The 144,179-nt window shown below is 46.5% G+C and overlaps 2 protein-coding genes across 2 annotated transcripts; both read left to right on the top strand.

Annotated features, from left to right (window-relative positions):
- Positions 1-32,182: 32,182 nt before the first annotated feature.
- ARHGDIB (Rho GDP dissociation inhibitor beta) lies at positions 32,183-100,705 on the top strand. Its single transcript, XM_038768404.1, has 6 exons — positions 32,183-32,290; positions 54,270-54,456; positions 68,648-68,731; positions 87,144-87,220; positions 93,525-93,588; positions 99,543-100,705. Exons 2-6 carry the CDS (start codon positions 54,276-54,278, stop codon positions 99,740-99,742), a joined length of 606 nt encoding a protein of 201 aa, XP_038624332.1. The 5' UTR covers positions 32,183-32,290; positions 54,270-54,275; the 3' UTR covers positions 99,743-100,705.
- Positions 100,601-138,958, top strand: ERP27 (endoplasmic reticulum protein 27). The gene is made up of 8 exons (XM_038765350.1): positions 100,601-100,640; positions 113,187-113,287; positions 117,202-117,339; positions 119,899-120,015; positions 129,690-129,815; positions 137,245-137,442; positions 138,319-138,387; positions 138,878-138,958. The coding sequence occupies exons 1-8, from the start codon at positions 100,601-100,603 to the stop codon at positions 138,956-138,958; spliced, it is 870 nt and encodes a 289-aa protein (XP_038621278.1).
- Positions 138,959-144,179: the final 5,221 nt, after the last annotated feature.

Genomic DNA, 144,179 nt, shown 5'->3' with positions numbered 1-144,179 from the left:
CTCCCAAGTGCTTAGGGCAGTGCTTTGCTCACAGTCAGCGCTAAATAAATATAATGGATTGACTTGGGGGTTACAAAGTCTAATGGTCACGGAATGGGGACATCAACTCCTGGAGCAATATCGGGGTGCAATAATGTATATATATACATACACATTATTATATTATATATGTATGTGTGTATATATGTGTATATATGTGTGTATATATGTGTATATATGTGTGTATACGTGCACATTATCATATATTATTATATTAATTATATTATATCATATTATTATATTATATTATATTATATTGCATTATATTATATTATATTGCATTATATTATATATTATATCATATTATATTATATATTATGCTATATTATGTTATATTATATTATATTATATTATATTATCTAATATTATATTATATTATATCACATTACATTATATTATATTATATTATATGTTATATTATATTATATCATATTTCATATAATATTATATATTATATATCATATTATTATATATTGTATTATGTTATGTTATGTTATATTATATTATATAAAATATTTTTTATGTATAAGATATAATATAATAATATGATATATGTATATAGCCGAATTGTCCTTCCCAAGCGCTTGGGACAGTGCTCTGAACGCAATAAGCGCTCAATAAATATGATTGAATTGAAAGAATAGATGTCGCTCTCTCTATAGAGCAGCGTGGCTCAGGGGAAAGAACCCGGGCTTTGGAGTCAGAGGTCGTGGGTTCGAATCCCGCCTCCGCCCCATGTCTGCTGTGTGACCTTGGGCAAGTCACTTCACTTCTCTGGGCCTCAGTTACCTCATCTGTAAAAATGGGGATGAAGACTGTGAGCCCCCCGTGGGACAACATGATCATATTGTATCCCCCCAGCGCTTAGAACAGTGCTTTGCACATAGTAAGCGCTTAACAAATGCCATTATTACCCCCCTTTAGACTGTGAGCCCACTGTTTAAGTGCTTAGTACAGTGCAAGCGCTTAGTACAGTGCTCTGCACATAGTAAGCGCTCAATAAATACGATTGATGATTTTGGGTAGGGACCGTCTCTAGATGTTGCCAACTTGGACTTCCCAAGCGCTTAGTACAGTGCTCTGCACACAGTAAGCGCTCAATAAATATGATTGATTGATTGATTGATTGATTCCCAAGCGCTTGGGACAGTGCTCTGAACACAATAAGCGCTCAATAAATATGATTGAATTGAAAGACTAGCTCTCGCTCTCTCTCTCTCTAGAGCAGTGTGGCTCAGGGGAAAGAACCCGGGCTTTGGAGTCAGAGGTCGTGGGTTCGAATCCCTCCTCCGCCCCATGTCTGCTGTGTGACCTTGGGCAAGTCATTTCAATCAATCAATCAATCGTATTTATTGAGCGCCTACTGTGTGCAGAGCACTGTACTGAGCACGTGGGAAGTACAAGTTGGCAACATCTAGAGACGGTCCCTACCCAACAGTGGGCTCACAGCCTAGAAGGGGGAGACAGACAACAAGACAAAACATATTAACAAGCTAAAATAAATAGAATAAATATGTACAAATAAAATAAATAAATAGTATAATAAATACGTCCATACATTCATTCAATCATATTTATTGAGGGCTTACTGTATGCAAAGCACTGTACTAAGCACTTGGGAAGTCCAAGTTGGCAACATCTAGAGACGGTCCCTACCCAACAGCGGGCTCACAGTCTAGAAGGGGGAGACAGACAACAAAACAATCAATCAATCAATCAATCAATCGTATTTATTGAGCGCTTACTGTGTGCAGAGCACTGTACTAAGCTTCCCTGAGCCTCAGTGACCTCATCCAGAAAACGGGGACGAAGACCGTGAGGCCCCCGTGGGACAACCTGATCACCTTGTACCCTCCCCAGTGCTTAGAACAGTGCTTGGCACATAGTAAGTGCTTAACAAATGCTATCATTATTATTATTAGGTAGATAGATAGATGATAGATAGATAGATAGATAGATAGATAGATAGATAGATAGATAGATAGGTGTCCTTCATATTCGAAGAAGATGCCACAGACGATAACGTTCCTCCCAGAAGCCTTCCCTGAATAAAACCTCCCTTCCTCTTCTCCCACACCCCTGTTTCTAAGCCAATTAGCTTGTACCCACCCCAGCGTTTATTACAGTGCTTGACACATAGTAAGCGCTTAAGAAATACCATCATCAACATCAACTCCCTTCTGCATCACCCTGGCTCACTCCTTTTCTTCATCCCCCCACACCGCTTAGATCCGCATCCCTCATTTATTTATTATTGTTAATGATACCATTATTATTATTATTATTATAAATAATGGTATTTGTTAAGAGCTTACTATTCATTCATTCATTCATTCATTCATGTATTCATTCAACCCCACACCGCTTAGGTCATCATCGTCATCATCATCATCATCATCAATCGTATTTATTGAGCGCTTGCTCTGTGCAGAGCACTGTACTAAGCGCTTGGGAAGTCCAAGTTAGCAACATCTAGAGACCGTCCCTACCCAACAGTGGGCTCACAGTCTAGAAGGGGGAGACAGAGAACAAAACAAAACAGATTAACAAAATAAAATAATTAGAATAGATATGCACAAGTTAAATAAATAAATAAATAGAGTAATAAATATGTACAAACATATATACAGGTGCTGTGGGGAAGGGAAGGAGGTAAGGTGGGGGGGTGGCCTTTTCTTCATCCCCACCACTTCCCAAGAGCTTACTATTCATTCATTCATTCACGCATGAATGAATGAATTTGCATTCATTCAGCCCCACACCGCTTAGGTCCACACCCCTCATTTATTTATTATTGTTAATGATACCATTATTATCCTTATTATAAATAATGGTATTTGTTAAGAGCTTACTATTCATTCATTCATTCATGTTTTCGTTCAGCCTCACACCGCTTAGGTCCACATCCCTCATTTCTTTATTACTGTTAATGATACCATTATCATTATTATTATAAATAATGGTATTTGTTGAGAGCTTACTATTCATTCATTCATTCATGTATTCATTCAGCCCCACACCGCTTAGGTCCACATCCCCCATTTATTTATTATTGCTAATGATACTATTATTGTTATTATTATAAATAATGGTATTTGTTAAGAGCTTACTATTCATTCATTCATTCATGTATTCATTCAGCCCCACACCGCTTAGATCCACATCCCTCATTTCTTTATTATTGTTAATGATACCATTATCATTATTATTATAAATAATGGTATTCGTTAAGAGCTTACTATTCATTCATTCATTCATGTTTTCGTTCAGCCCCACGCCACTTAGATCCACATCCCTCATTTCTTTATTATTGTTAATGATACCATTATCATTATTATTATAAATAATGGTATTCGTTAAGAGCTTACTATTCATTCATTCATTCATGTATTCATTCAGCCCCACGCCACTTAGATCCACATCCCTCATTTCTTTATTATTGTTAATGATACCATTATCATTATTATTATAAATAATGGTATTCGTTAAGAGCTTACTATTCATTCATTCATTCATGTTTTCGTTCAGCCCCACACCGCTAAGGTCCACATCCCTCATTTCTTTATTATTGTTAATGATACCATTATTATTATTATTATTATAAATAATGGTATTTGTTAAGAGCTTACTATTCATTCATTCATTCATATATTCATTCAACCCCACACCGCTTGGGTCCACATCCCTCATTTCTTTATTGTTGTTAATGACACCATTATTATTATTATTATAAATAATGGTATTTGTTAAGAGCTTACTATTCATTCATTCATTCATGTATTCATTCAGCCCCACACTGCTTAGGTCCACATCCCTCATTTCTTTATTATTGTTAATGATACCATTATTATTATTATTATAAATAATGGTATTCGTTAAGAGCTTACTATTCATTCATTCATTCATTCATGTATTCATTCAGCCCCACACCGCTTAGGTCCACACCCCTCATTTATTTATTATTGTTAATGATACCATTATTATTATTATTATTATTATTATTATAAATAATGGTATTTGTTAAGAGCTTGCTATTCATTCGTTCATTCATGTATTCATTCAGCACCACACCGCTTAGGTCCACACCCCTCATTTCTTTATTATTGTTAATGATACCATTATTATTATTATTATAAATAATGGTATTTGTTAAGAGCTTACTATTCATTCATTCATTCATTCATGTATTCATTCAGCCCCACACCTCTTAGGTCCACATCCCTCATTTATTTATTATTTAGAATTTCTATTTATTTTATTTTGTTAGTGTGTTTGGTTTTGTTCTCTGTCTCCCCCTTTAAGACTGTGAGCCCACTGTTGGGTAGGGACTGTCTCTATATGTTGCCAATTTGTACTTCCCAAGCGCTTAGTACAGTGCTCTGCACATAGTAAGCGCTCAATAAATACGATTGATGATGATACGTACATTACTGCAAACATATCTATGGCTCTCCTAATTCACACTTAAACTTGCCTGTGGCCTTTGGGAGAATTCAAGTGAAGCACACTCTTCCAGATAGTACAGTAGTGCAGATAGACGGCATGAAAAAAATATAGGGGAAAAGTTCGGCTATTTTAACAGGTAACAAGGCTGATAGCTTAATTCCCATCTTAGCTTAATTCCTTCAAAAAGAAAAAAAGTGAATCACTGTGGCTTCAAAAAGCGTAGACACAGACCATCTCCAAGACAGACAGAGTTACCCTCCCGTGTTATCTCACCCTGGTGTTTTTCTTGAAAAATCTGGTTTCTGATTAAAAAGAGATGGAGATCTCAATACAGTAGGAGAAAATGTTTCTTGTTGTCTAGAAAGCATGAGTAGTTTTTGAGGCTCCGGTATTACTGTCTTTGAAAAGGAAGGACCACTATTTGCATTTTGTGGAGCATCTGGGGGGCAAAATAGTTCTCATTTTTCCAGCCCTCTAAAGAATTTGAATGACCGCTCTTCTGTCAAGATCACCAGTTAAATAAAACTTCACAAGCGGTTAATATTTTCTTATGTTTCAAAACTGTGTCATGGCGTAGTACCCAGGCCTGGGAGTTAGAAGGTCATGGGTTCTAATTCTGGCTCTGCCACTTGCCTGCCGCGTGGCCTTGGGCAAGTCACTTCACTTCTCTGAGCCTCAGTCACCTCACCTGGAAAATGGAGATGAAGACTGTGAGCCCTGTGAGGGGCAGGGGTGTATCCAACCTGATGTGTTTGTACCCACTCTAGCACTCAGTAGAGTGCCTGGTACATAGTAAGCACTTAATACTGTAATTGTTATTAGATATAAATCAATCAATCAATCAATCGTATTTATTGAGCAATTACTGTGTGCAGAGCACTGTACTAAGTGCTTGGGAAGTACAAGTTGGCAACATATAGAGACAGTCCCTACCCAACAGCGGGCTCACAGTCTAGAAGGGGGAGACAGACAACAAAACAAAACATATTAACAGAATAAAATAAATAGAATAAATATGTACAAGTCGATAAGTGGGGAGAAATAGTTTTGGCGGGCCAGAGGAGAGGGCAGAGTTAAGGCATGCCAGGATATTTGTACAGATTTATTACTTTATTTTACTAATGGTGTATATATATCTATAATCCTTTTAGTCCATTTTGATGGTATTGACTCCTGTCTACTTGTTTTGTTTTGTTGCCTGTCTCCCCCTTCTGTGAGCCCGTTAACTAATTAATGATGGCATTTTAAAATATTAATGATAATAATAATGATGGCATTTATTAAGTGCTTACTATGTGCCAAGCACTGTTCTAAGTCCTGGGGAGGTTACAAGGTGATCAGGTTGTCCCACGGGGGGCTCACAGTCTTCATCCCCATTTGACAGATGAGGGAACTGAGGCCCAGAGAAGTGAAGTGACTTAATGATGATGGTATTTGTTAAGCGCTTACTATGTGCAAAGCACTGTTCTAAGAGCTGGAGAGGTTACAAGGTGATCAGGTTGTCCCATGGGAGGCTCGCAGTCTTCATCCCCATTTGACAGATGAGGGAACTGAGGCCCAGAGAACAGAAGTGACTTGCCCAAAGTCACACAGCTGACAATTGGGGGAGTTGGGATTTGAACCCATGACCTCTGACTCCAAAGCGCAGGCTCTTTCCACTGAGTCACGCTGCTTCTCTAAGTGCTTACTATGTGCCAAACACTGTTCTAAGCGCTGGGGAGGTTACAAGGTGATCGGGTTGTCCCACGGGGGGCTCACAGTCTTCATCCCCATTTTACAGATGAGGGAACTGAGGCAAGTTGTTGGGCTCCTCCAATTGTCAGCTGTGTGACTTTGGGCATGTCATTTCACTTCTCTGTGCCTCAGTGACCTCATCTGTCAAATGGGGATTAAGATTGTGAGCCCCCCGAGGGACAACCTGATCACCTTGTAACCTCCCCAGCGCTTAGAACAGGGCTTTGCACATAGTAAGCGCTTAATAAATGCCATCATTATTATTATTATAGGAATTGTCTCTGTTGCCGACTTGTACTTTCCAAGCGCTTAGTACAGTGCTGTGCACACAGTAAGCACTCAATAAATACGATTCAATGAATGAGTAAACTTGTAATGGACGAAACCGGCCTGATATCTGGATTTCCGCCGGCAGCGCTCAGTGGCTTTGGCATAGGAGTGATCCACGAAGGGAAAGGGGGCTTAGTCCAGTGCTCTGCACATAGTAAGCGCTCAATAAATACGATTGAATGAATGAATGAGTTGAGTTCAGGAGAGAGGTGGTGGTGAGGGCATCAATTTGGTCATCGAGGGAAGGTCGTTTGGGTTTGGAGGCAAAATGGGACATGATTTGAGGAAATTGGACGGGGTCAAAAAATTGGAGGTCTCTTTGGGGGAGCAGGAGAGATTTGAGAGGGGAGGAGGTATTCATTCAATCATATTTATTGAGCGCTTGCTGTGTGCAGAGCACTGTACTAAACGCTTGTGAGAGAGGAGGCAGATAAGGAGGTTGAGGTCAGAGAGAGGGATTTCAGAGTTGGCGAGGGTAATAATAATAATAATAATGTTGGTATTTGTTAAGTGCTTACTACGTGCCAAGCACTGTTCTAAGCACTGGGGTAATAATAATAATGATGGCATTTGTTAAGCTCTTACTATGTACGAAGCACTGTTCTAAGCACTGGGGGGGATACAAGGTGATCAGATTGTCCCCCGTGGGGCTCGCAGTCCTCATCCCCATTTTTCAGATGAGGGAACTGAGGCCCAGAGAAGTGAAGTGACTTGCCCAAAGTCACACAGCTGATAAGTGGCGGAGCCGGGATTAGAACCCACGACCTCCGACTCCAAAGCCCATGCTCTTTCGTTCATTCATTCATTCCTTTATTCAATCGTATTTATTGAGCGCTTACTGTGTGCAGAGCACTGGACTAAGCGCTGAGCAACGCTGAGGTGATCAGGTTGTCCCACGTGGGGCTCACGGGCTTCATCCCCATTTTTCAGATGAGGTCACTGAGGCCCAGAGAAGTGAAGTGACTTGCCAAAGTCACCCAGCAGACAAGTATACATATTTATTCTATTTATTTTATTTGGTTGATATGTTTTTTTTGTTGTCTGTCTCCCCCTTCTAGACTGTGAGCCCGCTGTTGGCTAGGGACCGTCTCTAGATGTTGCCAACTTGTACTTCCCAAGCGCTTAGTACAGTGCTCTGCACACAGTAAGCGCTCAATAAATACGACTGAATGAATAAATGAAAGTGGCGGAGCCGGAATTAGAACCCACGACCGCTGACTCCCAAGCCTCTGCTCTTTCCACTGAGCCACGCTGAGGTGATCAGGTTGTCCCCCTTGGGGCTTACAGTCTTCATCCCCATTTTCCAGTTGAGGGAACTGAGGCCCAGAGGAGTGAAGTGACTGGCCCAAGGTCACACAGCGAGATTGCGCAGCGCTGGTGATATGGAGTGTGCGTTTGAGGTCAGACCTCCCCATCTTACCTCCTTCCCCCCCCATCTTACCTCCTTCCCTTCCCCACAGCACCTGTATATATGTATATATGTTTGTACAGATTTATTACTCTATTTATTTATTTAGTTATTTTATTTGTACATATCTCTTCTATTTATTTTATTTTGTTAGTATGTTTGGTTTTGTTCTCTGTCTCCCCCTTTTAGACTGTGAGCCCGCTGTTGGGTAGGGACTGTCTCTATATGTTGCCAATTTGTACTTCCCAAGCGCTTAGTACAGTTCTCTGCACATAGTAAGCGCTCAATAAATACGATTGATTGATTGATTGATAATAATGATGGCATTTATTAAGCACTTACTATGTGCAAAGCACCGTTCTAAGCGCTGGGGAGGCTACAAGGTGATCAGGTTGTCCCACGGGGGGCTCACAGTCTTCATCTCCATTTTCCAGATGAGGGAACTGAGGCCCAGAGAACTGAAGTGACTTGCCCAAAGTCACCCAGCTGACAATTGGTGGAGCCGGGATTTGAACCCACGACCTCGGACTCCAAAGCCCGGGCTCTTTCCACTGAGCCACGCTGCTTCTCCATGAGGAGTGATGGAAGGCGGGCGGGTGGGTATTGACGGCCCCGAGGATCAACGTAGGGTCGGAGAAAGAGACAAGAAATGCCAGGAAGGGATCAAAATGGTTAAAGAAGTTGGAGGTGAGCAGCGTGACTTAGTGGAAAGAACCCAGGCTTGGGACTCAGAGGTCATGGGTTCAAATCCCGGCTCTGCCAATTGTCAGCTGGGTGACTTTGGGCGAGTCACTTCACTTTCTGGGCCTCAGTTCCCTCATCTGTAACATGGGGATGAAGGCTGTGAGCCCCCCGTGGGACCACCTCATCACCTTATAACCTTCCCGGCGCTTAGAACGGTGCTTTTAGACTGTGAGCCCACTGTTGGGTAGGGACTGTCTCTATATATTGCCAACTTGGACTTCCCAAGCGCTTAGTACAGTGCTCTGCACATAGTAAGCGCTCAATAAATACGATTGATTGATTGATTGATTTTAGACCGTGAGCCCACTGTTGGGTAGGGACCGTCTCTATATGTTGCCAACTTGGACTTCCCAAGCGCTTAGTACAGTGCTCTGCACACAGTCAGCGCTCAATAAAGACAATTGATGATGATGATGATGATGATGATGCTTTGCACATAGTAAGTGCTTAACAAACGCCATTATTATTATTATTATTATTATTATTACATTGCCTCTCTAGGCCTCAGTTTCCCCATCTGTGCAATGGGGGGAAGATTCCTTCCCGGGGGTGTTTTGAGAATAAGGGAAGGGTCACCAACAGGCTTCGGGAGGAGAGAACAGAGGCAGAGACAAGGCGAGGAGGCGTCGGCACTGTAGTGGACATCCTGTGCTGGGGCCTTGTCCTGAATAGCCAAACAGGCTCCATCGTTGCTTAGCAACCAGCTCTCCATCAGTTCCCATGGCAACCGACTCTTCGAGCCCCCACTTCCCAACCAGGGCAGGGCTGGTCCTCTCTGACCGCTCCTTCTCATCATCATCAATCGTATTTATTGAGCGCTTACTACGTGCAGAGCACTGTACTAAGCGCTTGGGAAGTACAAGTTGGCAACATATAGAGACAGTCCCTACCCAACAGTGGGCTCACAGTCTAAAAGACTCAGCTTCATTCATTCAATTCACTCATTCAATAATAACGACGGCATTTATTAAACGCTTACTATGTGCCAAGCACTGTTCTAAGCGCTGGGGAGGCTACAAGGTGATCAGGTTGTCCCACGGGGGGCTCACAGTCTTCATCCCCATTTTACAGATTTATTGAGCGCTCACTCTGTGCAGACCACTGGACTAAGCACTTGACTGACCCGCAATAATAACGACGGCATTTATTAAGCGCTTACTATGTGCCAAGCACTGTTCTAAGCGCTGGGGAGGCTACAAGGTGATCAGGTTGTCCCACGGGGGGCTCACAGTCTTCATCCCCATTTTACAGATTTATTGAGCGCTCACTCTGTGCAGACCACTGGACTAAGCGCTTGACTGACCCGCTCCCCATTTTTTTTCATTGGTATTTGTTAAGCGCTTACTATGGGCCTGGCACTGTATTAAACCATGGACAAGCTAATGATTCATTCATTCATTCCTTCAATCGTATTTATTGAGCACTTACTGTGCGCAGAGCACTGGACTAAGCGCTTGGGAAGTCCAAGTAGGCAACGTCTAGAGACGGTCCCTACCCAACAGCGGGCTCACAGTCTAGAAGGGGAGGATAGACAACAAAACAAAACATATTAACAAAATAAAATAAATAGAAGAGTAAATATTCATTCATTCAATCGCATTGATTGAGCGCTTACTGTGTGCAGAGCACTGCACTAAGCGCTTGGAAAGTAGAAGTCGGCAACACATAGAGCCGGTCCCTACTCTGTTTCTATTCAGAACAAATAGAAATAAAGCAAGATGCACATGATTAATAAAATAAATAGAATAGTAAATATGGACGAGTAAAATAAATAGAGTAATAAATCTGTACAAACATCTATACAGGGGCTGTGGGGAGGGGAAGGAGGGAGGGCGGGGGAAATGGGGAGGGGGAGAGGAAGGATGAGGATGATGATGACATTTGTTAAGTGCTTATTATGTGCCAAGCACTGTATTAAACCCTGGAGTAGATGCAAGCTAATGATGATGATAATAATAATGATGGCATTTATTAAGCGCTTACTATGGACAAAGCACTATTCTAAGCGCTGGGGAGGTTACAAGGTGATCAGGTTGTCCCATATGGGGGCTCACAGTCTTCATCCCCATTTGACAGATGAGGTCACTGAGGCCCAGAGAAGGTAAGTGACTTGGCCAAAGTCCCACAGCTGACAATTGGTGGAGCAGGGATTTGAACCCATGACCTCTGACTCCAAACCCCGGGCTCTTTCCACTGAGCCACGCTGCTTCTCATGATGATGATGATGATAATGATGGTGATAATAATGATAATGATGGCATTTATTAAGCGCTTACTAGGTGCCAAGCACTGTTCTAAGTGCTGGGGAGGTTACAAGGTGATCAGGCTGTCCCACGGGGGGCTCACAGTCTTCATCCCCATTTTCCAGATGAGAGAACTGAGGCCCAGAGAAGCGAAGTGACTCGCCCAAAGTCACACAGCTGACAACTGGCTGAGCCGGAATTTGAAACCATGACCTATGACGCCAAATAATAATAATAACGGCATTTATTAAGCACTCACTATGTGCAAAGCACTGTTCTAAGCACTGGGGAGGTTACAAGATGATCAGGTTGTCCCACGGGGGGCTTACAGTCTTAATCCCCATTTTCCAGATGAGGGAACTGAGGCCCAGAGAAGTTAAATGACTTGCCCAAAGTCACACAGCTGACAATTGGCAGAGCCGGGATTTGAACCCATGACCTCTGACTCCAAAGCCCGGGCTCTTTCCACTGAGCCACGCTGCTTCTCATGATGATGATGATGATAATGATGGTGATCATAATGATAATGATGGCATTTATTAAGCGCTTACTAGGTGCAAAGCACTGTTCTAAGCGCTGGGGAGGTTACAAGGTGATCAGGCTGTCCCACGTGGGGCTCACAGTCTTCATCCCCGTTTTCCAGATGAGGGAACTGAGGCCCAGAGAAGTGAAGTGACTTGCCCAAAGTCACACAGCTGACAATTGGCAGAGCCGGGATTTGAACCCATGACCTCTGACTCCAAATAATAATAATAATGGCATTTATTAAGCACTTACTATGTGCAAAGCACTGTTCTAAGCACTGGGGAGGTTCCAAGGTGATCAGGTTGTCCCACGGGGGGCTCACAGTCTTAGTCCCCATTTTCCAGATGAGGGAACTGAGGCCCAGAGAAGTTAAATGACTTGCACAAAGTCACACAGCTGACAATTGGCAGAGCCGGAATTTGAACCCATGACCTCTGACTCCAAAGCCCGGGCTCTTTCCACTGAGCCACGCTGCTTCTCATGATTATGATGATGATGATAATGATGGTGATAATAATGATAATGATGGCATTTATTAAGCGCTTACTAGGTGCAAAGCACTGTTCTAAGCGCTGGGGAGGTTACAAGGTGATCAGGCTGTCCCACGTGGGGCTCACAGTCTTAATCCCCGTTTTCCAGATGAGGGAACTGAGGCCCAGAGAAGTGAAGTGAGTTGCCCAAAGTCACACAGCTGACAATTGGCAGAGCCGGGATTTGAAACCATGACCTATGACTCCAAATAATAATAATAATGGCATTCATTAAGCACTCTTCTAAGCACTGGGGAGGTTACAAGATGATCAGGTTGTCCCACGGGGGGCTTACAGTCTTAATCCCCATTTTCCAGATGAGGGAACTGAGGCCCAGAGAAGTTAAATGACTTGCCCAAAGTCACACAGCTGACAATTGGAAGAGCCGGGATTTGAACCCATGACCTCTGACTCCAAAGCCCGGGCTCTTTCCACTGAGCCACGCTGCTTGCCAACCACCAGATGGGACAGGTAAGAAGAATAATAACAATAATGATGGTATTTGCTAAGCGCTTACTATGTGCCAGGCACTGTTCTAAGCGCCGGGGGAGATACAAGCTAATCAGGTTGGACACAGTCCCTGTCCCACGTGGGGCTCCCAGTCTTCATCCCCATTTTACAGATGAGGGAACTGAGGCCCAGAGAAGTGAAGAGACTTGGCCAAGGTCACACAGCGGAGAAGCGGCCGAGGCGGCATTAGAACCCAGGTCCTTCTGACATCCAGGCCTGGGCTGTAGCCACTAGGCCACACTGCCGGCCTGCGTCCAACAAGGCTCCGGCCCGCGTGACTTCATCCTTCTCTTTCCTTCTTTCCTTCGTCCTTCAGAGAAGCAGCGTGGCTCAGCGGAAGGAGCCCGGGCTTTGGAGTCAGAAGTCATGGGTTCAAATCCCAGCTCTGCCAATTGACAGCTGTGTGCTGATGATGATGGCATTTATTAAGCGCTTACTATGTGCAAAGCACTGCTCTAAGCACTGGGGAGGTTACAAGGAGATCAGGTTGTCCCACGGGGGGCTCACAGTCTTCATCCCCATTTTACAGATGAGGCCCAGAGAAGTGAAGTGACTTACCCAAGGTCACCCAGCTGACAAGGGGCAGAGCCGGGATTTGAACCCATGACCTCTGACTCCAAAGCCCGGGCTCTTTCCACTGAGCCACGCTGCTTCACCAAGCACAATATCGCACTACAGAACAATAGAGTTGGTAGATGCATTCTCTGCCCACAAGGAGCTTACAGTCTAGAGGGGAGGATAGACATTAATATACTTGGGCAAGTCACTTCACTTCTCTGGGCCTCAGTTTCCCCATCTGTCAAAAGGGGATGAAGACTGTGAGCCCCCCGTGGGACAACCCGATCCCCTTGTAACCTCCCCAGCGCTTAGAACAGTGCTTTTGCACATAGTAAGCACTTAATAAATGCCATTATTATCATTATTATACAAGATCATCAGGAAGGACACAATCCCTGTCCCACATGGGGCTCAGGGTCTCCATCCCCATTTTACAGACGAGGGAACTGAGGCCCAGAGAAGTGAAGTGACTGACCCAAGGTCATGCAACGAAGTGGCAGAGCCGGGATTAGAACCCAGGTCCTCGGATACCCAGGCCTGTGCTCTATCCTTTAACCACACTCTGACTCTTTTCTGCATTGCCCTGCCTCGCTCCCTTGCTCAGCGCTTAGTACAGTGCTTTGCACAGAGCAAGCCCTTAATAAATGCCATTATTATTATTATTATTATTTCTCCACCCCCCCATCATCATCAATCGTATTTATTGAGCGCTTACTATGTGCAGAGCACTGTACTAAGCGCTTGGGAAGTACAAATTGGCAACCTCTAGAGACGGTCCCTACCCAACAGCGGGCTCACAGTCTAGAAGGGGGAGACAGAGAACAAAACCAAACATACTAACAAAATAAAATAAATAGAATAGATATGTACAAGTAAAATAAATCAATAAATAAATAGAGTAATAAATATGTACAAACATATATACAGGTCCCCCAGTCCCACCCTGCTTATTCATTCAATCGTATTTATTGAGCGCTTACTGTGTGCAGAGCACTGTTCTAAGCGCTTAGCACTGTACCACATCCCTCATTTATTTATTTCTATTCATGTCCGTCTCCCCCTCTAGACTGTCAGCTCCTTGCGGGCCGGGAATGTGTCTGTTTATTGTTAATAATGGCATTTATTAAGCGCTTACTATGTGCCAAGCACTGTTCTAAGCGCTGGGGAGGTTACAAGGTGATCAGGTTGTCCCACGGGGGGCTCACAGTCTTCATCCCCATTTGACAGATGAGGGAACTGAGGCACAGAGAAGTTAAATAATAATAATAATGATGGCATTTGTTAAGCGCTTACTATGTGCAAAGCACTGTTCTAAGCGCTGGGGAGGTTACAAGGTGATGAGGTTGCCCCACGGGAGGCTCACAGTCTTCATCCCCATTTGACAGATGAGGGAACTGAGGCACAGAGAAGTTAAATAATAATAATAATGATGGCATTTGTTAAGCGCTTACTATGTGCAAAGCACTGTTCTAAGCGCTGGGGAGGTTACGAGGTGATCAGGTTGTCCCACGGGGGGGCTCACAGTCTTCATCCCCATTTTCCAGATGAGGGAACTGAGGCACAGGGAAGTAAAATAATAATAATAATGGCATTTGTTAAGCGCTTACTATGTGCAAAGCACTGTTCTAAGCGCTGTGGAGGTTACAAGGTGATCAGGTTGTCCCACGGGGGGCTCACAGTCTTCATCCCCATTTTCCAGATGAGGGAACTGAGGCCCAGAGAAGTTAAATAATAATAATAATAATGATGGCATTTGTTAAGTGCTTACTATGTGCCAAGCACTGTTCTAAGCGCTGGGGAGGTTACAAGGTGATCAGGTTGTCCCACGGGGGGCTCACAGTCTTCATCCCCATTTTCCAGATGAGGTCACTGAGGCCCAGAGAAGTGACATGACTTGCCCAAAGTCACACAGCTGACCCGGAGGGGCCAACACATAGCGACTATTACTCCATTTATTTATTTATTTTATTTCTACATATTTATTCTATTTATTTTATTTGGTTAATATGTTTTGTTTTGTCCTCTGTCTCCCCCGTCTAGACTGTGAGCCCACTGTTGGGTAGGGACCGTCTCTAGATGTTGCCAACTTGGACTTCCCAAGCGCTTAGTCCAGTGCTCTGCACACAGGAAGCGCTCAATAAATGCGATTGGACGAATGAATGAAAGTGGCGGAGCCGGGATTTGAACCCAGGACCTCTGACTCCAAAGTCCGTGCTCTTTCCACTGAGCCCCGCTGCTTCTCAGCGTGCTGTTGTCCTCTCCCAAGCGCTTAGTACAGTGCTCTGCGCACAGTAAGCTCTCAATAAATATGATTGCCGCAGCTTCTCTAAGAGAGTTTTCTCTCAGGGAGTTCACCTGTGCACCTCTATCAATCCATCAGTGATAGTGCTTGGCACATAGTAAGCGCTTAACAAATACTATTATTATTATTATTATTATTATTATTATTATTGGGCGCTTACTGTGTGCAGAGCACTGTACTAAGCACTTGGGAGAGCACAGTACATCAGTGTACTGTGTACTGTAATTTATTTTCTTTTGTTAATATGTTTTGTTTCGTTTGTGTCCTCCCTTCTAGACCATCTCCATATGTCGCCGACTTGGACTTCCCAAGCGCTTAGTCCAGTGCTCTGCACACAGGAAGCGCTCAATAAATAATAATAATAATAATAATAATGGTATTTATTAAGCTCTTACTATGTGCAAAGCACTGTTCTAAACGCTGGGGAGGTTACAAGGTGATCAGGTTGTCCCCTGTGGGGCTCACAGTCTTCATCCCTATTTGACAGATGAGGGAACTGAGGCCCAGAGAATAATAATAATAATGGCATTTATTAAGCGCTTACTACGTGCAAAGCACTGTTCTAAGCGTTGGGGAGGTTACAAGGTGATGAGGTTGTCCCACGGGGGGCTCACGGTCTTCATCCCCATTTGACAGATGAGGGAACTGAGGCCCAGAGAATAATAATAATAATAATGGCATTTATTAAGCGCTTACTACATGCAAAGCACTGTTCTAAGCGCTGGGGAGGTTATAAGGTGATGAGGTTGTCCCACGGGGGTCCCACAGTCTTCATCCCCATTTGACAGATGAGGGAACTGAGGCCCAGAGAATAATAATAATAATAATAATAATAATAATAATGACAGCATTTATTAAGCACTTACTACATGCAAAGCACTGTTCTAAGCACTGGGGAGGTTACAAGGTGATGAGGTTGTCCCACGGGGGGCTCACAGTCTTCATTCCCATTTGACAGATGAGGGAACTGAGGCCCAGAGAATAATAATGGCATTTATTAAGCGCTTACTACATGAAAAGCACTGTTCTAAGCGCTGGGGAAGATACAAGGTGATCAGGTTGTCCCATGGGGGGCTCACAGTCTTCATCCCCATTTTCCAGATGGGGAACTGAGGCCCAGAGAAGTGAAGTGACTTGCCTGAAGTCACCCAGCTGACCATTGGCAGAGCCGGGATTTGAACCCATGACCTCTGACTCCAAAGCCCGGGCTCTTTTCCACTGAGCCATGCTGCTTCAAATGGTAAGAGTAATAATAATAATAATAATAATGGTATTTGTTAAGCGCTTAGTAAGTGCCAAGCACTGTTCTAAGCACTGGGGTAGATACAAGGTCGTCAGGTTGCCCGTGTGGAGCTCCCAGTCTTCCTCCCCATTTTCCAGTTGAGGGAACTGAGGCCCAGAGAGGCGATGTGACTTGCCCAAGGTCACACAGCAGACAAGTGGCGGAGTCGGGATTTGAACCCAGGACCTTCTGACTCCGAGGCCCGGGCTCTACCCACTAGGCCATGCTTAAGGAAGCAGTGTGGCCTAGTGGAAAGAGCCCGGGCCTCGGCGTCCGAGGGCCTGGGTTCTAATCCTGCCTCCCCCACTCATTGGCTGTGACCTTGGGCAATTTAACTTCTCTATCCCTCAGTTTCCTCCTCTGGAAAATGGGGTTTCAGTCCCTATTCCGCCTCTTGCTTAGACATGAACACCCTGTATGAGAAGTAGCATTGCCACTTCACTTCTCTGTGCCTCAGTTGCCTCATCTGGAAAATGGGGATTAAGACTGTGAGCCCCAAGTAGGACAACCTGATCACCTTGTAGCCCCCACATCAATCAATTATATTTATTGAGCGCTGTACTAAGCGCTTGGGAACTACAAGTTGGCGACATATAGAGACGGTCAATCAATCAATCAATCAATCGTATTTATTGAGTGCTTACTGTGTGCAGAGCACTGTACTACGCGCTTGGGAAGTACAAGTTGGCAACATATAGAGACGGTCAATCAATCAATCAATCAATCAATCGTATTTATTGAGCGCCTACTGTGTGCAGAGCACTGTACTAAGCGCTTGGGAAGTCCAAGTTGGCAACATCTAGAGACGGTCAATCAAACAATTAATTGTATTTATTGAGCGCTTACTGTGTGCAGAGCACTATACTAAGCGCTTGGGAAATACAAGTTGGCAACATATAGAGACGGTCAATCAATCAATCAATCGTATTTATTGAGTGCTTACTGTATGCAGAGCACTGTACTAAGCGCTTGGGAAGTACAAGTTGGCAACATATAGAGACGGTCAATCAATCAATCAATCGTATTTATTGAGCGCTTACTGTATGCAGAGCACTGTACTAAGCGCTTGGGAAGTACAAGTTGGCAACATATAGAGACAGTCCCTACCCAACAGTGGGCTCACAGTCTAGAAGAGTCCCCAGCGCTTAGAAAAGTGCTTTGCACATAGTAAGTGCTTAACAAATACCACCATTATTATTATTATTATAGTGGGTAGAGCCCAGGCTTGGGATTCAGAAGGTCATGGGTTCTAATCCTGGCTCTGCCACACGACTGCTGTGTGATTTTAAGCAAGTCACTTCATTCATCATTAGTACTATCAATTATGTTGCCAACTTGTACTTCTCAAGCGCTTAGTACAGTACTCTGCACACAGTAAGCGCTCAATAAATACGATTGAATGAATGAATTATTATTCACAAATGTCACAATCATTATTATTATTCTTTTGGCCTTAGGTCCCTCATCTGTAAAACAGAGATTTAGACTGCGGAGCCCATGTGGTGAAGCCCTGATTTGCTACCTACCCTAGCTTTGAGGGTGGTGTCTAGCACATAGTAAGTGCTTAATGAATACCACGGAAAAAATTAAAAGGTCGTGGGTTCTAATCCCAGCTCCGCCACGCGTCTGCTGTGTGATCTTAAGCAAGTCACTTCATTCATCATTAGTACTATCAATTATGTTGCCAACTTGTACTTCCCAAGCGCTTAGTACAGTGCTCTGCACACAGTAAGCGCTCAATAAGTACGATTGAATGAATGAATTATTATTCACAAATGTCACAATCATTATTATTATTATTCTTTTGGCCTTAGTTCCCTCATCTGTAAAACAGAGATTTAGACTGTGGAGAACATGTGGTGAAGCCCTGATTTGCTACCTACCCTAGCTCTTAGGGTGGTGTCTAGCACATAGTAAGCAGAGAAGCAGCGTGGCTAAGTGGGAAAGAGCCCGGGCTTTGGAGTCAGAGGTCATCATCATCATCATCATCATCAATCGTATTTATTGAGCGCTTACTATGTGCAGAGCACTGTACTAAGCGCTTGGGAAGTACAATTTGGCAACATATAGAGACAGTCCCTACCCAACAGTGGGCTCACAGTCTAAAAGGGGGGAGACAGAGAACAAAACCAAACATACTAACAAAATAAAATAAATAGAATAGATAGGTACAAGTAAAATAAATAAATAAATAAGGTCATGGGTTCAAATCCCGACTCCGCCAGTTAGCTGGGTGACTTTGGGCAAGTCACTTAACTTCTCTGGGCCTCAGTTCCCTCCTCTTTAAAATGGGGATGAAGACTGGGAGCCCCCCACGTGGGACAACCTGATCATCTTGTAACCTCTCCAGCGCTTAGAACATTGCTCCGCACATAGTAAGCGCTTAATAAATGCCATTATTATTATTATTATTATTATTATTATTATTATTGTAAGCGCTTAACGAATACAGCGGAAAAAATTAAAAGACTGTGAGCCGTCTCTCTATGTTGCCAACTTGCACTTCCCAAGCGCTTAGTACAGTGCTCTGCACACAGTAAGCGCTCAATAAATACGATTGAATGAATGAATAAATACGCTTGAATGAATGAAAGGGGCGTGTCGTGCGTGAGGGGGCGTGGCCTGTGCTCGAGGGGCGTGACTGCGCTTGAGGGGCGTGGCCCATGCGTTGGGGGCGTGGCTTGTACGTGAGGGGCGTGGCCCGTGCGTGAGGGGCGTGGCCTGAGCTCGATGGACGTGGCCCGTGCGTTGGGGGCGTGGCCTGTACGTGAGGGGTGTGCCCTGTGCTTGATTGGCGTGGCCCGTGCGTTGGGCGTGGTTTTACGTGAGAGGCGTGGCCCGTGCGTGAGGGGCGTGGTCTGCGTGAGGGGGCGTGTCCATCCCCGTCCGTGTGGGCGGGGCCCCTCCTCCGGGCGGGTCCGATGCGCGGCCTTACTGCGCATGCTCGCGGGGCTCCGCCCTTCCGCAGCCCGTTGTGGCCTGGAATTCTCACTGTGGTTAATAATAATAATAATAATTATAGTATTTGTGAAGCGCTTACTATGTGCCAGGCACTGTAGGATCGCCCTGGTTTCCTCCTCACAGCGCTTAGAGCAGTGCTCTGCACATAGTAAGCGCACAAGGCATGAGGGAAACATCCGGAGCATCCGGGGTGGGGAGTGGAGGATGCGGTGGTTGCCATGACTACGGCTTTTTCAGGCCTTCACCCTTTCTGGCTGCTTATCGGGGCAGGCAGGGATCAGACATTCATTCATTCATTCATTCATTCATTCATCCATCTATCCATACATTCATTCATTCATCCATCTATCCATTCATTCATTCATTCCGGAGCATCCGGGGTGGGGAGTGGAGGATGCGGTGGTTGCCATGACTACGGCTTTTTCACGCCTTCACCCTTTCTGGCTGATTATCGGGGCAGGCAGGGATCGGACATTCATCCATTCTTTCATTCATTCATCCATCTATCCATTCATTCATTCATCCATGCATTCATTCATTCATTCAATCGTATTTATTGAGCGCTTACTGTGTGCGGAACACTGTACTAAGCGCTCGGGAAGTACAAATCCATCCATCCATTCATTCATTCATTCAATCGTATTTATTGAGCGCTTACTGTGTGCGGAACACTGTACTAAGCGCTCGGGAAGTACAAATCCATCCATCCATTCATTCATTCATTCAATCGTATTTATTGAGCGCTTACTGTGTGCGGAACACTGTACTAAGCGCTCGGGAAGTACAAATCCATCCATCCATCCATTCATTCATTCATTCATTCAATCGTATTTATTGAATGCTTACTGTGTGTGGAACACTGTACTAAGCGCTCGGGAAGTACAAATCCATCCATCCATTCATTCATTCATTCATTCAATCGTATTTATTGAGCACTTACTGTGTGCGGAACACTGTACTAAGCGCTCGGGAAGTACAAATCCATCCATCCATTCATTCATTCATTCATTCAATCGTATTTATTGAATGCTTACTGTGTGTGGAACACTGTACTAAGCGCTTGGGAAGTACAAATCCATCCATCCATTCATCCATTCATTCATTCAATCATATTTATTGAGCGCTTACTGTGTGCGGAACACTGTACTATGCGCTTGGGAAGTACAAATCCATCCATCCATCCATTCATTCATTCAATCGTATTTATTGAATGCTTACTGTGTGTGGAACACTGTACTAAGCGCTTGGGAAGTACAAATCCATCCATCCATTCATCCATTCATTCATTCAATCGTATTTATTGAGCGCTTACTGTGTGCGGAACACTGTACTAAGCGCTCGGGAAGTACAAATCCATCCATCCATTCATTCATTCATTCAGTCGTATTTATTGAGCGCTTACTGTGTGCGGAACACTGTACTAAGCGCTCGAGAAGTACAAATCCATCCATCCATTCATTCATTCATTCATTCAATCGTATTTATTGAATGCTTACTGTGTGTGGAACACTGTACTAAGCGCTTGGGAAGTACAAATCCATCCATCCATTCATCCATTCATTCATTCAATCGTATTTATTGAACGCTTACTGTGTGCGGAACATTGTATTACGCGCTTGGGAAGTACAAATCCATCCGTCCATTCATCCATTCATTCATTCATGCATTCATTCAATCGTATTTATTGAGCGCTTACTGTGTGCGGAGCACTGTACTAAGCGCTTGGGAACTACAAATCCATCCATCCATTCATTCATTCATTCATTCAATCGTATTTATTGAATGCTTACTGTGTGCGGAGCACTGTACTAAGCGCTTGGGAACTACAAATCCATCCATTCATTCATTCATCCATTCATTCATTCATCCATCCATCCATTCAATCCTATCTATTGAGCACTTTCTGTGTGCAGAGCACTGGACCAAGCGCTTGGAAAGCAGAATTCGGCAGCAAATACAGACGGGCTTAATATAAATGAATAAATTTGGGCTTAATATAAGTGAATAAATTACAGGTAATAATAAGAATAATTGTGGTACTTGTAGGCATTTTCATTCATTCATTCAATCGTATTTAGCGCTTACTGTGCGCAGAGCCCTGGACTAAGCGCTTCGAAAGCAGAATTCGGCAACAAATTGAGATGGGCTTAATGTAAATGAATAAATTACGGGTAATAATAATAATAACTTTAGTACTTGTAAGCATTTTCATTCATTCATTCATTCATTCATTCATTCATTCATTCATCCATTGAATCCTATCTATTGAGCACTTTCTGTGTGCAGAACACTGGACCAAGCGCTTGGAAAGCAGAATTCGGCAACAAATACAGACGGGCTTAATATAAATGAATAAATTTGGGCTTAACATAAATGAATAAATTACAGGTAATAATAGGAATAATTGTGGTACTTTTAGGCATTTTCATTCATTCAATCGTATTTAGTGCTTACTGTGCGCAGAGCACTGGACTAAGCGCTTCGAAAGCAGAATTCGGCAACAAATTGAGACGGGTTTAATATAAATGAATAAATTACAGGTAATAATAATAATAACTGTAGTACTTGTAAGCATTTTCATTCATTCATTCATTCACTCATCCATTCATCCATTCAATCCTATCTATTGAGCACTTTCTGTGTGCAGGGCACTGGACCAAGCTCTTGGAAAGCAGAATTCGGCAACAAATGCAGACGGGCTTAATATAAATGAATAAATTTGGGCTTAATAGAAGTGAATAAATTACAGGTAATAATAAGAATAGTTGTGGTACTTGTAGGCATTTTCATTCATTCATTCAATCGTATTTAGCACTTACTGTGCGCAGAGCACTGGACTAAGCGCTTGGGAAGCAGAATTCGGCAACAGAGATGGGCTTAATATAAATGAATAAATTACAGGTAATAATAATAATAATAATAACTAGTACTTCTAAGCATTTTCATTCATTCAATCGTATTTATTGAGCACTTTCTGTGCGCAGAGCACTGGACTAAGCGCTTCGAAAGCAGAATTCGGCAACAGAGACGGGCTTAATATAAATGAATAAATTACAGGTAATGATAATAATAACTAGTACTTGTAAGCATTTTCATTCATTCATTCATTCAATCGTATTTCTTGAGCACTTACTGTGTGCAGAGTACTGGACTAAGCGCTTGGGAAGCAGAATTTGGCAACAGAGACGTGGCTTAATATAAATGAATGAATTACAGGTAATAATAATAATAACTATAGTACTTGTAAGCATTTTCATTCAGTCATTCATTCAATCGTATTTATTGAGCACTTACGGTGCGCAGAGTACTGGACTAAGCGCTTGGGAAGCAGAATTCGGCAACAAATAGAGACGGGCTTAATATAAATGAATAAATTACAGGTAATAATAATAATAACTGTAGTACTTGTAAGCATTTTCATTCATTCATTCATTCAATCGTATTTATTGAGTACTTTCTGTGTGCAGAGCACTGGACTAAGCACTTCGAAAGCAGAATTGGGCAACAGAGACGGGCTTAATATAAATGAATAAATTACAGGTAATAATAATAATAACTAGTACTTGTAAGCATTTTCATTCATTCATCCATTCAATCATATGTGCGCAGAGCACTGGACTAAGCGCTTGGGAAGCAGAATTCGGCAACAGAGACGGGCGTAATATAAATGAATAAATTACAGGTAATAATAATAATAACTGTAGTACTCGTAAGCATTTTCATTCATTCATTCATTCAATCGTATTTATTGAGCACTTACTGTGTGCAGAGCACTGGACTAAGCGCTTCGAAAGCAGATTTCGGCAACAGAGATGGGCTTAATATAAATGAATAAATTACGAGTAATAATAATAATTAGTACTTGTAAGCATTGTCATTCATTCATTCAATCGTATTTATTGAGCACTTACTGTGCGCAGAGTACTGGACTAAGCGCTTGGGAAGCAGAATTCTGCAACAGAGACTGGCGTAATATAAATGAATAAATTACAATCAATCAATCATATTTATTGAACGCTTACTGTGTGCAGAGCACTGTACTAAGCGCTTGGGAAGTACAAATTGGCAACATATAGAGAAAGTCCCAACCCAACAGTGGGCTCACAGTCTAAAAGGGGGAGACAGAGAACAAAACCAAACATACTAACAAAATAAAATAAATAGAATAGATATGTACAAGTAAAATAAATAAATAAATAAAGAGTAATGAATATGTACAAACAAATATACATATATACAGGTGCTGTGGGGAAGGGAAGGAGGTAAGATGGGGGGATGGAGAGGGGGACGAGGGGGAGAGAAAGGAAGGGGCTAATAATAATAATATTAATTATTATAATAATTATTAGGCAATAATACTAATAACTGTAGTACTTGTAAGCATTTTCATTCATTCATCCATTCAATCGTATTTATTGAGCACTTACTGTGCGCAGAGTACAGGACTAAGCGCTTGGGAAGCAGAATTCGGCAACAGAGACGGGCTTAATATAAATGAATAAATTACAGGTAATAATAATAACTGTAGTACTTGTAAGCATTTTCATTCATTCATTCATTCATTCAATCGTTTTTATTGAGCACTTACTGTGCACAGAGTACTGGACTAAGCGCTTCGAAAGCAGAATTTGGCAACAGAGACGGGCTTAATATAAATGAATAAATTACAGGTAATAATAATAATAACTGTAGTACTTGTAAGCATTTTCATTCATTCATCCATTCAATCGTATTTATTGAGCACTTACTGTGCGCAGAGCACTGGACTAAGCGCTTGGGAAGTAGAATTCGGCAACAGAGACGGGGCTTAATATAAATGAATAAACTACAGGTAATAATACTAATAACTGTAGTACTTGTAAGCATTTTCATTCAGTCATCCATTCAATCGTATTTATTGAGCACTTACTGTACGCAGAGCACTGGACTAAGCGCTTGGGAAGCAGAATTCGGCAGCAGAGACGGGCTTAATATAAATGAATAAATTACAGGGAATAATAATAATAATAATAACTGTTGTCCACTAGCGGCCTTGACATGACTGACTCCATTTTGTGTATGCCGACGGTAACCCTCCATTTTGCGCAGGCCGAGAAAAAACTCCTTTTTTTTTTTTGTATTTTGTGCAAGGCTCAGCGACAGGTGTCTTCAAGGCCGGTAACAAGTACCTATGCAAGGCCACAGGGCAGATAACGACAACGTGTACAAGGCGGTGAGGACGGAGAATAATGAGAATTTCTAACGTCCTGTCGGGCCTAATCGGATTCCTGAAATTCCCAAATGCTCCGCTCCCATGTTGCTGTAAGTCAATAAAAGAAACAGTGATATTGGGCCGCGGCCGATTTACACCGACTAACCTATTTTGCACCCTACTTGTCGATAACTTCCCTTTTAGACTGTGAGCCCACTGTTGGGTCCACAATGCTCTGCAGATAATAAGCACTCGATAAATACCATCGGTCGAATGAATGAATGATTGGTCAGCTCTCTGGAAGATACTTTGATAAGTATTATTCTATTTATTTATTTATTTATTTTACTTGTACCTATCTATTCTATTTATTTTATTTTGTCAGTATGTTTGGTTTTGTTCTCTGTCTCCCCGTTTTAGACTGTGAGCCCACTGTTGGGTCCACAATGCTCTGCAGATAATAAGCACTCGATAAATACCATCGGTTGAATGAATGAATGATTGGTCAGCTCTCTGGAAGATACTTTGATAAGTATTATTCTATTTATTTATTTATTTATTTTACTTGTACATATCTATTCTATTTATTTTATTTTGTTAGTATGTTTGGTTTTGTTCTCTGTCTCCCCCTTTTAGACTGTGAGCCCACTGTTGGGTCCACAATGCTCTGCAGATAATAAGCACTCGATAAATACCATCGGTTGAATGAATGAATGATTGGTCAGCTCTCTGGAAGATACTTTGATAAGTATTATTCTATTTATTTATTTATTTATTTTACTTGTACATATCTATTCTATTTATTTTATTTTGTTAGTATGTTTGGTTTTGTTCTCTGTCTCCCCGTTTTAGACTGTGAGCCCACTGTTGGGTCCACAATGCTCTGCAGATAATAAGCACTCGATAAATACCATCGGTTAAATGAATGAATGATTGGTCAGCTCTCTGGAAGATACTTTGATAAGTATTATTCTATTTATTTATTTATTTATTTTACTTGAACATATCTATTTATTTTATTTTGTTAGTATGTTTGGTTTTGTTCTCTGTCTCCCCGTTTTAGACTGTGAGCCCACTGTTGGGTCCACAATGCTCTGCAGATAATAAGCACTCGATAAATACCATCGGTCGAATGAATGAATGATTGGTCAGCTCTCTGGAAGATACTTTGATAAGTATTATTCTATTTATTTATTTATTTATTTATTTTACTTGAACATATCTATTTATTTTATTTTGTTAGTATGTTTGGTTTTGTTCTCTGTCTCCCCCTTTTAGACTGTGAGCCCACTGTTGGGTCCACAGTGCTCTGCAGATAATAAGCACTCGATAAATACCATCGGTTGAATGAATGAATGATTGGTCAGCTCTCTGGAAGATACTTTGATAAGTATTATTCTATTTATTTATTTATTTATTTTACTTGAACATATCTATTTATTTTATTTTGTTAGTATGTTTGGTTTTGTTCTCTGTCTCCCCGTTTTAGACTGTGAGCCCACTGTTGGGTCCACAATGCTCTGCAGATAATAAGCACTCGATAAATACCATCGGTCGAATGAATGAATGATTGGTCAGCTCTCTGGAAGATACTTTGATAAGTATTATTCTATTTATTTATTTATTTATTTATTTTACTTGAACATATCTATTTATTTTATTTTGTTAGTATGTTTGTTTTTGTTCTCTGTCTCCCCCTTTTAGACTGTGAGCCCACTGTTGGGTCCACAATGCTCTGCAGATAATAAGCACTCGATAAATACCATCGGTTGAATGAATGAATGATTGGTCAGCTCTCTGGAAGATACTTTGATAAGTATTATTCTATTTATTTATTTATTTATTTTACTTGTACATATCTATTCTATTTATTTTATTTTGTTAGTATGTTTGGTTTTGTTCTCTGTCTCCCCGTTTTAGACTGTGAGCCCACTGTTGGGTCCACAATGCTCTGCAGATAATAAGCACTCAATAAATACCATCGGTTGAATGAATGAATGATTGGTCAGCTCTCTGGAAGATACTTTGATAAGTATTATTCTATTTATTTATTTATTTATTTTACTTGAACATATCTATTTATTTTATTTTGTTAGTATGTTTGGTTTTGTTCTCTGTCTCCCCGTTTTAGACTGTGAGCCCACTGTTGGGTCCACAATGCTCTGCAGATAATAAGCACTCAGTAAATGCCATCGGTTGAATGAATGAATGATTGGTCAGCTCTCTGGAAGATACTTTGATAAGTATTATTCTATTTATTTATTTATTTATTTTACTTGAACATATCTATTTATTTTATTTTGTTAGTATGTTTGGTTTTGTTCTCTGTCTCCCCCTTTTAGACCGTGAGCCCACTGTTGGGTAGGGACTGTCTCTATATGTTGCCAACTTGGACTTCCCGAGCGCTTAGTACAGTACTCTGCACACAGTGCTCTGCACACAGTAAGCGCTCAATAAATATGATTGATTGATTGATTGATTACAAGTACCACAATTGTTCTTCTTCTTCTTATTCCCTGTAATTTATTCATTTATATTAAGCCCGTCCCTATATGTTGCTGAATTCTGCTTCTCAAGCGCTTAGTCCAGTGCTCCGCACACAATAAGTGCTCAATAAATACGATTGATTGATTGATTGATTGATTGATTGGGTAGGGACCGTCTCTATATGTTGCCAGCTTGGACTTCCCAAGCGCTTAGTACAGTGCTCTGCACACAGTAAGTGCTCAATAAATACGATTGATTGATTGGTAACAGTAACAGTTGTGGTACTTGTAGGCATTTTCATTCATTCAGTCGTATTTATTGAGCGCTTACTGTGTGCGGAGCACTGGACTAAGCGCTTGGGAAGCAGAATTCGGCAACAAATAGGGACGGGCTTAATATAAATGAATAAATTACAGGAATAAGAAGAAGAAGAACAATTGTGGTACTTGTAATCAATCAATCAATCATATTTATTGAGCGCTTACTGTGTGCAGAGCACTGGACTAAGCGCTTGGGAAGTACAAGTTGGCTTGTAAGCATTTTCATTCATTCATTCATTCACTTAATCATATTTATTGAGCGCTTACTGTGTGCGGAGCACTGGACTAAGCGCTTGGGAAGCAGAATTCAGCAACAAATAGGGACGGGCTTAATATAAATGAATAAATTACAGGGAATAATAAGAAGAAGAACAATTGTGGTGCTTGTAAGCATTTTCATTCATTCATTCAGTCAATCGTATTTATTGAGCACTTACTGTGTGCGGAGCACTGGACTAAGCGCTTGGGAAGCAGAATTCAGCAACAAATAGGGATGGGCTTAATATAAATGAATAAATTACAGGGAATAAGAAGAAGAAGAAGAATTGTGGTACTTGTAAACATTTTCATTCATTCGTTCACTCAATCGTATTTATTGAGCACTTACTGTGTGCGGAGCACTGGACTAAGCGCTTGGGAAGTAGAGGAGTAGAGAAGCCTCGTGGCTCAGTGGAAAGAGCACAGGCTTGGGAATCAACCAATCAATCAATCATATTTATTGAGCGCTTACTGTGTGCAGAGCACTGTACTAAGCGCTTGGGAAGTCCAAGTTGGCAACATATAGAGACAGTCCCTACCCAACAGTGGGCTGGCTCACTATCTAGAAGATTCATTCATCCATTCAATCGTATTTATTGAGCGCTTACTGTGTGCAGAGTACTGTACTAAGCGCTTGGGAAGTACAAGTTGGCAACATATAGAGACGGTCCCTACCCAACGGTGGGCTTACAGTCTAGAAGGGGGAGACAGAGAACAAAACCGAACATATTAACAAAATAAAATAAATAGAATAGATATATACAAGTAAAATAAATAAATAAATAGAGTAATAAATCTGTACAAGCATATATACATATATACAGGTATATACATATATACAGGTATACAGAATCAGAGGTCATGGGTTCGAATCCCGACTCCACCAATTCATTCATCCATTCATTCAATCGTATTTATTACTGTGTGCAGAGCAGTGGACTAAGCACTTTGAAAGCAGAATTTGGCAACACGTAGAGAGGGGCTTAATATAAATGAATAAATTACAGGGAATAATAATCCCAACTGTAGGTTACAGGTAATAATAATAATAATAATAATAACTGTAGTACTTGTAAGCATTTTCATTCATTCAGTCAGTCAGTCATTCAATCAGTCATATTTATGGAACACTTACTGTGTGCAGAGCACTGGACTTTTCGTATTTATTGAGCGCTTACTGTGCGCAGAGCACTGGACTAAGCGCTTGGGAAGTCCAAGTTGGCAACAGATAGAGACGGTCCCTACCCAACAGCGGGCTCACAGTCTAGAAGCGGGGAGACGGACGGCAACACAAAACATGTGGACGGGTGTCAAGTCGTCAGAATAAATAGAAATAAAGCTAAATGCCCGTCATTAACAAAATAAATGGAATAGTAAATATGGACAGGTAAAATAAATAGAGTAATAAATCTGTACAAACATCTATACAGGTGCTGTGGGGAGGGGAAGGAGGTAGGGCGGGGGGATGGAGAGGAGGAGAGGAAAAAGGGGGCTCAGTCTGGGAAGGCCTCTTGGAGGAGGTGAGCTCTCAGGGAAGCTCAGATCTGGCGATTCCGTCCATTCTCACTCCCTCCGTGAGCAAGGGCACAGCCCATGCTCAAATGGGCTCTCTTCTATCCCACTTAATAATAATGATGACATTTATTAAGCGCTTACTATGTGCCAAGCACTGTTCTAAGCGCTGGGGAGGTTACAAGGTGATCAGGTTGTCCCACCGGGGGTTCAGAGTCTTCCCCCCATTTTCCAGATGAGGGAACTGAGGCCCAGAGAAGTGAAGTGACTGGCCCAAAGTCACACAGCTGACAATTAGCGGAGCCGGGATTTGAACCCGCGACCTCTGACTTCTCTATCCCACTTCCCATCCCACTTCCTGCCCGGGGCAGGGGTACGTTTGTGCACAGGGCAGAGGGGACACAAAAATAGAAAAATATTTTTGCTCACACAAAAATAGAGCGACGAGCCTGTCGTCTTCGCAGCGGAGTTTTTGAGGAAGAAACTCTGCGTTTCTGCCCCGTTGACATCAGATTCTCCTTGGGGCTTCACCCTTGGCCTTGTCTCCTTTTCCAAAGGAGGAATACATCATCATCAATCGTATTTATTGAGCGCTTACTGTGTGCAGAGCACTGTACTAAGCGCTTGGGAAGTACAAGTTGGCAACATATAGAGACAGTCCCTACCCAACAGTGGGCTCACAGTCTAAAAGGGGGAAGCAGCGTGGCGCAGTGGAAAGAGCACGGGCTTTGGAGTCAGAGGTCATGGGTTCAAATCCTTGTCAGCTGTGTGACTTTGGGCAAGTTACTTAACTTCTCTGGGCCTCAGTTCCCTCATCTGTAAAATGGGGATTAAGACTGTGAGCCCCCCGTGGGACAACCTGATCACCTTGTAACATTTCCAGCGCTTAGAACAGTGCTTTGCACATAGTAAGTGCTTAATAAATGCCATCATTAGAGAAGCAGCGTGGCTTAGTGGAAAGAGCAGGGGCTTTGGAGTCAGAGGTCATGGGTTCAAATCCCGGCTCCATCAGCTGTGTGACTTTTTGGGCAAGTTACTTAACTTCTCTGGGCCTCAGTTCCCTCATCTGTAAAATGGGGATTAAGACTGTGAGCCCCAGGTGGGACAACCTGATCACCTTGTACCGTTTCCAGCGCTTAGAACAGTGCTTTGCACATAGTAAGCGCTTAATAAATGCCATCATTAGAGAAGCAGCGTGGCTCAGTGGAAAGAGCAGGGGCTTTGGAGTCAGGGGTCATGGGTTCAAATCCCAGCTCGGCCAACTGTCAGCTGTGTGACTTTGGGCAAGTCACTTAACTTCTCTGGGCCTCAGTTACCTCATCTGTAAAATGGGGATTAAGACTGTGAGCCCCACGTGGGACAACCTGATCACCTTGTAACATTTCCAGCGCTTAGAACAGTGCTTTGCACATAGCGCTTAATAAATGCCATCATTATTGGGGATGCAGCGTGGCTCAGTGGAAAGAGCAGGGGCTTTGGAGTCAGAGGTCATGGGTTCAAATCCCAGCTCGGCCAACTGTCAGCTGTGTGACTTTGGGCAAGTTACTTAACTTCTCTGTGCCTCAGTTACGTCATCTGTAAAATGGGGATTAAGACTGTGAGCCCTACATGGGACAACCTGATCACCTTGTAACCTCCCCAGCGCTTAGAACAGTGCTTTGCACATAGTAAGCGCTTAATAAATGCCGTTATAATAATAAAAGGGGGAGACAGAGAACAAAACCAAACATACTAACAAAATAAAATAAATAGAATAGAATACATCAGCTGCAGGCCCCGACCCGGATCCTGCCGATACCATTCATTCATTCAATCGTATTTATTGAGCGCTTACTGTGTGCAGAGCGCTGTACTAAGCGCTTGGGAAGTCCAAGTTGGCAACATATAGAGACGGTCCCAACCCAACAGTGGGCTACCAGTACATTCGTCCGTGACTCATGGTCTGTGGGATGCAGGGTCGTCCCACGTTTGGGCTCCCAGTCTTCATCCCCATTTCCCAGAGGAGGGAACTGAGGCCCAGAGAGGTCAAGTGACTTGCCCAAGGTCACACAGCGGCCAAGCGGGGGAGCCGGGATTCGAACCCACGTCCTCTGACTCCAAAGCCCAGGCTCTTTCCGCTGAGCCACGCTGCTTCTCAGATGTCCACCTCTTCGGGCCTGGTCCCCCAGGACCCCAGACCCGCTCAGACCTCAGTCCCCGGGCGGTCCCTAGGTGCCCACGGGACTCATTCATTCGTTCATTCAATCGTATTTATTGAGCGCTTACTGTGTGCAGAGCACTGTACTGGCCGTTTTCTTTGTTATGGCATTTATTAAGCGCTTACTATGTGCAAAGCACCGTTCTAAGCGCTGGGGTGGTTACACGTTGTCCCACGGTGGGGGCTCACAGTCTTCATCCCCATGTCACAGATGAGGTCACTGAGGCCCAGAGAAGTCACACAAAGTCACCCAGCTGACAACTGGAGGAGCTGGGATTAGAACCCACGACCTCTGACTCCAAAGCCCAGACTGTGAGCCCACTTTTGGGTAGGGACCGTCTCTCTATGTTGCCCACTTGGACTTCCCAAGCGCTTAGTCCAGTGCTCTGCACACAGTAAGCGCTCAATCAATACGATTGATTGATTTCCACTGAGAAAGAGCCTGCCGTTGGTGCGGTTGCCCAGGACAGAGAGGGCCCATCTTTCGGGGCTCCGGAGGCGAAGGCCGGTAAGAGGCCGCCTGTTGCAGAAGAACAGGATCTGTGGCAGCCTCGAGTTTCCTCTTTGAGTGGGTTTTATTATTTTTTTTTTCCACCAACTTCCTTCCTGTTCTAACTGCCGGAGCAGAGAAGCAGGAGCGGCGAGAAAGCAGAGGCCCAGAGGCGACCGCTGCCAACCATCCTCGTCCCCCCACGACGGGCAGAGAGCCCACCGTGAGTGTCGCCTGGCATCCCGCACGGGGGTCTGGGGAGAGGGATGGGTAGGGATTGAGGAAGGGGGCTTGGGGTAAATCAATCAATCAATCAATCGTATTTATTGAGCGCTTACTGTGTGCAGAGCACTGGACTAAGCGCTTGGGAAGTCCATGTTGGCAAGATCTAGAGACGGTCCCTATCCAACAGTGGGCTCACAGTCTAGAAGGGGGAGACAGAGGACAAAACCAATTTGGGGAGAGGGGTGGGCAAGGGCTGAGGAGGGGCTTTGGGGAAGGGGTTGAGCCAAGTTCTGGAAAAGAAGGGGGATGAGGAGAATTTGGGGAGGGGGCTGCGGAGAGGGATGGGCAGAGGCTGAGGAGGGGGGATTGGGGAAAGGGTTGAGGTGAATGGGGGCTGAGGAGAATTTGGGGAGAGGGATGGGCAAGGGCTGAGGGGGGCTTTGGGGAAGGGGTTGAGCCAAGTTCTGGAAAAGAAGGGGGATGAGGAGAATTTGGGGAGGGGGCTGTGGAGAGGGATGGGCAGGGGGCCTTGGGGAAGGGGGTGAGGAAGTGCTGGGGAAGAAGGTGGCGGAGAGGAAGTTGGGGAGGGGGATGGCTGGGGCCTGAGGAGGGGCTTTGGGGAAGGGATTGAGCCATGTTCTGGAAAAGAAGGGGCTGAGGAGAATTTGGGGAAGGGGCTGGGGAGAGGGATGGGCAGGGGGCCTTGGGGAAGGGGGTGAGGAAGTGCTGGGGGAGAGGGCAGATGAGGGGAAGTTGGGGAGGGGATGGTCGGGGGCTGAGGAGGGGCCTTGGGGAAGGGGTTGAGCCATGTTCTGGAAAAGAAGGGGGCTGAGGAGAATTTGGGGAGGGGGCTGGAGACAGGGATGGGCAGGGGGCCTTGGGGAAGGGGGTGAGGAAGTGCTGGGGAAGAGGGGGGCTGAGGAGAAGTTGAGGAGGGGGATGGCCAGGGGATGAGGAGGGACAAGTTCTGGAGAAGAGGGGGCTGAGGAGAATTTGGGGAGGGGGCCTTGGGGAAGGGGGTGAGGAAGTGCTGGGGGAGCGGGCAGATGAGGGGAAGTTGAGGAGGGGATGGTCGGGGGGCTGAGGAGGGGCTTTGGGGAAGGGGTTGAGCCAAGTTCTGGAAAAGAAGGGGCTGAGGAGAATTTGGGGAGGGGGCTGGGGAGAGGGATGGGCAGGGGGCCTTGGGGAAGGGGATGAGGAAGTGCTGGGGAAGAGGGGGGCTGAGGGGAAGTTGGGGAGGGGATGGTCGGGGGCTGAGGAGGGGCTTTGGGGAAGGGGTTGAGCCAAGTTCTGGAAAAGAAGGGGGCTGAAGAGAATTTGGGGAGGGCGTTGGGGAGAGGGATGGGCAGGGGGCCTTGGGGAAGGAGATGAGGAAGTGCTGGAGGAGAGGGCAGCTGAGGGGAAGCGGAGGAGGGGGATGGCCAGGGCCTGAGAAGGGGCTTTGGGGAAGGGGTTGAGCCATGTTCTGGAACAGAAGGGGGCTGAAGAGAATTTGGGGAGGGGACTGGGGAGAGGGGTGGGCAGGGGGCCTTGGGGAAGGGGGTGAGGAAGTTCTGGGGAAGAGGGCAGATGAGGGGAAGTTGAGGAGGGGATGGTCGGGGGGCTGAGGAGGGGCTTTGGGGAAGGGGTTGAGCCATGTTCTGGAAAAGAAGGGGGCTGAAGAGAATTTGGGGAGGGGGCTGGGGAGAGGGATGGGCAGGGGGCCTTGGGGAAGGGGATGAGGAAGTGCTGGGGGAGAGGGCAGCTGAGGAGAAGCTGAGGAGGGGGATGGCCAGGGGATGAGGAGGGGCTTTGGGGAAGGGATTGAGCCATGTTCTGGAAAAGAAGGGGCTGAGGAGAATTTGGGGAGGGGGCTGGGGAGAAGGATGGGCAGGGGGCCTTGGGGAAGGGGGTGAGGAAGTGCTGGGGAAGAGGGCAGATGAGGGGAAGTTGAGGAGGGGATGGTCAGGGGGCTGAGGAGGGGATTTGGGGAAGGGGTTGAGCCAAGTTCTGGAAAAGAAGGGGGCTGAGGAGAATTTGGGGAGGGGGCTCCAAATGCCAAGATGGAGGACTGGCAGAGTCTGAGCCGCCTCGGGTGGCAGAGCAAAGGCGGGTGAGGAGGAGGGCGGGGAGGCCTGTGGCTTCCTGTTTTTGTACCGGAGGAGATGGTCTCCAGTGGTCCTTCTGACCCCTGACCCCTGACCCCCGGCCCAACAGGTGAGGGGCTGCCCGGCTCAAACCCCCTGCCCCCGGACTCCTGGCTCTCCCATAATTATTATTCTTTTTTGCTTGGATTCCCCCCCAGCTCTTAGTACAGTGCCTGGCCCACCATAAGCACTTAACAAATACCATAATAATAATTATTATTATTTGCTTAGATCCCCCCAGCACTTAGTACAGTGCCAGACACATAGTAAGCACTTCACTAATACCGTAATTATTAATTTGCTTGGATTTCCCCCCCACGCCAACACTTAGTCCAGTGTCTGGCTCATAGTAAGCGCTCAACAAATACCATAATTACTATTCTTATTTGCTTCGATTCCCCCCCAGCTCTTAGTACAGTGCCTGGCCCACCATAAGCGCTTAACAAATACCATAATTATTATTATTCTTATTTGCTTGGATTCCCCCCCAGCTCTTAGTACAGTGCCTGGCCCACCGTAAGCGCTTAACAAATACCATAATTATTATTATTGTTATTATTTGCTTGGATTCCCCCCCAGCACTTAGTACACGAGAAGCCGCGTGTCTCAGTGGAAAGAGCCCGGGCTTTGGAGTCAGGGGTCATGGGTTCGAATCCTGACTCCACCACTTGTCAGCTGTGTGACTTTGGGCAAGTCACTTCACTTCTCTGGGCCTCAGTTCCCTCATTTGGAAAATGGGGATGAGGACTGTGAGCCCCCTGTGGGACAACCTGATCTCCTTGTAACCTCCCCAGTGCTTAGAACAGTGCTTGGCACGTAGTAAGCACTTAATAAATGCCATTATTATTATTATTATTATTATTATTATTATTATTATTATTATTATTACAGTGCCTGACACATAGCAAGCACTTCACAAATACCATAATTATTAATTTGCTTGGATTTCCCCCCCGTGCCAACACTTAGTCCAGTGTCTGGCTCATAGTAAGCACTCAACAAATACCACAATTATTATTCTTATTTGCTTGGATTACCCCCCAGCTCTTAGTACAGTGCCTGGCCCACAGTAAGCGCTTAACAAATAGCACGGTACCACCACACGCCAAGCACACGCCAAGTGCCCTCGGAAAGTGGGACAGTCTTCAAGACTGTGAGCCTGCTGTTGGGTAGGGACCGTCTCTATATGTTGCCGACTTGTACTTCCCAAGCGCTTAGTACAGTGCTCTGCACACAGTAAGCGCTCAATGAATATGATTGAATGAATGAATGAAAGAATGCTATCAGATTGATTGATTAATTAATTGATTAGTCATCCCCCATCTTACCTCCTTTCCTTCCCCACAGCACCTGTATATATGTATATATGTTTGTACATATTTATTACTCTATTTATTTATTTATTTATTTTACTTGTACATATCTGTTCTATTTATTTTATTTTGTTAGTATGTTTGGTTTTGTTCTCTGTCTCCCCCTTTTAGACTGTGAGCCCACTGTTGGGTAGGGACTGTCTCCATATGTTGCCAACTTGTACTTCCCAAGCGCTTAGTACAGTGCTCTGCACACAGTAAGCGCTCAATAAATACGATTGATTGATTGATTGAATGAATGAATGAGTGGGAAAGGTCACGGAGCCCGGTAGGCCAGGACAGCGGGCCTACTGGGATCACTGGGAATGGTCTGGGAAATGGTTGTTTGGGAAAGGTCACGGAGCCAGCTGGGATGGGGTCACTGAGTCAGAGGGGTCACTGGGAAAGGTCACCGGCCCGGGCCTCGGGGGGCTTTCGGTGACCCCGCAGAGGTCACGGGGCGGGGGCTGGGAACGGGCTCTGGGAGCAATGCTGGCATCCCAGATCGGACCGGTCGGTACATATCTATTCTATTTATTTTATTTTGTTAGTATGTTTGGTTTTGATCTCTGTCTCCCCCTTTGAGACTGTGAGCCCACTGTTGGGTAGGGACCGTCTCTATATGTTGCCAATTTGTACTTCCCAAGCGCTTAGTACGGTGCTCTGCACATAGTAAGCGCTCAATAAATACGATTGATGATGATGATGATGCTGGGCACTTTGCAAGGACAATAATCACAATAATGATGGTATCTGTTAAGCGCCGACTATGTGCCGAGCACTGTCCTAAGCGCTGGAGGAGATGCAAGGTGATCAGGTTGTCCCACGGGGGGCTCCCAGTCTTCATCCCCATTTTCCAGAAGAGGGAACTGAGGCCCAGAGAAGTGAAGTGACTTGCCCAAAGTCACACAGCTGACGAGTGGCGGAGCTGGGATTAGAACCCATAATAATAATAATAGTAATGTTGGTATTTGTTTAAGTGCTTACTATGTGCAGAGCACTGTTCTAAGCGCTGGAAGAGATACAAGGTGATCAGGTTGTCCCACGTGGGGCTCACAGTCTTAATCCCCATTTTACAGAGGAGGAAACTGAGGCACAGAGAAGTGAAGGGACTTGCCCAAAGTCACACAGCTGACGAGTGGCGGAGCTGGGATTAGAACCCATAATAATAATAATAATAATAATGTTGACCCATAATAATAATGATGATGATGGTATTTGTTAAGCACTTACTATGTGCAAAGCACTGTTCAAAGTGCTGGGGAGGTTATAAGGTGATCAGGTTGTCCCACGGGGGGCTCCCAGTCTTCATCCCCATTTTCCAGATGAGGGAACTGAGGCACAGAGAAGTGAAGTGACTCACCCAAAGTCACACAGCTGACAAGTGGCGGAGCTGGGATTAGAACCCATAATAATAATAATAGTAATGTTGGTATTTGTTTAAGCGCTTACTATGTGCTGAGCACTGTTCTAAGCGCTGGAAGAGATACAAGGTGATCAGGTTGTCCCACGTGGGGCTCACAGTCTTCATCCCCATTTTGCAGAGGAGGAAACTGAGGCCCAGAGAAGTGAAGTGACTTGCCCAGAGTCACACAGCTGACAAGTGGCGGAGCCAGGATTAGAACCTATAATAATAATAATGTTGACCCATAATAATAATAATGTTGTATTTGTTCAAGCGCTTACTGTGTGCCGAGCACTGTTCTAAGCGCTGGAGGAGATACAAGGTGATCAGGTTGTCCCACTTGGGACTCACAGTCTTCATCCCCATTTTCCAGATGAGGAAACTGAGGCACAGAGAAGTGCAGTGACTTGCCCAAAGTCATACAGCTGACAAGTGGCAGAGCCAGGATTAGAACCCATAATCATAATAATAATAATAATAATGTTGGCCCATAATAATAATGTTGGTATTTTTTAAAGTGCTTACTATGTGCCAAGCACTGTTCAAAGTGCTGGGGGGGATACAAGGTGATCAGGTTGTCCCCCGGGGGGCTCCCAGTCTTCATCCCCATTTTCCAGATGAGGGAACTGAGGCCCAGAGAAGTGAAGTGACTTGCCCAAAGTCACACAGCTGACAAGTGGTGGAGCCAGGATTAGAACCCTTAATAATAATAATAATAATAATGTTGACCCATAATAATAATAATATTAGTATTTGTTTAAGCACTTACTATGTGCCGAGCACTGTTCAAAGTACTTGGGGGGATCAGGTTGTCCCACTTGGGGCTCACAGTCTTCAACCCCATTTTACAGAGGAGGAAACTGAGGCCCAGAGAAGTGAAGTGACTTGCCCAAAGTCACACAGCTGACGAGTGGCGGATCCAGGTTTAGACCCAATAATAATAATAATAATAATAATAATAATAATAATAATAATAATAATAATGTTGGTGTTTGTTTAAGTGCTTACTATATGCCAAGCACTGTCGTGACTCAGTGGAAAGAGCCCGGGCTTTGGAGTCAGAGGTCATGGATTCAAATCCCGCTTCTGCCACTTGTCAGCTGTGTGACTTTGGGCAAGTCACTTAACTTTTCTGGGCCTCAGTTCCCTCCTCTGTAAAAATGGGGATTAAGACTGTGAGCCCCCAGTGGGACAACATGATCACCTTGTAACCTCCCCAGTGCTTAGAACAGTGCTTTGCAGATAGTAAGTGCTTAATAAATGCCATCATTGTTATTATTATTATCCCAGTGCTTAGAACAGTGCTTGGCACATAGTAGCTTAATAAATGCCATCATTATCATTATTATTATCCCAGTGCTTAGAACAGTGCTTGGCACATAGTAAGTGCTTAACAAATGCCACTATTATTATTATTGTTAATGCCAAGGTTCATTCTTCCCCTCCCCACAGCACCTGTATATATGTATATATGTTTGTACATATTTATTACTCTATTTATTTTATTTGTACATATCTATTCTATTTATTTCATTTTGTTAATATGTTTTGTTTTGTTGCCTGTCTCCCCCCTTCAAGACTGTGAGCCAGCTATTGGGTAGGGACCATCTCTAGATGTTGCCAACTTAGACTTCCCAAGCGTTTAGTCCTGCACACAGTAAGCACTCAATAAATACGATTGAATGAATGAATGAATTAAGCATACTAAGCGCTTGGGAAGTCCAAGTTGGCAACATACGTTGAAGTTGAACATATAATAATAATAATGATAGCATTTATTAAGTGCTTACTATGTGCAAAGCACTGTCCTAAGCGCTGGGGAGGTTACAAAGTGATCAGGTTATCCCACGGGGGGCTCATAGTCTTAATCCCCATTTTCCAGATGAGGGAACTGAGGCCCAGAGAAGTGAAGTGACTTGCCCAAAGTCACAGAGCTGGCTATTGGCAGAGCCGGGATTTGAACCCATGACCTCTGACTCCAAAGCCCAGGCTCTTTCCACTGAGCAACACTGCTTCTCTGGGAGTTGAAGGTTGTGGGCTTGGGAGACAGGGAGGTTGGTGGTGCTGTCTACAGTGATGGGAAAGGCCGGGGGAGGACAGTTGGGTGGGAACAGAAGGGGCTCTGGTTTGGACGTGTTAAGTTTGAGGTGACAGGAGGACAGAAAAGTAGAGATGTCTCAAAGGCGGGAGGAAATGCGAGATGGCGGAGAGGGAGAGAGATCAGGGCCGGAGGGGGAGATTTGGGAATCATCCACGGAAAGGTGGGAGTTGAAGCCGTGGGAGCGAATGAGTTTTCCAAGGGTGGAGATGGAGAAGAGAAGGGGAGCCACAACTGAGCCCTGAGGGACCCCCAAAGTGACCGGGTGGGAGGCGGAGGAGGAGGAGCCCAAAAAGGAGACGGACAATGAATGAGCGGCCGGAGAGATGAGAGGAGAACCGGGAGAGGACAGTGTGAGCGTAGCCGAGGTTGGAGAATGTTTCCAGGAGAAGGGGGTGGGCCGCAGGGTCATTCATTCATTCAATCATCTTTATTGAGCGCTTACTGTGTGCAGAGCACTGGGTCGAAGGCATCCTAGAGGTGGAGGAGGATTAGGATGGAGTAGACGCCGTTGGATTTGGCAAGAAGGGGACCATTGGTGGCCTTTAAGACGGCAAGTTTTCTAGGAGCAGAGGGGGTGGACGTCAGGTCGGAGGAGGCCGGCGACGGATTTGGAGGACGGGAAGAGGAGGCGAGGACAGTGTCCGTGAAGCCGAGGTTGGCTAATGTTTCCAGGAGAAGGGGGTGGGCTGCAGGGTCAAAGGCATCCTGGAGGTGGAGGAGGATTAGGATGGAGTAGACGCCGTTGGATTTGGCAAGAAGGGGACCATTGGTGGCCTTTAAGACGGGAGGTTTTCTAGGAGCAGAAGCGGCGGACGTCAGGTCGGAGGAGGCCGGCGACGGATTGGGAGGACGGGAAGTGGAGGTGAAGACAGTGTCCATTGGAGGCGGAGGAGGAGGAGTCCAAAAAGGAGATGGAGAATGAGCGGCCGGAGAGATGAGAGGAGAACCGGGAGAGGACAGTGTGAGCGTAGCCAGGGTTGGATAATGTTTCCAGGAGAAGGGGGTGGGTCACAAGGTCATTCATTCATTCAATCATCTTTATTGAGCGCTTACTGTGTGCAGAGCACTGGGTCGAAGGCATCCTAGAGGTAGAGGAGGATTAGGATGGAGTAGACACCGTTGGATTTGGCAAGAAGAGGACCATTGGTGGCCTTTAAGATGAGAGGTTTTCTAGGAGCAGAGGGGGCGGACGTCAGGTCGGAGGAGGCCGGCGACGGATTTGGAGGATGGGAAGTGGAGGCGAGGACAGTGTCCATTGGAGGTGGAGGAGGAGGAGTCCAAAAAGGAGACGGAGAATGAGCGGCCGGAGTGATGAGAGGAGAACCGGGAGAGGACAGTGTGAGCGTAGCCGAGGTTGGATAATGTTTCCAGGAGACGAGGGTGGGCCGCAAGGTCATTCATTCATTCAATCATCTTTATTGAGCATTTACTTTGTGCAGAGCACTGGGTCGAAGGCATCCTAGAGGTGGAGGGGGATTAGGATGGAGTAGACGCCGTTGGATTTGGCAAGAAGGGGACCATTGGTGGTCTTTAAGATGAGAGGTTTTCTAGGAGCAGAGGGGACGGACGTCAGGTCGGAGGAGGCCGTCGACGGATTGGGAGGATGGGAAGTGGAGGCAAGGACGGTGTCCGTGGGAGGCGGAGGAGGAGGAGTCCAAAAAGGAGACGGAGAATGAGCGGGCAGAGAGATATGCCTATTATTATTGTACTACAGACTAGTACAATCTAATACTAGGTTGTCTGTCTCCCCTTTCTAGTCTTCTAGACTGTGAGCCCGCTGTTGGGTAGGGACTGTCTCTAGATGTTGCCAACTTGGGCTTCCCAAGCGCTTAGTACAGTGCTTGGCACACAGTCAGTGCTCAATAAATACGATTGAATGAATGAATATGAGGAGAACCAGGAGAGGACAGAGCCAGTGAGGCCGAGGTTGGATAATGTTTCCAGGAGAAGGGGGTGGGCTGCAGGGCCGAAGGCTTACTGTGTGCAGAGCACTGGACTAATAATAATAATAATAATGGCATTTATAATAATGGCATTTGTTAAGCGCTTACTTTGTGCAAAGCACTGTTCTAAGCGCTGGGGGGATACAAGGTGATCAGGTTGTCCCACGTGGGGCTCACAGTCTTCATCCCCATTTTACAGATGAGGGAACTGAGGCTCAGAGAAGTGAAGTGACTTGCCCAAGGTCACACAGCAGACATGTGGCGGAGCCGGGATTCGAACCCATGACCTCTGTCTCCAAAGCCCGGGCTCTTTCCATTGAGCCACGCTGCTTACTATGTGCAAAACACTGTTCTAAGCGCTGGAGGGGGATACAAGGTGATCAGGTTGTCCCACGAGGGGCTCACTGTCTTCATCCCCATTTTACAGATGAGATCACTGAGGCCCGGAGTAACTAAGTGACTTGCCCAGACTAAGCGCTTGGAAAGTAGAAATCAGCAACAGATAGAGACGGTCCCTACTCAACAACGGGCTCACAGTCTAGAAGGGGAAGACAGACAACAAAACAAAACATGGGGACAGGCCTCAATGCCGTCAGAATAAATAGAATTATAGCTATAGACACATCATTATTTTTATTTTTTTATTTGTACATATTTATTCTATTTATTTTATTCTATTAATATGTTTTGTTTTGTTCTCTGTCTCCCCCTTCCAGACTTTGAGCCCACTATTGGGTAGGGACCGTCTCTAGATGTTGCCAACTTGGACTTCCCAAGCGCTTAGTCCAGTGCTCTGCACACAGTACGGGCTCAATAAATACGATTGAATGAATGAATGAATGAATCATTAATAAAATAGAGTAGTAAATACGTACAAATAAGATAAAATGGGTAATAAATCTGTACAAATATATACAAATGCTGGAGGAGAGCATGGGCTGGAACTCCAGAGGCCTGGGTTCCCTTCCCAGGGCTGCCTCCGGCCTGCTGTGTGACTTTGGGCATTCATTCATTCATTCAATCGTATTTATTGAGCGCTTACTGTGTGCAGAGCACTGGACTAAGCGCTTGGGAAGTCCAAGCTGGCAACAGATAGAGACGGTCCTTACCCAACAGCGGGCTCACAGTCTAGAAGGGGGAGACAGAGAACAAAACAAAACATATTAACAAAATAAAATAAATAGAATATGTACAAGTAACAGTGGGCTCACAGTCTAGAAGGTTCATTCAATCATTCAATCGTATTTATTGAGTGCTTCCTGTGTGCAGAGCACTGTACTAAGCGCTTGGGAAGTCCAAGTTGGCAACATCTAGAGACAGTCCCTACCCAACAGTGGGCTGACAGTCTAGAAGGGGAAGACAGACAACAAAACAAAACATATTAACAAAATGAAATAAATAGAATAAATATGTACAAGTAAAATAAATAAATTCATTCATTCATTTAATCTTATTTATTGAGCGCTTACTGTGTGCAGAGCACCGTACTAAGCGCTTGGGAAGTCCAAGTTGGCAACATCTAGAGACGGTCCCTACCCAACAGCGGGCTCACAGTCTAGAAGGGGGAGACAGAAAACAAAACCAAACATATTAACAAAATGAAATAAATAGAATAAATATGTACAAGTAAAATAAATAAATTCATTTATTCATTCAATCGTATTTATTGAGCACTTACTGTGTGCAGAGCACTGTACTAAGCGCTTGGGAAGTCAAAGTTGGCAACAGATAGAGACGGTCCCTACCCAACAGTGAGCTCACAGTCTAGAAGGGGGAGACAGACAACAAAACAAAACATATTAACAAAATAAAATAAATAGAATAGATATGTACAAGTAAAATAAATAAATAGAGTAATAAATCCGTACAAACATATATACATATATGCAGGTGCAGTGGGGAGGGGAAGGAGGTAAGGCAAGTCGCTCAACGCCCTGAGGCCTCAGTTTCCTCACCTGAAGAATGGGGATAAGAACCCTGCTTCCTTCCTCGGACCGCAAACTCCGTTTGAGAAGGGGACCGGGTGTGATGCGATTATCTTTTATCGCGTCCCGTGCTGAGTTCAGAGAAAGAGCGTAGTCAGTAGCATGATTCATTCATTCAATCGTATTTATTGAGCGCTTACTGTGTGCAGAGCACTGGACTAAGCGCTTGGGAATGTACAATCAATCAATCAATCTATCAATCGTATTTATTGAGCGCTTACTGTGTGCAAAGCACTGTAGTAAGCGCTTGGGAAGTACAAGCTGGCAACATATAGAGACAGTCCCTGCCCAACAGTGGGCTCACAGTCTAGAAGGGGGAGACAGAGAACAAAACTAAACATACGAACAAAATAAAATAAATAGAATAGATATGTACAAGTAAAATAAATACATAAATAAATAGAGTAATAAATATATACAAACATATATATATATATACAGGTGCTGTGGGGAAGGGAAGGAGGTAAGATGGGGGATGGAGAGGGGGACGAGGGGGAGAGGAAGGAAGGGGCTCAGTCTGGGAAGGCAATAATAAAAACGGTGACCCCATTGATAAAAATGATCACGAAAATAATAAAAATGAAGACAACAATAGTCTAAGTCTTAGTCTAGTCTAATAGTCTTCTAGACTGTGAGCCCACTGTCGGGTAGGGACCGTCTCTATATGTTGCCAATTTGGACATCCCACTGCTTAGTACAGTGCTCTGCACACAGTAAGCGCTCAATAAATACGATTGAATGAATGGATTGTGGGCAGGGATGGCAGTAAGCGCTCAATAAATGTGATCGAATGAGTGGATTGTGGGCCAGGATGGTCACTGCTTTATTGTTGTATTATTCTTGCCCAAGCGCTTAGTCCAGTGCCCTGCACACAGTAAGCGCTCAATAAATACGATTGAATGAATGGATTGTGGGCAGGGATGGCAGTAAGCGCTCAATAAATACGATCGAATGAGTGGACTGTGGGCTGGGATGGTCACTGCTTTATTGTTGTATTATTCTTGCCCAAGCGCTTAGTCCAGTGCTCTGCACCCAGTAAGCGCTCAATAAATACAATTAAATGAATGTATTGTGGGCAGGGATGGTCACTGCTTAATGTTGTATTATTCTTGCCCAAGCGCTTAGTCCAGTGCTCTGCACCCAGTAAGCGCTCAATAAATACAATTAAATGAATGTATTGTGGGCAGGGATGGTCACTGCTTAATGTTGTATTATTCTTGCCCAAGCGCTTAGTCCAGTGCTCTGCACACAGTAAGCGCTCAATAAATACGATCGAATGAGTGGCTTGTGGGCCGGGATGGTCACTGCTTATTGTTGTATTATTCTTGCCCAAGCGCTTAGTCCAGTGCTCTGCACCCAGCAAGCGCTCAATAAATACGATCGAATGAGTGGATTGTGGGCCAGGATGGTTACTCCTTTATTGTTGTATTATTTGCCCAAGCGCTTAGTCCAGTGCTCTGCACCCAGTAAGCGCTCAATAAATACGATCCAATGAGTGGATTGTGGGCAGGGATGGTCACTGCTTTTTGTTGTATTAATTCTTGTCCAAGCTCTGCACACAGTAAGCGCTCAATAAATACGATCGAATGAGTGGATTGTGGGCCGGGATGGTCACTGCTGATTATTATATTATTCTTGCATAAGCGCTTAGTCCAGTGCTCTGCACCCGGTAAGCGCTCAATAAATACAATTGAATGAGTGGATTGTGGGCAGGGATGGTCACTGCTTTATTGTTGTATTATTCTTGCCCAAGCGCTTAGTCCAGTGCTCTGCACCCAGCAAGCGCTCAATAAATATGATCGAATGAGTGGATTGTGGGCCAGGATGGTTACTCCTTTATTGTTGTATTATTTGCCCAAGCGCTTAGTCCAGTGCTCTGCACCCAGCAAGCGCTCAATAAATATGATCGAATGAGTGGATTGTGGGCCGGGATGGTCACTGCTTATTGTTGTATTATTCTTGCCCAAGCGCTTAGTCCAGTGCTCTGCACCCAGTAAGCGCTCAATAAATACGATCAAATGAGTGGATTGTGGGCCAGGATGGTTACTCCTTTATTGTTGTATTATTTGCCCAAGCGCTTAGTACAGTGAAGCAGTGTGGCTCAGTGGAAAGAGCCCGGGCTTTGGAGTCATAGGTCATGGGTTCAAATCCTGGCTCCACCAGTTGTCAGCTGTGTGACTTTGGGCAAGTCACTTAGTTTCTCTGGGCCTCAGTTACCTCTTCTGTAAAATGGGGATTAAGACTGTGAGCCCCCCGTGGGACAACCTGATCACCTTGTAACCTCCCCAGCGCTTAGAACAGTGCTTTGCACATAGTAAGCGCTTAAGAAAATGCCATCATTATTATTATTATTATTACAGTGCTCTGCACCCAGCAACCACTCAATAAATATCATCGAATGAGTGGGTTGTGGGCCGGGATGGTTACTCCTTTATTGTTGTATTATTTGCCCAAGCGCTTAGTCCAGTGCTCTGCACCCAGCAAGCGCTCAATAAATACGATCGAATGAGTGGATTGTGGGCAGGGATGGTCACTGCTTATTGTTGTATTATTCTTGCCCAAGCGCTTAGTCCAGTGCTCTGCACCCAGTAAGCGCTCAATAAATACGATCAAATGAGTGGATTGTGGGCCAGGATGGTTACTCCTTTATTGTTGTATTATTTGCCCAAGCGCTTAGTACAGTGAAGCAGTGTGGCTCAGTGGAAAGAGCCCGGGCTTTGGAGTCATAGGTCATGGGTTCAAATCCTGGCTCCACCAGTTGTCAGCTGTGTGACTTTGGGCAAGTCACTTAGCTTCTCTGGGCCTCAGTTACCTCTTCTGTAAAATGGGGATTAAGACTGTGAGCCCCCCGTGGGACAACCTGATCACCTTGTAACCTCCCCAGCGCTTAGAACAGTGCTTTGCACATAGTAAGCGCTTAAGAAAATGCCATCATTATTATTATTATTATTACAGTGCTCTGCACCCAGCAACCACTCAATAAATATCATCGAATGAGTGGGTTGTGGGCCGGGATGGTTACTCCTTTATTGTTGTATTATTTGCCCAAGCGCTTAGTCCAGTGCTCTGCACCCAGTAAGCGCTCAATAAATACGATCGAATGAGTGGATTGTGGGCAGGGATGGTCACTGCTTATTGTTGTATTATTCTTGCCCAAGCGCTTAGTCCAGTGCTCTGCACCCAGTAAGCGCTCAATAAATACGATCAAATGAGTGGATTGTGGGCCAGGATGGTTACTCCTTTATTGTTGTATTATTTGCCCAAGCGCTTAGTACAGTGAAGCAGTGTGGCTCAGTGGAAAGAGCCCGGGCTTTGGAGTCATAGGTCATGGGTTCAAATCCTGGCTCCACCAGTTGTCAGCTGTGTGACTTTGGGCAAGTCACTTAGCTTCTCTGGGCCTCAGTTACCTCTTCTGTAAAATGGGGATTAAGACTGTGAGCCCCCCGTGGGACAACCTGATCACCTTGTAACCTCCCCAGCGCTTAGAACAGTGCTTTGCACATAGTAAGCGCTTAAGAAAATGCCATCATTATTATTATTATTATTACAGTGCTCTGCACCCAGCAACCACTCAATAAATATCATCGAATGAGTGGGTTGTGGGCCGGGATGGTTACTCCTTTATTGTTGTATTATTTGCCCAAGCGCTTAGTCCAGTGCTCTGCACCCAGTAAGCGCTCAATAAATACGATCGAATGAGTGGATTGTGGGCAGGGATGGTCACTGCTTATTGTTGTATTATTCTTGCCCAAGCGCTTAGTCCAGTGCTCTGCACCCAGTAAGCGCTCAATAAATACGATCAAATGAGTGGATTGTGGGCCAGGATGGTTACTCCTTTATTGTTGTATTATTTGCCCAAGCGCTTAGTACAGTGAAGCAGTGTGGCTCAGTGGAAAGAGCCCGGGCTTTGGAGTCATAGGTCATGGGTTCAAATCCTGGCTCCACCAGTTGTCAGCTGTGTGACTTTGGGCAAGTCACTTAGCTTCTCTGGGCCTCAGTTACCTCTTCTGTAAAATGGGGATTAAGACTGTGAGCCCCCCGTGGGACAACCTGATCACCTTGTAACCTCCCCAGCGCTTAGAACAGTGCTTTGCACATAGTAAGCGCTTAAGAAAATGCCATCATTATTATTATTATTATTACAGTGCTCTGCACCCAGCAACCACTCAATAAATATCATCGAATGAGTGGGTTGTGGGCCGGGATGGTTACTCCTTTATTGTTGTATTATTTGCCCAAGCGCTTAGTCCAGTGCTCTGCACCCAGTAAGCGCTCAATAAATACGATCGAATGAGTGGATTGTGGGCAGGGATGGTCACTGCTTATTGTTGTATTACTCTTGTCCAAGCTCTGCACCCAGTAAGCGCTCAATAAATACGATCGAATGAGTGGATTGTGGGCCGGGATGGTCACTGCTGATTATTATATTATTCTTGCATAAGCGCTTAGTCCAGTGCTCTGCACCCAGTAAGCGCTCAATAAATACTCTCGAATGAGTGGATTGTGGTCCAGGATGGTCACTGCTTATTGTTGTATTATTCTTGCCCAAGCGCTTAGTCCAGTGCTCTGCACCCAGCAAGCGCTCAATAAATACGATCGAATGAGTGGATTGTGGGCCGGGATGGTTACTCCTTTATTGTTGTATTATTTGCCCAAGCACTTAGTCCAGTGCTCTGCACCCAGTTAGCGCTCAATAAATACGATCCAATGAGTGGATTGTGGGCAGGGATGGTCACTGCTTTTTGTTCTATTATTCTTGTCAAGCTCTGCACACAGTAACCGCTCAATAAATACAATCAAATGAGTGGATTGTGGGCCGGGATGGTTACTCCTTTATTGTTGTATTATTTGCCCAAGCGCTTAGTCCAGTGCTCTGCACCCAGTAAGCGCTCAATAAATACTATCGAATGAGTGGACTGTGGGCCGGGATGGTCACTGCTTATTGTTGTATTATTCTTGCCCAAGCGCTTAGTCCAGTACTCTGCACCCAGTAAGCGCTCAATAAATACTCTCGAATGAGTGGATTGTGGGCCAGGATGGTCACTGCTTATTGTTGTATTATTCTTGTCCAAGCTCTGCACCCAGTAAGCGCTCAATAAATACGATCGAATGAGTGGATTGTGGGCCAGGATGGTTACTCCTTTATTGTTGTATTATTTACCCAAGCGCTTAGTCCAGTGCTCTGCACCCAGTAAGCGCTCAATAAATACGATCCAATGAGTGGATTGTGGGCCGGGATGGTCACTGCTTTATTGTTATATTACTCTTGCACAAATGCTTAGTCCAGTGCTCTGCACCCAGCAAGCGCTCAATAAATACGATCAAATGAGTGGATTGTGGGCCAGGATGGTTACTCCTTTATTGTTGTATTATTTGCCCAAGCGCTTAGTCCAGTGCTCTGCACCCAGTAAGCGCTCAATAAATACGATCCAATGAGTGGATTGTGGGCCGGGATGGTCACTGCTTTTTGTTCTATTATTCTTGTCCAAGCTCTGCGCCCAGTAAGCGCTCAATAAATACGATCAAATGAGTGGATTGTGGGCCAGGATGGTTACTCCTTTATTGTTGTATTATTTACCCAAGCGCTTAGTCCAGTGCTCTGCACCCAGTAAGCGCTCAATAAATACGATCCAATGAGTGGATTGTGGGCACTGCTTATTGTTGTATTATTCTTGTCCAAGCTCCGCACACAGTAAGCGCTCAATAAATACAATCAAATGAGTGGATTGTGGGCCGGGATGGTTACTCCTTTATTGTTGTATTATTTGGCCAAGCGCTTAGTACAGTGCTCTGCACCCAGTAAGCGCTCAATAAATACGATCCAATGAGTGGATTGTGGGCCGGGATGGTCACTGCTTTATTGTTGTATTATTCTTGCCCAAGCGCTTAGTCCAGTACTCGGCACCCAGTAGGCGCTCAATAAATACTCTCGAATGACTGGATTGTGGGCAGGGATGGTCACTGCTTTATTGTTGTATTATTCTTGCCCAAGCGCTTAGTCCAGTGCTCTACACCCAGTAAGCGCTCAATAAATACTATCGAATGAGTGGATTGTGGGCAGGGATGTTCACTGCTTATTGTTGTATTATTCTTGTCCACGCTCTGCACCCAGTAAGTGCTCAATAAATACGATCGAATGAGTGGACTGTGGGCCGGGATGGTTACTCCTTTATTGTTGTATTATTTGCCCAAGCACTTAGTACAGTGCTCTGCACCCAGTAAGCGCTCAATAAATACGATCCAATGAGTGGATTGTGGGCCAGGATGGTTACTCCTTTATTGTTGTATTATTTGGCCAAGCGCTTAGTCCAGTGCTCTGCACCCAGTAAGCGCTCAATAAATACGATCGAATGAGTGGATTGTGGGCCGGGATGGTCACTGCTTATTGTTGTATTATTCTTGTCCAAGCTCTGCACCCAGTAAGCGCTCAATAAATACGATCCAATGAGTGGATTGTCGGCCGGGATGGTTACTCCTTTATTGTTGTATTATTTGCCCAAGCGCTTAGTACAGTGCTCTGCACCCAGTAAGCACTCAGTAAATATGACAATGAATAATCACCTCTCTCCCTAATATGTAACCCTCACTTCTCTCCTACTACAGCCCAGCCCACACACTTAACGCCTCTGTCTCCCCAGGCGCTCAGTACAGTGCTCTGCACCCAGTAAGCGCTCAATAAATCCGACTGAATGAATGAATGAATGCCTCCGACCTCCTCCCTGAAGCTCCATCTTGTCTCTGTCCCCATCTTCCTCTTACCCACATCCTTCCTCCTTCCAGCCCCGTCTATCACAGGCATCCCGCCGCTCTCCCCCTCTTCGAAGAGCGCTTAGAACAGTGCTTGGCACGTAGTAAGCGCCTAAACGGTACCGTCGTTATTATAATTATTGTTCTTAAAAATCCCATCTCCGCCGAAAGGCCTTCCCTGACCAGCCTCTCCAATCCCCAGCTTATTTGTCCCCAATTTTTAGGGAAGCAGCGTGACTTATAATTAATCAATCAATCAATCAATCGTATTTATTGAGCGCTTACTGTGTGCAGAGCACTGTACTAAGCGCTTGGGAAGTCCAAGTTGGCAACATATAGAGACAGTCCCTACCCAACAGTGGGCTCACAAATAATAATGTGAGAATAACTTACTATGAGAAGCAGCGTGGCTCAGTGGAAAGAGCCCGGGCTTTGGAGTTGGAGGTTGTGGGTTCAAATCCTGGCTCTGCCAATTGTCAGCAGGGTGACCTTGGGCAAGTCACTTTACCTCTAGACTGTGAGCCCACTGTTGGGGAGGGACTGTCTCTGTATGTTGCCAGCTTGTACTTCCCAAGCGCTTAGTACAGTGCTCTGCACACAGTAAGTGCTCCATAAATACGATTGATCGATTCTCTGGGCCTCAGTTCCCTCATCTGTAAAATGGGGATGAAGACCGTGAGCCCCCCCGTGGGACAACCTGATCACCTTGTAACCTCCCCAGAGCTTAGAACAGTGCTTGGCACATAGTAAGCACTCAATAAATGCTATTATTGTTAACAATAATAATAATAATAATAACTGTGAGAATAACTTACTATGAGAAGCAGCGTGGCTCAGTGGAAAGAGCCCGGGCTTTGGAGTCAGAGGTCGTGGGTTCAAATCCTGGCTCTGCCAATTGTCAGCTGGGTGACCTTGGGCAAGTCACTTCACTCTCTGGGCCTCAGTGACCTCATCCGGAAAATGGGGATGAAGACTGGTAGCCCCCCTTGGGACAACCTGATCACCTTGTAACCTCCCCAGTGCTTAGAACAGTGCTTGGCACATAGTAAGCGCTTAATAAATTCCAGTGCTTTGCTATCATCATTATTATTAATAATAATAATATATAATATATAACAATGTATAATAAAATAATAATAATAACTGTGAGAATAACTTACCATGAGAAGCAGCATGGCTCAGTGGAAAGAGTCCGGGCTTTGGAGTCAGAGGTCATGGGTTCAAATCCCGTCTCTGCCAATTGTCAGCTATGTGACCTTGGGCAAGTCACTTCACTTCTCTGGGCCTCAGTTCCCTCATCTGTAAAATGGGGATGAAGACCGTGAGCCCCCTGTGGGACACCCTCATCACCTTGTAACCTCCCCAGTGCTTAGAACAGTGCTTGGCACCTAGTAAGCGCCTAATAAATGCCATCATTATTATTATGTGCCAGACATTATATTAAGCGCTGAGGTGGATATGAGCAAATCAGGTTGGACACAGTCCCTTGTCCCACATGGGGCTCACAGTCTCCATCCCCATTTTGCAGATGAGGTCACTGAGGCTCAAAGAATAATAATAATAATGATGGCATTTATTAAGCGCTTACTATGTGCAGAGCACTGTTCTAAGCACTGGGGAGGTTACAAGGTGATCAGGTTGTCCCATGGGGGGGCTCACAGCCTTCATCCCCATTTTCCAAATGAGGTCATCATCATCATCATCATCAATCGTATTCATTGAGTGCTTACTGTGTGCAGAGCACTGGACTAAGCGCTTGGGAAGTACAAGTTGGCAACATATAGAGATGGTCCCTACCCAACAGCGGGCTCACAGTCTAGAATTCATTCATTTAATCGTATCTATTGAGCGCTTACTGTGTGCAGAGCACTGGACTAAGCGCTTGGGAAGTCCAAGTTGGTGACATGTAGAGACGGTCCCTACCCAACAGCGGGCTCACAGTCTAGAATTCATTCATTTAATCGTATTTATTGAGCGCTTACTGTGTGCAGAGCACTGTACTAAGTGCTTGGGAAGTACAAGTTGGCAACATATAGAGATGGTCCCTACCCAACAGCGGGCTCACACTCTAGAAGGGGGAGACAGACAATAAAACAAAACATATTAACAAAATAAAATCAATAGAATAAATATGTACAAATAATGATAATGGCATTTATTAAGCGCTTCCTACGTGCACTGTTCTAAGCGCTGGACCTAGTAAGCACTTAATAAATGCTATCATTATTGTTATTATTATCGCTCATTCATTCAATCGTATTTATTGAGTGCTTACTGTGTGCAGAGCACTGTACTAAGCGCTTGGGAAGTCCAAGTTGGCAACATATAGAGAAGGTCCCTACCCAACAGCAGGCTCACAGTCTAGAATTCATTCATTTAATCATATTTATTGAGCGCTTACTGTGTGCAGAGCACTGGACTAAGCGCTTGGGAAGTCCAAGTTGGTGACATGTAGAGACGGTCCCTACCCAACAGCGGGCTCACAGTCTAGAATTCATTCATTTAATCGTATTTATTGAGCGCTTCCTGTGTGCTGAGCACTGGACTAAGCGCTTGGGAAGTCCAAGTTGGTGACATATAGAGATGGTCCCTACCCAACAGCGGGCTCACAGTCTAGAATTCGTTCATTTAATCGCATTTATTGAGCGCTTACTGTGTGCAGAGCACTGGACTAAGTGCTTGGGAAGTACAAGTTGGCAACATATAGAGATGGTCCCTACCCAACAGCGGGCTCACACTCTAGAAGGGGGAGACAGACAATAAAGCAAAACATATTAACAAAATAAAATCAATAGAATAAATATGTACATATAAAATAATAATAATGGCATTTATTAAGCGCTTACTATGTGCACTGTTTTAAGTGCTGGACGTAGTAAGCACTTAATAAATGCTACATTATTATTATTATTATTATCGCTCATTCATTCAATCATATTTATTGAGCGCTTACTCTGTGCAGAGCACTGGACTAAGCGCTTGGGAAGTACAAGTTGGCAACATATAGAGACGGTCCCTACCCAACAGCGGGCTCACGGCCTAGAATTCATTCATTTAATTGTATTTATTGAGTGCTTACTGTGTGCAAAGCACTGTACTAAGTGCTTGGGAAGTACAAGTTGGCAACATATAGAGACGGACCCTACCCAACAGCGGGCTCACAGTCTAGAATTCATTCATTTAATCGTATCTATTGAGCGTTTCCCGTGTGCTGAACACTGGACTAAGCGCTTGGGAAGTCCAAGTTGGTGACATCTAGAGACGGTCCCTACCCAACAGCGGGCTCACAGTCTAGAATTCATTCATTTAATCGTATTTATTGAGCGCTTACTGTGTGCAGAGTACTGGACTAAACGCTTGGGAAGTCCAATTGGTGACATATAGAGACGGTCCCTACCCAACAGCGGGCTCACGGTCTAGAATTCATTCATTTAATCGTATTTATTGAGTGCTTACTGTGTGCAGAGCACTGTACTAAGTGCTTGGGAAGTACAAGTTGGCGACATATAGAGATGGTCCCTACCCAACAGTGGGCTCATGGTCTAGAATTCATTCATTTAATCGTATCTATTGAGCGCTTCCTGTGTGCAGAGCACTGGACTAAGCGCTTGGGAAGTCCAAGTTGGTGACATTTAGAGACGGTCCCTACCCAACAGCGGGCTCACAGTCTAGAATTCATTCATTTAATCGTATTTATTAAGCGCTTACTGTGTGCAGAGTACTGGACTAAGCGCTTGGGAAGTCCAATTGGTGACATATAGAGACGGTCCCTACCCAACAGCGGGCTCACGGTCTAGAATTCATTCATTTAATCGTATTTATTGAGCGCTTACTGTGTGCAGAGCACTGGACTAAGCGCTTGGGAAGTCCAAGTTGGTGACATCTAGAGACGGTCCCTACCCAACAGTGGGCTCACAGTCTAGAATTCATTCATTTAATCGTATTTATTGAGCGCTTACCCTGTGCAGAGCACTGGACTAAGCGCTTGGGAAGTCCAAGTTGGTGACATCTAGAGACGGTCCCTACCCAACAGCGGGCTCACAGTCTAGAATTAATCGTATTTATTGAGCGCTTACCATGTGCAGAGCACTGGACTGTTTGGGAAGTCCAAGTTGGCAACATCTAGAGACGGTCCCTACCCAACAGCGGCGCTCACAGTCTAGAATTCATTCATTTAATCATATTTATTGAGCGCTTACTGTGTGCAGAGACTGTACTAAGCACTTGGGAAGTCCAAGTTGGTGACATATAGAGACAGCGGGCTCACAGTCCGCCGCCCCGGCCCCAACCGGTCTTCGTCCTCTCACCTCCGTGCCAGGTCGCCATGACAGAGAAGACCCCGGAGACCCACCTGGAGGAGGAGGAGGAAGACCAACTGGATGGCCAACTCAACTACAGGCCGCCCCCGCAGAAGTCCCTGAAGGAGCTGCAGGAGATGGACAAGGACGACGAAAGTCTGGCCAAGTACAAGAAGACCCTGCTGGGGGACGGGCCCGTCCTGGCAGGTGGGTTGGGGGCCGCACCTCTGTGTGTGTCTTTGTGACCGTGTGAGGGTGTCCGCGTCTCTATATGTTGCCAGCTTGTACTTCCCAAGCGCTTAGTACAGTGCTCTGCACGCAGTAAGCGCTCAGTAAATACGATTGATTGATTGATTGATTGACTGGGAGCCCACTGTGGGCAGGGGCTGTTGGCAAATCGCCCTTTCCAAGCTCTGCGCCGTTGCTAAATTGTCCTCTCCCTTAGCTGAGTGTCCTAAAAGCCAAGGATCCTGGGGGCAGAGCCTTCGTGGAGGAAGAGGGCTCTCAATAAGTGCTCAATAAATGTGATTGACTGACTGGGTGTGTGTGTCCCCTCAAAAATGTACCTTTTATTGTTAATTTGTCCTCTCCCAAGCGCTTAGCTGAGTGTCCTAAGGGCCGAGGATCCTGGGGGCAGAGCCTTCTTGGAGGAAGTGGGCTCTCAGGAAGCGCTCAATAAATGTGATTGACTGACTGGGTGTGTGTGTCCCCTCAAAAAATGTACCTTTTATTGTTAAATGTGATTGACTCTGTGTGTGTGTTTGTCCCCTCAAAAATGTACCTTTTGTTGTTAAATTGTCCTCTCCCAAGTGCTTAGCTGAGTGTCCTAAGAGGAGAGGATCCTGGGGGCAGAGCCTTCTTGGAGACAGAGGGCTCTCAGGAAGCGCTCAATAAATGTGATTGACTGGGTGTGTGTGTCCCCTCAAAAAATGTACGTTTTATTGTTAAATGTGATTGACTCTGTGTGTGTGTGTGTGTGTGTGTGTGTGTGTTTGTCCCCTCACAAAATGTACCTTTTATTGTTAAATTGTCCTCTCCCAAGCGCTTAGCTGAGTGTCCTAAGAGGAGAGGATCCTAGGGGCAGAGCCTCCTTGGAGGAAGAGGGCTCTCAGGAAGCGCTCAATAAATGTGATTGACTAACTGGGTGTGTGTGTGTGTCCCCTCAAAAAATGTACCTTTTGTTGTTAAATTGTCCTCTCCCAAGCGCTTAGCTGAGTGTCCTAAGAGGAGAGGATTCTGGGGGCAGAGCCTTCTTGGAGACGGGGGGGCTCTCAGTAAGCGCTCAATAAATGTGATTGACTGTGTGTGTGTGTCCCCTCACAAAATGTACCTTTTATTGTTAAATTGTCCTTTCCCAAGCGCTTAGCTGAGTGTCCTAAGAGGAGAGGATCCTGGGGGCAGAGCCTTCTTGGAGGAAGAGGGCTCTCAATAAGCACTCAATAAATGTGATTGACTGTGTGTGTGTGTGTGTGTGTGTGTGTGTGTGTCCCTTCAAAAAATGTACCTTTTATTGCTAATTTGTCCTCTCCCAAGCACTTAGCTGAGTGTCCTAAGAGCCAAGGATTCTGGGGGCAGAGCCTTCTTGGAGGAAGAGGGCTCTCAGGAAGTGTTCAATAAATGTGATTGACTGACTGGTTGTGTGTGTCCCCTCAGAAAATGTACCTTTTATTGTTAAATTGTCCTCTCCTAAGCGCTTAGCTGAGAGTCCTAAGAGCTTAGGATCCTGGAGGCAGAGCCTTCTTGGAGGAAGAGAGCTCTCAGGAAGAGCTCAATAAATGTGATTGACTGGGTGTGTGTGTGTCCCCTCACAAAATGTGCCTTTTATTGTTAAATTTGTCCTCTCCCAAGCGCTTAGCTGAGTGTCCTAAGAGCCGAGGATTCTGGGGGCAGAGCCTTCTTGGAGGAAGAGGGCTCTCAGGAAGCACTCAATAAATGTAATTGACTGACTGGGTGTGTGTGTCCCCTAAAAAAATGTACATTTTATTGTTAATTTGTCCTCTCCCAAGCACTTAGCTGAGTGTCCTATGGGCCGAGGATCCTGGGGGCAGAGCCTTCTTGGAGATGGAGGGCTCTCAGTAAGCGCTTAATAAATGTGATTGACTGACTGGGTGTGTGTGTCCCCTCAAAAAATGTACCTTTTATTGTTAAATGTGATTGAAACTCTGTGTGTGTGTGTGTGTGTGTTTGTCCCCTCAAAAAAAGTACCTTTTATTGTTAATTTGTCCTCTCCCAAGCGCTTAGCTGAGTGTCCTAAGAGCTGAGGATCCTGGGGGCAGAGCCTTCTTGGAGGAAGAGGGCTCTCAGGAAGCGCTCAATAAATGTGATTGACTGGGTGTGTGTGTCCCCTCAAAAAATGTACCTTTTATGGTTAAATGTGATTGACTGTGTGTGTGTGTGTGTGTTTGTCCCCTCAAAAAATGTACCTTTTATTGTTAATTTGTCCTCTCCCAAGCGTTTAGCTGAGTTTCCTAAGAGGAGAGGATTCTGGGGGCAGAGCCTTCTTGGAGATGGGGGGCTCTCAGTAAGCGCTCAATAAATGTGATTGACTGGGTGTGTGTGTCCCCTCAAAAAATGTACCTTTTATTGTTAAATGTGATTGACTCTGTGTGTGTGTGTGTGTGTGTGTGTTTGTCCCCTCAAAAAATGTACCTTTTATTGTTAAATTGTCCTCTCCCAAGCACTTAGCTGAGTGTCCTAAGAGCCAAGGATTCTGGGGGCAGAGCCTTCTTGGAGATGGAAGGCTCTCAGGAAGCGCTCAATAAATGTGATTGACTGACTGGGTGTGTGTGTCCCCTCAAAAAATGTACCTTTTATTGTTAAATGTGATTGACTCTGTGTGTGTGTGTTTGTCCCCTCACAAAATGTACCTTTCATTGTTAATTTGTCCTCTCCCAAGCGCTTAGCTGAGTGTCCTAGGAGCCGAGGATTCTGGGGACAGAGCCTTCTTGGAGGAAGAGGGATCTCAGGAAGCGCTCAAGAAATGTGATTGACTGACTGGGTTTGTGTGTCCCCTCAAAAATGTACCTTTTATTGTTAATTTGTCCTCTCCCAAGCGCTTAGCTGAGTGTCCTAAGAGGAGAGGATTCTGGGGGCAGAGCCTTCTTGGAGGAAGAGGGCTCTCAGGAAGCGCTCAATAAATGTGATTGACTGACTGGGTGTGTGTGTCCCCTCACAAAATGTACCTTTTATTGTTAAATGTGATTGACTCTGTGTGTGTGTGTGCGTGTTTGTCCCCTCAAAAAATGTACCTTTTATTGTTAAATTGTCCTCGCCCAAGCACTTAGCTGAGTGTCGTAAGGGCTGAGGATTCTGGGGGCAGAGCCTTCTTGGAGGAAGAGGGCTCTCAATAAGTGCTCAATAAATGTGATTGTGTGTGTGTGTGTGTGTGTGTGTGTGTGTGTGTGTGTGTGTGTCCCTTCAAAAAATGTACCTTTTGTTGTTAAATTGTCCTCTCCCAAGCACTTAGCTGAGTGTCCTAAGGGCTGAGGATCCTGGGGGCAGAGCCTTCTTGGAGGAAGAGGGCTCTCAGGAAGCGCTCAATACATGTGATTGACTCTGTGTGTGTGTGTGTATGTGTGTGTCGCTTCAAAAAATGTACTTTTTGTTGCTAAATTGTCCTCTCCCAAGCGCTTAGCTGAGTGTCCTAAGAGGAGAGGATTCTGGGGGCAGAGCCTTCTTGGAGGAAGAGGGCTCTCAGTAAGTGCTCAATAAATGTGATTGACTCTGTGTGTGTCTGTGTCCCCTCAAAAAATGTACCTTTTATTGTTAAATGTGATTGACTCTGTGTGTGTGTGTGTGTGTGTTTGTCCCCTCACAAAATGTACCTTTTATTGTTAAATTGTCCTCTCCCAAGCGCTTAGCTGAGTTTCCTAAGAGGAGAGGATTCTGGGGGCAGAGCCTTCTTGGAGGAAGAGGGCTCTCAGGAAGCGCTCAATAAGTGTGATTGATTGTGTGTGTGTGTGTGTGTGTGTGTGTGTGTGTCCCTTCAAAAAATGTACCATTTGTTGTTAAATTGTCCTCTCCCAAGCGCTTAGCTGAGTGTCCTAGGTGGAGGGGATTCTGGGGGCAGAGCCTTCTTGGAGGAAGAGGGCTCTCAGTAAGTGCTCAATAAATGTGATTGACTCTGTGTGTGTGTGTGTGTGTGTGTGTGTGTGTGTGTCCCTTCAAAAAATGTACTTTTTGTTGTTAAATTGTCCTCTCCCAAGCACGTAGCTGAGTGTCCTAAGAGGAGAGGATTCTGGGGGCAGAGCCTTCTTGGAGGAAGAGGGCTCTCAGGAAGCGCTCAATAAATGTGATTGATTCTGTGTGTGGGGGGCGATGGGCAGGGACTGTGTCTGTTCATTGTTATATTGTCTTTTTTTAATGGCATTTATTAAGCGTTTACTATGCGCAAAGCACTGTTCTAAGCGCTGGGGAGTTTACAAGGTGATCTCCCAAGCGCTTAGCAGAGTGTACTGAAAGCAGAGGACACTGGGAGCAGAGGGCTCTGGGTTCTGGAGTCGAGGCCTCTGGGAGCTGAGGATTCTGGGGGCGCCCAGTAGGCGCTCAATAAATAGGATCGATTGACTGTGTGTGTATGTTTGTGTGTGTGTAGGCCGGAAAGTGCCTGTTTATGGTTCTATTGTCCTCTCCCAAGTGTTTAGTACAGTGCTCCGTACACAGTAGGTGCTCAATAAATACAATTGACTGACTCTCTGAGTCGTGAGCAGACTGTGTGTTTGTGTGTTTGTGTGTTTGTGTGTGTGTAGGCAGGGAAGTGCCTGTTTATGGTTCTGTTGTCCGCTCCCAAGTGTTTAGTGCAGTGCTCCTCACACAGTAAGTCCTCAATAAATACGATTGACTGACTCTGTGAGTCTTGGAGCAGATTGTGTGTTTGTGTGTTTGTGTGTGCGTAGGCAGGGAAGTGCCTGTTTATGGTTCTATTGTCCTCTCCCAAGTGTTTAGTACAGTGCTCCTCACAAATTAAGTGCTCAATAAATACGATTGACTGACTCTGTCGTGAGCAGACTATGTGTTTGTGTGATTGTGTGGTTGTGTGTGCGTAGGCAGGGAAGTGCCTGTTTATGGTTCTATTGTCCTCTCCCAAGTGTTTAGTACAGTGCTTCTCACACAGTAAGCGCTCAGTAAACACAAATGACTGACTCAGTCTTGGAACAGACTGTGTGTTTGTGTGTTTGTGTGTGCGCAGGCAGGGAAGTGCCTGTTTATGGTTCTATTGTCCACTCCCAAGTGTTTAGTACAGTGCTCCGCACACAGTAAGTGCTCAATAAATACGATTGACTGACTCTGTGAGTCATGGAGCAGACTGTGTGTTTGTGTGTTTGTATGTTTGTGTGTGCGTAGGCAGGGAAGTGCCTGTTTATGGTTCTATTGTCCTCTCCCAAGTGTTTAGTACAGTGCTCCGCACATAGTAAGCTCTCAATAAACACGATTGACTGACTCTGTGAGTCTTGGAGCAGACTGTGTGTTTGTGTGATTGTGTATTTGTGTGTGCGTAGGCAGGGCAGTGCCTGTTTATGGTTCTATTGCCCTCTCCCAAGTGTTTAGTACAGTGCTCCGCACACAGTAAGTGCTCAATAAATACAATTGACTGACTCGGTGAGTCTTGGAGCAGACTGTGTGTTTGTGTGATTGTGTGTTTGTGTATGTGTAGGCAGGGAAGTGCCTGTTTATGGTTCTGTCGTCCTCTCCCAAGTGTTTAGTACAGTGCTCCGCACACAGTAAGCGCTCAATAAACACAATTGACTGACTCTGTGAGTCTTGGAGCAGCCTCTGTGTTTGTGCGTTTGTGTGTAGGCAGGGAAGTGCCTGTTTATGGTTCTACTGTCCTCTCCCAAATGCTTAGTACAGTGCTCCGCACATAGTAAGCGCCCAATAAACACAATTGACTGACTCTGTGAGTCTTGGAGCAGCCTGTGCAGTTGTGTGTTTGTGAGTGTGGACTGAGAGCGGAGGATTCGGGGAGCGGAGGGCTCTAGGGGGGCAAAGGATCCGGAGCTGAGGATTCTGGGGGCGCCCGGTGGGCGCTCAATAAATAGGATCGATGGACTGACCGTGTGTGTGTCTGTGTGTGTGTAGACAGGGAAATGCCTGTCTATGGTGCCATTGTCCTCTCCCAAGTGTTTAGTACAGTGCTCCGCACACAGTAAGCGCTCAATAAATACGATTGTTCCCAAGCGCTTAGTACAGTGCTCTGCACATAGTAAGCGCTCAATAAATACGATTGATGATGATGATTGATTGATTGTGTGTGTGTGTGTGTGTGTGTTTTTGTGTGTGTGCGGGAAGGGAAGTGCCTGTCTATGGTTCTTTCGTCCTCTACCAAGTGTTTAGTACAGTGCTCCTCACACAGTAAGCGCTCAATAAATATGATTGACTGACTCTGTGAGTCTTGGAGCAGGCTGTGTGTTTGTGTGTTTGTAGGCAGGGAAGTGCCTGTCTGTGGTTCTATCGTCCTCTCCCAAGTGTTTAATACAGTGCTCCGCACACAGTAAGCGCTCAATAAATATGATTGATTGACTGTGTGTGTGTGTTTGTGTGTGTGTGTAGACAGGGAAGTGCCTGTCTATGGTTCTTTCGTCCTCTCCCAAGTGTTTAGTACAGTGCTACTCACACAGTAAGCGCTCAATAAATACGATTGATTGACTGTGTGGGTGTGTTTGTGTGTGTGTAGACAGGGAAATGCCTGTCTATGGTGCAATTGTCCTCTCCCAAGTGTTTAGTACAGTGCTCCTCACACAGTAAGCGCTCAATAAATACGATTGTTCCCAAGCGCTTAGTACAGTGCTCTGCACATAGTAAGCGCTCAATAAATGCGATTGATGATGATGATTGATTGATTGTGTGTGTGTGTGTGTTTTTGTGTGTGTGCGGGGAGGGAAGTGCCTGTCTATGGTTCTTTCGTCCTCTACCAAGTGTTTAGTACAGTGCTCCTCACACAGTAAGCGCTCAATAAATATGATTGACTGACTCTGTGAGTCTTGGAGCAGGCTGTGTGTTTGTGTGTTTGTAGGCAGGGAAGTGCCTGTCTGTGGTTCTATTGTCCTCTCCCAAGTGTTTAATACAGTGCTCCGCACAAAGTAAGCGCTCAATAAATATGATTGATTGACTGTGTGTGTGTTTGTGTGTGTGTAGACAGGGAAGTGCTTGTTTATGGTTCTATTGTTCTCTCCCAAGTGTTTAGTACAGTGCTCCTCACACAGTAAGTGCTCAATAAATACGATTGATTCACTGTGTGTGTGTGTTTGTGTGTGTGTAGACAGGGAAGTGCCTGTTTATGGCTCTATCGTCCTCTCCCAAGTGTTTAGTACAGTGCTCCTCACACAGTAAGCGCTCAATAAACACAATTGACTGACTCTGTGAGTCTTGGAGCACACTGTGTGTTTGTGTGTTTGTGTGTTTGTAGGCAGGGAAGTGCCTGTCTATTGTTCTGTCAGCCACTCCCAATTGTTTAGTACAGTGCTCCTCACACAGTAAGCGCTCAATAAATATGATTGATTGACTGTGCGTGTGTGTTTGTGTGTGTGTAGACAGGGAAGTGCCTGTTTATGGCTCTGTCTTCCTCTCCCAAGTGTTTAGTACAGTGCTCCGCACACAGTAAGCGCTCAATAAACACAATTGACTGACTCTGTGCGTCTTGGAGCAGCCTATGTGTTTGTGTGTTTGTGTGTAGGCAGGGAAGTGCCTGTTTATGGTTCTATTGCCCTCTCCCAAGTGCTTAGTACAGTGCTCCACACATAGTAAGTGCCCAATAAACACAATTGACTGACTCTGTGAGTCTTGGAGCAGCCTGTGTGTTTGTGTGTTTGTGTGAGCGTAGGCAGGGAAGTGCCTCTCTATGGTTCTGTCGTCCTCTCCCAAGTGTTTAGTACAGTGCTCCTCACACAGTAAGTGCTCAATAAACACAATTGACTGACTCTGTGAGTCTCGGAGCAGACTGTGTGTTTGTGTGTTTGTGTGTAGGCAGGGAAGTGCCTGTTTATGGTTCTATTGCCCTCTCCCAAATGCTTAGTACAGTGCTCCGCACATAGTAAGCGCCCAATAAACACAATTGACTGACTCTGTGAGTCTTGGAGCAGACTGTGTGTTTGTGTGTTTGTGTGTGTGTAGGCAGGGAAGTGCCTGTCTATGGTTCTGTCATCCTCTCCCAAGTGTTTAGTACAGTGCTCTGCACACAGTAAGCGCCCAATAAACACAATTGACTGACTCTGTGAGTCTTGGAGCAGCCTGTGTGTTTGTGTGTTTGTGTGAGCGTAGGCAGGGAAGTGCCTCTCTATGGTTCTGTCGTCCTCTCCCAAGTGTTTAGTACAGTGCTCCTCACACAGTAAGTGCTCAATAAACACAATTGACTGACTCTGTGAGTCTCGGAGCAGACTGTGTGTTTGTGTGTTTGTGTGTAGGCAGGGAAGTGCCTGTTTATGGTTCTATTGCCCTCTCCCAAATGCTTAGTACAGTGCTCCGCACATAGTAAGCGCCCAATAAACACAATTGACTGACTCTGTGAGTCTTGGAGCAGACTGTGTGTTTGTGTGTTTGTGTGTGTGTAGGCAGGGAAGTGCCTGTCTATGGTTCTGTCATCCTCTCCCAAGTGTTTAGTACAGTGCTCTGCACACAGTAAGCGCCCAATAAACACAATTGACTGACTCTGTGAGTCTTGGAGCAGCCTGTGTGTTTGTGTGTTTGTGTGAGCGTAGGCAGGGAAGTGCCTCTCTATGGTTCTGTCGTCCTCTCCCAAGTGTTTAGTACAGTGCTCCTCACACAGTAAGTGCTCAATAAACACAATTGACTGACTCTGTGAGTCTCGGAGCAGACTGTGTGTTTGTGTGTTTGTGTGTAGGCAGGGAAGTGCCTGTTTATGGTTCTATTGCCCTCTCCCAAATGCTTAGTACAGTGCTCCGCACATAGTAAGCGCCCAATAAACACAATTGACTGACTCTGTGAGTCTTGGAGCAGACTGTGTGTTTGTGTGTTTGTGTGTGTGTAGGCAGGGAAGTGCCTGTCTATGGTTCTGTCATCCTCTCCCAAGTGTTTAGTAAAGTGCTCCTCACACAGTAAGTGCTCAATAAATACGATTGATTCACTGTGTGTGTGTGTTTGTGTGTGTGTAGACAGGGAAGTGCCTGTTTATGGCTCTATCGTCCTCTCCCAAGTGTTTAGTACAGTGCTCCGCACACAGTAAGCGCCCAATAAACACAATTGACTGACTCTGTGAGTCTCGGAGCAGCCTGTGTGTTTGTGTGTAGGCAGGGAAGTGCCTGTTTATGGTTCTACTGTCCTCTCCCAAATGCTTAGTACAGTGCTCCGCACATAGTAAGCGCCCAATAAACACAATTGACTGACTCTGTGAGTCTCGGAGCAGACTGTGTGTTTGTGTGTTTGTGTGTAGGCAGGGAAGTGCCTGTTTATGGTTCTATTGCCCTGTCCCAAATGCTAAGTACAGTGCTCCGCACATAGTAAGCGCTCAGCAAACACAATTGACTGACTCTGTGAGTCTAGGAGCAGACTGTGTGTTTGTGTGTTTGTGTGTGTGTAGGCAGGGAAGTGCCTGTCTATGGTTCTGTCGTCCTCTCCCAAGTGTTTAGTACAGTGCTCCTCACCCAGTAAGTGCTCAATAAATACGATTGATTCACTGTGTGTGTGTATTTGTGTGTGTGTAGACAGGGAAGTGCCTGTTTATGGCTCTATCGTCCTCTCCCAAGTGTTTAGTACAGTGCTCCGCACACAGTAAGCGCCCAATAAACACAATTGACTGACTCTGTGAGTCTCGGAGCAGACTGTGTGGTTGTGTGTTTGTGAGTGTGGACTGAGAGCGGAGGATTCGGGGAGCAGAGGGCTCTAGGGGGGCAAAGGATCCGGAGCTGAGGATTCTGGGGGCGCGCGGTGGGCGCTCAATAAATAGGATCGATGGACTGACCGTGTGTGTGTTTGTGTGTGTGTAGACAGGGAAATGCCTGTCTATGGTGCAATTGTCCTCTCCCAAGTGTTTAGTACAGTGCTCCTCACACAGTAAGCACTCAATAAATACGATTGTTCCCAAGCGCTTAGTACAGTGCTCTGCACATAGTAAGCGCTCAATAAATGCGATTGATGATGATGATTGATTGATTGTGTGTGTGTGTGTGTTTTTGTGTGTGTGCGGGGAGGGAAGTGCCTGTCTATGGTTCTTTCGTCCTCTACCAAGTGTTTAGTACAGTGCTCCTCACACAGTAAGCGCTCAATAAATATGATTGACTGACTCTGTGAGTCTTGGAGCAGGCTGTGTGTTTGTGTGTTTGTAGGCAGGGAAGTGCCTGTCTATGGTTCTGTCATCCTCTCCCAAGTGTTTAATACAGTGCTCCGCACACAGTAAGCGCTCAATAAATATGATTGATTGACTGTGTGTGTGTTTGTGTGCATGTAGACAGGGAAGTGCCTGTGTATGGTTCTATTGTTCTCTCCCAAGTGTTTAGTACAGTGCTCCTCACACAGTAAGGGCTCAATTAAATACGATTGATTGACTGTGTGTGTGTGTTTGTGTGTGTGTAGACAGGGAAGTGCCTGTTTATGGCTCTATCGTCCTCTCCCAAGTGTTTAGTACAGTGCTCCTCACACAGTAAGCGCTCAATAAACACGAATGATTGACTGTGTGTGTGTGTTTGTGTGTGTGTGTGTAGACAGGGAAGTGCCTGTCTATGGTTCTGTCATCCTCTCCCAAGTGTTTAGTACAGTGCTCCGCACACAGTAAGCGCTCAATAAACACAATTGACTGACTCTGTGAGTCTTGGAGCACACTGTGTGTTTGTGTGTTTGTGTGTTTGTAGGCAGGGAAGTGCCTGTCTATTGTTCTGTCAGCCACTCCCAATTGTTTAGTACAGTGCTCCTCACACAGTAAGCGCTCAATAAATATGATTGATTGACTGTGCGTGTGTGTTTGTGTGTGTGTAGACAGGGAAGTGCCTGTTTATGGCTCTGTCTTCCTCTCCCAAGTGTTTAGTACAGTGCTCCTCACACAGTAAGTGCTCAATAAACACAATTGACTGACTCTGTGGGTCTTGGAGCAGCCTGTGTGTTTGTGTGTTTGTGTGTAGGCAGGTAAGTGCCTGTTTATGGTTCTATTGCCTTCTCCCAAATGCTTAGTACAGTGCTCCGCACATAGTAAGCGCCCAATAAACACAACTGACTGACTCTGTGAGTCTTGGAGCAGCCTGTGTGTTTGTGTGCTTGTGTGTGTGTAGGCAAGGAAGTGCCTGTCTATGGTTCTGTCGTCCTCTCCCAAGTGTTTAGTACAGTGCTCCTCACACAGTAAGTGCTCAATAAACACAATTGACTGACTCTGTGAGTCTCGGAGCAGACTGTGTGTTTGTGTGTTTGTGTGTGTGTAGGCAGGGAAGTGCCTGTCTATGGTTCTGTCATCCTCTCCCAAGTGTTTAGTACAGTGCTCCTCACACAGTAAGTGCTCAATAAATGCGATTGATTCACTATGTGTGTGTGTTTGTGTGTGTGTAGACAGGGAAGTGCCTGTTTATGGCTCTATCGTCCTCTCCCAAGTGTTTAGTACAGTGCTCCGCACACAGTAAGCGCCCAATAAACACAATTGACTGACTCTGTGAGTCTCGGAGCAGACTGTGTGGTTGTGTGTTTGTGAGTGTGGACTGAGAGCGGAGGATTCGGGGAGCAGAGGGCTCTAGGGGGGCAAAGGATCCGGAGCTGAGGATTCTGGGGGCGCCCGGTGGGCGCTCAATAAATAGGATCGATGGACTGACCGTGTGTGTGTTTGTGTGTGTGTAGACAGGGAAATGCCTGTCTATGGTGCAATTGTCCTCTCCCAAGTGTTTAGTACAGTGCTCCTCACACAGTAAGCGCTCAATAAATACGATTGTTCCCAAGTGCTTAGTACAGTGCTCTGCACATAGTAAGTGCTCAATAAATACGATTGATGATGATGATTGATTGATTGTGTGTGTGTGTGTGTGTTTTTGTGTGTGTGCGGGGAGGGAAGTGCCTGTCTATGGTTCTTTCGTCCTCTACCAAGTGTTTAGTACAGTGCTCCTCACACAGTAAGCGCTCAATAAATATGATTGACTGACTCTGTGAGTCTTGGAGCAGGCTGTGTGTTTGTGTGTTTGTAGGCAGGGAAGTGCCTGTCTGTGGTTCTATCGTCCTCTCCCAAGTGTTTAATACAGTGCTCCGCACACAGTAAGCGCTCAATAAATATGATTGATTGACTGTGTGTGTGTTTGTGTGCATGTAGACAGGGAAGTGCCTGTGTATGGTTCTATTGTTCTCTCCCAAGTGTTTAGTACAGTGCTCCTCACACAGTAAGGGCTCAATTATACGATTGATTGACTGTGTGTGTGTGTGTTTGTGTGTGTGTAGACAGGGAAGTGCCTGTTTATGGCTCTATCGTCCTCTCCCAAGTGTTTAGTACAGTGCTCCTCACACAGTAAGCGCTCAATAAACACGAATGATTGACTGTGTGTGTGTGTTTGTGTGTGTGTGTGTAGACAGGGAAGTGCCTGTCTATGGTTCTGTCATCCTCTCCCAAGTGTTTAGTACAGTGCTCCGCACACAGTAAGCGCTCAATAAACACAATTGACTGACTCTGTGAGTCTTGGAGCACACTGTGTGTTTGTGTGTTTGTGTGTTTGTAGGCAGGGAAGTGCCTGTCTATTGTTCTGTCAGCCACTCCCAATTGTTTAGTACAGTGCTCCTCACACAGTAAGCGCTCAATAAATATGATTGATTGACTGTGCGTGTGTGTTTGTGTGTGTGTAGACAGGGAAGTGCCTGTTTATGGCTCTATCTTCCTCTCCCAAGTGTTTAGTACAGTGCTCTGCACACAGTAAGTGCTCAATAAACACAATTGACTGACTTTGTGCGTCTTGGAGCAGCCTGTGTGTTTGTGTGTTTGTGTGTAGGCAGGTAAGTGCCTGTTTATGGTTCTATTGCCCTCTCCCAAATGCTTAGTACAGTGCTCCGCACATAGTAAGCACCCAATAAACACAACTGACTGACTCTGTGAGTCTTGGAGCAGCCTGTGTGTTTGTGTGCTTGTGTGTGTGTAGGCAAGGAAGTGCCTGTCTATGGTTCTGTCGTCCTCTCCCAAGTGTTTAGTACAGTGCTCTGCACACAGTAAGTGCTCAATAAACACAATTGACTGACTTTGTGCGTCTTGGAGCAGCCTGTGTGTTTGTGTGTTTGTGTGTAGGCAGGTAAGTGCCTGTTTATGGTTCTATTGCCCTCTCCCAAATGCTTAGTACAGTGCTCCGCACATAGTAAGCACCCAATAAACACAACTGACTGACTCTGTGAGTCTTGGAGCAGCCTGTGTGTTTGTGTGCTTGTGTGTGTGTAGGCAAGGAAGTGCCTGTCTATGGTTCTGTCGTCCTCTCCCAAGTGTTTAGTACAGTGCTCCTCACACAGTAAGTGCTCAATAAACACAATTGACTGACTCTGTGAGTCTCGGAGCAGACTGTGTGTTTGTGTGTTTGTGTGTAGGCAGGGAAGTGCCTGTTTATGGTTCTATTGCCCTCTCCCAAATGCTTAGTACAGTGCTCCACACATAGTAAGTGCCCAATAAACACAATTGACTGACTCTGTGAGTCCTGGAGCAGCCTGTGTGTTTGTGTGTTTGTGTGAGCGTAGGCAGGGAAGTGCCTGTCTATGGTTCTGTCGTCCTCTCCCAAGTGTTTAGTACAGTGCTCCTCACACAGTAAGTGCTCAATAAACACAATTGACTGACTCTGTGAGTCTCAGAGCAGACTGTGTGTTTGTGTGTTTGTGTGTAGGCAGGGAAGTGCCTGTTTATGGTTCTATTGCCCTCTCCCAAATGCTTAGTACAGTGCTCCGCACATAGTAAGCGCCCAATAAACACAATTGACTGACTCTGTGAGTCTTGGAGCAGCCTGTGTGTTTGTGTGTTTGTGTGAGCGTAGGCAGGGAAGTGCCTGTCTATGGTTCTGTCGTCCTCTCCCAAGTGTTTAGTACAGTGCTCCTCACCCAGTAAGTGCTCAATAAATACGATTGATTCACTGTGTGTGTGTATTTGTGTGTGTGTAGATAGGGAAGTGCCTGTTTATGGCTCTATCGTCCTCTCCCAAGTGTTTAGTACAGTGCTCCGCACATAGTAAGCGCCCAATAAACACAATTGACTGACTCCGTGAGTCTCAGAGCAGACTGTGTGGTTGTGTGTTTGTGAGTGTGGACTGAGAGCGGAGGATTCGGGGAGCGGAGGGCTCTAGGGGGGCAAAGGATCCGGAGCTGAGGATTCTGGGGACGCCTGGTAGGTGCTCAATAAGTAGGATTGATGGACTGAGTGTGTGTGTGTGTGTGTGTGTGTGTTTGTGGGTGTGTGTGAGAGACACTACCCAGCTGGGTGTGGTGATGGGGTCGCCCCCTCTGCTTCTCTCCCCTTGGCCAGACCCCAACGCCCCCAACGTGACAGTGACCCGCCTCACCTTGGTGTGCGACACGGCCCCCGGACCCATCACCATGGACCTAACCGGTAAGTGGGTTGGACGCCCTCCCGGCGTGGCGTCTCTCAAGGCCCCACGTTCATTCATTCAATCAGAATAATCAGAATTAATAATAATAATGGCATTTGTTAAGCGCTTACTATGGGCCAAGCACCGCTCTAAGCGCTGGGGAGGTTCCAAGGTGATCGGGTTGTCCCCCTTGGGGCTCACAGTCTTCATCCCCATTTGACAGATGAGGGAACTGAGGCCCAGAGAAGGGAAGTGGCTTGCCCAAAGTCACACAGCTGACAATAATAATAATAATAATGGCATTTATTAAGTGCTTACTATGTGCCAAGTACCGTTTTAAGCGCTGGGGAGGTTACAAGGTGATCGGGTTGTCCCCCCGGGGGCTCACAGTCTTCATCCCCATTTGACAGATGAGGGAACCGAGGCCCAGAGAAGTGAAGTGACTTGCCCGAAGTCACACAGCTGACAATAATAATAATAATAATAATAATAATGATGGCATTTGTTAAGCGCTTACTATGTGCCAAGCACCGTTCTAAGCACTGGGGAGGTTACAAGGTGATGAGGTTGTCCCATGGGGGGCTCACAGTCTTCATCCCCATTTGACAGATGAGGGAACTGAGGCCCAGAGAAGTGAAGTGGCTTGCCCAAAGTCACACAGCTGACAATAATAATAATAATAATAATAATAATAATAATAATGACATTTATTAAGGGCTTACTATGTGCAAAGCACTGTTCCAAGCGCTGGGGAGGTTACAAGGTAATCAGGTTGTCCCACGGGGGGGCTCACAGTCTTCATCCCCATTTTCCAGATGAGGGAACCGAGGCCCAGAGAAGTGAAGTGACTTGCCCAAAGTCACACAGCTGACAATAATAATAATAATAATAATAATAATAATGGCATTTGTTAAGCGCTTACTATGTGCCAAGCACCGCTCTAAGCACTGGGGAGGTTACAAGGTGATCGGGTTGTCCCCCCGGGGGCTCACAGTCTTCATCCCCATTTTCCAGATGAGGGAACTGAGGCCCAGAGAAGTGAAGTGGCTTGCCCAAAGTCACACAGCTGACAATAATAATAATGGCATTTATTAAGCACTTACTATGTGCAAAGCACTGTTCTAAGCGCTGGGGAGGTTACAAGGTGATCGGGTTGTCCCCCCGGGGGCTCACAGTCTTCATCCCCATTTGAAAGATGAGGGAACTGAGGCCCAGAGAAGTGAAGTGACTTGCCCAAAGTCACACAGCTGACAATAAGAATGATAATAATAATAATAATAATGGCATTTATTAAGTGCTTACTGTGTCCCAAGCACCATTCTAAGCGCTGGGGAGGCTACAAGGTGATCGGGTTGTCCCATGGGGGGCTCACAGTCTTCATCCCCATTTTCCAGATGAGGGAACTGAGGCCCAGAGAAGTGAAGTGACTTGCCCAAAGTCACACAGCTGACAATAATATTAATATTAATAATAATAATAATAATAATAATAATAATAATGGCATTTATTAAGCGCTTACTATGTGCCAAGCACTGTTCTAAGCGCTGGGGAAGTTCCAAGGTGATCGGGTTGTCCCGGGGGGGCTCACAGTCTTCATCCCCATTTTCCAGATGGGGGAACTGAGACCCAGAGAAGTGAAGTGACTTGCCCAAAGTCACACAGCTGACAATAATAATAATAACAATAACAATAATAATAATAATAATAATAATAATAGCATTTATTAAGCGCTTACTATGTGCCAAGCACCGTTCTAAGCGCTGGTGAGGTTCCAAGGTGAATTCGAACCCATGACCTCTGACTCCAAAGCCCGGGCTCTTTCCACTGAGCCACGTGATAGTATTTGTTAAGCGCTTACTATGTGCCAAGCACTGTTCTAAGTGCTTTCGGGATACAAGGTGATAATATTACTAATTATAATAATGATGGTATTTGTTAAGAGCTTACTATATGCCAAGCACTGTTCTAAGCGCTGGGGAGGTTACAAGGTGATCAGGTTGTCCCACGTGGGGCTCCTAGTCTTCATCCCCATTTTCCAGATGAGGGAACTGAGGCCCAGAGAAGTGAAGTGACTTGCCGAAAGTCACCCAGCTGACAGTTGGCGGAGCCAGGATTTGAACCCATGACCTCGGACTCCAAAGCCCGGGCTCTTTCCACTGAGCCACGCTGCTTCTCTTAGCCATAATTATATTTGTTCTAACGGTTTTGACACCCGTCTCCATGTTTTGTTTTGTTGTTCGTCTCCCCCCTTCTAGGCCGTGAGCCCATTGTTGGGTAGGGACCGTCTCTAGATGTTGCCAACTTGGACTTCCCAAGCGCTTAGTACAGTGCTCTGCACTAAGTGAGCGCTCAATAAATACGATTGAATGAATGAATGAATGAAGAGTAAGCGCTTAACAAATACCATCCTTCTTCTTATCATCAGCGCTTAGAACAGTGCTTGGCACATAGTAAGCGCTTAACAAATACCATCCTTATTATCATACACAGCGCTTAGAACAGTGTTTGGTGCATAGTAAGCGCTTAACAAATACCATCCTTATTATCATCAGCGCTTACAGCAGTGCTTGGCACATAGTAAGCGCTTAACAAATACCATCCTTATTATCATACACAGCGCTTAGAACAGTGTTTGGCACATAGTGAGCGCTTAACAAATACCATCTTTATTATCATTAGCACTTAGAGCAGTGCTTGGCACATAGTAAGCGCTTAACAAATACCATCCTTATTATCATACACAGCGCTTAGAACAGTGTTTGGCACATAGTGAGCGCTTAACAAATACCATCTTTATTATCATTAGCACTTAGAGCAGTGCTTGGCACATAGTAAGCGCTTAACAAATACCATCCTTATCATCAGCGCTTAGAGCAGCGCTTGGCACATAGTAAGCGCTTAACAAATACCATCCTTATCATTAGCGCTTAGAACTGTGCTTGGCACGTAGTAAGCGCTTAACGAATACCATCGTTATTATTACCATCTGCGCTTAGAACAGTGCTTGGAACATCGTAAGCGCTTAACAAATACCATCCTTATTATCATCAGCGCTTAGAACAGTGTTTGGCACATAGTAAGCGCTTAACAAATATCATCCTTATTATTATCAGCGCTTAGAACAGTGCTTAGCACATAGCAAGCACTTAACAAATATCATCCTTATTATTATCAGCGCTTAGAACAGTGCTTGGCACATAGTAAGCGCTTAACAAATATCATCCTTATTATCATCAGCGCTTAGAACAGTGCTTGGCACATAGTAAGCGCTTAACAAATATCATCCTTATTATCATCAGCGCTTAGAACAGTGCTTGGCACATAGTAAGCGCTTAACAAATATCATCATTATTATCAGCGCCTAGAACAGTGCTTGGTACATAGTAAGCGCTTAACAAATACCATCCTTATTATCAGCGCTTAGAACAGTGCTTGGCACATAGTAAGCGCTTAACAAATACCATCCTTATTATCATCAGCGCTTAGAACAGTGCTTGGCACATAGTAAGCGCTTAACATATACCATCCTTATTATCATCAGCGCTTAGAACAGTGCTTGGCACATAGTAAGCGCTTAACAAATCCCATCCTTATTATCATCAGCGCTTAGAACAGTGCTTGGCACATAGTAAGCGCTTAAAAATACCACCCTTATCAGCGCTTAGAACAGTGCTTGGCACATAGTTAGCGCTTAACAAATATCATCCTTATTATCATCAGCGCTTAGAACAGTGCTTGGCACATAGTAAGCGCTTAAAAATACCATCCTTATTACTATCATCAGCGCTTGGCACATAGTAAGCGCTTAACAAATACCATCCTTATTATTATCATCAGCGCTTGGCACATAGTAAGCGCTTAACAAATACCATCCTTATTATCATCAGCTCTTAGAACAGTGCTTGGCGCATAGTAAGCGCTTAACAAATACCATCCTTATTATTATCATCAGCGCTTGGCACATAGTACGCGCTTAACAAATACCATCCTTATTATCATCAGCGCTTAGAACAGTGCTTGGCACATAGTAAGCGCTTAATGAATACCATCCTTCTTATCATCAGCGCTTAGAACAGTGCTTGGCACATAGCGCTTAACAAATATCCTTATTATTATCAGCGCTTAGAACAGTGCTTGGCACATAGTAAGCGCTTAACGAATATCATCCTTGTTATTATCAGCGCTTAGAACAGTGCTTGGCACATAGTAAGCGCTTAACAAATATCATCCTTATCATCAGCGCTTAGAACAGTGCTTGGCACATAGTAAGCGCTTAACAAATGCCATCCTTATTATCATCAGCTCTTAGAACAGTGCTTGGCACATAGTAAGCGCTTAACAAATATCATCCTTATTATCATCAGCGCTTAGAACAGTGCTTGGCACATAGTAAGCGCTTAACAAATGCCATCCTTATTATCATCAGCTCTTAGAACAGTGCTTGGCACATAGTAAGCGCTTAACAAATATCATCCTTATTATCATCAGCGCTTAGAACAGTGCTTGGCACATAGTAAGCGCTTAACAAATATCATCATTATTATCAGCGCCTAGAACAGTGCTTGGTACATAGTAAGCGCTTAACAAATACCATCCTTATTATCAGCGCTTAGAACAGTGCTTGGCACATAGTAAGCGCTTAACAAATACCATCCTTATTATCATCAGCGCTTAGAACAGTGCTTGGCACATAGTAAGCGCTTAACAAATACCATTCTTATTATCATCAGCGCTTAGAACAGTGCTTGGCACATAGTAAGCGCTTAACAAATACCATCCTTATTATCATCAGCGCTTAGAACAGTGCTTGGTACATAGTAAGCGCTTAACAAATATCATCCTTATTATCAGTGCTTAGATCAGTGCTTGGCACATAGTGCTTAACAAATATCATCCTTATTATTATCAGCGCTTTAAACAGTGCTTGGCACATAGTAAGCGCTTAACGAATATCATCCTTGTTATTATCAGCGCTTAGAACAGTGCTTGGCACATAGTAAGCGCTTAACAAATATCATCCTTATTATCATCAGCGCTTAGAACAGTGCTTGGCACATAGTAAGCGCTTAACAAATATCATCATTATTATCAGCGCCTAGAACAGTGCTTGGTACATAGTAAGCGCTTAACAAATATCATCCTTATCATCAGCGCTTAGAACAGTGCTTGGCACATAGTAAGCGCTTAACAAATACCATCCTTATTATCATCAGCGCTTAGAACAGTGCTTGGCACATAGTAAGCTCTTAACAAATACCATCCTTATTATTATCATCAGCGCTTGGCACATAGTACGCGCTTAACAAATCCCATCCTTATTATCATCAGCGCTTAGAACAGTGCTTGGCACATAGTAAGCGCTTAATAAATATCATCCTTATTATTATCAGCGCTTAGAACAGTGCTTGGCACGTAGTAAACGCTTGACGAATGCCATCCTTCTTATCAGCTTAATAAATATCATCCTTATTATTATCAGCGCTTAGAACAGTGCTTGGCACATAGTAAGCGCTTAACAAATATCATCCTTATTATCATCAGCGCTTAGAACAGTGCTTGGCACATAGTAAGCGCTTAACAAATACCATCCTTATCATTTCCTGTCGCCTCACAGGGCCAACGCAAGACCTGCTTCCTGCTTCTGGTTTCAAAAGCATCCGTGAGGCAAAAAGCCTCCGGGGAGTGAGGAAATAATACCCAGGAGGGGAAGGGAGGGCTACCAGAAAAGCAGCGTGGCTCAGTGGAAAGAGCCCGGGCTTTGGAGTCCGAGGTCATGGGTTCAAATCCCGGCTCCGCCAACTGTCAGCTGAGTGACTTTGGGCAAGTCATTTCACTTCTCTGGGCCTCAGTTCCCTCCTCTGTCAAATGGGGATGAAGACTGTGAGCCCCCCGTGGGACAACCCGATCACCTTGTAACCTCCTCAGCGCTTAGCACAGTGCTTGGCACAGAGTAAGTGCTTAATAAATGCCATCATTAGTAGTAGTACTAGTATTCTCTGGGCCTCAGTTCCCTCCTCTGTCAAATGGGGATGAAGACTGTGAGCCCCCCGTGGGACAATCTGATCACCTTGTAACCTCCCCAGTGCTTAGAACAGTGCTTGGCACATAGTAAGTGCCTAATAAATGCTATTATTATTATTATTATTATTATTATTATCATTATTATTATTATTGTTATCTGGGCCTCAGTTCCCCCATCTGTCAAATGGGGGTGAAGACTGTGAGCCCCCGGTGGGACAACCCGATCACCTTGCAACCTCCCCAGTGCTTAGAACAGTGTTTGGCACATAGTAAGTGCTTAATAAATGCTATTATTATTATTATTATTATTATTATTATTATTATTATCATCTGGGCCTCAGTTCCCTCATCTGTCAAATGGGGATGAAGACAGTGAGCCCCCCGTGGGACAACCTGATCACCTTGTAGCCCCTCAGTGCTTAGAACAGTGCTTGGCACCTAGTAAGCGCTTAATAAATGCCATCATTATTGAGAAGCAGCGTGGCTCAGTGGAAAAGAGGCCGGGCTTTGGATTCAGAGGTCCTGGGTTCAAATCCCTGCTCCACCCCTTGTCAGCTGTGTGACCTTGTCAGCTGTGTGACTTTAGGCAAGTCATTTCACTTCTCTGAGCCTCAGTTCCCTCATCTGGAAAATGGGGATGAAGACTGTGAGCCCCCCGTGGGACAAACCGATCACCCTGTAACCTCTCCAGCGCTTAGAACAGTGCTTGGCACATAGTAAGTGCTTAATAAATGCCATCATCATTATTATTATTATTCTCTGGGCCTCAGTTCCCTCATCTGTCAAATGGGGATGAAGACTGTGAGCCCCCCGTGAGACAACCTGATCACCTTGTAACCTCCCCAGTGCTTACAACAGTGCTTGGCACCTAGAAAGCGCTTAATAAATGCCATTATCATTATTGAGAAGCAGCGTGGCTCAGTGGAAAAGAGCCCAGGCTTTGGAGTCAGAGGTCATGGGTTCAAATCCCGGCTCCACCCCTTGTCAGCTGGGTGACTTTGGGCAAGTCATTTCACTTCTCTGAGCCTCAGTTCCCTCATCTGTCAAATGGGGATGAAGACTGTGAGCCCCCCGGGGGACAAACCGATCACCTTGTAACCTCTCCAGCGCTTAGAACAGTGCTTGGCACATAGTAAGCACTTAATAAGTGCAATTATTATTATTATTATTATCATTGTTATTATTATTCTCTGGGCCTCAGTTCCCTCATCTGTCAAATGGGGATGAAGACTGTGAGCCCCCCGTGAGACAACCTGATCACCTTGTAACCTCCCCAGTGCTTAGAACAGTGCTTGGCACCTAGAAAGCGCTTAATAAATGCCATTATCATTATTGAGAAGCAGCGTGGCTCAGTGGAAAGAGCCCGGGCTTTGGAGTCACAGGTCCTGGATTCTAATCCCGGCTCCGCCAATTGTCAGCTGGGTGACTTTGGGCAAGTCACTTCACTTCTCTAGGCCTCAGTGACCTCATCTGGAAAATGGGGGTGAAGACTGTGAGCCCCACATGGGACAACCTCATCACCTTGTATCCCCCCAGCGCTTAGAACAGTGCTTGGCACCTAGTAAGCGCTTAACAAATGCCATCATCATTATTATTATGGGATTAGATGAGATGGGATTAGAACCCACGACCTCTGATTCCCACGCCCGGGCTCTTTCCTCTGAGCCACAAGCAATTTAACAAATGCCAGCGTGGCTCAGTGGAAAGAGCCCGGGCTTGGGAGTCAGAGGTCGTGGGTTCTAATCCCGCCTCCGCCGCTTGTCAGCTGTGTGACTTTGGACAAGTCACTTCACTTCTCTGGGCCTCAGTGACCTCATCTGGAAAATGGGGATGAAGACCAGGAGCTCCACGGGGGACAACCTCATCACCTTGTATCAATCAATCGTATTTATTGAGCGCTTACTGTGTGCAGAGCACTGGACTAAGTGCTTGGGAAGTCCAAGTTGGCCACATCAATCCATCAATCAATCGTATTTATTGAGCGCTTACTGTGTGCAGAGCACTGGACTAAACACTTGGGAAGTCCAAGTTGGCCACATCAATCAATCAATCGTATTTATTGAGCGCTTACTGTGTGCAGAGCACTGGACTAAGCGCTTGGGAAGTCCAAGTTGGCCACATCAATCAATCAATCGTATTTATTGAGCGCTTACTGTGTGCAGAGCACTGGACTAAGCGCTTGGGAAGTCCAAGTTGGCAACATCTAGAGACGGTCCCTACCCAACAGTGGGCTCACGGTCTAGAGCCCCTACCTTCTCCCTCCGCTCTCCCCCCATCCCACAGCGCTTGTGTAGACATGCACATAGCTATAATTCCAATTAATCAATCAGTCAATCGTATTTATTGAGCGCTTACTGTGTGCAGAGCACTGTACTAAGCGCTTGGGAAGTACAGGTTGGCAACATCTAGAGACGGTCCCTACCCAACAGCGGGCTCACAGTCTAGAAGGGGGAGACAGAGAACAAAACCAAACATATTCACAAAATAAAATAAATAGAATAGATATGTACAAGTACACTGAAGCAGTGCGGCTCAGTGGAAAGAGCGAGGGCTTGGGAGTCAGAGGTCATGGGTTCGAATCCCAGCTCCGCCACTTGTCAGCTGTGTGACCTTGGGCAAGCCACTTAACTTCTCTGTGCCTCAGTTACCTCATCGGTAAAATGGGGATTAAGACTGTGAGCCCCAAGTGGAAAAACCTGATCACCTCGTAGCCCCCCCCCAGCGCTTAGAACAGCGCTTTGCACATAGTAAGCGCTTAACAAATACCACCATTATTATTATTATTATTATTACAAGTAAAATAAACAATTAAAATAAATAAAATAAATTTATTAAATTTATTAAATTAAATTAAATAAATTAAATAAAATAAATAGAGTAATAAATATGTACAAACATCTATACATATATACAGGTGCTGTGGGGAAGGGAAGGAGGTAAGATGGGGGGATGGAGAGGGGGACGAGGGGGAGAGGAAGGAAGGGGCTCAGTCTGGGAAGGCCTCCTGGAGGAGGTGAGCTCTCAGTCCAGCAGTGTGGCTCAGTGGAAAGAGCCCGGGCTTTGGAGTCCGAGGTCATGGGTTCAAATCCCGACTCCACCAATTGTCAGCTGGGTGACTTTGGGCGAGTCACTTCACTTCTCTGGGCCTCAGTTCCCTCATCTGGAAAATGGGGATGAAGACTGTGAGCCCCCCGGGGGACAACCTGATCGCCTTGTAACCTCCCCAGCGCTTAGAACAGTGCTTGGCACATAGTAAGCGCTTAATAAATGCCATTATGATTATTATTTATTTCTATTAACGCCTGTTTACTTGTTTTGATGTGCATATATCTCCAATTCTATTCATTTGTATTGATGCTATTGATTCACTCATTCATTCAATCGTATTTAGTGAGCGCTTACTGGGTGCAGAGCACTGGACTAAGCGCTTGGGAACAGTTAGAGACGGTCCCTACCCGACAGCGGGCTCACAGTCTAGAAAGGGGGAGACAGAAAACAAAATAAAACCTATTAACAAAATAAAATGAATAGTAAATATGTACAAGTAAAATAAATAGAGTAATAAATCTGTACTGATGCCTGTTGACTTGTTTTGGGGTCGGACTCCCCCCTTCTAGACCGTGAGCTCGTTGTGGGCAGGGCTGGTCTCTCTTTGTTGCTGAATTGTACTTTCCAAGCGCTTAGTACAGTGCTCTGCCCACAGTAAGCGCTCAATAAATACGATTGAATGAATGAATGAATACTCTGCCCACAGTAAGCACTCAGTAAATACGAATGAGTGAATAGATCCAGTGTGAAACCTTCCCCACATCTTTAGAAGCAGTGAAAAGAGCCCGGGTTTTAAAGTCCGAGGTCATGGGTTCGAATCCCGGCTCCGCCAATTGTCAGCTGGGTGACTTTGGGCGAGTCACTTCACTTCTCTGGGCCTCAGTGACCACATCTGGAAAATGGGGGTGAAGACTGTGAGCTCCCCGTGGGACATCCTGATCATCATCATCATCATCATCATCATCAATCGTATTTATTGAGCGCTTACTGTGTGCAGAGCACTGTACTAAGCGCTTGGGAAGTCCAAGTTGGCAACATCTAGAGACAGTCCCTACCCAACAGCAGGCTCACAGTCTAAAAGGGGGAGACAGAGAACAAAACCAAACATACTAACAAAATAAAATAAATAGAATAGATATGTACAAGCAAAATAAATAAATAAATAAATAAATACATAGAGTAATAAATATGTACAAACACATATACATATATACAGGTGCTGTGATCACCTTGTAACCCTCCCCAGCGCTTAGAACAGTGCTTTGCACATAGTACGTGCTTAATAAATGCCATTATTATTATTATTATTATTGGAATCCAGAGCAGTGCAGCTTAGTGGAGAAGCCTTCTAGACTGTGAGCCCACTGTTGGGCAGGGACCGCATCCATATGTTGCCAACTTGGACTTCCCAAGCGCTTAGTACAGTGCTCTGCACACAGTAAGCGCTCAATAAATACGATTGAATGAATGTATGAATGAATGATAAGAGCCTGGGCCTGGGAATCAGAAGGAACTGGATTCTCCCACACGCCTGCTTGGCAAGTCGCTTCACTTCTCTGGGCCTCAGTGATCCCATCCGTAAAATGGGAATAAGGACCGTGAGCCCCATGTGGGACAGGACTGAGGCCAATCTGATTAACTTTTATCTACCCCAGTGCTTAGAACAGAGCTTGGCACCAATAAGGGCTTCACAAGTACCATTATTATTATTATCATAATTATTATTAATTTGAAAAGCCACCAGACTCACCCAAACATGTGTTCCATCTCACTGTGACTACTGCATCCACCTCTTGGCTGACCTCCTTGATGATCCCACTCCAGTTCATAATAATAAAAAAATAATAATAATAATAATAATAATAATAATTATAATGGCATTATTACTAATTTGAAAAGCCACCAGGCTCACCCAAACATTTGTTCCATCTCACCATGACTACTGCATCTGCCTGTTGGCTGACCTCCTTGATGACCCCTCTCCAATTCGTAATAATAATAATAATAATAATAGCATTTATTAAGCACTTACTATGTGCAAAACACTGTTTTAAGCACTGGGGAGGCTACAATAATAATAATAATAATGGTATTATTACTAATTTGAAAAGCCACCAGGCTTACCCAAACAATTGTTCCATCTCACCTCGACTACTGCATCCGCCTCTTGGCTGACCTCCTTGATGACCCCACTCCAGTTCATCATCATCATAATAATGATAATAATAATAATAATAATAATAATAATAATAATGGCATTTATTAAGCACTTACTATGTGCAAAACACTGTTTTAAGCACTATGGAGGTTACAATAATAATAATAATGGCATTATTGCTAATTTGAAAAGCCACCAGGCTCACCCACTTGTTCCATCTCACCGTGACTACTGCATCCGCCTCTTGGCTGACCTCCTTGATGACCCCACTCCAGTTCATAATAATAATAATAACAATACTAATAATAATGATGGCATTATTACTAATTTGAAGAGCCACCAGGCTCACCCAAACATTTGTTCCATCTCACCGTGACTACTTCATCTGCCTCTTGGCTGACCTCCTTGATGACCCCTCTCCAGTTCTTCATAATAATAATAATAATAATAATAATAATAATAATAATAATAGCATTTATTAAGCACTTACTATGTGGAAAACACTGTTTTTAGCACTGTGGAGGTTACAATAATAATAATAATAATGGCATTATTACTAATTTGAAAAGCCACCAGGCTCACCCACTTGTTCCATCTCACCATGACTACTGCATCCGCCTCTTGGCTGACCTCCTTGATGACCCCACTCCAATTAATAATAATAATAATAATAATAATAATAATAATAATAATAATAATGGCATTATTACTAATTTGAAAAGCCACCAGGCTCACCCAAACATTTGTTCCATCTCACCGTGACTACTGCATCTGCCTCTTGGCTGACCCCTCTCCAGTTCATAATAATAATAATAATAATGATAGCATTTATTAAGCACTTACTATGTGCATAACACTGTTTTAAGCACTGGGGAGGCTACAATAATAATAATAATAATGGTATTATTACTAATTTGAAAAGCCACCAGGCTTACCCAAACAATTGTTCTATCTCACCTCGACTACAGCATCCACCTCTTGGCTGACCTCCTTGATGACCCCACTCCAGTTCATAATAATGATGGTATTTATTAAGCACTTACTATGCGCAAAACACTGTTTTAAGCACTGGGGAGGTTACAATAATAATAATAATGGCATTATTACTAATTTGAAAAGCCACCAGGCTCACCCAAACACTTGTTCCATCTCACCTCGACTACTGCATCCGCCTCTTGGCTGACCTCCTTGATGACCCCACTCCAGTTCATAATAATAATAATAATGATAATAACAATAATAATAATAATGATGGCATTACTACTAATTTGAAAAGTCACCAGGCTCACCCAAACACTTGTTCCATCTCACCGTGACTACTGCATCTGCCTCTTGGCTGACCTCCTTGATGACCCCACTCCAGTTCATAATAATAATAATAATGATAATGATAATAATTATAATAATTATAATAATGATGGCATTTATTAGCACTTACTATGTGCAAAACACTGTTTTAAGCGCTGGGGAGGTTACAATAATAATAATGGCATTATTACTAATTTGAAAAGCCACCAGGCTCACCCAAACACTTGTTCCATCTCACCTCGACTACTGCATCCGCCTCTTGGCTGACCTCCTTGATGACCCCACTCCAGTTCATAATAATAATAATAATGATAATAATAATAATAATGATGGCATTATTACTAATTTGAAAAGCCACCAGGCTCACCCAAACACTTGTTCCATCTCACAGTGACTACTGCATCCGCCTCTTGGCTGACCTCCTTGATGACCCCACTCCAGTTCATCATCATCATCATCATAATAATGACAATAATAATAATAATGATAGCATTATTATTGGAGAAACAGCGTGGCTCAGTGGAAAGAATGTGGGCTTTGGAGTCAGAGGTCATGGGTTCAAATCCCAGCTCCGCCAATTGTCAGCTGTGTGACTTTGGGCAAGTCACTTCACTTCTCTGGGCCTCAGTTCCCTCATCTGTAAAATGGGGATTAAGACTGTGAGCCCCCCGTGGGACAACCAGATCACTTTGTAACCTCCCCAGTGCTTAGAACAGTGCTTTGCACATAGTAAGCGCTTAATAAATGTCATTATTATTATTACTAATTTGAAAACCCACCAGGCTCACCCAAAAATTTGTTCCATCTCACGGTGACTACTGCATCTGCCTCTTGGCTGACCTCCCTGATGAGCCCACTCTTGTTCATAATAATAACAATAATAAGTATTATTATTATAATAACGATGGCATTTGTTAAGCACTTACTATGTGCAAAACACTGTTTCAAGTGCTGGGGAGGTTACAGTAATAATAATAATAATGGCATTATTACTAATTTGAAAAGCCACCAGGCTCACCCAAACATTTGTTCCATCACACTGTGACTACTGCATCCACCTCTTAGCTGACCTCCTTGGGGAACCCACTCCAGTTCATCATCATCATCATCATCATCATAATAACAATAATAATAATAATGATGGCAGTATTACTAATTTGAAAACCCACCAGGCTCACCCAAACATTTGTTCCATCTCACCTTGACTACTGCATCTGCCTCTTGGCTGACCTCCCTGATGATCCCACTCCAGTTCATAGTAATAATTATAATAATAATTATTATTATAATGATGGCATTTATTAAGCACTTACCATGTGCAAAGCACTGTTTTAAGCGCTGGGGAGGTTACAATAATAATAATAATAATAATGATGGCATTATTACTATTTTGAAAAGCCACCTGGCTCACCCAAACACTTGTTCCATCTCACCGCGACTACTGCATCCGCCTCTTGGATGACCTCCTTGATGATCCCACTCCAGATAATAATAATAATAATAACAACAACAACAACAACAATAATAATAATAATAATAATAATAACATTTATTAAGCACATACTATGTGCAAAACACTGTTTTAAGTGCTGGGGAGGTTACAATAATAATAATAATAATAATGGCATTATTACTAATTTGAAAAGCCACCAGGCCCACCCAAACATGTGTTCCATCTCTCTGTGACTACTGCATCCACCTCTTGGCTGACCTCCTTGATGACCCCACTCCAGTTCATAATAATAATAATAATAATAATAGTAATAATAATAATAATAATAATGGCATTATTACTGATTTGAAAAGCCACCAGGTTCACCCAAGCATTTGTTCCATCTCACCGTGACTACTGCATCCGCCTCTTGGCTGACCTCCTTGATGACCCCATTCCAATTCATTAATAATAATAATAATAATAATAATAATAATAATAATAACATTTATTAAGCACTTACTATGTGCAAAACACTGTTTTATGCTCTGGGGAGGTTACAATAATAATAATAATGGCATTATTACTAATTTGAAAAGCCACCAGGCTCACCCAAACATTTGTTCCATCTCACTGTGACTACTGCATCCACCTCTTGGCTGACCTCCTTGATGACCCCACTCCAGTTCATCATCATCATCATCATCATCATCATCATCATCATCATAATAGCATTTATTAAGCCCTTACTATGTGCAAAACACTGTTTAAAGCGCTGGGGAGGTTACAATAATAATAATAATGGTATTATTACTAATTTGAAAAGCCACCAGGCTCACCCATACATTTGTTCCATCTCACTGTGACTACTGCATCCACCTCTTGGCTGACCTCCTTGATGACCCCACTCCAGTTCATAATAATGATAATAATAATAATAATGATGGCATTTATTAAGTGCTTACTGTGTGCAAAGTACTGGTTTAAGCGCTGGGGAGGTTACAAGGTGATCAGGTTGTCCCACGGGGGGCTCACAGTCTTCACCCCCATTTTACAGATGAGGGAACTGAGGCACAGAGAAGTGAAGTGACTTTCTCGAAGTCACACAGCTGACAGTTGGCGGAGCCGGGATTTGAACCCATGACCTCCCACTCCAAAGCCCGGGCTCTTTCCACTGAGAGCGCTTAGTACAGTGCTCTGCACACAGTGAGCACTCAATAAATACCATTGAATGAATGAATGAAGGAGCCCCGCTGCTTCTCTAGTCATCCAGGCAGGAGAGGAGAAGTGATTGGATTAATAATGATAATAATAATGATGGCATTTGTTAAGCACTTACTATGCGCCAAGCACTGTTCTAAGCACCGGGTTAGAGCGAGGCTCAGTGGAAAGAGCCCGGGCTTTCGAGTGAGAGGTCATGGGTTCAAATCCCGCCTCCGCCACTTGTCAGCTGTGTGACTTTGGGCGAGTCACTTCACTTCTCTGGGCCTCAGTTCCCTCATCTGGAAAATGGGGATGAAGACTGTGAGCCCCCCGTGGGACAACCTGATCACCTTGTAACCCCCCCAGCGCTTAGAACAGTGCTTTGCACATAGTAAGCGTTTAATAAATGCCATTATTATTATTATTATTATACAAGGGGATCAGATTGTCCCACGTGGGGCTCACAGTCTTAGTCCCCATTTTCCAGATGAGGGAACTGAGGCCCAGAGAAGTGAAGTGACTTGCCCAAGGTCACACAGCAGAAATGTGGCGGAGCCGGGATTAGAACCCACGACCTCTAACTCCCAAGCCCGGGCTCTCACCACTACTGCCATGCCGCTTCTCTAATAATGATGGTATTTATTAAGCGCTTACTATGTGCCAAAGCACTGTTCTAAGCACTGGGATAGATAAAAGGTGATCAAGTTGTTCCACGTGGGGCTCACTGCCTTCATCCCCATGTTACAGATGAGGTCACTGAGGCCCAGATAATAATAATAATAATAATAATAATAATAATAATGATATTTATTAAGCGCTTACTCTGTGCAAAGCACTGTTCTAAGCGCTGGGGAGGTTACAAGGTGAGCAGGTTGTCCCACGGGGGGCTCACAGTCTTCATCCCCATTTTACAGATGAGGGAACTGAGGCCCAGAGAAGTGAAGTGACTTGCCCAAAGTCACCCAGCTGACAAGCGGCGCAGCCGGAATTAGAACCCACGACCTCCGACTCCCAAGCCCGGGCTCTTTCCACTGAGCCACGCTGCTTCTCACTGGACATTCATTCATTCAATTGGATTTATTGAGCGCTTACCGTGTGCAGAGCACTGGACTAAGCGCTTGGGAAGTACATAAATGGTGTGGGGCTGGGAGTGTGACTTTGGGCAAGTCACTTCACTTCTCTGGGCCTCAGTTCCCTCATCTGGAAAATGGGGATGAAGACTGTGAGCCCCCCGGGGGACAACCTGATCACCTTGTAACCTCCCCAGCGCTTAGAACGGTGCTTGGCACATAGTAAGCGCTTAACAAATACCATCATTATTATGATTATTATTATTATTCTCTGTCCTTCAGTTCCCTCATCTGGAAAATGGGGGTGAAGACTGCGAGCCCCCGTGGGACAACCTCATCACCTTGTAACCTCCCCAGCGCTTAGAACGGTGCTTTGCACATAGTAAGCGCTTAACAAATACCATCATTATTACGATTATTATTATTATTCTCTGTCCTTCAGTTCCCTCATCTGGAAAATGGGGATGAAGACCGTGAGCCCCCGTGGGACAACCTCATCACCTTGTAACCTCCCCAGCGCTTAGGACAGTGCTTGGCACATAGTAAGCGCTTAATAAACTCCATTATTATGATTATGATTATTATTATTATTCTCTGTCCTTCAGTTCCCTCATCTGGAAAATGGGGGTGAAGACTGTGAGCCCCCGTGGGACAACCTCATCACCTTGTAACCTCCCCAGCGCTTAGAACAGTGCTTGGCACATAGTAAGCGCTTAATAAATGCCGTCATTATTATTATTACTATTATTAAGAAAGGGAGAGAGTCAGGGCGACGCAGAAGGGAGCGGGAGGTGAGGAAAAATGGGGGGCTTAGTCAGGGAAGGCCTCTGGGAGGAGGTGGGCCTTCAGTAAGGCTTTGAAGGGAGGGATAATGATTGTTTAGCGCTCTTCCAGACTGTGAGCCCACTGTTGGGTAGGGACCGTCGCTATATGTTGCCAACTTGGACTTCCCAAGCGCTTAGTACAGTGCTCTGTCCACAGTAAGCGCTCAATAAATACGATTGATTGATTGATTGATTGTTTGTGGGATTTCCCTTCTGGACTGTGAGCCCGTTGTTGGGTAGGGACCGTCTCTAGATGTTGCCAACTTGGACTTCCCAAGCGCTTAGTCCAGTGCTCTGCACACAGTAAGCGCTCAATAAATACAATTGATTGATTGATTGTTTGTGGGATTTCCCTTCTGGACTGTGAGCCCGTTGTTGGGTAGGGACCGTCTCTAGATGTTGCCGACTTGGACTTCCCAAGCGCTTAGTCCAGTCCTCTGCACACAGTAAGCGCTCAATAAGTACGATTGACTGAATGAAGTTGAGGAGGGAGGGCGTTGGAGGGAGTGGATTGAATCCCAAGCGAGAACTATTTTATTTGTTAATTTTATTTATTTATTATTTATTATTTATTTATTTGTTTATTCATTTATTTTATTTTATTTTATTTTTATTTTATTTTATTTTATTTTATTTTATTTTATTTTATTTTTTATTTTGTTGGTATGCTTGGTTTTGTTCTCTGTCTCCCCCTTTTAGACTGTGAGCCCACTGTTGGGTAGGGACTGTCTCTATATGTTGCCAATTTGTACTTCCCAAGCGCTTAGTACAGTGCTCTGCACATAGTAAGCGCTCAATAAATACGATTGATGATGATGATGATGATGATGATGACCTCCATATTTTTCCGAGACAACAGAGGGGTGGTTCCGGCCCTAAGCAGCGTGGCTCAGTGGAAATCAATCAGTCAATCAATCAATCGTATTTATTGAGCGCTTACTGTGTGCAGAGCACTGGACTAAGCGCTTGGGAAGTCCAAGTTGGCAACATCTAGAGACGGTCCCTACCCAACAGTGGGCTCACAGTCTAGAAGGGGGAGAAAGGAAAGAAACCGGGCTTGGGAGTCCGAGGTCGTGGGTTCTAATCCCGGCTCCGCCACTTGTCCGCTGCCTGACCTAGGGCAAGTCATTCTCTGTGCCTCAGTTCCCTCATCCGTACAATGGGAATCAAGACCGTGAGCCCCACGTGGGACAACCTGATCACCTCAATCAATCAATCAATCGTATTTATTGAGCGCTTACTATGTGCAGAGCACCTCGTATCTATCCCAGCGCTTAGAACAGTGTTTGACACATATTAAGCGCTTAACAAATACCAACATTATGATTATTACGTTGCCAAAGCGCCCAAACCCTCCTTTCTCCACAGGAGACCTGGAGGCCCTAAAGAAGGAGACCTTCGTTCTCAAGGAAGGCGTGGAATACAGAGTCAAAATCCACTTCAAAGTAGGTTTCCTCGACTGTCCGGGCCTGGCGGGGGTCGGCTGGGGTCCGCAGGGTCATCATCATCATCAATCATATTTATTGAGTGCTTACTATGTGCAGAGCACTGTACTAAGCGCTTGGGAAGTACAAATTGGCAACAAAGGGTCCCGGGGGAATGATGAGGATGGCATTTATTAAGCGCTTACTATGTGCCAAGCACTGTTCTAAGCGCTGGGGGGATACAAGATAGCCAGGTTCTCGCACGTGGGGCTCACAGACTTCACTGGGGATGATGATGGTGGCATTTATTAAGCGCTTACTATGTGCCAAGCACTGTTCTAAGCGCTGGGGGGGATACAAGATAGCCAGGTTGTCGCACGTGGGGCTCACAGGCTTCACTGGGGATGATGATGGTGGCATTTATTAAGCGCTTACTATGTGCCAAGCACTGTTCTAAGCGCTGGGGGGATACAAGATAGCCAGGTTCTCGCACGTGGGGCTCACAGGCTTCACTGGGGATGATGATGATGGCATTTATTAAGCGCTTACTATGTGCCAAGCACTGTTCTAAGCGCTGGGGGGGATACAAGATAGCCAGGTTGTCCCACGTGGGGCTCACAGGTTTCACCGGGGGATGATGATGATGGCATTTATTAAGCGCTTACTATGTGCCAAGCACTGTTCTAAGCGCTGGGGGGGATACAAGATAGCCAGGTTGTCCCACGTGGGGCTCACAGGTTTCACCGGGGGATGATGATGATGGCATTTATTAAGCGCTTACTATGTGCCAAGCACTGTTCTAAGCGCTGGGGGGGATACAAGATAGCCAGGTTGTCCCAAGTGGGGCTCACAGGCTTCACCGGGGAATGATGATGGTGGCATTTATTAAGCGCTTACTATGTGCCAAGCACTGTTCTAAGCGCTGGGGGGGGGGGGGGGGAATACAAGATAGCCAGGTTGTCCCACATGGGGATCACAGGCTTCAACGGGGAATGATGATGATGATGGCATTTGTTAAGCGCTTACTATGTGCCAAGCATTCATTCATTCAGTTCAATCGTATTTATTGAGCGCTTACTGTGTGCAGAGCACTGTACTAAGCGCTTGGGAAGTCCAAGTTGGCCACATATAGAGACGGTCCCTACCCAACAGTGGGCTCACAGTCTAGAAAAGCACTGTTCTAAGCGCTGGGGGGGGGGATACAAGATAGTCAGGTTGTCCCACATGGGGCTCACAGGTTTCACCGGGGAATGATGATGGTGGCATTTATTAAGCGCTTACTATGTGCCAAGCACTATTCTAAGCGCTGGGGAGGATACAAGATAGCCAGGTTGTCCCACGTGGAGCTCACAGGCTTCACCGGGGAATGATGATGGTGGCATTTATTAAGCGCTTACTATGTGCCAAGCACTATTCTAAGCGCTGGGGAGGTTACAAGGTAACCAGGTTGTCGCACGTGGGGCTCACAGGCTTCACCGGGGAATGATGATGATGGCATTTGTTAAGCGCTTACTATATGCCAAGCACTGTTCTAAGCGCTGGGGGGGGATACAAGATAGCCAGGTTGTCCCACATGGAGCTCACAGGCTTCACTGGGGAATGATGATGGTGGCATTTGTTAAGCGCTTACTATGTGCCAAGCATTCATTCATTCAATTCAATCGTATTTATTGAGCGCTTACTGTGTGCGGAGCACTGTACTAGGCGCTTGGGAAGTCCAAGTTGGCCACATATAGAGACGGTCCCTACCCAACAGTGGGCTCACAGTCTAGAAAAGCACTGTTCTAAGCGCTGGGGGGGATACAAGGTAACCAGGTTGTCCCACGTGGGGCTCACAGGCTTCACCGGGGAATGATGATGATGGCGTTTGTTAAGCGCTTACTACGTGCCAAGCACTGTTCTAAGATCTGGGGGGGATACAAGGTAACCAGGTTGTCCCATGTGGGGCTCACAGTCTTCATCCCCATTTTCCAGATGAGGGAACTGAGGCCCAGAGAAGTGAAGCGACTTGCCCAAAGTCACACAGCTGGCAAATAATAATAATAATAATAATAATAATAATAATAATAATAATAATTGGCATTTGTTAAGCGCTTACTATGTGCAAAGCACTGTTCTAAGCACTGGGGAGGATACAACGTGAGAAGCAGCGTGGCTTAGTGGAAAGAGCCCGGGCTTTGGAGTCAGAGGTCATGGGTTCGAATCCCGACTCCACCACATGTCTGCTGTGTGACCTTGGGCAAGTCACTTAGCTTCTCTGCGCATCAGTTACCTCATCTGTAAAATGGCGATTAAGAATGTGAGCCCCATGTGGGACAACTTGATCACTTTGTATCCCCCCAGCGCTTAGAACAGTGCTCTGCACATAGTAAGTGCTTAACAAATGCCATTATTATTATTACAGGGTGAGGAACTGAGGCCCAGAGAAGTGAAGCGACTTGCCCAAAGTCACACAGCTGACAAATAATAATAATAATAATAATAATAATAATAATAATAATAATAATAATTGGCATTTGTTAAGCGCTTACTATGTGCAAAGCACTGTTCTAAGCACTGGGGAGGATACAGGGTGATCAGGTTGTCCCACGGGGGGTTTACAGTCTTAATTCCCATTTTACAGATGAGGTAACTGAGGCACAGAGAAGTCAAGTGACTTGCCCAAGATCACACAGCAGACATGTGGCGGAGATGGGATTCGAACCCATGACCTCTGACTCCCAAGCCCGGGCTCTTTCCACTGAGCCACGCTGGGCCCAGCTTGGACTAATAATAATAATAATAATAATGATAATTATGGTATTTGTTAAGCGCTTACTATGTGGCAGGCACTGTACTAAGCGCTAGACTGTGAGCCCACTCTTCTAGACTGTGAGCCCACTGTTGGGTAGGGACCGTCTCTATATGTTGCCAACTTGGACTTCCCAAGCGCTCAGTCCAGTGCTCTGCACACAGTAAGCGCTCAATAAATACCATTGATTGATCGTGGTGGATCCAAGCAAACCGAGTTGGACCCAGTCCCTGTTCCATGTGGGACTCCCAGTCTCAATCCCCATTTTACAGATGAGGCAACTGAGGCCCAGAGAAGGGAAGTGGCTCGCCCAAGGTCACACAGCAGAAAAGCGGCGGAGCGGGAATTAGAACCCACATTTGCGAAGAAGCAGCGTGGCTTAGTGTCAAGAACCCAAACTTGGGAGTCAGAAGTCTTGGGTTCTAATCCCAGCTCTGCCCCTTGTCAGCTGTGTGACTCTGGGCAAGTCACTTCACTTCTCTGGGCCTCAGTTCCCTCATCTGTCAAATGGGGATGAAGCCTGTGAGCCCCACGGGGGACAACCTGATAATAATAATGGCATTTATTAAGCGCTTACTATGTGCCAAGCACTGTTCTAAGCGCTGGGGAGGTTCCAAGGTGATCAGGTTGTCCCACGGGGGGCTCACAGTCTTAACCCTCATTTTCCAGATGAGGGACCTGAGGCACAGAGAAGTTAAGTGACTTGCCCAAAGTCAATCAATCAATCATATTTATTGAGCGCTTACTGTGTGCAGAGCACTGTACTAAGCGCTTAGGAAGTGCAAGCTGGCAACATCTAGAGACGGTCCCTACCCAACAATGGGCTCACAGTCTAGAAGGGGGAGACAGAGAACAAAACAAAACATATTAACAAAATAAAATAGAATAGACAAGTACAAGTAAAATAAGTCATTCATTCATATTTATTGAGCGCTTACTGTGTGCAGAGCACTGTACTAAGCGCTTAGGAAGTGCAAGCTGGCAACATCTAGAGACGGTCCCTACCCGACAACGGGCTCACAGTCTAGAAGGGGGAGACAGAGAACAAAACATATTAACAAAATAAAATAAATAGAATAGACATGTACAAGTAAAATGTCATTCATTCATATTTATTGAGCGCTTACTGTGTGCAGAGCACTTTACTAAGCACTTGGGAAGTACAAGTTAGCAACATCTAGAGACGGTTCCTACCCAACAGCGGGCTCACAGTCTAAAAGGGGGAGACAGAGAACAAAACAAAACATATTAACAAAATAAAATAAATAGGATAGACATGTACAAGTAAAATAAGTCATTCATTCATTCATTCATTCATAGTTTTTGAGCGCTTACTGTGTGCAGAGCACTGTACTAAGCGCTTAGGAAGTGCAAGCTGGCAACATCTAGAGACGGTCCCTACCCGACAACGGGCTCACAGTCTAGAAGGGGGAGACAGAGAACAAAACATATTAACAAAATAAAATAAATAGAATAGACATGTACAAGTAAAATGTCATTCATTCATATTTATTGAGCACTTACTGTGTGCAGAGCACTTTACTAAGCACTTGGGAAGTACAAGTTAGCAACATCTAGAGACGGTTCCTACCCAACAGTGGGCTCACAGTCTAAAAGGGGGAGACAGAGAACAAAACAAAACATATTAACAAAATAAAATAAATAGGATAGACATGTACAAGTAAAATAAGTCATTCATTCAGTCATTCATTCATAGTTTTTGAGCGCTTACTGTGTGCAGAGCACTGTACTAAGTGCTTGGGAAGTACAAGTTGGCAACATCTAGATACGGTCCTTACCCAACAGTGGGCTCACAGTCTAGAAGGGGGAGAAAGAGAACAAAACAAAACAAATTAACAAAATAAAATAAATAGAATAGACATGTACAAGTAAAATAAGTCATTCATTCATATTTATTGAGCGCTTACTGTGTGCAGAGCACTGGACTAAGCACTTGGGAAGTACAAGTTAGCAACATATAGGGACGGTCCCTACCCAACAGCAGGCTCACAATCTAGAAGTCACCCAGCTGACAAGTGGCAGGGGCGGGATTTGAACCCATGACCTCTGACTCCAAAGCCCGGGCTCTTTCCACTGAGCCACGCTGCTTTTCATAAGCTGATGACCTTGTATCTACCCCAGTGCTTGGCACACAGTAAGCGCTTAACAAATACCATCATCACCATCATCATCAGCAGTGCCTGACATAGTAAGCGTAGAACAAGTACCACAGTTACTCATTCATTCATTCAATCGTATTTATTGAGCGCTTCCTGTGTGCAGAGCACTGGACTAAGCGCTTGGGAAGTCCAAGTTGGCAACGTCTAGAGACGGTCCCTACCCAACACCGGGCTCACAGTCTAGAAGGGGGAGACAGAGAACCAGTCATAATAATATAATAATAATAACAATAGCAGTAACTGTGATATTTCTTATTATGTGCAAAGCACCATAATTATTATTATTATCAGAGAAGCAGCGTGGCTCAGCGGAAAGAGCCCGGACTTTGGAGTCAGAGGTCGTGGGTTCAAATCCTGGCTCCGCCAGTTGTCACCTGTGTGACTTTGGGCAAGTCAACTTCTCTGGGCCTCAGTTTCCTCATCTATAAAATGGGGATTAATGTGAGCCCCCCGTGGGACAACCTGATCACCTTGTAACCTCCCCAGTGCTTAGAACAGTGCTTGGCACATAGTAAGCGCTTAATAAAAGCTATTATTATTATTATCATTATTATTATTATTGAGTCACCCGGATCGGCGTGGCTCAGTGGAAAGAGCCCGGGCTTTGGAGTCAGAGGTCATGGGTTCAAATCCCGGCCCCGCCAACTGTCAGCTGGGTGACTTTGGGCAAGTCACTTCACTTCTCTGGGCCTCAGTTCCCTCATCTGTCAAATTCATTCATTCAACCGTATTTATTGAGCGCTTACTGTGTGCGGAGCACCGTACTAAGCGCTTGGGAAGTCCAAGTTGGCAACATCCAGAGACGGTTCCTCCCCAACAGCGGGCTCACAGACTAGAAGGGGGAGACGGACAACAAAACCAAACATATTAACAAAAGAAAATAAGTAGAATAAATATGTACAAGTAAAATAAATCGAGTAATAAATCCATACAAACATATATCCATATATACAGGTGCTGTGGGGAAGTGAAGGAGGTAAAGTGGGGGGGATGGAGAGGGGGAGGAGGGGGTAAGCGCTTAGTACAGTGCTCTGCACACAGTAAGCACTCAATCAATCAATCGTCTTTATTGAGCGCTTACTGTGTGCAGAGCACTGTACTAAGCGCTTGGGAAGTAGAAGTCGGCAACACATAGAGACAGTCCCTACCCAACAGCGGGCTCACAGTCAATACGATTGATTGATTGAGAGGAAGGAGGGGACTCAGTCTGGGAAGGCCTCCCAAATGGGGATGAAGACCGGGAGCCCCCCATGGGACCCCCAGCGCTTAGAACAGTGCTTGGCACATAGTAAGCGCTTAACAAATGCCATTATTTATTATTATTATTATTATTATTATCGTTTCTTCCCGGCAGGTCAACAAGGACATCGTGTCCGGCCTGAAGTACGTGCAGCATACCTACCGGACGGGGGTGAAAGGTAAGGGGGCCCTGGACCCTCTCATCATCAGCATCATCATCAGTCGTACTTATTGAGCGCTTACTGTGTACAGAGCACTGTACTAAGCGCTTGGGAAGTACAAGTTGGCAACATCTAGAGACAGTCCCTACCCAACAGTGGGCTCACAGTCTAAAAGGGGGAGACCCTCTCCTCCCAGCCAGTGTTGGTGGCGGCCTCGGGACTCTCCTGTGAGTGGGCACTGCACTGCCTGGCCTGGGTGAGTGTGCATGGCACTGAACAATCAATCAATCAATCAATCGTATTTATTGAGCGCTTACTATGTGCAGAGCACTGTACTAAGCGCTTGAACACCCGACTGGTGAGTGGGCACTGCATTGCCTTCCTTCCTCTCCCCCTCGTCCCCCTCTCCATCCCCCCATCTTACCTCCTTCCCTTCCCCACAGCACCTGTATATATGTATATATGTTTGGACATATTTATTACTCTATTTATTTATTTATTTATTTTACTTGTACATATCTATTCTATTTATTTTATTTTGTTAGTATGTTTGGTTTTGTTCTCTGTCACCCCCTTTTAGACTGTGAGCCCACTGCTGGGTAGGGACTGTCTCTATACGTTGCCAATTTGTACTTCCCAAGCGCTTAGTACAGTGCTCTGCACATAGTAAGCGCTCAATAAATACGATTGATGATGATGATGATGATGATTGCCTTCAGCGCTTAGTCCAGTGCTCTGCACACAGTAAGTGCTCAATAAATAGGATTGAATGAATGAATGGCCTGCTGGTGAGTGGGCACTGCATTGCCTCCGGCGCTTAGTCCAGTGCTCTGCACACAGTAAGCGCTCAATAAATAGGATTGAATGAATGAATGGCCTGCTGGTGAGTGGGCACTGCACTGCCTGGCCTGGGTGGGTGTGCATGGCACTGAACACCTGACTGGTGAGTTGGCACTGCATTGCCTCCTGGACAGTGGGCACTGTGTGGCTGACTGGTAAGTGGGCACTGCATTGCCTCCAGCGCTTAGTCCAGTGCTCTGCACACAGTAAGCGCTCAATAAATATGATTGAATGAATGAATGGCCTGCCGGTGAGTGGGCACTGCATGGCTGACTGGTGAGTGGGCACTGCATTGCCTCCAGCGCTTAGTCCAGTGCTCTGCACACAGTAAGTGCTCAATAAATACGATTGAATGAATGAATGGCCTACTGGTGAGTGGGCACTGCATGGCTGACTGGTGAGTGGGCATTGCATAAACACCTGACTGGTGAATGTACACTGCATTACCTCCAGTGCTTAGTCCAGTGCTGGGCTCACAGTAAGTGCTCAATAAATACGATTGAATGAATGAATGAATAAATACGATTGAATGAATGAATGGCCTGCTGGTGAGTGGGCACTGCATGGCCGACTTATGTCGCCGACTTGTCCTTCCCAAGCGCTTAGTACAGGGCTCTGCACACAGTAAGCGCTCAATAAATACGATTGATTGAATGAATGAATAAATACGATTGAATGAATGAATGGCCTACTGGTGAGTGGGCACTGCATGGTCGACTTATGTTGCTGACTTGTACTTCCCAAGTGCTTAGTCCAGTGCTCTGCACACTGTAAGTGCTCAATAAATACGATTGAATGAGTGAATGAAAGGCCGACTGGTGAATGGGCACTGCCCTTTCTAATAATAATAATAATAACAATAATAATGGCATTTATTAAGCACTTACTATGTGCAAATCACTGTTCTGAGCGCTGGTGAGTGTGCAGTCCCCAGCCGACCATAAATTCCCTTCCCACCTTTCCACCTGCTCCATTTCTCCAGCTGGGTCTGACCCACTGAGGGCACCCGGCCCTCCCGCCCGCTTCTCCGGCCTCTCTCCCCACCTTCACTCTCCCCCTCCAGCTTCCCGCCCTCCACCCTCTCCGTCGGGCCGCCCTCACCCATCTGCTTCACTCCCCGGTCCTCAGAGAGCCGGGCCCTTGGGCCTTGCCCCTCTGGTAGCCTCTCCCATTCCTGGAGACAGCTCACAGCCCCCCTGCTCCCTGTCAGACCCGTGTTCTGTCTCCCCAGTAGCCCTCGCTCCCTCTCAAATCCCAGTCCTGTCCTCCCACTCGCCTCTGCTCCACTTTAGGCCCCTGTTCTGTCCCCCGCAGCAGCCCCTGCTCCCTCTCAGTCCCCTGTCCTGTCTCCTCAGAAGCCCTCACTCCCTCTCAGTCCCCTGTCTCATCTCCCTGGAGGCCCCCTACACCCCCTCAGTCCCTTCTCCTGTCTCCCCAGCAGCCCCCACTCCCTCTTAGGACCCTGTCCTGTCTCCCCAGAAAACCTTATTCTCCCTCAGTCCCCTGTCTCATCTCCCTGGCGGCCCCCGCTCCCTCTCAAGCCTCTGTCCTGTCTCCCTGGAGGCTCACTCCTCCCTCTGAGGCCCTCCTCTGTCTCCCCAGCAGCGACTTGTCTCTCTCAGTCCCCTGTCCTGTCCCTCCCGGTGACCCCCTGCTCCCTTTCAGACCCATGTTCTGTCTCCCCAGTAGCCCTCGCTCTCTCTCAAATCCCGGTTCTGTCCTCCCACTGGCCTCTGCTCCCCCTTAGGCCCCTGTTCTGTCCCCCACAGAAGCCCCCGCTCCCTCTTAGGACCTTTTCCTGTCTCCCCAGAAGCCCTCGCTCCCTCTCAGTCCCCTGTCCCATCTCTCTGGAGGCCCCCTACTCCCCCTCAGTCCCTTCTCCTGTCTCCGCAGCAACCCCCACTCCCTCTTAGGACTGTGTCATGTCTCTCGAGAATCCCTTTCTCTCCCTCAGTCTCCTGTCCCATCTCCCCAGAGGCCCCCTACTCCCTCTCAGGCCCTTCTCCTGTCTCCCCAGCAGCCCCCGCTCCCTCTTAGGACCCTGTCCTGTCTCCCCAGAAGCCCTTTCTCTCCCTCAGTCCCCTGTCTCATCTCCCTGGCGGCCCCCGCTCCCTCTCAAGCCCATGTCCTGTCTCCCTGGAGGCCCACAAAACATATTAACAAAATAAAATAAATAGACTAGACGTGTACAAGTAAAATAAGTCAGGCCCTCCTCTGTCTCCCCAGCAGTGACTTGTCTCTCTCAGTCCCCTGTCCTGTCCCCCCCGATGGCCCCTGCTCCCTTTCAGACCCGTGTTCTGTCTCCCCAGTAGCCTCTCCCTCAGTCCCCTGTCTCATCTCCCTGGAGGCCCCCTACTCCCCCTCAGGCCCTTCTCCTGTCTCCCCAGCAGCCCGTGCTCCCTCTTAGAACCCCATCCTGTCTCCCCAGAAGCCCTTGCTCTCCCTCAGTCTCCCGTCTCCTCTCTCTGGAGGCCCCCTACTCCCTTTCAGGCCCTTCTCCTGTCTCCTCAGCAGCCCCCTACTCCCTCTCAGGCCCTTCTGCTGACTTCCTAGAAGCCCGTACTCCCTCAGCCCCCTGTTCTGTCTCCCCAGAAGCCCTCGCTCCCTCTCAGTCCCTTGTCTCATCTCCCTGGAGGCCCCCTACACCCTCTCAGGCCTTTCTCCGGTCTCTCCAGCAGCCCCCGCTCCCTCTTAGGACCTTGTCCTGTCTCCCCAGAAGCCCTTGTTCTCCCTCAGTCCCCTGTCTCATCTCCCTGGAGGCCCCCTACTCCCCCTCAGGCCCTTCTCCTGTCTCCCCAGCAACCCCTGCTCCCTCTTAGGACCTTGTCCTGTCTCCCCAGAAGCCCTTTCTCTCCCTCAGTCCCCTGTCCCATCTCTCTGGAGGCCCCCTACTCCCCCTCAGGCCCTTCTCCTGTCTCCCCAGCAGCCCGTGCTCCCTCTTAGAACCCCATCCTGTCTCCCCAGAAGCCCTTGCTCTCCCTCAGTCTCCCGTCTCCTCTCTCTGGAGGCCCCCTACTCCCTTTCAGGCCCTTCTCCTGTCTCCTCAGCAGCCCCCTACTCCCTCTCAGGCCCTTCTGCTGACTTCCTAGAAGCCCGTACTCCCTCAGCCCCCTGTCCTGTCTCCCCAGAAGCCCTCGCTCCCTCTCAGTCCCTTGTCTCATCTCCCTGGAGGCCCCCTACACCCTCTCAGGCCTTTCTCCGGTCTCTCCAGCAGCCCCCGCTCCCTCTTAGGACCTTGTCCTGTCTCCCCAGAAGCCCTTGTTCTCCCTCAGTCCCCTGTCTTATCTCCCTGGAGGCCCCCTACTCCCTCTCAGGCCTTTCTCCTGTCTCCCCAGCAGCCCGTGCTCCCTCTTAGGACTCTGTCCTGTCTCCCCAGAAGCCCTTACTCTCCCTCAGTCCCCTGTCATCAATCAATCAATCAATCAATCAATCGTATTTATTGAGCGTATACTATGTGCAGAGTACTGTACGAAGCACTTGGGAAGTACAAATTGGCAACACATAGAGACAGTCCCTACCCAACAGTGGGCTCACAGTCTAAAAGGGGGAGACAGAGAACAGAACCAAACATACCAACAAAATAAAATAAATAGGATAGAAATGTACAAGTAAAATAAATAAATAAATAAATAAATAGAGTAATAAATATGTACAACCATATATACATATATACAGGTGCTGTGGGGAAGGGAAGGAGGTAAGATGGGGGGATGGAGAGAGGGATGAGGGGGAGAGGAAGGAAGGGGCTCAGTCTGGGAAGGCCTCCTGGAGGAGGTGAGCTCTCAGCAGGGCCTTGAAGGGAGGAAGAGAGCGAGCTAGGCGGAGGGGCAGAGGGAGGGCATTCCAGGCCCGGGGGATGACGTGGGCCGGGGGTCGACGGCGGGACAGGCGAGAACGAGGTACAGTGAGGAGATTAGCGGCGGAGGAGCGGAGAGTGCGGGCTGGGCAGTAGAAGGAGAGAAGGGAGGTGAGGTAGGAGGGGGCCAGGTGATGGACAGCCTTGAAGCCCAGGGTGAGGAGTTTCTGCCTGATGCGCAGATTGATTGGTAGCCACTGGAGATTTTTGAGGAGGGGAGTAATATGCCCAGAGCGTTTCTGGACAAAGATAATCCGGGCAGCAGCATGAAGTATGGACTGAAGTGGAGAGAGACACAAGGATGGGAGATCAGAGAGAAGGCTGGTGCAGTAGTCCAGACGGGATAGGGTGAGAGCTTGAATGAGCAGGGTAGCGGTTGGGATGGAGAGGAAAGGGCGGATCTTGACAATGTTGCGGAGCTGAGACCGGCAGGTTTTGGTGATGGCTTGGATGTGAGGGGTGAACGAGAGAGCGGAGTCGAGGATGACACCAAGGTTGCGGGCTTGCGAGACGGGAAGGATAGTAGTGTCGTCAACAGAGATGGGAAAGTCAGGGAGAGGACAAGGTTTGGGAGGGAAGACAAGGAGCTCAGTCTTCGACATGTTGAGCTTTAGGTGGCGGGCGGACATCCAGATGGAGATGTCCTGAAGGCAGGAGGAGATGCGAGCCTGGAGGGAGGGGGAGAGAGCAGGGGCAGAGATGGAGATCTGGGTGTCATCAGCGTAGAGATGATAGTTGAAGCCATGGGAGCGAATGAGGTCACCAAGGGAGTGAGTGTAGATTGAGAACAGAAGGGGACCAAGCACTGAACCTTGGGGCAAGAAGCCCTCGCTCCCTCTCAGTCCCCTGTCTCATCTCTCTGGAGGCCCCCTACTCACCCTAAGGCCTTTCTCCTGTCTCCCCAGCAGCCCCTGCTCCCTCTTAGGACCTTGTCCTGTCTCCCCGGAAAACCTTATTCTCCCTCAGTCCCCTGTCTCATCTCCCTGGCAGCCCCCGCTCCCTCTCTAGCCCCTGTCGTGTCTCCCTGGAGGCCCCCTACTCCCTCTCAGGCCCTCCTCTGTCTCCCCAGAAGCCCCTTGTCTCTCTCAGTCCCCTGTCCTGTCCCCCCCGATGACCCCCTGCTCCCTTTCAGACCCCTGTCCTGTCTCCCCAGTAGCCCTTGCTCCCTCTCAAATCCCAGTCCTTCCCTCCCAGTGGCCTCTGCTCCCCCTTAGGCCCCTGTCCTGTCTCCCCAGCAGCCCCCGCCCCCTCTCAGCCCCCTGTCCTGTCCCCACAGTGGACAAAGCGACGTTCATGGTGGGCAGCTACGGCCCGCGGCCCCAGGAGTACGAGTTCCTGACCCCGCCTGAGGAGGCCCCGAAGGGCATGCTGGCTCGGGGCACCTATCACAACAAGTCTTTCTTCACCGACGACGACAAGCACGACCACCTCACTTGGGAGTGGAACCTGTCCATCAAAAAGGAGTGGACCGAGTGAGCCTCCCGGCTGCCCTCTCCCAGCCCCTCCCGCCTCCTGTCTGTCCGGGGACTCCGGCCGTGTCCCCCCGCCAGCCCAGCTCTGCTGCCCTTCCTCTTCCTCCTTCTCCTCCTCCTCTGGACCTTGGCCCAACCCCTCTTCCTGCTGCCTCTGGCCCTGTCCACCCCCCAACTCGCCCTCTGGCCCAGCCTAAAAGCCCTCCTCGTCCACTCTGCCAAGAGGCCCGGAGACCCACCCAGACTCGCCCCGTGAGCTGCCCCCTGCCCGGAGCGGATCTCTGACCGCTCCTCGATGTTGGCCAACCTTGCCCGAGGTCCCTCATCCCCTTCCCCGACACTGCCTTTCCTCCTGCCCCGCAGCGAGCAGGGCTCAAGGAAGACTCAAATCCGCCCTCCACCTAATCCCCTGGCATCCAAGCCCTCCTGGGGCCCTCCACGTGTGCCCAAGGTGAATAGACACCCCTGTCTGAGCTTTTCTCAGTTCGGGGGCTCAACTATCCCCCTTCTCCCTTCTCCCAGCCCTCCGGTAGGGACCGCCTCTATATGTTGCCGACTTGTACTTCCCAAGCGCTTAGTCCAGTGCTCTGCACACCATAAGCGCTCAATAAATACGATTGAATGAATGAATGAATTGGCTCCCTCCAAGACCAAAGACGGAAAATCATCCACCAATCAATCAATCAATCACTCTTGTACAGCTGTTCATCCCTGCCACCCCGGATCCCTGAGAGCCGCTTAGTGGAAAGAGCCCGGGGTCTGGGAATGGGAGGACCTGGGTTCTAATCCCGGCTCCACCAATCGCCTGCCGTGTGACCTTGGGCAAGTCACTTCACTTCTCTTGGTCTCCGTTGCCTCAGCCATGAAACGGGGGTTCAATCCTACTTCGTCCTACTTAGGCAGTGAGCCCCATGTGAGATAGGGACTGTGTAGCTCTCGGATTTAGCTCAGAGCTTAGTACAGAGCTTGGCACATAGTAAACGCTTAATAAAGACCATAATAATTATTGTCGTTGTTGTCATTATTATTGTTTGATTTTAAAACACCCGATCAGTTTGTCCTCTTCTACCTGACTGCACTGCTGTCCTACACCGGCCCAGACCACAAATTTCACTCCTCTAGCCCCAGTTTCCTCACCGGGCCCCGATCTCATCTATCTCGCCGCCGACCCCTTTTTCCCGTCCTCCCTCCCCGTCCATAGATGCCAGACCATCACTCTCCCCACCTTCCAATCCTTATTAAGGTCACAACTCCTCCCATTCATTCATTCAATCATATTTATTGAGCGCTTACTGTGTGCAGAGCATTGGACTAAGCGCTTGGGAAGTCCAAGTCGGCGACATATGGAGATGACCCCTACCCAACGATGGGCTCACGGTCTAGAAGGGGGAGACAGGCACCTCTAGCCCGCTCCCCCAGGACAGGAAACCCTAACCTTTCCCCCTGAACAGAGGAAACACTGACCTGCTCCCCCAGGACAGGGGGAAATTGTTGTCCTACTTCCCAGACAGGATGGAAAACCTGACCTGCTCCCTCAGGGAAGGAGAAACCGCTAACCTGCTCCCACAGGACGGGGGGAACCCTAACCCTAACCTGCTCCCCCAGGACCATGGGAAACCATTAACCTGCTCCCCCAGGGCAGGAGGAAACCTCTAAGCTGCTCCCCAGGAGAGGGGGAAACTGCTAACCTGCTCCCCCAAGACTGGGGGAAAACACTGACATGCTCCCCCAGGACAAGGGGAAATCTCTAATCTGCTCTCCCAATCAATCAATCATATTTATTGAGCGCTTACTGTGTGCAGAGCACTGTACTAAGCTCTTTCTCCCAGTCAGGAGAAACCCTAACCTGTCCCCCTGGATAGGGGAACCCTGACCTGCTCCCCCAGAGCAGGGGGAAATCACTAACCTGCTCCCTTGGGACAGGAGAAACACTGACCTACTCCCCCAGAGTAGGAGAAACCACTAACCTGCACTTTCAGGACAGGGGGAAAACCTGACCTGCTCCCCCATGACAAGGGGAAACTTCTAACCTGCTCCCCCAAGACAGTAAAAACCCTCACCTATTCCACCTGAACAGGGGAAACCTCTAACCCGCTCCCCCAGGAAAAGGAGAAACCTCTCATGTTCTCCTCCAGGACAGGGGGAAATCACTAACTTGCTCCCCCAGGACAAGGAGAAACTGCTAACCTGCTCCCTCAAGACAAGGGGAAACTGCTAACCCGCTCCCCCAGGACAGGAAACACTGATCTCCTTCCTGAGGACAAGGAGAAACCTCTAACCTGCTCCCCAGGACAGGAAATACTGACCTCCTTCATGAGGACAAGGGGAAACCTCTAACCTGCTTCCCTAGGACAAAGGGAAGCCTCCAACCTGCTCCCTCAGGACAAAGGGAAACCTCTAACCTGCTCCCACAGGACAAGGGGAAGTCACTAACCTGCTCCCCTGGGACAGGAGAAACACTGACCTACTCCCCCAGGGTAGGAGAAACCACTAACCTGCTCCCTCAGGACAGGGGGAAAACCTGACCTGCTCTCCCATGACAAGGGGAAACTTCTAACCTGCTCCCCCAAGACAGGAAAAACCCTCACCTGTTCCACCTGGACAGGGGAAACCTCTAACCTGCTCCTCCAGGACAGGGGGAAATCGCTAACCTGCTCCCCCAGGACAAGGGGAAACTGCTAACCTGCTCCCTCAAGACAAGGGGAAACTGCTAACCCGCTCCCCCAGGACAGGAAACACTGACCTCCTTCCTGAGGACAAGGAGAAACCTCTACCCTGCTCCCCCAGGACAGAAAATATGACCTCCTTCACAAGGACAAGGGGAAACCTCTAACTTGCTTCCCTAGGACAAACGGAAGCCTCCAACCTGCTCCCTCAGGACAAGGGGAAACCTCTAACCTGCTTCCCCAGGACAGGAAATACTGACCTCCTTCACAAGAACAAGGGGAGACCTCTAACCTGCTCCCATAGGACAAGAGGAAACCTCTAACCTGCTCCCCCAGGACAGGAAACACTGACCTCCTTCACAAAGACAAGGGGAAACTTCTAATCTGCTCCCCCAAGACAGGAAAAACCCTCACCTGTTCCCCCTGGACAGGGGAAACCTCTAACCTGCTCCCCCAGGACAAGGAGAAACCTCTAACCTGTCCTCCAGGACAGAGGGAAATAGCTAACCTGCTTCCCCAGGACAGGAAACACTGACCTCCTTCCTGAGGACAAGGGGAAACCTCTAACCTGTTCCCTCAGGACAAGGGGAAACTGCTAACCTGCTCCCCCCAGAACAGGAAACTCTGACCTCCTTCACAAGGACAAGGGGAAACCTCTAACCTGCTCCCCCAGAACAAAGGGAAACCTCTAACCTGCTCCTTCAGGACAAGGAGAAACCTCTAACCTGCTCCCCCAGGACAGGAAATACTGATCCCCTTCACGAGGACAAGGGGAAACCTCTAACCTGCTCCCCTGGGACAAGGAGGAACTTTGAACTTGCTCTCCCAAGATAGGAAAAAACCCTCACCTGTTCCTCTGGACAGGGGAAATCTCTAACCTGCTCTCCCAGGACAAGGAAAACCTCTAACTTGCTCCTCCAGGACAGGGGAAAATTGCTAACCTGCTCCCCCAGGACAAGGGGCAACCTCTAACCTGTTTCCCCAGGAGAGGAAACACTGATCTCCTTCATGAGGACAAGAGGAAAACTCTAACCTGCTCCCTCAAGACAAGGGGAAACTGCTAACCTGCTTCCCCAGGACAGGAAACTCTGACCTCCTTCATGAGGACAAGGGGAACCCTCTAACCTGCTCCCTTAGAAAAAAGGGAAGCCTCTAATCTGCTCCCTCAGGACAAGGGGAAACCTCTAACCTGCTTCCCCAGGACAGGAAACTTTGACCTCCTTCATGAGGACAAGGGGAAACCTCTAACCTGCTCCCTTAGAACAAAGGGAAGCCTCTAATCTGCTCCCTCAGGACAAGGGGAAACCTCTAACCTGCTCCCCCAAGACAGGAAATACTGACCTCCTACACAAGGACAAGGGGGAAACTTCTAACCTGCTTCCCCAGAACAAAGGGAAGCCTCTAACCTGTTCCCTCAGGACAACGGGAAACCTCTAACCTGCTCCCTCAGGACAAGGGGAAACCTCTAACCTGCTCCCCCAGGACAAGGGGAAACTTTGAACTTGCTCCCCCAAGATAGGAAAAAACACTCACCTGTTCCCCTGGACAGGGGAAATCTCTAACCCACTTTTCCAGGACAAGGAAAAACCTCTAACTTGCTCTTTCAGGACAGGGGAAGATCGCTAACCTGCTCCCCCAGGACAAGGGGAAACCTCTAACCTGCTCCCCCAGAACAAAGGGAAGCCTCTAACCTCCTCCCTCAGGACAAGGGGAAACCTCTAACCTGCTCCCCAAGAACAGGAAACTCTGACCTCCTTCATGAGGACAAGGGGAGCCCTCTAACCTGCTCTCCCAGAACAAAGGGAAGCCTCTAACCTGCTCCGTCGGGACAAGGGGAAGCCTCTAACCTGCTCCCCCAAGACAGGAAATACTGACCTCCTTCACAAGAACAAGGGGAAACCTCTAACCTGCTCCCCCAGAACAGAGGGAAGCCTCTAACCTGCTCCCTCAGGACAAGGAGAAACTTCCAACCTGCTTCCTCAGGAAAAGGGGAAACCTCTAACCTGCTCCCCCAGAACAGGAAATACTGATCCCCTTCATGAGGACAAGGGGAAACCTCTAACCTGCTCCCCCAGGACAAGGGGAAACTTTGAACCTGCTCCCCCCAAATAGGAAAAAACCCTCACCTGTTCCTCTGGACAGGGGAAATCTCTAACCTGCTCTTCCAGGACAAGGAAAAACTTCTAACCTGCTCCTCCAGGACAGGGGAAAATTGCTAACGTGCTCCCTCAGGACAAGGGAAAACCTCTAACCTGCTTTTCCAGGACAGGAAACACTAACCTCTTTTATGAGGACAAGGGGAAACCTCTAACCTGCTCCCCAGGACAAGGGGAAACTGCTAATCTGAGACAAGAGAGGCCGCACGGCCTAGTGAATAGAGCCCGGGCCTGGGACTCAGAAGGACATGGGTTCTAATCCTGACTCTACCAAATAATAATAATAATAATAATAATGGCATTTGTTAAGTGCTTACTATGTGCAAAGCACTGTTCTACGCACTGGGGGGGGGATACAAGGTGATCAGGTTGTCCCGCGTGGGGCTCACAGTCATCATCCCCATTTTACAGATGAGGTAACTGAGGCTCAGAGAAGTTAAGTAACTTGCCCAAGGTCACCCAGCAGACATGTGGCGGAGCTAGGATTCGAACCCACGACCTCTGACTCCAAAGCCCGGGCTCTTTCCACTGAGCCGCGCTGCTACCACATGTCTGCTGTGTGACCTTGGGCAGGTCACATCACCTCTCCTTGCCTCAGTTACCCCATCTGTAAAATGGGGGTGAAGGCTGTGAGCCCCATATGAGACAGGAACTGTGTCCAGCCTGATTATCTTGTATATTAATAATGGTATCTATTAAGCGCTTACTATGTGCCAAGCACTGTTCTAAGCGCTGGATAATGTTGGTATTTGTTAAGCACTTACTATGTACCAAGCACCGTTCTAAGCGCTGGGGTAGATACGAGGTAATCACGTTGTCCCCCGTGGGGCTCCCAGTCTTTACCCCCATTTTCCAGATGAGGGAACAGAGGCCCAGTGAAGTGAAGTGACATGCCCAAGGTCACCCAGCAGACAAATGGCGGAGGTGGGATTAGAACCCATGACCTCTGACTCCCAAGCCCGGGCTCTTTTCTTGGATGATGATGATGATGATGATGATGATGATGATATTTGTTTTGTTTCAGTATTTGTGAAGACTGTGAGCCCCCTGTGGGACAATTTGATCACCTTGTATCCTCCGCAGCGCTTAGAGCAGTGCTTTGCACATAGTAAGCGCTTAATAAATGCCATTATTATTATTATTATTATTTGTTAAGTGCTTACTATGTGCAAAGCACTGTTCTAAGCACTGGGGAGGTTACAAGGTGATCAGGTTGTCCTTGGGAGGCTCACAGTTTTAATCCCCATTTTCCAGATGAGGTCCCTGAGGCCCAGAGAAGTGAAGTGACTTGCCCAAAGTCACACAGCTGATGGTTGGTGAAGCCAGGATTAGAACCCTTGATGATGATGATAGCATTTATTAAGCGCTTACTATGTGCAAAGCACTGTTCTAAGCGCTGGGGTGGTTACAAGGTGATCAGGTTGTCCCACAGGGGGCTCACAGTCTTAATCCCCATTTTCCAGATGAAGTAACTGAGGCCCAGAGAAGTGAAGTGACTTGCCCACAGTCACGCAGCTGGCAAATGGTGGAGCCGGGATTTGAACCCACGCCCTCTGACTCCAAAGCCCGGGCTCTTTTCCACTGAGCCACGTTGCTTCTCTGCAACCCCTGACCTCTGACTCCAAAGCCGGGGCTCTTTCCGCTGAGCCACGCTGCTTCTCTCGGAGGCCCTGGCACGTAGTAAGGGCTTAACAAATACCATTAAAAAACCAAAATCAAACAAGAGGAAAGCCCAGGCCTGCCTCGCCTCTTCCCCGCCACGGATGAAGTGACCTTGAAGCCAAATGGCCGGCTCCCAGTGGGGGAGACGCTCCCTCCTGTCCTATGAGGTGGACACCTTGGGCTGAGTCAGAGATCGGCGAAGCCCTGGGCCCAGCTCACAGCCCAGAGCACGGGCTGGGGGAGACCATGGAGACCCCTCCAACAGTGTCTTCCTTCCTCCTCTTCTTCCTCCTCCTCCTCCTCCTCCTTTCCTCCCCTCCGGCGACGCTGCACCAAGGCCTTCCTGAGGAATCCCGAGGATCCCAAGGTTTGGGAACCACACGGTTGGAGTGGGATTGGGGCGTGGGGGGATGGAGGGGCCGGGTGGGGAAGACAGGTGGGGCGTCCCACAGAAATGATAGTAATGGCATTTATTAATAATAGCATTTATTAAGCACTTACTATGTGCTAAGCACTGTCCCCCCCACCCCTTCTAGACTGTGAGCCCACTGTTGGGTAGGGACTGTTTCTATACGTTGCCAACGTGTACTTCCCAAGCGCTTAGTACAGTGCTCTGCACACAGTAAGCGCTCAATAAATACGATTGATTGATTGATTCTAAGCGCTGGGGGGTTACAAGGTGATCAAGTTGTCCCACAGGGGGGCTCACAGTTTTAATCCCCATTTTCCAGATGAGGTCACTGAGGCCCAGAGTAGTGAAGTGACTTGCCTAAAGTCACCCAGCTGACGGTTGGCGGAGCCGTGATTAGAACCCATGACCTCTGACTCCAAAGCCGGGGCTCTTTCCACTGAGCCACACTGCTTCTCTCGGAGGCCCTGGCACGTAGTAAGCGCTTAACAAATACCATTAAAAAACCAAAATCAAACAAGAGGAAGGCCCAGGCCTGCCTCGCCTCTTACCCGCCACGGATGAAGTGACCTTGAAGCCAAATGGCCGGCTCCCAGTGGGGGAGACGCTCCCTCCCGTCCTATGAGGTGGACACCTTGGGCTGAGTCAGAGATCGGTGAAGCCCTGGGCCCAGCTCACAGCCCAGAGCACGGGCTGGGGGAGACCATGGAGACCCCTCCAACAGCGCCTTCCTTCCTCCTCTTCTTCCTCCTCCTCCTCCTCCTCCTTTCCTCCCCTCCGGCGACACTGCACCAAGGCCTTCCTGAGGAATCCCGAGGATCCCAAGGTTTGGGAACCACATGGTTGGAGTGGGATTGGGGCGTGGGGGGATGGAGGGGCCGGGTGGGGAAGACAGGTGGGGCGTCCCACAGAAATAATAATAATGGCATTTATTAATAATCGCCACTGAGGCCACTGAGGCCCAGAGACGTGAAGTGACTTGCCCGAAGTCACACAGCTGATGGTTGGCGGAGCTGGGATTAGAACCCATGATAGCATTTATTAAGCACTTACTATGTGCAAAGCACTGTTTTAAGCGCTGGGGAGGTTACAAGGTGATCAGGCTGTCCCTCGGGGGCTCACAGTCATTCATTCATTCATTCAATCGTATTTATTGAGCGCTCAATAAATACGATTGATTGATTGATTGATTGATTGACATGGGGATGGAAGGAACGGGGGGAGCCCTTGGTCACCTCCGCCCCGAAGATGGGCCCTGGATGGGGAAAGTCTGGGAGTTGGGAGCCGGGCTGGGATTAGGGCGAGGACCACCATTCCTAAACAGCTGGGGCGAGGATCAGTGTCATTCATTCATTCAACAGATAGAGACGGTCCCTACCCAACAGCGGGCTCACGGTCTAGAAGTGGGCGACAGACGACAAAACAAAACAAGTAGACAGGCATCAATGCCATCAGAATAATTAGAATTATAGCTGTAAACCGCATCATTAGAAATAAAAATAGAGGAATAAATATGTAATGATAATAATGGTATTTGTTAAGCACTTACTATGTGCAGAGCACTGTTCTAGGTGCTGGGGGGGATACAGGGTGATCAGGTTGTCCCACGTGGGGCTCACAGTCTTAATCCCCATTTTCCAGATCAGGGGACTGAGGCCCAGAGAATAATAATAATAATAATAATAATAGTAATAATAATAGCATTTATTAAGCGCTTACTATGTGCAGAGCACTGTTCTAAGTGCTGGGGGGATACAGGGTGATCAGGTTGTCCCACGTGGGGCTCACAATCTTAATCCCCATTTTCCAGATGAGGGAACTGAGGCCCAGAGAATAATAATAATAATAATGATAATAGTAATAATGGCATGTATTAAGCACTTACTATGTGCAAAGCACCGTTCTAAGTGCTGGGGAGGTTACAACGTGATCAGGTTGCCCCACGGGGGGCTCACAGTCTTAATCCCCATTTTCCAGATGAGGGAACCGAGGCCCAGAGAAGTGAAGTGACTTGCCCAAAGCCACCCAGCTGACAAGCGGTGGAGTTGGGATTTGAACCCATGACCTCTGACTCCAAAGCCCGGGCTCTTTCCACTGAGCCAGAGCTGTGGGTCCTAAAAACCTGAGGCTGAGGGTGGGACTGGGACTGGGGTTTGGATCAGTGCTTGCTATTGATTCATTCATTCATTCAATGGTATTTATTGAGCGCTTACTGTGTGCAGAGCACTGGACTAAGCGCTTGGGAAATCCAAGTCGGCAACATATAGAGACGATATAGAAGATTTATGCCTGTTTACTTGTTTGGTTTTGTCATCCGTCTCCCCCTTCTAGACTGTGAGCCCGTTGTTGGGTAGGGATTATCTCAATATGTTGCCAACTTGGACTTCCCAAGCGCTTAGTACTCTGCACACGGTAAGCGCTCAATAAATATGATGTACCCAGCCTCAGTTTCTAGAAGAAGAAGAAGAAAGAAGAAGAAAGGAGAAGAAAGAAGAAGAAGAAGGAAAGCTGAGGCTGAGGTTGGGGGTGGGGCTGGGACAAAGACCAGCATTTCAAAATAATGATAATGATAATGATAATAATAATGATAATGATAATAATAATTGTGGTATTTATTAATAATAATAATAATGACATTTATTAAGCGCTTACTATGTGCAAAGCACTGTTCAGGATACAAAGTGATCGGGTTGTCCCATGAGGGGCTCACAGTCTTCATCCCCCTTTTACATATGAGGGAACTGAGGCACAGAGAAGTCAACTAACTTGCCCAAAGTCACACAGCTGATAAGTGGCGGAGCCAGGATTTGAACCCATGACCTCTGACTCCAAAGCCCGGGCTCTTTCAGGTGAGCCACGCTGCTTCACGCTGTTAGGGGCTTACTATGTGCCAATCCCTGTTCTAAGCACCGGGGTAGATAGAAGGTAATCGGGTTGTCCCCCGTGGGGCTCACAGTCTCCATTCCCATTTTCCAGATGAGGCAACGGGGGCCCAGAGAAGTGAAGTGACTTACCCAAGGTCGCACAGCGGACATGTGGCGGAGCCGGGATTAGAACCCACGACCTCGGCTCCCAGGCCCGGGCTCTTTCCACTAGGCCACACTGCTTCTCTAGTAACTGAGGCTGGGTACATCGGCTTTCTCTGGGCCTCCAGAGAAAGAAGGAGAAAGAAGAAGAAGAAAGGAGAAGAAAGGAGAAGAAAGAAGAAGAAGAAGAAAGAAGAAAGAGGAAAGAAGAAGAAGGAAGAAGAAAGAAGACAAAAGAAGAAAGAGAAGAAGAAAAAGGAGAAGGAAGAAGAAGAAGGAAGAAGAAAAAAGGAAGAAGAAAAAAGAAGGAAGAAGAAAGAAGATGAAAGAAGAAAGAGGAGAAAGAAGAAGACGAAAGAAGAGAAGAAGAAAAAGAAGGAAGAAGAAGAAGAAGAAGAAGAAAGAAGGAAGAAGAAAGAAGAAGACAAAAGAAGAAAGAGAAGAAGAAAAAGGAGAAGGAAGAAGAAGAAAGAAGGAAGAAGAAAAAAGGAAGAAGAAAAAAGAAGGAAGAAGAAAGAAGATGAAAGAAGAAAGAGGAGAAAGAAGACGAAAGAAGAGAAGAAGAAAAAGGAGAAGGAAGAAGAAGGAAGAAGAAAAAAGGAAGAAGAAAAAAGAAGGAAGAAGAAAGATGAAAGAAGAAAGAGAAGAAGAAGAAAGAGAAGAGGAAAGAAGAAGGAAGAAGGAAAAAGAAAGAAGAAGAAAGAAAGAAGGAAGAAGAAGAAAGAAGAAAAAGAAGGAAGAAGAAGAAGAAGGAAGAAGAAAAAAGAAGGAAGAAGAAAGAAGAAGACAAAAGAAGAAAGAGAAGAAGAAAAAGGAGAAGGAAGAAGAAGAAAGAAGGAAGAAGAAAAAAAGGAAGAAGAAAAAAGAAGGAAGAAGAAAGAAGATGAAAGAAGAAGAAGATGAAAGAAGAAAGAGGAAAGAAGAAGAAGGAAGAAGAAGACAAAAGAAGAAAGAGAAGAAGAAAAACGAGAAGGAAGAAGAAGAAGAAGAAAAAAGGAAGAAGAAAAAAGAAGGAAGAAGAAAGAAGATGAAAGAAGAAAGAGGAGAAAGAAGAAGACGAAAGAAGAGAAGAAGAAAAAGAAGGAAGAAGAAGAAGAAGAAAAAAGAAGGAAGAAGAAAGAAGAAGACAAAAGAAGAAAGAGAAGAAGAAAAAGGAGAAGGAAGAAGAAGAAAGAAGGAAGAAGAAAAAAGGAAGAAGAAAAAAGAAGGAAGAAGAAAGAAGATGAAAGAAGAAAGAGGAGAAAGAAGACGAAAGAAGAGAAGAAGAAAAAGGAGAAGGAAGAAGAAGGAAGAAGAAAAAAGGAAGAAGAAAAAAGAAGGAAGAAGAAAGATGAAAGAAGAAAGAGAAGAAGAAGAAAGAGAAGAGGAAAGAAGAAGGAAGAAGGAAAAAGAAAGAAGAAGAAAGAAAGAAGAAGAAGAAAGAAGAAAAAGAAGGAAGAAGAAGAAGGAAGAAGAAAAAAGAAGGAAGAAGAAAGAAGAAGACAAAAGAAGAAAGAGAAGAAGAAAAAGGAGAAGGAAGAAGAAGAAAGAAGGAAGAAGAAAAAAAGGAAGAAGAAAAAAGAAGGAAGAAGAAAGAAGATGAAAGAAGAAAGAGGAGAAAGAAGACAAAAGAAGAGAAGAAGAAAAAGGAGAAGGAAGAAGGAAGAAGAAAAAAGGAAGAAGAAAAAAGAAGGAAGAAGAAAGATGAAAGAAGAAAGAGAAGAAGAAGAAAGAGAAGAGGAAAGAAGAAGGAAGAAGGAAAAAGAAAGAAGAAGAAAGAAAGAAGGAAGAAGAAAGAAGGAAGAAGAAGAAGAAAGGAGAAGAAAGAAGAAAGAAAGAAGAAAGTTTTCTAGGTTCCCTCACCTATAAAAGGGGGATTCAGATTGTGAGTCCCCCGGGGGACAGGGACTGTGTCCAACCCGATGACCTCCTATCTATCCCAGCGCTTAGTACAGTGCCTGGAACGTAGTAAGCGCTTCACAAATACCACAATTATTACTATGTAGAAGCAGCATGGCCTAGTGGGCCTTAGAAGGTCGTGGGTTCTAGTCCCGGCTCTGTCACTTGTCTGCTGGGTGACCTTGGGCAAGTCACTTCACTTCTCTGGGCCTCAGTTGCCTCCTTTGTCAAATGGGAATAGGGATTGCGCGCCCCACATGGGACAGGGACTGTGTCCAGCCCGATTACCTCGTATCTATCGTGGCATCTAGTACAGTGTCTGGCACATAGTAAGTGCTTTACAAATACCACGGTTCCTCTTCCTTCTTCTTTCTTCTTCTTTCTTTTTTCTTTTTCTTTCTTGTTCTCTTTCTTCTTTAATCTTTTGTTTTCTTTCTTTTTTTCTTCTTTTCTTTTTCCTTCTTTTTTCATTTTCTTTCTTTCTTGTTCTTTCATCTTTCGTTTCCTTTCTTCTTTCTTCTTTTTTCTTTTCTTTTTCCTTCCTCTTCTTCTTTCCTCCTCTTTCTTCTCCTTTCTTCTTCTTTTCTTCTTCTTTCTTCTTTCTTTTTCCTTCTTCCTTCTTCTTTCTTCTTTCCTCTTTCTTTTTCCTTCTTCTTCTTTCTTTGTCTTTCCTCTTTCTTCTTCCTTCTTCTTCTTTCTTTGTCTTTCCTCTTTCTTCTTCTTCCTTCTCCTTTCTTCTTTCTTTTTCCTTCTTCCTTCTTCTTCTTTCCCTTTCTTCTTCTTCTTTCTTTTTCCTTCCTTTTTCTTTCTTCTTCTTTCCTCTTTCTTCTTCCTTCTCCTTCCTTCTTTCTTTCTTTTTCCTTCTTCCTTCTTCTTCTTTCCCTTTCTTCTTCTTCCTTCTCCTTTCTTTCTTCTTCTTCTCTTCTCCTTCTTCTTTCTTTTTTCCTTCTTCTTCTTCTTCTTTCCTCTTCTTCTTCTTCCTTCTTTCTTCTTTGCTTTCTTCTTTCATCTTCTTTCTTTTTTCTTCTTCTTTCCTCTTTCATTCTTCTTTCTTTTTCCTTCTTCCTTTTTCTTTCTTCTTCTTTCCTCTTCCTTCTCCTTTCTTCTTTCATTCTTCTTTCTTTTTCCTTCTTCCTTCTTCTTCTTTCCCTTTCTTCTTCTTCTTTCTCCTTTCTTTCTTCTTCTTCTCTTTCTTCCTTCTCCTTCTTCTTTCTTTTTCCTTCTTCTTTCCTCTTCTTCTTCTTCGCTTTCTTCTTTCATCTTCTTTCTTTTTCCTTCTTCTTCTTCTTTCCTCTTTCTTTCTTCTTTCTTTTTCCTTCTTCTTCTTTCCCTTTCTTCTTCTTCTCCCTTCTCCTTTCTTTCTTCTTCTTCTCTCCTTTCTCCTTCTTCTTTCTTTTTCCTTCTTCTTCTTCTTTCCTCTTCTTCTTCTTCCTTCTCCTTTCTTCTTTCCTTTTCCTTCTTCCTTCTTCTCCTTTCTTCTTCTTCTTCATCTTCTTATTCTTCTTCTTATTATTACTATGGGGCCGACAGCCTGGCAGTGGTATCAGTGTGCCATCTGGCCCGTCCACTGCCCTCCTGACAGCCGGGCACCGTCCCCAGCATCCCCTCAGCTGCCCCCGGTACCCCCCGGCCCCTTCTCTTTACCCTCCAGATGGAACCACCAAATCCCAGGCCCCGGAGCGACTCGGAGACGTCCCCGCGACCGAGGCCTTCATTGCGGCGGCCGAAGTGGCCGTCATCGGCTTCTTCCAGGTGTGTCTGACTCGGCCACCCCTGTTCCTCACCCACTGAGCCCTCAGTGTGTCTGTCATATTGTTGCATTGTCCTCTCCCAAACGCTCAGTACAGTGCTCTGCACACAGTAAGCACTCAATAAACACAGCAGCAGCGTGGCTGAGCGGATAAACCACCGGCCTGGGAGTCGGAAGGACCTGGATTCTAATCCCGGCTGCACCACATGTCTGCTGTGTGACCTTGGGCAAGTCGCTTCACTTCTCTGGGCCCTCATCTGGAAAACGGGGATGAAGAATGGGAGTCCCATGTGGGACAGGGACTGTGTCCAACCTGATTTGTATCTTCCCCAGTGCTTAGTATAGTACTTGGCACATAGCAAGTACTTAATAAGGATAATAATGATGGTATTTGTTATTAATAGCAATAATAAAAACAATAATAATTAGAGAAGCAGCGTGGCTCAGTGGAAAGAGCCCGGGCTTTGGAGTCAGAGGTCATGGGTTCAAATCCCGGCTCCACCAATTGTCAGCTGTGTGACTTTGGGCAAATCACTTCACTTCTCTGTGCCTCAGTTACCTCATCTGTAAAAATGGGGATTAAGATTGTGAGGTCCCTGTGGGGCAACCTGATCACCTTGTAACCTCCCCAGCGCTTAATAAAATGCCACATAGTAAGCGCTTAATAAAATGCCATCCATCATCATCAATAATGGTATTTGTTAAGCACTTACTATGTGCCAAGCACTGTTCTAAGCACTGAGGTAATCAGGTTGTCCCACGTGGGACTCACAGTCTTAATCCCCATTTTACAGATGAGGGAACTGAGGCACAGAGAAGTGAAGTGACTTGCCCAAAGTCACACAGCTGATAAGTGGCGGAGCCGGAATTAGAACCCATGACCTCTGACTCCAAAGCCCGGGCTCTTTCCACTAAGCCATGATGCTTCAGCACTGTTCTAAGTGCTTAACAAGTATCATAATTATTATTATTACTATTATTACTATTATTACCTGTTTTTTTTTTTGTTAAGTGCTTACTATGTGCTGAGCACTGTTCTAAACTCTGGGTTAGATACAAGGTTATGAGATTGTCCCACGTGAGGCTCACAGTCTTCATCCCCATTTTACAGACGAGGGAACTGAGGCCCAGAGAAGTGAAGTGACTTGCCCAAAGTCACACAGATGACAAGTGGCGGAGCCGGGATTTGAACCCACGACCTCTGACTCCCAAGCCCGGGCTTGACTGACTTACCTCCCTCCCTCCAGGCCCTGGTCTCTGGACTGTGTCTGCTTCTGATTATCCTTCATCTCCCCCAGTGCTGACCGCAATGCTTGGTGTTTATAACTAAATAATAATAATAATAATGGCATTTATTATGTACTTACCATGTGCAAAGCACTGTGCTAAGCACTGGGGAGGTTGCAAGATAATCAGGTTGCCCCACGGGGTGGGGGGGGGCTCACAGTCTTCATCCCCATTTTCCAGATGAGGGAACTGAGGCCCAGAGAAGTGAGGTGACTTGTCCAAAGTCACACAGCTGACAAGTGGTGGAGCCGGAATTAGAACCCAGGACCTCTGACTCCCAAGCCTGGGCTCTTTCCACTGAGCCACGCTGCTTCAGCACTGTTCTAAGTGCTTAGCAAGTACCATTATTATTATTATTATTATTACTATTATTAGCTGTTTTTTTGTTAAGTGCTTACTATGTGCTGAGTGCTGTTCTAAGCCCTGGTTTAGATACAAGGTTATCAGATTGTCCCACGTGAGGCTCACAGTCTTCATCCCCATTTGACAGAGGAGGGAACTGAGGCCCAGAGAATAATAATAATAATAATGGTATTTGTTAAGCGCTTACTATGTGCAAAGCACTGTTCTAAGCACTGGGGAAGTTACTAGGTGATCAGGTTGTCCCACGGGGGGCTCACAGTCTTAATCCCCATTTTGCAGATGAGGGAACTGAGGCCCAGAGAAGTGAAGTGGCTTGCTCAAAACCATACAGCTGACAAGTGGTGTAACCGGGATTTGAACCCGTGACCTCTGACTCCAAAGCCTGGGCTCTTTCGTACCGAGCCACGCTGCTTCTCTAATTGAATTAAATTGAACCCATGATCTCCGACCCCAAAGCCCACGCTCTTTCCACTGAGCCACGCTGCTTCTCTATATTTATAATTTATATTTATAATTCTCTATATTTATAATTAAAATATTTATAATTATACCGGCAGATCGCCGCTCCCTACCCATCGGGCCTCAAACCCTCTGGAAATGGCCGGGGCTGTGGATGCCAGGGTGGGAATCTCCCCCCAGTTTTCCCAGCCCCTCTCGCTCCCCCTCAACTGACCTCTCCTCTCCTTCCCCCTTTATTATTATAACCAAATAATAACCTCCCCAGCACTTAAACAATGCATTGCACGTAGTAAGCGCTTAATAAATGCCATTATTATTATTATTGTCCCCAGTTTTCTAGACTGTGAGCCCACTGTTGGGTAGGGACCGTCTCTATATGTTTCCAGCTTGTACTTCCCAAGCGCTTAGTCCAGTGCTCTGCACATAGTAAGCGCTAAATAAATACGATTGATTGATTGATTGATTGATATTACGGTTATACCGGCAGATCGCCGCTCCCGACCCGTCGGGCCTCAAACCACCCGGGAATGGCTGGGGCTGTGGATGCCAGGACTGGAATCCCCCCCAAATTTTCCCAGCCCCTGTCGCTCCCCTTCAACTGACCTCTCCTCTCCTTCCGCCTTTATTATTATAAACACATAATAACCTCCCCAGCACTTAAACAATGCATTGCACATAGTAAGCGCTTAATAAATGCCATTATTATTATTATTGTCCCCAGTTTTCTAGACTGTGAGCCCACTGTTGGGTAGGGACCGTCTCGATACGTTTCCAGCTTGTACTTCCCAAGCGCTTAGTCCAGTGCTCTGCACATAGTAAGCGCTCAATAAATACGATTGATTGATTGATTGATTGATTGATTGACTGATTGATATTACGGTTATACCGGCAGATCACCGCTCCCGACCCGTCGGGCCTCAAACCACCCGGGAATGGCTGGGGCTGTGGATGCCAGGACTGGAATCCCCCCGAAATTTTCCCAGCCCCTGTCGCTCCCCTTCAACTGACCTCTCCTCTCCTTCCCGCTTTATTATTATAACCATATAATAACCTCCCCAGCACTTAAACAATGCATTGCACGTAGTAAGCGCTTAATAAATGCCATTATTATTACTATTGTCCCCAGTTTTCTAGACTGTGAGCCCACTGTTGGGTAGGGACTGTCTCTATATCAATCAATCAATCAATCAATCAATCAATCGTATTTATTGAGTGCTTACTGTGTGCAGAGCACTGTACTAAGCACTTGGGAAGTACAAGTTGGCAACGTATAGAGTCAGTCCCTACCCAACAGTGGGCTCACAGTCTAAAAGGGGGAAACAGAAAACAAAACCAAACATACTAACAAAATAAAATAAATAGAATAGATATGTACAAGTAAAATAAATAAATAAATAGAGTAATAAATATGTACAAACATATATACAGGTATAATAATGGCATTTATTAAGCGCTTACTATGTGCAAAGCTCTGTTCTAAGTGCTTGGGAGGTTACAAGGTGATCAGGTTGTCCCACTGGGGGCTCACAGTCTTCATCCCCACTTTCCAGATGAGGTAACTGAGGCCCAGAGAAGTTAAGTGACTTGCCCAAAGTCACACAGCTGACAATTGGCAGAGTCGGGATTCGAACCCTTAAACTCTAAAAGCCCGGGCTCTTTCCACTGAGCCGCGCTGCGGAATCTCAAATATGTTGCCAGCTTGTACTTCCCAAGGGCTTAATCCAGTGCTCTGCTCACAGTAAGCGCTCAATAAATACGATTGATTGATTGATTGATTGATTGATTCCCCCCGCCCCACCGACGATAGGATTTAGAGGGCCCGGCCGCCTCAGAGTTTCTCAGCATGGCCCAAAGCATCGGAGACGTGTCCTTCGCCTTGAGTTCCAGCGCAGAGGTCATGGCCCATCACAACATCACAGGAAACACCATCTCCCTCTTCCGCCTGGTATGACGACGTCCTTCTCTTATTATCTCAATCAATCAATCAATCAATCAATCAATCACTTCAAGAAATGAAAATTTGGCACCGTGCGTCGGTCTCCCTCTTCCGCCTGGTATGACGACGTCCTTCTCTCATTATCTCCCTTCACACACTTCAAGAAATGAAAGCTTGGCGCTGTGAGTCGGTATCCGTGCCATTTTCTAGACTGTGAGCCCACTGTTGGGTAGGGACCGTCTCTATATGGTGCCAACTTGGACTTCCCAAGCGCTTAGTACAGTGCTCTGCACACAGTAAGCGCTCAATAAATAACGATTGAATGAATCTCATTGCACACACTTCAGAAATGAAAACTTGGCACTGTGAGTCGGTATCCATGCCATTTTCTAGACTGTGAGCCCACTGTTGGGTAGGGACCGTCTCTAGATGTTGCCAACTTGGACTTCCCAAGCGCTTAGTACAGTGCTCTGCACATAGTCAGCGCTCAATAAGTACAATTGAATGAATCTCATTGCACACACTTCAGAAATGAAAACTTGGCACTGTGAGTCGGTATCCGTGCCATTTTCTAGACTGTGAGCCCAGTCTTGGTTAGGGACCATCTCTATATGTTGCCAACTTGGACTTCCCAAGCGCTTAGTACAGCGCTCTGCACACAGTAAGCGCTCAATAAATACGACTGACTGCACACACTTCAAGAAATGAAAACTTGGCGCGGTGAGTCTGTGTCCGTGACATTTTCCAGACTGTGAGCCCACTTTCGGGTAGGGACCGTCTCTAGATGTTGCCAACTTGGACTTCCCAAGCGCTTAGTACAGCGCTCTGCACACAGTAAGCGCTCAATAAATATGACTGATTGCACACACTTCAGAAATGAAAACCTGGCATGGTGAGTCGGTATACGTGACATTTTCTAGACTGTGAGCCCACTTTCGGGTAGGGACCGTCTCTAGATGTTGCCAACTTGGACTTCCCAAGCGCTTAGTCCAGCGCTCTGCACACAGTAAGCCCTCAATAAATACGATTGAATGAATTAATTTTCACACTAGTCCAGCTACGCCTACTGCTTAGGAAAATGACCTTCCCCAAAGCAGGTGGACAGGCGGGGGAGCGAGAATGTGGAATTATAGGAGGTAAATTATGTAAGTTAGCAATTATGGGAGCTGGATTAAGAGAAAGGATTCCCAATTTCGAAGGGACTGGTCTTAAAATACCCATTTCTAGGATTGGCAGGTGGAATTCATTCATTCATTCATTCAATCGTATTTATTGAGCGCTTGCTGTGTGCAGAGAGCACTGGACTAAGCGCTTGGAAAGTCCAAGTTGGCAACATCTAGAGACGGTCCCTACCCAGCAGTGGGCTCACAGTCTAGAAGACTGTCCTTCATCCTTCATCTCCCCCAGGGCTGAGCACAGTGCTTGGTGTTTATATTGGTGTTTATAATAATAATAATGGCATTTATTAAGCACTTACTATGTGCAAAGCACTGTTCTAAGCGCTGGGGGGGGAATACAAGGTGATCAGGTTGTCCCACGGGGGCTCACAGTCTTAATCCCCATTTTACAGATGAGCTAACTGAGGCACAGAGAAGTGAAGTGACTTTCCATAATAATAATAATAACAATAATAACATTTTTAAGCACTCACTATGTGCCAAGCACTGTTCTAAGTGCTGGGGGAATACAAGGTGATTAGGTTGTTCCATGGGGGCTCACAGTCTTAATCCCCATTTTACAGATGAGGGAACTGAGGCCCAGAGAAGTGAAGTGACTTGCCCAAAGTCACCCAGCTGACAATTGGAGGAGCTGGGATTTGAACCCATGATCTCTGACTCTAAAGCCCGGGCTCTTTCCATTGAGCCACGCTGCTTCTCACTGTCGTTGCTAACATGACCCGTCTCCGCCATATGTCTGCTGTGTGACCTTGGGCAAGTCACTTCACTTCTCTGAGCCTCAGTTCCCTCATCTGTAAAATGGGGATTAAGAATGTGAGCCCCACGTGGGACAACCTGATCACATTGTATCCCCCCCCAGCACTTACAACAGCGCTTAGCACATAGTAAGCGCTTAACAAATGCCATTATTATTATTATTAGGTGGGACAACCTGATCACCCTGTATCCCCCCAGCGCTTAGAACAGTGCTTTGCATATAGTAAGTGCTTAAAATAATAATAATGGCATTTATTAAGCGCTTAGTACTGTTCTAAGTGCGGGGGAGGTTACAAGGTGATCAGGTTGTCCCACAGGGGGGCTCACAGTCTTAATCCCCACTTTACAGATGAGGTAACTGAGGCACAGAGACGTTAAGTGATTTGCCCAAAGTCACACAGCCGACAATTGACAGAGCTGGGATTTGAAGTCATGACCTCTGACTCCAAAGCCTGTAATCTTTCCACTGAGCCACGCTGCTTCTCATATACCATTATTATTATTATTATTATTATTATTACTGACATTGGTGCCCAGAGGCCTGGGGTCCCCAGAGGTAGGAGTGGGGGAATCTGTGGCGGTCGGAGACGGGACGGGGTGACACAGTTATGGTCTCCACTCTTTGTGGCTTCAGGTGGACGACAAGCGGTTGGATTTGAGAGTCCCAGACGAGCAGAAAATTGACGCCACCAAAATGAGCCGCTTCGTCGAGATGAACAAACTTCACCTGGTGACCGAGTATAGCCCCATGGTAATGAATCGTTCCCGCTGGCCACCCCCCAGTCCCCTGGCCGGCCCCCTTTAGACTCTCTCAGACCTCTGGAGACCCTCCCCTCAGGACACACTGACCCCATCCAGGCCCCCCGTAGACCCCACCCTAACCCTCTTCCAGATTCTCCCAATCCTCCCTGGATCTCCTCAGACCCCTCAGACGCCCCTCAGGACGCACTAACCCCATCCAGGCCCCCCATAGACCCCACCTTAACCCCCTCCCAGATCCTCCCAATCTCCGCCCACCTCCCTGGATCTCCTCAGACCCCTCAGACCCCCCTCAGGACACATTGACCCCACCCAGGCCACCCCAGACCCCACCCTAACCCCCTCCCAGATTCTCCCAATCCCCCCCAGCCTCCCTGTATGTCCTCAGACCCCCCTCAGGACACACTGACTCCATCCAGGCCCCCCATAGACCCCACCTTAACCCACTTCCAGATCCTCCCAATCCCCCCAGTCTCCCTGGATCTCCTCAGACCCCTCAGACCCCCCCCCCATTCAGTATATACTGGCCCCATCCAGGCCCCCCATAGACCCCACCCTAACCCCTTCCCAGATCCTCCCAATCCCCCCCCCCCCCCACCTCCCTGGATTTCCTCAGGCCCCTCAGATCCCCCTCAGGACACACTGGCCCCATCCAGGCTCCCCATAGACCCCACCCTAACCCCCTCCCAGATTCTCCCAATCCCCCCCAGCCTCCCTGTATCTCCTCAGACCCCCCTCAGGACACACTGACCCCATCCAGACCCCCCATAGATCCCACCCTAACCCCCTCCCAGATTCTCCCAATCCCCCCCAGCCTCCCTGGATCTCCTCAGACCCCCCTCAGGACACACTGACCCCATCCAGGCCCCCCCTAGACCCCACCCTAACCCCCTCCCAGATCCTCCCAATTCCCCCCAACCTCGCTGGATGTCCTCAGACCCCTCATATCTCCCTCAGAACACACTGACCCCATTCAGACCGCCCCTAGACCCCACCCTAACCCCCTCCCAGATCCTCCCAATCCCCCCCCAACCTCCCTCGATTTCCTCAGGCCCCTCAGACGCCCCTCAGGACACACTGATCCCATCCAGGCCCCCCATAGACCTCACCCTAACTCCCTCCCAGATCCTCCCAATCCCCCCCTACCTCCCTGGATTTCCTCAGACCCCTCAAACCCCCCTCAGGACACACTGGCCCCATCCAGGCCCCCCATAGACCCCACCCCAACCCTCTCCCAGATTCTCCCAATCCCCCCACCCCCAGCCTCCCTGGATCTCCTCAGACCCCTCAGATCCCCCTCAGGACACACTGACCCCACCCAGACCCGCATAAACCCCACTCTAACCCCCTCCCAGATTCTCCCAATCCCCCTCAGCCTCCCTGGATCTCCTCAGATCCCCCTCAGGACACACTGACCCCAACCAGGCCCCCCCTAGACTCCACCCTAGCCCTCTTCCAGATTCTCCCAATCCCCCCCAGCCTCCCTGGATCTCCTCAGACCCCTCAGACCCCCCTCAGGACACACTGACCCCACCCAGACCCCCATAAACCCCACCCTAACCCCCTACCAGATTCTCCCAATCCCCCCCAACCTCCCTGGATCTCTTCAGACCCCCCTCAGGACAAACTGACCCCATCCAGGCCCCCCCCCGAGACCCCACCCTAATGCCCTCCCAGATTTTCCCAATCCCCCCCAGCCTTCCTGGATCTCCTCAGACCCCCCTCAGGACACACTGACCCCATCCAGGCCCTCCCTAGACCCCACCCTAGCCCTCTTCCAGATTCTCCCAATCCCACCCAACCTCCCTGGATCTCCTGAGACCCCTCAAACCCCCAGAGACCCCAGCAGCCAGACAGGAGGGTCAGAGGCTGGGGAATTGATAGATTGGAGTCCTGAGGAAGGAAGCGGAGCTCTTCTGTGGTGTCCCATCCATTCATTCAATCATATTTATTGAGCGCTTACTGTGTACAGATCGCTGGACTAAGCGCTTGGAAGGTACAATTCGGCAACATCCTATCCTGGACTCATGATGATAATGATGATGGCATTTGTTAAGCGCTTACTATGTGCAAAGCACTGTTCTAAGCGCTGGTGGGGATACAAAGTGATCAGGTTGTCCCAAGTGGGGCTCACAGTCTTCATCCCCATTTTACAGATGAGGTCACTGAGGCTCAGAGAATAATAATAATAATAATGATGGTATTTGCCAAGCACTTACTATGTGCCAAGCACTGTTCTAAGCACTGGTGGGGGGATACAAGGTGATCAGGCTGTCCCACGTGGGGCTCACAGTCTTCATCCCCATTTTCCAGATGAGGCTCAGAGAAGAAGAATAATAATAAAATAATAATAATGGCATTTATTAAGCACTGACTATGTGCAAAGCATTGTTCTTAGCGCTGGGGAGGTTACAAGGTGATCAGATTGTCCCATGGGGGGCTCACAGTCTTAATCCCCATTTTACAGATGAGGTAACTGAGGCCCAGAGAAGTGAAGTGACTTGCCCAAGATCACACAGCAGACATGGCAAAGCCGGGATTAGAACCCAAGACCTCTGATCCCAAGCCCGGGCTCTTTCCAATGAGCCACGCTGCTTCTCTAAGTAGTCTTCCTTCCAGCGCTTAGAACAGTGCTTAGCACATAGTATTCTATTCTATTAGTACACCATTCTAGTAGTACACTACTCTAATAGTACACTATTCTATTTATTTTGTACTATTTTATTTATTTTGTACTATTCTATTTATTTTGTACTATTCTATTTAGTTTGTACTATTCTATTTAGTTTGTACTATTCTATTCATTTTGTACTATTTTATTTATTTTGTACTATTCCATTTATTTTGTACTATTTTATTTATTTTGTACTATTCTATTTATTTTGTACTATTTTATTTATTTTGTACTATTTTATTTATTTTGAACTATTCTATTTATTTTGTACTATTTTATTTATTTTGTACTATTCTATTTATTTTGTACTATTCTATTTATTTTGTTCATGATGTGCATCTAGCTTTAATTCTGTTTGTTCTGACCACTTGACACCTGTCCAAATGTTTTGTTTTGTCGTCTGTCTCCCCCCTTCTAGACTGTGAGCTCGCTGTTGGGTAGGGACCATCTCTAGATGTTGCCAACTTGGACTTCCCAAGCGCTTAGTCCAGTGCTCTGCACACAGTAAGCGCTCAATAAATAGAATTGATTGAATGAATGAATAATAATAATGATGGCATTTATTAAGTGCTTACTATGTGCACTGTTCTAAGCGCTGGGGAGGTTACGAGGTGATCAGGTTGTCCCACGGTGGTCTCACAGTCTTAATGTTGCCAACTTGGACTTCCCAAGCGCTTACTACAGTGCTCTGCACACAGTAAGCGCTCAATAAATACGATTAATTGAATGAATGAATGAATAATAATAATGATGGCATTTATTAAGTGCTTACTATGTGCACTGTTCTAAGCGCTGGGGAGGTTACGAGGTGATCAGGTTGTCCCACGAGGGGCTCACAGTCTTAATGTTGCCAAGTTGTACTTCCCAAGTGCTTAATACAGTGCTCTGCACCCAGTAAGCGCTCAATAAATACGATGATTAATTGAATGAATGAATGAATAATAATAATGATGGCATTTATTAAGTGCTTACTATGTGCACTGTTCTAAGCGCTGGGGAGGTTACGAGGTGATCAGATTGTCCCACGGGGGGCTCACAGTCTTAATGTTGCCAAGTTATTCTTCCCAAGCGCTTAGTCCAGGGCTCTGCACACAGTAAGCGCTCAATAAATACGATTGATTGAATGAATGAATGAATAATAATGATGGCATTTATTAAGTGCTTATTACGTGCCAAGCACTGTTCTAAGCGCTGGGGAGGTTACGAGGTGATCAGGTTGTCCCACGGGGGGTTTAACAGTCTTAATGTTGCCAAGTTGTACTTCCCAAGCGCTTAGTACAGTGCTCTGCACACAGTAAGCGCTCAATAAATATGATTAATTGAATGAATGAATGAATAATAATAATGATGGCATTTATTAAGTGCTTACTATGTGCACTGTTCTAAGCGCTGGGGAGGTTACGAGGTGATCAGATTGTCCCACGGGGGGCTCACAGTCTTAATGTTGCCAAGTTATTCTTCCCAAGCGCTTAGTCCAGGGCTCTGCACACAGTAAGCGCTCAATAAATACGATTGATTGAATGAATGAATGAATAATAATGATGGCATTTATTAAGTGCTTATTACGTGCCAAGCACTGTTCTAAGCGCTGGGGAGGTTACGAGGTGATCAGGTTGTCCCACGGGGGGTTTAACAGTCTTAATGTTGCCAAGTTGTACTTCCCAAGCGCTTAGTACAGTGCTCTGCACACAGTAAGCGCTCAATAAATATGATTAATTGAATGAATGAATGAATAATAATAATGATGGCATTTATTAAGTGCTTACTATGTGCACTGTTCTAAGCGCTGGGGAGGTTACGAGGTGATCAGATTGTCCCACGGGGGGCTCACAGTCTTAATGTTGCCAAGTTATTCTTCCCAAGCGCTTAGTCCAGGGCTCTGCACACAGTAAGCGCTCAATAAATACGATTGATTGAATGAATGAATGAATAATAATGATGGCATTTATTAAGTGCTTATTACGTGCCAAGCACTGTTCTAAGCGCTGGGGAGGTTACGAGGTGATCAGGTTGTCCCACGGGGGGTTTAACAGTCTTAATGTTGCCAAGTTGTACTTCCCAAGCGCTTAGTACAGTGCTCTGCACACAGTAAGCGCTCAATAAATATGATTAATTGAATGAATGAATGAATAATAATAATGATGGCATTTATTAAGTGCTTACTATGTGCACTGTTCTAAGCGCTGGGGAGGTTACGAGGTGATCAGATTGTCCCACGGGGGGCTCACAGTCTTAATGTTGCCAAGTTGCACTTCCCAAGCGCTTAGTACAGTGCTCTGCACCCAGTAAGCGCTCAATAAATACGATTGATTGAATGAATGAATGAATGAATAATAGTAATTATGGCATTTATTAAGCGCTTACTACGTGCCAAGCACTGTTCTAAGCGCTGGGGAGGTTACAAGGAGATCAGGTTGTCCCACGGGGGGCTCACAGTCTTAATGTTGCCAAGTTGTACTTCCCAAGCGCTTAGTCCAGGGCTCTGCACACAGTAAGCGCTCAATAAATACGATTGAATGAATGAATGAATGAATAGTAAGCGCTTAACAAATACCATTATTATTATTATTATTATGAATAGTAAGCGCTTAACAAATACCATCATCATTATTATTACTATTTTTATGAATAGTGAGCGCTTAACAAATACTATTATTATTATTATTATTCCTAATGACGACTCCACATCCTCAGCAAGAACCCTAGATGGCAATGTGATATAGCGGACTCCGTGCCAGGCTGGGAGCTGGGAGACCTGAGTTCGAGTCCTGGCTCTCCTTCGGGCCTGCTGGATGCCCTTGGACAAGACGGCAACCTCTCTGTACCTCAGTTTCCTCAGGTGTAAAATCGGGATACAATTCCTGGCCTCCCTCAGCCTGAGATCATATGCCCATGGCGTAATAATAATAATAATAATAATGGCATTTATTAAGTGCTTACTATGCGCAAAGCACTGTTCTAAGCTGCTGGAGTATTCATTCATTCATTCAATTGTATTTATTAAGTGCTAACTGTGGTGTGCAGAGCACTGTACTAAGCGCTTGGGAAGTCCAAGTCAGCAGCAGATAGAGACGGTCCCTACTCATTCATTCAATCGTGGCTCAGTGGAAAGAGCCCGGGCTTTGGAGTCCGAGGTCATGGGTGCGAATCCTGGCTCAGCCACCTGTCTGCTGTGTGACCTTGGGCAAGTCACTTCACTTCTCTGAGCCTCAGTTCCCTCATCTGTAAAATGGGGATTAAGACTGTGAGCCCCCCGTGGGACAACCTGATCACTTTGTATCCCCACCAGGGCTTAGAACAGTGCTTTGCACATAGTAAGCACTTAACAAATGCCAACATTATTATTATTATTATTTATTGAGTACTTACTGTGTGCAGAGCACTGTACTAAGCGCTTGGGAAGTACAAGTTGGCAACATATAGAGACCGTCCCTACCCAACAACTGGTTCACGGTCTAGAAGGGGGAGAGAGAACAAAACAAAACATGTGTTGTTATTATTATTAACACATAATCATATAATTATTATATTATAATATAATTATATAATATAATATAATATATTACATTATATATAATTATAATATAATATATAATATAATATATAATATATAATTATAATATAATTATCACAATTATAGTATAATTATATTATAATAATAATATAATATTATTATTGTTATTATTGTTATGATTATTATTATTATCATCATCATCATCATCATCATCAAGTTGGACACAGTCCCTGTCCCACGTGGGGCTCACAGGCAAAGTAGGAAGGAGAAGATGAGCCCATTGTTGGGGTTGGGACTGTTTCTATATGTTGCTGATTTGTAATCATAATAATAATGGCATTTATTAAGCACTTGCTATGTGCCAAACACTGTTCTAAGCGCTGAGGAGGTTACAAGGTGATCAGGTTGTCCCACGGGGGGCTCACAGTCTTCACCCCCATTTTCCAGATGAGGGAACTGAGGCCCAGAGAAGTGAAGTGACTTGCCCAAAGTCCCCCAGCTGGCAAGAGGCGGAGCCGGGATTTGAACCCATGACCTCTGACTCCAAAGCCCGGGCTCTTTCCACTGAGCCACGCTGCTTCTCTAGTCCTCTACTTCCCAAGCGCTTAGTCCAGTGCTCTGCACACGGTAAGCGCTCAATAAATGAGATTGAATTCATTCATTCATTCATTCGTATTTATTGAGCACTTACTGTGTGCAGAGCACTATACTAAGCGCTTGGATGAATGAATGAATCTGACCCATCATAATGGGAAGCAGCGTGGCTCAGTGGAAAGAACCCGGGCTTTGGAGTCAGAGGTCATGGGTTCAAATCCCGGCTCCGCCACTTGTCAACAGTGTGACTTTGGGCAAGTCACTTCACTTCTCTGGGCCTCAGTTCCCTCATCTGTAAAATGGGGATGAAGACTGTGAGCCCCCCGTGGGACAACCTGATCACCTTGTAATCTCCCCAGCGCTTAGAACAGTGCTTTGCACATAGTAAGCGCTAAATAAATGCCATCATTATTATCATTATTATAATGCTTACGGAGCACTTGTAGGTTGTCTGTCTCGCCCTTCTAGGCTGTGAGCCCATTGTCAGGCAGGGATGGTCTCTATCTGTTGCCGACTTGTACTTCCCAAGCGCTTAGTACAGTGCTGTGCACACAGTAAGCGCTCAATAAATACGATTGAATGAATGACTGAACGAATGTGCTTCTTAAGCATTGTTTTGGGTGCTTGTGAGCACTAAAATGAGCGCAGTACTGGACGCTTGGAAGCACTGAACTGGATTCATTCATTCATTCAATCGTATTTATTGAGCGCTTACTGTGTGCAGAGCACTGGACTAAGCGCTTGGGAAGTCCAAGTTGGCAACATATAGAGACGGTCCCTACCCAACAACGGGCTCACATTGAACTGGAGGGCATAGGAGCACTGGACTGGGCCCCGGGGAGCATCCGAGGGAAGTTGGAGAGCCAATCGGGGACCTGGAGGAACTCCCGCACAAATCATTACTCTATTTATTTATTTATTACTCTATTTATTCATTTATTTTATTTGTCCATATTTATTCTATTTATTTTATTTTGTGAATATGTTTTGTTTTGTTGTCCGTCTCCCCCTTCTAGACTGTGAGCCCGTTGTTGGGTAGGGTCCATCTCTAGATGTGGCCGACTTGGACTTCCCAAGTGCTCAGTCCAGTGCTCCGCACCCAGTGGGCGCTCAATAAATACGATTGAATGAATGAACGAATGACCGTCTCTAGAGGTTGCCAACTTGGACTTCCCAAGCGCTCAGTCCAGTGCTCTGCACCTGGTGGGCGCTCAATAAATATGATTGAATGAATGAATGACCGTCTCTAGATGTTGCCAACTTGGACTTCCCAAGCGCTCAGTCCAGTGCTCTGCACCCAGTGGGCGATCAAGAAATACGATTGAATGAATGAATGAATGACCATCTCTAGATGTTGCCAACTTGGACTTCCCAAGCGCTCAGTCCAGTGCTCTGCACACGGTGGGTGCTCAATAAATATGATTGAATGAATGAATGAATGACCGTCTCTAGATGTCACCAACTTGGACTTCCCAAGCGCTCAGTCCAGTGCTCTGCACCCAGTAGGCGCTCAATAACTACAATTGAATGAATGAACGAACGACCGTCTCTAGATGTTGCCAACTTGGACTTCCCAAGCGCTCAGTCCAGTGCTCTGCACCCAGTGGGCGCTCAATAAATGCGATTGAATGAATGAATGAACGACCGTCTCTAGATGTTGCCAACTTGGACTTCCCAAGCGCTCAGTCCAGTGCTCTGCACCTGGTGGGCGCTCAATAAATACGATTGAATGAATGAATGAATGACCATCTCTAGATGTTGCCAACGTGGACTTCCCAAGTGCTCAGTCCAGTGCTCTGCACCAAGTGGGAGCTCAATAAATACGATTGAATGAATGAATGAATGACCGTCTCTAGATGTTGCCAACGTGGACTTCCCAAGCGCTCAGTCCAGTGCTCCGCACCCAGTGGGCGCTCAATAAATACGATTGAATGAATGAATGAATGACCGTCTCTAGATGTTGCCAACTTGGACTTCCCAATTGCTCAGTCCAGTGCTCTGCACACAGTGGGCGCTCAATAAATACGATTGAAAGAATGAATGAATGACCGTCTCTTGATGTTGCCAACTTGGACTTCCCAAGCGCTCAGTCCAGTGCTCTGCACACGGTGGGTGCTCAATAAATACGATTGAAAGAATGAATGAATGACTGTCTCTATATGTTGCCAACTTGGACTTCCCAAGCACTCAGTCCAGCGCTCTGCACACGGTAGGCGCTCAATAAATGCGATTGAATGAATGAACGAATGACCATCTCTAGATGTTGCCAACTTGTACTTCCCAAGTGCTCAGTCCAGTGCTCTGCCCATGGTAGGTGCTCAATAAATACGATTGAATGAATGAATGAACGACCGTCTCTAGATGTTGCCAACTTGGACTTCCCAAGCGCTCAGTCCAGTGCTCCGCACCCAGTAGGCGCTCAATAAATACGATTGAATGAATGAATGAATGAATGACCGTCTCTAGATGTTGCCAACTTGGACTTCCCAAGCGCTCAGTCCAGTGCTCTGCACCCAGTGGGCGCTCAATAAATACAATTGAATGAATGAATGAACGACCGTCTCTAGATGTTGCCAACTTGGACTTCCCAAGCGCTCAGTCCAGTGCTCCGCACCCAGTAGGCGCTCAATAAATACAATTGAATGAATGAATGAACGACCGTCTCTAGATGTTGCCAACTTGGACTTCCCAAGCGCTCAGTCCAGTGCTCCGCACACAGTAGGTGCTCAATAAATACGATTGAATGACCGTCTCTAGATGTTGCCAACTTGGACTTCCCAAGCGCTCAGTCCAGTGCCCCGCACCCGGTGGGCGCTCAATAAATACGATTGAATGAATGACTGAAAAAGGGGCTCCCGGTAACGGGCGGGTCTTCCCTCGCCAGACGGCCGTCGGCCTGTTCGACAGCGCCATTCGCACCCACCTCCTCCTGATCTCAGACAAGGCCTCAGAGGGCCACGCCGACAGAGTCTCCGTCTTCCGGGAGGTCGCCAAGGCCTTCCGGGGAAAGGTAAGGCCGGAGGCCGCGGGGGGAGACCTTCTGGGGCTGGGAGAGACGCCCCGAACATGAGAGAGACACCCTCTGGGGTGGGGAGAGACCCTCAGGGGGAGGAGAGACTTTCCAAGGTTGTTATTTCCACAACAACAACTTTCCAGGGTTTCCAGGGTCTCTCTGGGGATGAGAAAGGCCGGGAAAGACCTTCTCGACGGTCTCTAGATGTTGCCAACTTGTACTTCCCAAGCGCTTAGTACAGTGCTCTGCACACAGTAAGCGCTCGATAAGTACGATTGAATGGATGAATGAATCTCCTAGAATCTCCTAGATTGATTGATTGATTGATTGTGAGCCCGCTGTTGGGTAGGGACTGTCTCTATGTGTTGCCGACTTGTACTTCCCAAGCGCTTAGTACAGTGCTCTGCACACAGTAAGCGCTCAATAAATACGATTGATTGATTGATTGATTGATTGTGAGCCCGCTGTTGGGTAGGGACTGTCTCTATGTGTTGCCGACTTGTACTTCCCAAGCGCTTAGTCCAGTGCTCTGCACACAGTAAGCGCTCAATAAATACGATTGATTGATTGATTGATTGATTGTGAGCCCGCTGTTGGGTAGGGACTGTCTCTATGTGTTGCCGACTTGCCCTTCCCAAGCGCTTAGTCCAGTGCTCTGCACACAGTAAGCGCTCAATAAATATGATTGATTGATTGATTGATTGATTGTGAGCCCACTGTTGGGTAGGGACCATCTCTATGTGTTGCCGACTTGTACTTCCCAAGCGCTTAGTACAGTCCTCTGCACACAGTAAGCGCTCAATAAATACAATTGATTGATTGATTGATTGATTGATTGATTGATTGATTGTGAGCCCGCTGTTGGGTAGGGACTGTCTCTATGTGTTGCCGACTTGCCCTTCCCAAGCGCTTAGTAAAGTGCTCTGCACACAGTAAGCGCTCAATAAATACGATTGATTGATTGATTGATTGATTGATTGATTGTGAGCCCGCTGTTGGGTAGGGACCGTCTCTATGTGTTGCCTACTTGCCCTTCCCAAGCGCTTAGTACAGTGCTCTGCACACAGGAAGCGCTCAATAAATCAACTGAATGAACGAAAGACCCTTCGGGGCTTGGGTGGGGAGACACCCTTTGGGGATGGGGTTGGGTGGACATTCATTCAGTCTTTCATATTTATTGAGCGCTTACTGTGGGCCGAGAAGCAGCGGGGCTCAGCGGAAAGAGCCCGGGCTTGGGAGTCGGAGGTCATGGGTTCTAATCCCGGCTCTGCCACTTGTCAGCTGGGTGACTTTGGGCAAGTCGCTTCACTTCTCTGGGCCTCAGTTACCTTCATTCATTCATTCAATCGTATTTATTGAGCGCTTGCTGTGGGCAGAGCACTGGACTAAGCGCTTGGGAAGTACATTCATTCATTCATTCATTCAATCGTATTTATTGAGCGCTTACAGTGTGCAGAGCACTGGACTACGCGCTTGGGAAGTACATTCATTCATTCATTCAATCGTATCTATTGAGCGCTTACTGTGTGCAGAGCACTGTATTAAGCGCTTGGGAAGTACATTCATTCATTCATTCATTCAATCGTATTTATTGAGCGCTTACTGTGTGCACAGCACTGTACTAAGCTCTTGGGAAGTACATTCATTCATTCAATAGTATTTATTGAGCGCTTACTGTGTGCAGAGCACTGTACTAAGCGCTTGGAAAGTACAAGTTGGCAACAAATAGAGACGGTCCCTACCCAACAGCGGGCTCCTCTGGAAAATGGGGATTAAGTCTGTGAGCCCCATGTGGGACAACTTGATTACCTTGTATCTACCCCAGCGCTTAGAACAGTGCCTTGCACATAGTAAGCGCTTAATAAATGCCATTATTATTATTATTATTATTATTATTATTATTATTATTATTATTATTATTACTATTATTATTTTTCTCTGGGCCTCAGTTCCCTCATCTGGAAAATGGGGGTGAAGACTGTGAGTCCCCCGGGGGACAATCTGATCACCTTGTAACTTCCCCAGTGCTTAGAACAGCACTTTGCACGTAGTAAGCGCTCAATAAATACAATTGAATGAATGAATGCAGAGCACTCAACCCGAGAAGCAGCGTGGGTCAGTGGAAAGAGCCCGGGCTTGGGAGTCAGAGGTCGTGGGTTCAAATTCCGGCTCTGCCACTTGTCAGCTGGGTGACTTTGGGCAAGTCACTTCACTTCTCCGGGCCTCAGTGACCTCATCTGGAAAATGGGGATGAAGACTGTGAGCCCCACGTGGGACAACCTGATCACCTTGTAACCTCCCCAGCGCTTAGAACAGTGCTTTGCACATAGTAAGTGCTTAACAAATGTCATCATCATTCAAATCCCGGCTCCGCCACTTGTCAGCTGGGTGACTTTGGGCAAGTCACTTCACTTCTCTGGGCCTCAGTTCCCTCATCTGAAATATGGGGATGAAGACTGGGAGCCCCACGGGGGACAACCTGATCACCTTGTGACCTCCCCAGCGCTTAGAACAGCGCTTTGCACATAGTAAGCGCTCAACAAATGCCGTCATCATTATTATTATTAACTAGGTGCTTGGGAGAGTCCAATACAGCAATAAACAGGCACGTTCCCAGCCCGCCATAAGCGCAGCAGTGAGCAGGGACAGGAAAAGAGGGTCTTAAGTGGAAAATGCAGCTGACAGGGGAGATGGGATAATAATAATAATAATAATAATAATAACAATAATAATAATAATAATAATAGCACTTATTAAGCGCTTACTATGTGCAAAGCACTGTTCTAAGCGCTGGACACCCAGTTCCCTGACCCATGGCCAGACAATCCGCCCTTCCCTCGCCCATGACCGTCCTTAGCAGACTTAGTCCATGAGATTACCACTAATGATGGTATTTGGTAAGCGCTTACTATTCATTCATTCATTCATTCAGTGGTATTTATTGAGCGCTTACTGTGTGCGGAGCACTGGACTAAGCGCTTGGGAAGTCCAAGTCGGCAACAGAGGCAACCCCTCCCCAACAACGGGCCCGCAGTCTAGAAGGGGGAGACAGACAACAAAACAAAACAAGCAGGAAGGGGTCAATACTGTGTGCGAAGCACTGTTCTAAGCGCTGATAATAATAATAATCACGGTCTTTGTTACTCTATTTATTTTACTTGTACATATTGATTCTATTTTATTTTGTTAATATGTTTTGTTCTGTTCCCTGTCTCCCCCTTCTAGACTGTGAGCACACTGTGGGTAGGGACCGTCTCTAGATGTTGCCAAATTGGACTTCCCAAGCGCTTAGTACAGTAAGCGCTCAATAAATACGATTGAATGAATGAATGAATGAATGTTAAGCGCTTACTATGTGCCAAGCACCGTTCTAAGCGCTGGGGGAGGTACAAGGTCAACAGGTTGTCCCCCGTGGGGCTCACAGTCTTCATCCCCATTTGACAGACGAGGTCACTGAGGCCCAGAGAAGTGAAGCGACTCGCCCAAGGTCTCACCCAGCTGACAAGCGGCGGAGGTGGGATTCGAACCCACGCCTTCTGACTCCCAAATCCGGGCTCTTTCCACTGAGCCACGCTACTTTTCCAGATTAAGTCCGGTCCTCACTCTTAGCAAAGCGCTGCCCCTGCCAGCCCCGCCCCAGGCTGGCCGTATGACCTTGGGTGGGTCACTTCACCTCTCAGGGCCTTAGTTTCCCCTTCTGTAGGATGGGCAGACCATCTCTGCTCTCCCTTTCCCTTAGTTCCTGCCCCTCCCTGGGTTCAATCAATCAATCAATCAATCAATCAATCGTATTTATTGAGCGCTTACTCTGTGCAGAGCACTGTACTAAGCGCTTGGGAAGTACAAGTCAGCAACACATAGAGGGTCCCTACCCAACAGTGGGCTCACAGTCTAAAAGGGGGAGACAGAGAACAAAACCAAACATACTAACAAAATAAAATAAATAGAATAGATATGTACAAGTAAGATAAATAAATAAAAATAAATAAATAAATACATAAATACATAAATACATAAATAAATAGAGTAATAAATATGTACAAACATATATACATATATACAGGTTCACACTCTGTCACCCGTCTGATTTTCCTGTGCTTGTCCTGAGCGCAGTGTTTGGCACACAGTAAGTAGTCACAGAGACACGGCGCTCCCTGCCCTGGCTGGCTGTGGTATAATAATAATAATAATAATAATAATAATAATAATAATAATAATAATAGCGTTTATTAAATGCTTACTACATGCCAAGCACTGTTCTAAGCGCTGGGGAGGTTACAAGGTGATCAGGTTGTCCCACGGAGGGTCTCACAGTCTTCAGCCCCATTTACAGATGAGGTCACTGAGGCCCAGAGAATAATAATAATAATAATAATAATAATAATAATAATAATAATAATAATGGCATTTATTAAGCGCTTACGGTGTGCAAAGCACTTGCCCAAAGTCACACCACTGACGGGTGGCGGAGCCGGGATTAGAACCCAGGACCTCTGACTCCAAAGCCCGGGCTCTTTCCACTGAGCCACGCTGCTTGGTATCCAAGCGCTTAGTACAGTGCTCTGCACACAGTAAGCGCTCAATAAATACGAATGAAGGAATGAATGAATTAATTAATTACTTAATTGAGGGCTGGTGTTTGGAGCTGATGGCCCCCTCCTTCCCCTGCTGACCGGTAGTGGTGTCCAGCAGGACAGATCTGGGAGCCGACGGCCTCCTCCCTTCCTCTCTGACCGGTGGTGGTATCTGTCGGGCCTGTTCTGGGAGCTGATGGACCCCTCCATTCCCTGTTAGCCGGTAGTGGTGTCCAGCAAGACATTTCTGGGAGCTGATGGCCTCCTCCCTCCCCAACTGACCGGTGGTAGTGTCTAGTAGGACAGATCTGGGAACCGACGGCATCCTCCCTCCCCCTCTGACCGGTGGTGGTATCTGTCGGGCCTGTTCTGGAAGCTGACGGCCCCCTCCATCCCCTGCTAGCCGGTAGTGGTGTCCAGCAGGACAGATCTGGGAGCCGATGGTCTCCTCCCTCCCCCTCTGACCGGTGGTGGTATCTGTCAGGCCTGTTCCGGGAGCTGATGGGCCCCTCCATCCCCTGCTAGCCGGTAGTGGTGTCCAGCAAGACATTTCTGGGAGCTGACAGACTCCTCCCTCCCCTCCTAGCCGGTAGTGGTGTCCAGCAGGACAGTTCTGGGAGCCGACGGCCTCCTTCCACCTCCTCTGACCGGTGGTGGTATCTGTCGGGCCTATTCTGGGAGCTGACGGCCCCCTCCATCCCCTGCTAGCCGGTAGTGGTGTCCAGTAAGACATTTCTGGGAACTGATGGCCTCCTCCCTCCCCTGCTAGCTGGTAGTGGTGTCCAGCAGGGCGGATGAGAGAGCTAACGGCCTCCTCCCTCTCCCTCTGACTGGTGGTGGTATCTGTCAGGCCTATTCTGGGAGCTGATGGCCTCCTCCATCCCCTGCTAGCCGGTAGTGGTGTCCAGCAAGACATTTCTTGGAGCTAACATCGTCCTCCCTCTCCTGCTAACTGGTAGTGGTGTCCAGCAGGACAGATCTGGGAGCCAACGGCCTCCTCCCTCCCCCTCTGACCGGTGGTGGTATCTGTCGGGTCTATTCTGGGAGCTGATGGCTCCCTCCATCCCCTGCTAGCCAGTAGTGGTGTCCAGCAAGACATTTCTTGGAGCTAACAGCCTCCTCCCTCCCCTGCTAGCTGGTAGTGGTGTCCAGCAGGGCAGATCTGGGAGCCAACAGCCTTCTCTCTCCCCCTCTGACTGGTGGTGGTATCTGTTGGGCCTATTCTGGGAGCTGATGGCCTATTCCATCCCCTACTAGCCGGTAGTGGTGTCCAGCAGGACAAATCTAGGAGCCGGCGGCCTCCTTCCACCCCCTCTGACCGGTGGTGGTATCTGTCAGGCTTATTCTGGGAGCTGACGGCCTCCTCCCTCCCCTGCTAGCTGGTAGTGGTGTCCAGCAGGACAGATCTGGGAGCCAACGGCCTCCTCCCGCCCCCTCTGACCGGTGGTGGTATCTGTCAGGCCTGTTCTGGGAGCTGATGGCCCCCTCCATCCCCTGCTAGCCGGTAGTGGTGTCCAGCAAGACAGTTCTTGGAGTTAACAGCCTCCTCCCTCCCCTGCTAGCTGGTAGTGGTGTCCAGCAGGACAGATCTGGGAGCTGACAGCCTCCTCCCTCCCCAACTGACCGGTGGTGGTATCTGTCGGGCCTATTCTGGGAGCTGACGGCCCCCTCCCTCCCCTACTAGCCGGTAGTGGTGTCCAGCAGGACAGATCTGGGAGCCAACGGTCTCCTCTCTCCCCCTCTGACCGGTGGTGGTATCTGTCGGGCCTGTTCTGGGAGCTGACAGCCCCCTCCATCCCCTGCTAGCCGGTAGTGGTGTCCAGCAAGACATTTCTGGGAGCTGATGGCCTCCTTCCTCCCCCCTGACCAGTGGTGGTGTCCAGCAGGACAGATTTGGGAGCTGACGGCCTCCTCCCTCCCCAGCTGACCAGTGGTGTAATCTGTTAGGCCTGTTCTGGGAGCTGACGGCCCCCTCCATCCCCTGCTAGCCGGTAGTGGTGTCCAGCAGGACAAATCTGGGAGCCGACGGCCTCTTTCCACCCCCTCTGACCGGTGGTGGTATCTGTCGGGCCTATTCTGGGATCTGACAGCCTCCTCTGTCCCCTGCTAGCCGGTAGTGGTGTCCAGCAGGACCGTTCTGGGAGCCGACGGCCTCCTTCCACCCCCTCTGACAAGTGGTGGTAGCTCTCAGGCCTGTTCCGGGAGCTGATGGCCCCCTCCATCCCCTGCTAGCCAGTAGTGGTGTCCAGCAAGACATTTCTTGGAGTTAACAGCCTCCTCCCTCCCCTCCTAGCCGGTAGTGGTGTCCAGCAGGACAGATCTGGGAGCTGACAGCCTCCTCCCTCCCCAACTGACCGGTGGTGGTAACTGTCGGGCCTATTCTGGGAACTGACAGCCCCCTCCATCCCCTGCTAGCCAGTAGTGGTGCCCAGCAGGACAGTTCTGGGAGCCGACGGCATCCTTCCACCCCCTCTGACCAGTGGTGGTATCTGTCGGGCCTATTCTGGGAACTGACAGCCCCCTCCATCCCCTGCTAGCCAGTAGTGGTGTCCAGCAGGACAGTTCTGGGAGCCGACGGCATCCTTCCACCCCCTCTGACCAGTGGTGGTATCTGTCGGGCCTATTCTGGTAGCTGACGGCCCCCTCCAGCCCCTGCTAGCCAGTAGTGGTGTCCAGCAAGACATTTCTTGGAGCTAACAGCCCCCTCCGTCCCCTGCTAGCCGGTAGTGGTGTCCAGCAGGACATTTCTGGGAGCTGACGGCCCCTTTCCTCCCTCCCTCTCTCCCTCCCCGTGCCCGTCCATCCCTCCGTGCCTCCGGTGGGCCTCTGCCCGGCCCCGTCGGGCGGGCCAGGCCTTGTTCGTGCTAGCGGACGGCGGGGCGCAGGCCAACGAGCGCCTGGTGGGCTTCTTCAAGCTGCGGCGGTCTCAGCTGCCCGCGCTGGCCGCCTACGACACGGAGGACGAGGCCTGGGACACGCTGCCCCTCGCCCGCATCACGCCCGGCGTCGTCCGAGACTTCTGCGCCCGCTTCCTGAGGGACAGGCGAGAGGTGAGACTTTTTAGATAGTTGAGGCTTTTTAGACTGTAAGCCCACTGCGGGGTAGGGACTGTCTCTATATGTTGCCAACTTGGACTTCCCAAGCGCTCAGTCCGGTGCTCTGCACACAGTAAGCGCTCAATAAATACCATTGATTGATTGAGAAGCAGGCCCAGCCGGCCCGTCCAGTCCTGGCGGCCCTCCCAACGCGTTGTGGGGGGCTTCTTAATAATAATAATCAATCATCAATCAATCAATCGTATTTATTGAGCACTTACTGTGTGCAGAGCACTGGACTGAGCGCTTGGGAAGTACAAGTTGGCAACACATAGAGACGGTCCCTACCCAACAGTGGGCTCACAGTCTGGGAGGGGGAGACAGAGAACAGAAGAAAACAAAACGTATTAACAAAATAAAATAAATGGAATAGGTATGTACAAGTAAAATAAATAAATAAATAGAGTAATAAATACGCACAAACATATATACATATATGCGGGTGCTGTGGGGAAGGGAAGGAGGTAAGGCGGGCGTAATAAGTTGGCAACATCTAGAGACAGTCCCTACCCAACAGTGGGCTCACAGTCTAAAAGGGGGAGACGGAGAACAAAAACCAAAACGTACTAACAAAATAAAATAAATAGACTAGATATGGACAAGTAAAATAAATAAATAAATAAATAGAATAATAAATCTGTACAAACATATATACATATATACAGGTGCTGTGGGGAAGGGAGGAGGTAAGATGTAATAATATCGTTATTATTATTGCATCCCCCCAGCGTGCAGAACAGTGCGTTGCACATAGTAAGCGCTTAATAAATGTCATTATTATTATTATTATTATTAACAAATCCCGTAAACCTCTCCTCCACTCTGTGCCAGGGAGACGACAGTGGCAAGGACGGCAGCGGCGACGGTGGGCACCTGGAATTGGATCCCGGATTCTCCAAGGTGGAGCTGTGAGGCCCCCCGGCCCCCCCGCAGATCATCATCAATCATCAATCATATTTACTGAGCGCTTACTGTGTGCAGAGCACTGTACTAAGCGCTTGGGGAGTGCAAATTGGCAACATACAGAGACAGTCCCTACCCAACAGCGGGCTCACAGTCTAAAAGGGGGAGACGGAGAACAAAAACCAAAACGTACTAACAAAATAAAATGAATAGACTAGATATGTACAAGTAAAATAAACAAATAAATAAATAGAATAATAAATATGTACAAACATATATACATATCTACAGGTGCTGTGGGGAAGGGAGGAGGTAAGATGTAATAATATCGTTATTATTATTGCATCCCCCCAGCATGCAGAACAGTGCGTTGCACACAGTAAGCGCTTAATAAATGTCATTATTATTATTATTATTATTATTATTATTATTATTATTATTATTATTATGAACAAATCCCGGAAACCTCTCCTCCACTCTGTGCCAGGGAGACGACAGTGGCAAGGATGGCAGCGGCGATGGTGGGCACCTGGAATTGGATCCCGGATTCTCCAAGGAGGAGCTGTGATGCCCCCCGGCCCTCCCGCAGATCCCAACCTTCCCGCCCTCTGACCCCTGACCTCTGACCCCTGACCTCTGCCCCTGGCCAACAGCACCCTGCCCCATCCCACGGTCTGCCCCGACCCTGTGCTGAGCGTCGGATTTCTAGAGTGTGAGCCCGCTGTCGGGTAGGGACCATCTCTAGATGTTGCCAACTTGGACTTCCCAAGCGCTTAGTACAGTGCTCTGCACTCGGTAAGTGCTCAATAAATACGATTGAATGAATGAGGGGCCATCTCTAGATGTTGCCCATTTGTACTTCCCAAGCGCTTAGTACAGTGCTCTGCACTCAGTAAGTGCTCAATAAATACGATTGAATGAATGAGGGACCATCTCTAGATGTTGCCCATTTGTACTTCCCAAGCGCTTAGTACAGTGCTCTGCACTCGGTAAATGCTCAATAAATACGATTGAATGAATGAGGGACCATCTCTAGATGTTGCCCATTTGTACTTCCCAAGCGCTTAGTACAGTGCTCTGCACACGGTAAGTGCTCAATAAATGCGATTGAATGAATGAGAGACCATCTCTAGATGTTGCCCATTTGTACTTCCCAAGCGTTTAGTACAGTGCTCTGCACTCGATAAGTGCTCAATAAAGGCGATTGAATGAATGAGGGACCATCTCTAGATATTGCCCATTTGTACTTCCCAAGCGCTTAGTACAGTGCTCTGCACTCGGTAAGTGCTCAATAAATATGATTGAATGAATGAGGGACCATCTCTAGATGTTGCCCATTTGTACTTCCCAAGCGCTTAGTACAGTGCTCTGCACTCGGTAAGTGCTCAATAAATATGATTGAATGAATGAGACCATCTCTATATGTTGCCCATTTGTACTTCCCAAGCGCTTAGTACAGTGCTCTGCACATGGTAAGTGCTCAATAAATATGATTTAATGAATGAGGGACCATCTCTAGATGCTGCCAACTTGGACTTCCCAAGTGCTTAGTACAGTGCTCTGCACTCGATAAGTGCTCAATAAATACAATTGAATGAATGAGGGACCATCTCTAGATGTTGCCCATTTGTACTTCCCAAGCGCTTAGTACAGTGCTCTGCACTTGGTAAGTGCTCAATAAAGGCGATTGAATGAATGAGGGACCATCTCTAGATGTTGCCCATTTGTACTTCCCAAGCGCTTAGTACAGTGCTCTGCACACGGTAAGTGCTCAATAAATACGATTGAATGAATGAGGGATCATCCCTATATGTTGCCAATTTGTACTACCCAAGTGCTTAGTACAGTGCTCTGCACATGGTAAGTGCTCAAAAAATACGATTGAATGAATGAGGGACCATCTCTATATGTTGCCAATTTGTACTTCCCAAGTGCTTAGTACAGTGCTCTGCACACAGTAAGCACTCAATAAATACGATTGAATGAATGAATGAAAAGTACATATACATATACACCTGTATATATGTATATATGTTTGTACGTATTTATTCCAACTTGTACTTCCCAAGCGCTCAGTACAGTGCTCTGCACACAGTAAGCGCTCAATAAATACGATTGATTGATTGATTGATTGATTGATTACTCTATTTTATTTGTACATATTTATTTTATTTATTTTGTTTTGTTAATATGTTTTGTTTTGTTCTCTGTCTTCCCCTTCTAGACTGTGGGCCCAATGTTGGGTAGGGACCGTCTCTATATGTTGCCAACTTGGACTTCCCAAGCGCTTAGTCCAGTGCTCTGCACACAGTAACCGCTCAATAAATACAATTGAATGAATGAATGAATGAGTGCTCTGCACACAGGAAGCGCTCAATAAATACGATGGAATGAATGAATGAATAAGCAGCGTGGCTCAGTGGAAAGAGCCCGGGCTTCGGAGTCGGGATTTGGGGTTCAAATCCCAGCTGCGCCACTGTGTGACTTTGGGCAAGTCACGTCACTTCTCTGGGCCTCAGTTCCCTCATCTGGAAAGTGGGGATGAAGACTGTGAGCCCCCCGTGGGACAACCTCATCACCTTGTAACCTCCCCAGCGTTTAAAGCAGTGCTTGGCACATAGTAAGCGCTTAATAAACTCCATTATTATTATTATTATTACAATCCCTAACTCCCATGGGGCTCACTCTTTTAATCCCCATTTTCCAGAGGAGGGAACCGAGGCCCAGAGAAGTGAAGTGACTTTCCCAAGGTCACACAGCGGACAGTTGGTGGAGCCGGGATTTTTTTTTTTTGTAATAGCATTTATTAAGCGCTTACTATGTGCCAAGCACTGTTCTAAGCGCTGGGGAGGTTACAAGGTGATCAGGTTGTCCCACGGGGGGCTCACAGTCTTCATCCCCATTTTCCAGACGAGGGAACTGAGGCCCAGAGAAGTGAAGTGACTTGCCCAAGGTCACACAGCTGACAGTTGGAGGAGCCGGGATTTTTTTTAATAGCATTTATTAAGCGCTTACTATGTGCCAAGCACTGTTCTAAGCGCTGGGGAGGTTACAAGGTGATCAGGTTGTCCCACGGGGGGCTCACAGTCTTCATCCCCATTTTCCAGACGAGGGAACCGAGGCCCAGAGAAGTGAAGTGAGTTGCCCAAGGTCACACAGCTGACAGTTGGCGGAGCCAGGATTTTTTTTTGTAATAGCATTTTTTTAAGTGCTTACTATGTGCCAAGCACTGTTCTAAGCGCTGGGGGAGATACAAGGTGATCAGGTTGTCCCATGGGGGGCTCACAGTTTTCATCCCCATTTTCCAGATGAGGAAACTGAGGCCCAGAGAAGTGAAGTGACTTACCCAAGGTCACCCAGCAGACAAGGGGCGGAGTCGGGATTCGAACCCAGATCCGTCCGAGTCCCAGGCCCTCGCTCTATCCACTAGGCCATGCTGCTTCCCCTATGTGCCGAGCATTGCGCTAAACACTGCGATAGATAGAAGACGTTCAGTCCAGTCACCGTCCCAAGCCCACACGGAGCTCACGATTTGAGGGGGAGGGCGAGTGGGGACCTTCCCCCCGTTTTACAGATGAGGAAACTGAGGCACGGAGCAGTGAAATGACAAACCAAAGGTCACTCAGCAGGCCAGCGATGGAGCCGGGGTACAGTGCTAAGCGCTTTGAGCAGTGCTCTGCACACAAATAAGCGCTCAGTACATACGATCGAATGAACAACAATAATAATAATAATGTTGGCATTTGGGAAGCGCTTACTATGTGCAAAGCACTGTTCTAAGCACTGCGGGGGGGAGACAAGCTGATCAAGTTGTCCCACGGGGGGCTCACAGTCTTCATCCCCATTTTCCAGATGAGGGAACTGAGGCCCGGAGAATAATAATGATAATAATAATAATGATGGCATTTGTTAAGCGCTTACTATGTGCCAAGCACTGTTCTAAGCGCTGGGGAGGTTACAAGGTGATCAGGTTGTCCCACGTGGGGGCTCACAGTCTTCACCCCCATTTGACAGATGAGGGAACTGAGGCTCAGAGAATAATAATGATAATAATAATAATGATGGCATTTGTTAAGCGCTTACTATGTGCCAAGCACTGTTCTAAGCGCCGGGGAGGTTACAAGGTGATGAGGTTGTCCTACGTGGGGCTCACAGTCTTCATCCCCATTTTCCAGATGAAGGGAACTGAGGCCCAGAGAATAATAATGATAATAATAATAATGATGGCATTTGTTAAGCGCTTACTATGTGCCAAGCACTGTTCTAAGCTCTGGGGAGATTACAAGGTGATGAGGTTGTCCCACGGGGGGCTCACAGTCTTCATCCCCATTGGACAGATGAGGTAACTGAGGCTCAGAGAATAATAATGATAATAATAATAATGATGACATTTGTTAAGTGCTTACTATGTGCAAAGCACTGTTCTAAGCGCTGGGGAGGTTACAAGGTGATGAGGTTGTCCCTCGTGGGGCTCACAGTTTTCATCCCCATTTTCCAGATGAGGTAACTGAGGCTCAGAGAATAATGATATTAATAATGATGACGGCATTTGTTAAGCGCTTACTATGTGCAAAGCACTGTTCTAAGCGCTGCGGAGGTTACAAGGTGATCAGGTTGTCCCTCGTGGGGCTCACAGTCTTCATCCCCATTTGACAGATGAAGTAACTGAGGCTCAGAGAATAATAATGATAATAATAATGATGGCATTTGTTAAGCGCTTACTATGTGCAAAGCACTGTTCTAAGCACTGGGGAGGTTACAAGGTGATCAGATTGTCCCACGTGAGGGCTCACAGTCTTCATCCCCATTTGACAGATGAGGTAACTGAGGCTCAGAGACTAATAATGATAATAATAATAATGATGGCATTTGTTAAGCGCTTACTATGTGCAAAGCACTGTTCTAAGCGCTGGGGAGGTTCCAAGGTGATCAGGTTGTCCCACGGGGGGCTCACAGTCTTCATCTCCATTTTACAGATGAGGTAACTGAGGCTCAGAGAAGTGAAGTGACTTGCCCAAGGTCACACAGCAGACATGTGGTGGGGTCAGAATTCGAACCCATGACCTCTGACTCCAAAGCCCGGGCTCTTTCCACTGAGCCATGCTGCTTCTAACAATAATGGTATTTATTGAACGCTTTCTAGGTGCCAAGCCCTGTGTTAAGCACTGGGATAATAATAATAGTAATAATAATAATAATAATAATAATAATAATAATGGTATTTGTTAAGCGCTTACTATGTGCCAAGCACTGTTCTAAGTGCCGGGGAGGTTACAAGATAATCAGGTTGTCCCACGGGGGGCTCACAGTCTTCACCCCCATTTGACAGATGAGGGAACTGAGGCTCAGAGACTAATAATGATAATAATAATAATGATGGCATTTGTTAAGCGCTTACTATGTGCAAAGCACTGTTCTAAGCTCTGGGGTGGTTACAGGGTGATCAGGTTGTCCCACGTGGGGCTCACAGTCTTAATCTCCATTTTACAGATGAGGTCACTGAGGCTCAGAGAAGTGAAGTGACTTGCCCAAGGTCACACAGCAGACATGTGGTGGGGTTGGAATTCGAACCCGTGACCCCTGACTCCAAAGCCCGGGCTCTTTCCACTGAGCCATGCTGCTTCTAACAATAATGGTATTTATTGAAAGCTTTCTAGGTGCCACGCGCTGTGTTAAGCGCTGGGATAATAATAATAATAATAATAATAATGGTATTTGTTAAGCGCTTACTATGTGCCAAGCACTGTTCTAAGCGCCGGGGAGGTTACAAGGTGATCAGGTTGTCCCAC

The sequence above is a fragment of the Tachyglossus aculeatus genome, chromosome 2, assembly GCF_015852505.1.
Source record: "Tachyglossus aculeatus isolate mTacAcu1 chromosome 2, mTacAcu1.pri, whole genome shotgun sequence".
NCBI classification, from domain to species: Eukaryota; Metazoa; Chordata; class Mammalia; order Monotremata; family Tachyglossidae; genus Tachyglossus; species Tachyglossus aculeatus.
Note: the sequence above shows the minus strand (reverse complement) of the source record. Positions and strands in the feature narration are given on the sequence as shown.

What these genes read in the sequence shown, in the direction of transcription:
- ARHGDIB (XM_038768404.1), top strand. Translation starts at nt 54,276, where the DNA reads ATGACAGAGAAGACCCCGGAGACCCACCTGGAGGAGGAGGAGGAAGAC. An exon ending in GGACGGGCCCGTCCTGGCAG is followed by an intron (nt 54,457 to 68,647) that starts GTGGGTTGGGGG and finishes CCCCTTGGCCAG; the next exon opens with ACCCCAACGCCCCCAACGTG. An exon ending in GAGTCAAAATCCACTTCAAA is followed by an intron (nt 87,221 to 93,524) that starts GTAGGTTTCCTC and finishes TCTTCCCGGCAG; the next exon opens with GTCAACAAGGACATCGTGTC.
- ERP27 (XM_038765350.1), top strand. Translation starts at nt 100,601, where the DNA reads ATGAAACGGGGGTTCAATCCTACTTCGTCCTACTTAGGCA. An exon ending in CCATCTCCCTCTTCCGCCTG is followed by an intron (nt 117,340 to 119,898) that starts GTATGACGACGT and finishes TTGTGGCTTCAG; the next exon opens with GTGGACGACAAGCGGTTGGA. An exon ending in TGGATCCCGGATTCTCCAAG is followed by an intron (nt 138,388 to 138,877) that starts GTGGAGCTGTGA and finishes ACTCTGTGCCAG; the next exon opens with GGAGACGACAGTGGCAAGGA.